At 38.6% G+C, this 144179-nt stretch overlaps 1 protein-coding gene and 2 pseudogenes across 6 annotated transcripts; 2 read left to right on the forward strand and 1 right to left on the reverse strand.

Annotated features, from left to right (window-relative positions):
* LOC124094153 (phosphatidylinositol N-acetylglucosaminyltransferase subunit C-like) overlaps positions 1 to 71 on the forward strand; it is a 1115-nt pseudogene extending 1044 nt beyond the window's left edge.
* A 25241-nt stretch (positions 72 to 25312) lies between these two features.
* On the reverse strand, positions 25313 to 104836 carry Ercc6 (ERCC excision repair 6, chromatin remodeling factor). 6 transcript variants are annotated; one of them, XM_046446749.2, is made up of 21 exons: positions 104740 to 104836; positions 99001 to 99436; positions 97067 to 97187; positions 94846 to 94957; positions 88320 to 89034; positions 72693 to 72821; positions 67776 to 67934; positions 61161 to 61296; positions 51474 to 51644; positions 50823 to 50999; positions 48779 to 48895; positions 44558 to 44653; positions 40985 to 41200; positions 40048 to 40158; positions 39383 to 39502; positions 38859 to 38953; positions 37347 to 37492; positions 36556 to 37260; positions 31521 to 31725; positions 30671 to 30746; positions 25313 to 28495 (listed from the first exon to the last, which is right to left on the reverse strand). In XM_046446749.2, the coding sequence occupies exons 2-21, from the start codon at positions 99420 to 99422 to the stop codon at positions 28073 to 28075; spliced, it is 4452 nt and encodes a 1483-aa protein (XP_046302705.1). In that variant the 5' UTR covers positions 99423 to 99436; positions 104740 to 104836; the 3' UTR covers positions 25313 to 28072. The 6 variants fall into 6 exon arrangements, with proteins under 6 accessions (XP_046302705.1, XP_046302708.1, XP_046302704.1 ...); XM_046446752.2 differs by having other exon boundaries at positions 99001 to 99432; positions 104740 to 104825; XM_046446748.2 differs by having other exon boundaries at positions 104627 to 104773.
* A 35161-nt stretch (positions 104837 to 139997) lies between these two features.
* Positions 139998 to 142927, forward strand: LOC124094154 (cytokine receptor-like factor 3; annotated as a pseudogene).
* Positions 142928 to 144179: the final 1252 nt, after the last annotated feature.

Here is a 144179-nt window from a genome sequence, read left to right on the forward strand (position 1 = left end):
GGTGTTTGCCCTTCTGTCATTTTCATTTTATGATGTAAAAGCTTTCTGGTGTCCTCTTGAATTACTGCCCATCTGTTATTCACTATAACAGATGAAGTGATGGTATCTATTAAAGTAATTGTCTCTATTAGCAACACAAAAAAAAATTTCTCATCATTTCCTACATGATTTTCTGTGTCTTGGATGTGCATCCTGTGTTGTAGATGTGGCAGATCTGTTCTCCCAGCCTGTCTTTTATCTTTGCTTAGAGTGTCTATTGTGGCTCAGAAATTTTAAACACCTGTCAGAATCAAGTACATCCATCATTTTTCTTCTGTTTTGTCTTTTGTGTGCTTTACTTTTGAATACCTTTTCTATAGTAAATTTATACACAGATTAATCATTTCTTATAATGCCTTTATAGGCTTTTATTTTTACATTTAAATCTTTAATTTGAAAATTTTTTCATGATCATCTACAACTATGTGCAATGCTTTAGATATATACATTTAGGTCCTAGTAGTGTTTATTTAAAAAAAAGCAGCTTTGTCTTTCTGGACCCATTGATTGAATGCATGGGCTGCTACTACATTTCCTTTTGGTTCATTGATGCATGGTATTCCTTGGTATCCATGAGGGATTAGTTTCAGGAACCCCCATGGGTACTAAAATCTATAGATACTCAAGTTTATATATAAAGTGGTATAACATTTGCATATAAACTATGTACATCCTCCTGTATCATTTAAACCATCTTCAGATAACATCTAATATCTAACACAATATAAATGCTGAATGAATGGTTGTTATACTTTGTATGGTTTTTTGAATAATGACAAGAAAAATAAAGTCTGTACATGTTCAATACACATGAACCCTCCTCCAATTTTATTAGTGCCTTTCAATTATTCAGAACAATGGGTTTCATTGTGGCATATTTATACATGTACATGACATGCCTTGATCATATCCACTCCCCATTACCCTCCCTTACCTTCTCCTGCCCCACTTTTGATAGTCTCCTTGCTACTTTCATGTCATCTTTTTTTCCCCTACATTAGGGTTAGGATGTGACATGTCCCCGAAAGCTCATGTGTGAGACAAGGCAAGGTTTAAAGGAGATGATTGGATTATGACAGCTTAATCCAATCGGTGAATTAGGGATTAGCTAGTAGCTAAAGGCGGGTAAGGTGTGGCTGGAGGAGGTGGATCTCTGGCGGCATGGTATAAATTTTATATCTGGTAAGTGGAGTCTCTCAGAGGTCTGATCATCATTTAAGCTGCTTGCCTCCACCACACTCTACTGCCATGATGTTCAGACTCACCTTGAGCCCCAATGAATGGAGCCCAGCTGCCCATAGACCAAGACCTCTGAAATCATGAGCCCCCAAATAAACTTTTCCTCCCCTACCATTGTTCTGGTTGGGTCTTTTAGTCACAGCATCGAAAATGCTTACTAAAACACCCTAGATTCAACATATGAGGGAAAGTTTGCCATATGTGTCTCTCTGTGTCTGGCTTATTTAGCTTAACAGTTCTATCCATTCTCCTACAAATTATATAGTTTCATATTTATGTACTGAGAGTTCTCCATTGTGTATATATCCCACATTTTCTTTATTTTTTCATCCACAAATGGAAACCTAGGCTGATCCCATGACTTGACTATTGTAAATTGTGCCATGATAAATGTGTATGTCTATAGCATGCTGACTTTAATTACTTTAAGTATATATCCAGGAGAGGTATAGCTGGATCATATGGTAGTTCTATTTTTAGTTTTTGAGCATTTTCCATACCAATCTCAATAGTGATTATCCGAATTTACATTCCCACCAACAGTTCCTTTCCCCTCATCCTCATCAGCATTTATTATGTTTTGTATTTTTTTTGTTTTCCTCTGTGTGTGTGTGCGTGTGTGTGTGTGTGTTACTGGGAATTGAACACAGGACCTTGTGCATACTAGGTCAGTGCTCTGTCACTGAGCTAAATCCCCAGCCCCTTGTTGTTTTTTATATTCTTGATGACAACCATTCTGACTGGCATGAGATGGATTCTCAATGTAGTTTTGACTTCCATTTCCCAATGGTTGATCATTTTTTCATATAATTATTGGCCATTTATATTTCTTTTGAAAAGAATCTATTCAGTTTTAACTGACTAGATTATGTGCCCAATAATTGATTGGGTTATTTGGGGGGTGTTAAGTTTTTTAGTTCTTTATGTATTCTGGATAGTAATCCTCTGTTGAAAGAGTTGCTTACAAAGATTTCCTCCCATTCTATAAGCTGTCTCATCATTCTGTTGTTTCCTTTGCTGTGCAGAAACTTTTTAACTTGATACTATTCCATTTGTCAATTTTTGCTATTCCTGAGATACAAGAATCCTATTCAGGACATTGTTGCCTGTGCTTGTTTCTTGAAGCGTTTCCTCCTGTTTTCTTCCTGCAGTTTCAAAGTTTCAGATCTCAATTAAGGTCTTTGATCCATTTTTACTTGATTTTTGTACAGGATGAGAGAGAGGGATCTAGATTCAAATTTCTGTACATAAGGAGATCCAATTTTTTCTATACGATTTGTCAAAGAGGTTGTGTTTTCTCCAATGTATGTTTCTGGCAACTTTGTCAAGAATCAATAGGCAGTAGCCACATGGGTTTGTTTCTGTGTCCTCTGTTCTATTCTGTTGGCCTATGTGTTTGCTTTTATGCCAGTACCATGCTGGTTTTGTTATGATGACTCTGTAGTATATTTTGAAATCAGACATTGTGATGCCTCCAGCACTGATCTTTTTTGCTTAGGATTGTCTTGGCTATTTGGAATCATTTTTGCTTTCATATAAATTTTAGAATTTTTTTCTTTTTAAGTTTTGTAAAGGAAGTCACTGGTATGGGGGTATTGCATTGAATCTGTAGATTGCTTTTGGTAATACGGCCATTTTAAAATATTAATTTTGTCCATTTGTGAATATGTTCTTTCTTCTTGTAGCGTCCTCTTCAATTTCTTCAGTGTTCTATAATTTTCATCATAGAGGTATTTCACCTCTTTGATTAGGTTTATTCCTAGGTATTTTTAGAACTCTATTGTGAATGAGATTGTTTTCCTGATTTCTTTCAGCATTCCTGGAATATTTTTGGCCTGAGGTTGGTTGAATCCACAGATGGGGAGTCCAGGTGCTATAGTTTGCATCTGAAGGGTCTCCCAAAAGCCCATGTGTTAAAAAAAAGAAAAAAAAAAAGCCCATGTGTTAAAGTCTTGGTCCTAATCTTGGTACTTGTGCAAGGTAGTGGAATCTTTTAGAATTGGAACCTAGCAGGAGGTCTTAGGTCATTAGAATGTGCCTTCAAAGAGAGTTATGGGAACATCCATTTCTTCCTCTCTCTTCCTTCACCATGAAGTGAATAGCCTTTCTCTGCCCTGTGTTCCTGTCATGATGTGCTGCCTCACCACAGGCCCAAAAGCAATGGAGATAACTGACTATGAACTGAAACGTACAAAATTGTGAGCCACAATAAACCTTTTCTCTTTGTAATTTGATTATCTTAGGTATTATGTTATAGTAATAGAAAGCTGACCAACACATAGATATTGAGGATTGACTATATTTGTGTTTTTCTTGGACCAATGACACTTTATTACTATTATTGTCATACCTTGTGATCTGTTCAAGTGTCTGTAGGGCTAGACCCTCTCTCTAGCCTTCTTTCTCAAAGTGTCTTTACCCATTTTGTCTGTCCTGCTGGATCATCTCTAACACCCAGGCTAAGTACCAACAGTAGAGATTTTGCCCCTTCCCCTCCCTCAGTCTCATTTATCAATGGATAATTGAAGATAAGCATAATTCCACTTAATTGCTAATCCTTGAGTTTGCCTCTTCATACCCAGAGGAGACATCTGAAAACCAGGCAGCTCCTCCCATATGGGGAGGGAAACAAACAAATTTCCAAAACTCCTGCAGAGCAGCAAGTCCAGCAGAGAGAAATAGTGCTGAAACCCATAACAGAGAATCATCTGTGTTTTTTGTTTGTTTATTTGTTTGTTTTACAGTCAGAAGGCAGCATGAGGCCCCAAGAGCAAAAGGGATTTGCCCCAGATTACCCACCAGGGGGCTCCAAGCCCCACACCAGGGCCTCTCATGGTACCTCCTTCTGATATATCCCCAGGCCTCCTTTGAGCTGGGTGTCTCCACCTTCCTGCCTTTGTTGGCCCCTGGCAGAAGTCTCCTGGGGTGGGGTCCCCCTTGCTCATCAGAGTGGCGTTGACAGATATACTCTTGTGTTTTAGTCAGCTTTTTTGCTGCTGTGACTAAAGGATCTGACCAGCACAACTGTGGGGGATGAAAAGTTTATCTGAGGGCTCACGGTCTCATAGGTTTTATTCCAGAGAAGGCCAGCTCCATTCCTCAGGGCTTGAGATAAGGCTGAACCTCATGGCCAAAGAGGATAGCAGAGGAAAGCAGCTCACATCATGGTGATCAAGAAGCAGAGGGAGAGTGCTGGGCACGGTGACCCATGCCTATAATTCCAGCAACTCAGGCTGAGGTAGGAGGATCAAGAGTTCAAAGCCATCTACATATTGTAGGGTCGGGCTCCAAATTCCTTAATAGGACACCCATAGCACAAAAGTTGATAACAAAAATCAACAAATGGGACTTACTTAAACTGAAAAGTTTTCTCTCAGCAAGAGAAACAATAAAAGAGGTAAATAGGGAGCCTACATCATGGGAACAAATTTTTACTCCTCACACTTCAGATAGAGCCCTAATATCCAGAGTATACAAAGAACTCAAAAAATTAAACAATAAGAAAACAAATAACCCAATCAACAAATGGGCCAAAGACCTGAACAGACACTTCTCAGAGGAGGACATACAATCAATCAACAAGTACATGAAAAAATGCTCACCATCTCTAGCAGTCAGAGAAATGCAAATCAAAACCACCCTAAGATACCATCTCACTCCAGTAAGATTGGCAGCCATTATGAAGTCAAACAACAACAAGTGCTGGAGAGGATGTGGGGAAAAGGGTACTCTTGTACATTGCTGGTGGGACTGCAAACTGGTGCGGCCAATCTGGAAAACAGTATGGAGACTCCTGGGAAAGCTGGGAATGGAACCACCATTTGACCCAGCTATTGCCCTTCTTGGACTTTTCCCTGAAGACCTTAAAAGAGCGTACTACAGGGATACTGCTACATCGATGTTCATAGCAGCACAATTCACAATTGCTAGACTGTGGAACCAACCCAGATGCCCTTCAATAGATGAATGGATAAAAAAAATGTGGCATTTATACACCATGGAGTATTACGCAGCACTAAAAAATGACAAAATCATAGAATTTGCAGGGAAATGGATGGCACTAGAGCAGATTATGCTTAGTGAAGCTAGCCAATCCCTAAAAAACAAATACCAAATGTCTTCTTTGATATAATGAGAGCAACTAAGAACAGAGCAGGGAGGAAGAGCAGGAAGAAAAGATTAACATTAAACAGATACATGAGGTGGGATGGAAAGGGAGAGAAAAGGGAAATTGCATGGTAATGGAGGGAGACCCTCATTGTTATACAAAATTACATATAAGAGGTTGTGAGGGGAATGGGAAAATAAACAAGGAGAGATATGAATTACAGTGGATGGGGTAGAGAGAGAAGATGGGAGGGGAGGGAGGGGGGATGGTAGAGGATAGGAAAGGTAGCAGAATACAACAGTTACTAATAGGGCATTATGTAAAAATGTGGATGTGTAACCGATGTGATTCTGCAATCTGTATTTGGGGTAAAATTGGGAGTTCATAACCAACTTGAATCTAATGTATGAAATATGATATGTCAAGAGCTTTATAATGTTTTGAACAACCAATAAAAAAAATTAAAAAAAAAAAAAAAGAGTTCAAAGCCAGCCTCAGCAATTTAGTGAGCCACTTGCAACTCAGTGAGACCCTATCTCTAAATACAATGTAAAAAAGAGCTGGGGATGTGGCTCAGTGGTTAAGCACCCCTGAGTTCAATTCCCAGTACCCACCCAAAAAAAGGAGAAGGAGGGGGAGGAGGAGGGGGAAGGGAAAGGGGAGGAGGAGGGGGAAGGGGAAGGGGAGGAGGAGGGGGAAGGGGAAGGGGTGGAGGAGGGGAAAGGGGAAGGGGAGGGGGAAGGGGAAGGGGAAGGGGTGGAGGAGGGGAAAGGGGAAGGGGAGGGGGAGGGGGAGGGGAGGAGAGGCTCCAGCTCCAGATACAAAATATATACCCCAAAGCCACACCCCCAATTAGCCACTTCCTCCAGCCACACCTGCCTCTAGTTAGCACTCAATTAATCCCATCAGGGATTAGTTCACTGATTGGGTTAAGACTCTCACAATTCAATCATTTCTCCTCAGAATCTTCTTGTATTATCTCACACGTGAGCTTTTGGGGAACACCTCATATCCAAACCATACATCTTATAAGGAAACTCACACTGTTCCACATTAAAAACAAAACGAGCCAGATACAATGGCTTACACCTGTAATCCCAGCTACTTGGGAAACTGAGGCAGGAAAATGGTGAGTTCAAGGCCGCCTGGGTAATTTAATGAGATACTGTCTCAAAATTTAAAAATTGAAAGGGCTGCAGGGTGTAGCTCAGTGGTAGAGCACTTCTGAGCATGTTCAAGGACCTGGGTTCAATCCCCAGTACCACACATACTCAAAGGATTACTCATAATAGCAATAAAATTGATATAAATTTTATTGAATGAATCTAACAAAAATATGTGTGAACTTTTATTGCAAAAAGTATAAAACTTTATAGGCAATACAAGACTTAGCTAAATGGGGAGTATAGCATGTTTGATTATGCATATCATAAATACAGCAATTCTCATTGAAATAATCTACAAATTACTTGCAACTCTAATTTAAATCCATTTTGCTGGGCACGGTGTCGCACACCTGTGATTCCACAGGGTAGGGAGGTGGAGGCAGGAGGATCAAGAGTTCAAAGCCAGCTTCAGCAACTTAATGAGACCCTGACTCTAAACAAAATTTTTTATAAAGGACTGTGGATGTGGCGCAGTGGTTAAGCAACCTTGAGTTCAATCCCCCCTCATTGATCTATTTATTTACTTTTACAAGTCATTAAGCAATACTATAGATAGTCAATGAATGGACAAATGCAAGCAAAGAATATTACCTAAATAGGTATATGAGTTCTAAAGTCAGTTATAAAAAGTAATAAACATATTATAAACAGGCAATTCATAGAAAAGAACCAGGAATGATCTTTTGAGCAAATGAAAAGATGTCCAAACTCATTTGTCATTAGAAAAATGGAAACTATACCCCATTTAATTCAAATGTATGATATGTCAAGAACATTGTATTTTCATGAGCAACTAATAAAAAAAAAGAAAAATGGAAAATCAAACAAAGAGAAACAATTTCACTATCCACCCATTTAAAATAAGTTGGGTTTTTTTTAATGTGAATTTTTAAAATCTAGTAACTCAATTGTTGTTAAAGGAACAGCTCTTACAAACTGCTGCTGGGGAAGTAAATCAACCTGATGGTAGAAAGCAACTTCTAAATTCCCAGAGAAATCAGAGATTGCCCCACATCTGGGATGTTGGGTCTCAGGAAGCTCTCATGGAGTACCTGAGGGGATAGGTGCAATGATATGTCAATGCATCATTCCTGGTAATAGCAAACAAGGGTAAACACCTGCCTACCAGCAGCTGAGAACTGAGTTACAATGGAATACTACAGAGTAGTTAAAATGAACAAAATAATAGTTACTCCTTACCAACATGGAATAAATCTCAAGAACACACATAGTTGAAGCCAGATTTAGTAGGCAGTCAGTGTAGATAGGTAAATTGAGTCAGGTCAGACCTAAGAGGCCAATTTTGAGTGAGTCTGGGAAGTTGGAGAGTGTCCCCTGAGGGATCTTATGAAGAACCTGCCCCTGATCCAACCTGTTGCCAAGGTAACCTGTCCCAGGAATTTCCCCTTTCTATAAGGTTGTTAATGTGTCCTTGGCTACTTCACCCTGCATTTATTTCTTTAAGGAAAAAGATCTGAAGTAAATATTGCATAATATCTTGACACCTGCTGAACTTGGGCAAAAGATTCCCCCTTCAGCCCACCTGTTTCCCACCTTTTGGTCCTCCCACAGAGCATTCCTGGGCCTAGTCACATAGGCAGGAAGGAGAAAGATAAGGGGGAAAAGGCAGGAGAACAAAGGAATCCTACAACATATAAAAAGAGCAGAATACCTAGCTTCTTGGGATACCAGGCTACCCTCACGGGAGAAGTCTGTGTTACCCCTTTTTAAATAAACCCTGCTTCATGTGCTTGCCTCAGCATGCTTCTCTAATGTTCAAACTTCAGCATGTGGGGAAGCAGGACCGATAACCGGCGGTATCATAGTGAGGTATAAAGCAAATTTAAAAAATGCACCATAAAACTCTATTCATTTAAAAAAAGTCATTAAACAATATAATTCTTAGTGTAGTATACTTAGTATACTTATGTGTGCATAGTCAATGAATGAAAATATGCCTGAGATTAATATATGTCAACTTTCGAAGATTAGTTACCTCTGGGGAGAGTTATCTCGAGGTAACTCTGGAGAGAAGTGTATGAAAAGAAATTTGGGGTGGTTAATTCTTTTCATTGCATTTATTTATTTAAGGAAAAAGGGTCTGAAGTAAATATTGCATAATATCTTGACACCTGCTGAACTTGGGCAAAAGATTCATGTTGAAATGTCAACATTTAATTCCACTTCAGTGTGAGTGCATGAAAATGAAGGCAGATTTGAGAACTTAATAAGAACTTACTCATAAATGGGAATGGGGAGGGACTGAAATCTGTGAGAGAAGAAACTGGAGGCGGGAAGGATGGGGGCAATTGGGTGGGAGATGGGGTGGGGATTGGGGGAGGCCCAGAAAACCTAGAGAGGGTCTAAGAAACCGATCACCTCCCTGAGTCATGTTTCAGATTCCAAACTGTGGTTATCAAATAGCTAGGAGGGAGTTGCCTCCCTTTTAATGCAAATCACAATATTCTAAAATGGGATTGCTATAAACACACCACTAATGAAAACCTTCAACCTACTTTGCCCTCTTAGTAAAACCAGAACACCCGTTTACGTTTTGCTCTCTTCTGTGCCTCTTTTGTCATGGACTCATTTTGCACGGTGTAAAAATGTCACATTCTAATATCCTAACAATAAAATACGTTGTTCCACGGCTGCCAGCTTCTCCGCAGCTGCTCCCAGCTGGTGGGACGTCGTAGTCACCGACTCCGTTCTGCGCAGCGCAGCACAACCGGGAGTCTGCAGACCCCAAACCCCCGGGGCTGCGTCGGGATCTCCCGGCGCCGGCAGCCGGCGCAGAGAGCGTGGGATGGCGGATCCCGAATGTCATCTCTGCTTTGCAAATCCCCGGTTTCATAGGTATAAAAACAGCTTTTTGTTTTCTTTGACCACTTCTTACCACTAACTGAAAACCAAAAGGAGATAAGGCAGAACTGTGAAAACTGGAAGTGATAAAGGAAGGGAAAACACAGGGTACTTAAAATTGAAAGTAAAACTTCTGCGAGAGCAGTCCTGAAACTCACCTGGGAGCCTCTGAAATCTGACCTGCCTCCTTTTCTTTCATGACTATCTCCTTTCTGGCTTTACTCGCACCTCAGGGTGTTAGTATCCAAACAAGAGCCTGCTGCAGAGATGTTTGCCCGCCCCCCCCCCCCCAAGAATACCCAAATGAATAGCCAGAGGTGCAAATAGCCCATTCCCTCCCTCCCTCCCTCCCTCCCTCCCTTCCTTCCTTCCTTCCTTCCTTCCTTCCTTCCTTCCTTCCTTCCCCAACCTTTCTTTCTTCTTTTCCAGGCAGAATCGTCAAACAAATGCTTAGTTTTCCTGACTTTATCACTGTCTTCTAAATAAGCTATGCCCAGGTAAAGTCCAGGGTACTAAAGAATGAGGACCACATCCCTCTCCCACTGTCTTTTTCCTTTGTGCTCTGTGCTGGGGCTAAAATCTTAAGCAAGGAGGGAATTCAATGCTCTGGTAATACCATAATTATCCTGAAAAGCAAAAAGTAAGTTTGCAGGTGTAGTAAATTTTTATTACTTTGCAATACTTTCAAGGCAAAGGGCACCAGATTCATTGTTTGAAAAAAAAAAAAAAAGACTAATCATAGTGGCCAATATTCAAAATCACACAATTTTGAAATCAAGATACAAATTTGAGGTGCTGCCACCAGGAATTCTAACAACTTAGAGATTCTTGAGAGTAATGATGCAAATGAGAAGCATTAGTTGCAGTTTTTCTGTTTTAGATTCAGAAACTACCCAAAACAATAATTTCAATTCAAGCTAATTCCAGTCTTATTTCAAATCTGAAATCCCTGATACACATAAGAGAAAATACACACATTGCACTTTTACTTCATTGAATATGCTAGGGGGCAGGTCGTCATACAGCTGGCACTTCAAAAGACTCTGAAGAATTTCTCATAGGATGAACAAAATTTTCCCATTTCCCTCTTGCATAATTATTTTTTGTTTGTTTGCTTGTTTTTGAAACACAGTCTCCCTATGTTGCTCAGGCTGGCTTTGAATTCCTGGGCACAAGTGATACTCCTGCCTCAGCCTCCCAAGTAGCCAATAATCTTTAATGAAAAATGTTTTTCATATTAATTTCAGGTCATTTGCTCAACAAAATATAATTTTCATTCTCCAGTTAAAATAATTTCAAAATTGTAACCCAGTTATTAATTTCCTCAAATTAATAGATATCCAATAAATTAAAAATATCAGTGTCATTCTTCATCTCCAAATAGAGTTATTTCATTACATGCCCTTTTGACACTTGTGACAGTGGGGGTATGAAATGTACCTGTAGTGTTGATTTGGTTGGTGGGGGTTACCTTCCCTTCCCCCTTGGCATAAATGATTTCCCCAAACATCTAACAGCAGAAGATAGTGAGTGAATTCAACTTTTGAAAAAAACTTTTTGTCATTTGGGTAATAAAGATTAGAATTTTTAAAAAATGTTCTAACATTACTTGCATGAATTGAATGCTAATAAATTGGCTCCTTCTCACTCTTGAGATGGCCTCCATTCTCCCTTGAATGTGTATCTACTTCCCTAAATAAATCTGTCTATGAAAAAAACAAAAGCTAATAATTTGAAGTTAAAGGAAGTTAAAGCAGCATCATTCAATGGAGATCGGATCAAGACTGAGCATAAATAAATATTTGATGCCTAATTCTAGACAAAATTTCAAGACAACGGAAAAAATATACCTAAGAATTCACATACAAAAATTCATAAATACTTGAACCATATATATATACACGTGCATATATAACCATATATGTATATAAATTATGCATAAAATTTATACTATGGATAAACACATATATAGTGTGTGTATATACATATATAAATTGTGAATGAGAAAGTATCACATGGTGAGATAAGAAGGAAAACACACCCCAGATGGAGCAGGTGGCAGCTGTCAAGGTAGGAGCAGCCAAGAGAAGTGTGCTGGGGGCAAGAGGGGTGGCTGTATTAGGATCAGCTAGGGATTGGGTCCTATTTCCACTGCCTCCTTGCCAAGCAGAGAGCCCTGACATCTCTGCCTCTATTAGTAAGAGCAGGTGGGCAATGAGGCCTTGTGGTGTCCTAAGAATTGGAAGCAGCCAGGAGAAATGGAAGTCCACGTAAGTCTGAAAGGCTCTGGATACCCTCCCCAGATTAGGATCAACAAGAGCATCATGGACAGGCAAACAGGGGACCTCAAATACATCAATGCAAATGTTTATCAGTCACAGTGGGGTTCTCTTGCTCGATTAGAAATCATGAAAAGGCAGCTCTTTTGGATGTTACCTGTTCTATCAGCTCATCAGAGGGTTCTTTCACTCAATTTGAGATAAAAATTATGAAGTGGCAAGCAATATCATCTGGAGGATGTTTTATTGGGGTTGCACACAAGGAAAACAATGCATAGGTTAGGGTGCCTGAACTATTCTCTGAAGATCTGAGGAGCAAAATCTACAGGGGGAAAAAAAAAAAGGCTTGCTCAGGCTCAGAGTCAGTCGCTGCACTAGCTGTCAGGATTTCTGTACATGCTTTGTCAGTTTTTTGCTCTCCACACCAGGGTTTGCACCCCACACCGCGATCCATGATCTGCACTTGTGTGTTGAGTGCAGCATATGGATTTTTTCAGATGTCCTTTGAGTAAATTCCTTTACTTTACAACCAAGGTCTGTTAAAATTCTCACCTAAAGACTGGAGATAAAGCTTCCCCTCTCCTTATCAAATTCTTTAGAGTAATCTTTCCTATGCACAATAAGTGTTTAACTCAACAGGTTGCAAAGAATGACAAAAATGCTCACTACCTGTGCCAAGAAGGTCAAATATTGGTCAAGATCAGACCTCTAGTGCCTGTGAGGGTTGCTAGGAAGCTTGGGGAGGAGTCTGCAGCTCCAGAACCCCATCATTGGTGAAAACAATCCTTTGAAAGCAGCTGACATTCCCAGGAAACCTGGAGGGGGGAATCAGGGACCTCCCTGTTCTGTCTCACAAACACAGCCAAGAATTACCCAAGATATAAGGAAACCAACACCACAAAAGGAATTACCATTCAACCAGCGGCCAGTACTGGAGGTTACCCACCATGAGTGGCTGGAGGAAGCAAAAGGATCTTAAATAGAATGAATGCACTCAGAGAAGACAGACCCCAGTATATCTGTGACAGAATAGAAGACTGAGAATGCCCAAGAACAAATCTTAGAAAAGAACAATATTTTGTAAAATTAAAAGAGAAACCGTAAGACATGAACAGAATAACATAATTGGCTCTCAGGAAACAACTTATTGATATGGTGACAAAGCTGAAACATTCTCCCCAAAGCTACAAAGTCCAGTTTTACACCAGTTCTATGAAGTGTTCATAAAATCCCTGTTATATGAACTCTTCTCAGAACATTAAAAAAGTGGAAAGTTTTCCAATTCATTTCCAAAGACTAAAATAACCATCACACACACTGACTCACAGACCATCAAAAAACAGGAAAAAGAACTAGGTGTAGTGGCACATGCCTGTAATCCCAGCAACTCAGGATCCCGAGGCAGGAGGATCACAAGTTCAAAGTCAGCCTCAGCAATTTAGTGAGGCCCTAAGTAATTCAACTAGATCCTGTCTCTAAATAATAGGAAGCCAGCCTCAGCAACAGTGAGCCGCTAAACAACTCAGTAAGACCCTGTCTCTAAGTAAGCAACTCAGTAGACCATGTCTCTAAATAAAATACAAAATAGGACTGGGGATGTGGCTCAGTGGTTGAGTGCCCTTGAGTTCAATCCCTGGTACCAAAATAAATAAATAAATAGGAAAAAGGGATGGGGATGTAGCTCAGTGGTTAAGCTCAATCCTCGGTACAAAAAGAAAGAAAGGGGGGGGGAGGGAGGAAGGAAGAAAGGAAGGAAGGAAGGAAGGAAGGAAGACACTATAGAGCAAATTCTCTATGACCAAGAGGTTGAAAATCTAATAAAATATTAGCCAATGTTATATTAAAAGCAAAATACATCATAACCAAATAGGAATTCCCCCATCCTGTCCCAGGATTGAGAACATCTCAGGAATAATTAAATAGTTGATACAACAAAAAACAAAATTTGTACTAATCCAATTCAGAAATTCAGCAAAGGAGGTAAGAATTATGTCAGTAAATGCAGAAAATGCAATTGAAAAATTCAACATTCATTTTTTTGTGAGGTACTGGGGATTGAACTCAGGGGCACTCCACCATTAAGCCACATCCCCAGCCCTGTTTTGTATTTTATTTAAAGACAGGGTCTCACTGAGTTGCTTAGTGCCTCACTTTTTGTTCAGGCTGGCTTTGAACTCATGATCCTCCTGCTTCTGCCTCCTGACTGGTTGGGATTACAGTTGTGCACCACTGCACTTGGCTCAACATTCTTTTTTTTGTTGTTTTTTTGGCAGGGGTAGCAGGGATTGAACACAGGGCACACGACCACTGAGACATATCCCCTGTCCTATTTGTATTTATTTACAGAAAGGGTCTCATGAGTTGCTTAGCACCTCACTTTTGCTGAGGCTGGCTTTGAACTTGTGATCCTCCTGCCTCAGCTTCCCAAGCCACTGGGATTACGGGAGTGTGCTACCACGCCCGGCTTTCAACATTCATTCTTAATAAAAATTGTTTATAGGAAAAAAAGTTTTTTAACTCATTCAAAAGTGTCAACCAGAAACTTAGAGCAAATGTGCATCAAAGAGTTTCTGATTCAAATAAGGAGCATGGCACATGTGGCGTACCCATCACTGTGTCTGGCTAATTATGGGATGGAAGAGGGAGGTGGCATGGTAAGAAAAGAACAAGACTTCCAAATGTTGAAAAGAAAGAGACAATCCTTTCATTATTTGTGGATGGTGTCTTTCAGCAATACCTGGTAGGCATGAGAATCTGCTGCTAAAGTATTAGAACTATAGATAACTCCACAATAAAATAGTCAGAATAGGGGCTGGTATCATGGCTCAGTGGCAGAGCACTTGCTTCGCAAGTATGAGGCCCTGGGTTTGACCCTCAGCACCACCTAAAAATAAATAAATAAAATAAAGGTATTATGTCCATCTACAATTAAAAATATTTTTAAAAAATAGTCATAAGAATACCTCACAACAAAAATGGTAGCAGCCAACCCACCAGTGCTAGCTTTTATGCCAGGTACTATTTTAAGCTCTTTAATTCAATAAGACCAAATAGAGAATGTAATTGTTTCAGCAATGTCACAAATAAGATTGCCCCAAAGAACTTGTAAACAACAAAAATGTTATATAACAAAAATTCTTTTAACAAAGCTAAGACCTTAGTAAAGTTCCAAGTGAAAAATAATTTTTAAAAAATGGAGCTGTACATGCTCACTGTAAAGTGCTGTTCCTGAAATCTAGAAGACTGAATTCTACTCCAAGGTATGGATAAGGAGATAAGGATAGGGACCTACTTCAGAAAAGAGTCAGAACTGGTGGTGGGGGGAAGGTTTGTACACAGCCACAGTCCTCAGAAAAATGGTGGGCGGGAATAGAATCTACTTCCTGGTACAAACAACTTTCTCTGATATGAATTCTTTTTTTTTTTTTTTTTTTTTTTTTTTTTTTAAAGATAGAGTGAGAGAGGGAGGGAGAGAGAGAATTTTTAATATTTATTTTTTAGTTTTCGGCGGACACAACATCTTTGTTTGTATGTGGTGCTGAGGATCGAACCTGGGACGCACGCATGCCAGGCGAGCGCGCTACCACTTGAGCCACATCCCCAGCCCCCATGATATGAATTCTTAGTGAAGGACTTTATAGCACCCATCCCTCATCCCACACTCACCTGCTGAGAATTCATAATGAGAAGATTATATAGTTTGGGGGTTTGAATTTACATCACCACATGATCCAGAAAGCTGCAAGTCGAGACACTGTATCATCCCTGAAGCAAAAGGACAGTAAAACACCATTTCCCTGAATGTCCCTTTCTGTTCCCAAAAACCTAGCCAAGTTAAGGGAACAATGAGAGCAGGCTTGGGCCAAAAAGTCCAGATACATATTATCTTGAAGGACAATGGCTTTCTTTTATGCACACTTGGAACTAGGGCAAGTTAGTATTATCCATAAACAGCTACTTTCTTGCATGAATGCCAGGACCGAGTGGGCACAGGTGCAGAACCAAGGGCACTGTGGAAAGGATACTTGTCTCTCATTCAGTTGGCCACCACTAGACAAAATACCATGAGGGAGAAGAGGCACTGCTGGCCAAACACTGAGAGGCTGAGGTGCGCTATCAGCCTGTCACCACTGAACTCTTCTTGGAGCAGTCCCTGATCTCTTATAAGTTTCCCCAATAAAACCAAAGATCTCCTATGCTGTCTCTGGGCAATTTCTTTGACCTGTCTGCAACCTGCTCTACTTTCCTGGCACAGCTGGGCTGTGAATAAGACAGACATGAACAGAAAAATTGATCCCAGGCTGATAAAACTCATGGGACACAGTAAATAAATAAATAAAACACTGGTTAGACAAGGCTTATAGCCACAGATAAGTCCCCCTGGAGATGACTTACACCCAACACTGCAAACACACAAGAAAGCAATTACCATGAGTGAGGGCAAGAGACACGACAGAGAGCAGATTGCTGGCCCAGAACTTTAACCAGTACAATAATCTGATTCAGATTATAAAACAATGTTTTTAAGATTAAGTAAAAATTCACACAAAATAAAAATTCAATTAAAAAAACAGAAAAAGCATTGAGATAAAATTGGGAAGCCTCACAGGGAGAGAAAAGAAGCTTTAGAAATAAATCATAGTTAGAAAATTGAAAATTCAATGAGTAACTTAGGTTAGAAAGAAGTAGTTCCAGAAGGATGAGAGAAAATGGAGAGAGACAATATTAAAAAAAGATAATGCCTGTACTTTTCTAGAAGTGTTGAAAGATATGAACCCTTAAATTCAGGAAGCATGAATTTCATAGAGGATAAAAATAAATCTGCACAAAGCAGAATGAAAATGCAGAACACCAAAGACAGAGATGTTATCCACAACACAACTTTGAAGACTTAGACAAAATAGACAAGTTTCTGAAAAAATGCAACTTAAAATTGACTGAAAGCAATATTGAATGCCTGAAAATATTTTTGAAGTGTACAATCAGGTGCCCTTTAGTCCAATTAAAAATGTTGTACAATCACCATGTCTGTCTAAATATTCATCCCAAATGTTTTCATCACAACAAAAAAGAACCCCAAACGCAGGAAAAATTGCCCACCCAATCCCCTGGCCAGCACCAATCTGCTTTCTGTTTACAGAATTCCTGTACTGGATTTTTCATGTAAATAGAATCATACAATATGTCATCTTTCGTCTGGCTTCTGCCACCTAGCGTGTTTTCAACCTTCATCCATGTTGTAGAATGTGTCAACACTTCATCAATACTTCATTCCTTTTGGTGGCTTAGTGAAACCTCCACTGTATAGGTACATTAATTTTTTTAATCCATTCCTTTATTGATGAACTCTTGAGTTTTTTCCACATTTGGGCTATTATGAATAGTGTTTCTGTGAGTATTTATATAAAATTATTTCTGAATACCAATTTTCAGTTGTTTTGGGAACATTTCACTGAGTGAAACTGTTAGGTCATATGGTAATTCTGTTTAATTTTTTAAGAATCATCAAACTGATTTTTTCCATATCCTCACCCACAATCATTATGTTTTGATTTTTTAAAAATTTTATTACAACCATCCTAAGGAGTATCAAATGGTATCTCACTGTGCTTTTGATTTGCATTTCCCTAAAGACTAATGATGTCAAGTATCTTTCATGTGCTTGGTGGCCATTATATATATATATATATGGGAAATTAATCAGATTCCTTTTTTCCAGGGGCAATTTACCACTAAGCTACATCCTTAGCCCTTTTTATTTTTAGACAGGGTCTCATTGAGTTGCTTAGGGTCTGCTAAATTGCTAAAGCTGGCCTTGAACTTAAAATTCTCCCGTCTCAGTCTCTCCAACCACTGGGATTATAGGCATGAGTCACCAGGCTCACCCAGATTCTTTACCCATTATTTTATATTTGATTGTTTATCTTTTGCTGTTGAGCTCCCAATTTCTCTTGCACCCAATGTTAATTATATATTAACAACCATATTGAGATACAATTCACATACCATCTAACTCAACTATTTAAAAAATACAATTCAATAGTTATTAGTGTATTCAAAGATATATGCAACCATCCCCATGTCAATTTGACATATTTTCATTCCCTAAAAACAAAATAAAAAACCTCAACCTTCTACCTAGTCCTTCTGCCCTCCCCATCTCATTCACCACTCCTTTCTAAGCAACCATTAACCTTTTTTCTGTCCCTGTAGATTTCCCTATACTGGACCTTCATATGAATGGAGTCATATGGTGTGTTAGATAGTCTTTGATGATTGAGTTTATTCACTTAATTTTTTTTAATTTCATTGATGCTGTACTATATAAAGTCCCTCACTGCTTGTTGGAGCTAAATAGTATTCCTTTATATGATTGTACCACTTTTTTAACCATCTCACCTATGAATAGGACATTACAGTTGGACATTACAGTGGACATTACAGTTGTTTCCACCTTTTGGCTATTATGAACAATGCTGCTGTCATGTACAAGACTTTGAATAAACATATGTTTCAATTTCACTTGTGTATAGAACTAGAGGTGACATTTCTAGATCAAAGGGCAACTCAGTGTTTAGTCATTTGAGAAATTGAAAGTGTTTGCACCATTTTCCATTCCTGTCAACAGTGCATGTAGGTTCATTTTTTTTCTATATCCTCCTTGCCAACACTTGTAACTATCTGACTTTTAATTTTAGTTATCCTGGTGGACATGAAATGGTATCTCATTATGGTTTCAATCTGTATCTTCTCATATGCTTATTGGCCATTATTATACATTATTTGGGGAAATGTCTATTCAGAGCCTTTTCCATTTTTTAAAAAGGAACTGCTAGTCTTTTAATGATTAAGTTACTAGAGTTTAAAAAAATATATATTCTAGATACAAGTCTCTTCTGGACAAGTGATTTGCAAGTCTTTTTTTCTAGTTCTGTGGGTGATCTTTTCATATTCTCGACGGTATGCTTTCAAGCACATAAATTTCACATTTTGATGAAGTTCAGTTTACCTATTTTTAAAATTTTTATTGCTTAGGTTTTGGTGTTATATCTAAGAAGGCTTTGATAAATCCAAGGTCATAAAGATTTACTCCTATGTTTTTTCCTATTTACTCTCATGTTTTCTATAGTTTTGCTCTTACATACAGGTCTTTGATCTGTTTTAGCTTTTTTGTTTGTTTTTTTCTCCTATATTGGGGATTGAACCCAGGGATAAACTACCACTTAGCTACATCCCCAAGCCTTCCAGCCCTTTAAAATTTTGTTGTTGTTAATTTTGAGAAAAGTTTCACTAAATTATTCATGCTGGCCTCAAATTTGCAATCATCCTGCCTCAGACTTCCAAGGTGCTGGATTACAGGTCTGACCCACCACTTGTGTCTTGAGTTCACCTTTTTATATGATGCAAGATAAAGATCCGATGTCATTCTTTAGCATGTGACTATCCAGTTATCCCAGTGTCATTTGTTGAAAAGCTTATTTTATACTCCATTGACTGGACTTGGCACCTTTACTGAAAATCAGCTGACCATAGATATATGGGTCTATAACTGGACTCTCAACTTTTTACATTGATCTACATATTTATCCTTGTGCCAGTACCACAGTTAATTACTATTATTTTGTAGTAATTTGAAATCAGAAAATGTGAGTCTTTCTATTGTCAAAATTCACTAAACAAGAAGCAAAGAGGGGGGGGGGGAAGGGTGGAGGATTTATTTTAAAAGAAAACAGTTTGTGGGGCTGGGGTTGTAGCTCAGGGGTAGAGAGCTCGCCTAGTTCGTGGGAGGCCCTGGATTTGATCCTCAGCACTGCATATAAATAAATAAAGGTATTGTGTCCAACTACAACAACTAAAAAAAAATAAAAATAAAAAATAAAAAAAAATTAAGAAAGGCATGGAACCTTTAAATAATAATAAAAGAAAGAAAACAGTTTGTGCTGGACATGGTGGCACATGCCTGTAATCCTAGTGGCTTAGGAGGCTGAGAAGAAAATTTGCAAGTTCAAAGCCAGCCTCAGCAACTTAGCAAGCCCTAAGCAACCTGGCGAGACCCTAAGACCCTGTCTTCAAATAAAAATATAAGAAAAGGGCTGGGGACATGGGTCAGTGGTTAAGCACCCTTGGGTTCGATCCCTGGTACCAATAAAATAAAATAAAGAAGACAGTTTGCAAGCCAGAGATGGAGCCTTGCATACAAAATGAAAGTGGATCTGAAGAAATGAAGAGTGGGACTGGCTTAAATAGAGAAACTTGGCTCCCAGGTTCCCACTCCAGTCCACATATACAAATGAAAGTGTGTGGGAAGTACTCAGTCCTGAGTGGTTGACTGTAGATCAAAGCTTATTGGCCAGATCTGGGTAGCAAAATGAAGATTTGGGGATCTGTTTATCTTGCTAGTTGAAAACAGGAACATGCCTGGGAAAGGACAGCAGTTAGTCCACAGTTCTTCCAGGAATACAGGACACATTTTTGACACCCGCCCCCCATCAGCAAATGGTTACCAAGCTCTTCTCTAAATTAGTGTACTTAGCTATTAGGCTGTTAGTTTTGGGATCCTTCTTGAAGATTGGGCTACTCTTAATGTTCACTTTACTTTTTTACGCCTTAGGATAGTATTGGCTATTTTGGGTTCCTTATAATTCCATATTTTAGCATTAGCTTGTCAATTTCTTCAAAAAAAGTCAGCTGGGATTCTAATGGGGATTGTGCTAAATCTATAAATCAGTTTGGGGAGTATTGCAATTTTAGTGTTAAGTCTTCTGACACATGAACATGGAATGTTTTTCCATTTATTTAAACCTTCTTTAATTACTTTCAACAGTATTTTGTAATTTTCAGTGTGTAAGTTCTGAACTTTTGATTAAATTTATTTCTTAAAATCTTATTCTTTCCAATGTTGTTGTGAATTATATTACTTCCTTAATCTTATTTTTTGATTATTCATTGCAAATATATAGAAGTAAACTGATTTTCAAAATATTGATCTTGTACCCTCCAATCTTGCTGAATTTGTTTTGTTCTAATAGCTTTTTAATGTATTCCTTAAGATTTTCTGTATACATGATCATGTCATCTGTGAATAGAGATGGTTTTACTTTTTCCTTTCTAACCTGGATTCCTCTTCTTTCTTTTTCTTGTCTAATTGCAATGGGTCAATGTTGAAGAGAAATGATAAGAGTGGCCACCTTTGTCTTAATCATGATCATAGGAGAGAAGTATTCAGTATTTTTCCATTAAGAATTAAGTTAGCTGTCAGTTTTTCATAGACACCCTTTATTAAGTAAGTTATCATCCATTTCTAGTTTTTTGACCATTTTTGTAATAAAATGTCAGATTTACTCAAATGCTTTTTCTGTATCTATAGAGATAATTGTGTGACTTTTTTTCTCTATTGCTATGATGTATTATATTAGTTGATTTTCAGATGTTAAATCAACCTTATATCCCTGGGATAAATATCACTTGATGGTGGTGTACAATTCTTTTTCTAAGTTGCTAGATTTGGTTCATTAGTATTTTATTGAGGATTTTACCATCCATATTCATAAGCTATATTGGTTTGTAGTTTTATTTCTTTGTGACAACTTTGAATGGTTTTAGCATCCTAATACTGGCTTCATAAAATAAGGTGGGAATACCCCCTCCCCTTCTATTTCTTTTTGAATAATCCAAGTTAAGTCTTTGATTGCTCTGTAGAATTCAGCAGTGAAGCCACCTGTGGACAGTTTTTCAAAACCTGATTTAACCTTTTCCTTGTTATAGGTCTATTCAGATTGCCTATTTCAGCTTGAGTCAGTTTCAGTTGTTCATGTCATTTTAAGAATTTGTCCATAAGTTATCTTTTTTTTGGTCATAAAACTGAAGTATTCTTTTATAATTGCTTTTATTCCTGTAAGATTGGCAGTAATCTCTTCCACAACTGATCCTAGCAATTTGAGTTCTCTTTTTCTTGGTCAAACTAGCTAAAGATTTGTCAATTTTGTTGATCTTTTCAAAGAAGCAGTTTTTGTAACTTTGATTTTTATTGTTTTTCTATCTTTATTTCCTTAATTTCCATTCCACTCCTTATTATTTCTTTCTGCTTGCTTTAGGTTTAGTTTGCTGTACTTTTCCTAGTGACTTAAATGGAAGGTAAGGCTTTTGATTTTAAGCCTTGTTTTCTTTATAATGTAGGCAATTTCATCTATAAATTTCCCAAGCACATCCCTTAAGTTTTAATATGTTGTGTCTTTGTTTTCATTTGTCTCAAAGTATATTATAATTTTCTTTGGGTTTTCTTCTTTACTCATTGGTTGTTATTTAAGTCTCTCAAATTTATAAGCTTCTTAAATTTTGCCATTTTGATTTCTAACTTCATGATTGTGAACACTGAATATGCTTGGTATTTGTTTCTATTTAAATTTATTGAAGTTTTATGGGTTAGCATATGGTCTATGTTGAATAAAGTTTCTGGTGAAACTTATCAATAAGACAGACTGTGGTTGTTGGATGAAATGTTCTATAGATATCTGTTAGGTGTAGTTGGTTTGCAGTGTCAAGATTTCTATTTCACTATTAACCTTCTGTCTAATTTTCTAGCCATTACTGGATAGAATTATTGGAAATCGGGTATTTTAAATCTCCAACTATTAGTGTTATTGATTTCTCTCTTCATTTCTATTAATTTTTGCTTCATGTGTTTTGGTGCTGGTATTAGGTGCATATAATTGTTATATCTTCCTGATGGATTGACCCTTTTAGCATTCTCTCTCTCTCTCTGGTAACATTTTGTTTGAAATTTGATTTTGTCTGATAAGCAAGCACTCTACCAACTGAGCTATATTCTCAACCCAAATTTGGGTATTTCTTGTTTAAAAGATCCATTAGCAACAATTTTTATTTATTTTTGTTTATCTGAGAAAAACTTTAATTCTTGTAGGTTTTTTTCTTATTTTTGTTTTTTGCAGTGCTGGGGTTCAAACCCAGGGCCTTGCTCATGCTAGACAAATGCTTTATATCATTGATTTATACCCCTGAGCCCTCATTCTGGATAGGATTCTTTGTTGACTTTTTCTTTTATCCCCTCTCTAGAGCACTTTGAATGCCATCCCTGCCTCTGGCCTCCATTTTTTTCTACCCTCTGAGAGGTCAGCTCTCATTCTTACTGAAGTTGCCTTTCCACTTTCTGTTTACTGCTCAAATTTTTTTGTTTGAGTTCAGCATTTTACTATGATATGTCTGTGGGTCCCTTTGCATTTACTATGCTTCAAGGTCACTGACCTTCCTGGATGTTTTTCAGTAAATTCAGGGAGTTTACAGTCATTATTTATTTTTTCTTCTTTCCCTCTTATTCTTGAAAAATCCATTACATACACATTTAACTGTGTCTTAATAGTGTACTTGGTGACGTCTCACATTTCTCTAAGGCTGTGTTCATTTTTCTGCTTTTTCCTATTCTTTGGATAGCATAATCTGCAATCTTCTAGGTGATGGAATATTTCTCCTAATTCAAATCTACTGTTGACTTCCCTACTGCATTTTTTATGATAGTTTTAAACTCCATTAATTTAGCTCCTACAACTTGGAGCTAGGGGAGTTGGAGAAATGCTGACAGCCTACCCCTCCCAATGAGATACTTTATCCCTTGACTGGGAGCTGAGAGGGAGCTCCATTTTCTTGAAATACATACCTGGAGCTTCTAGGTGAGGGAAATGTTGTATCTCAAACATCATAGACTCGCTGTTCTTACCAAGGTTTAGTAGGTTTTCGTGAATAAGTATTACTTCATTCACATATAATTTTAAGACAATTTCCAAAAACATCATATATGTTTTTACAAATTTCACTGATTATGTTTGATTCATGGGTCTACAGGGCCCGTCACACTGACATTTTGGAAATGGAAGTCTAAGGGATGTTTTGAAGTTGGAAAATTTAACTGTGTACTTCACCACACTAAGAGTGACATTAAAGATGAAGATCTACACAATTTTATCAGTTTAACAGAATAAACAACCCAGAAACTTTCCCATTAATTATATGGAAGTGGCATATAATGTAAAGATGATTTTATATATTAGGAGGAAAAGGATGAACTTCTTAGGAAACCAGGTTAGGGAACAGCTTCTTAAATAAGGAGACAAGACATGGGAAGACTAAATTCACTATATTTAAAATTTTAAAACTTCTGAATAATAAAACTCAAAAAATAGATCTATGGATGTTTTAATCTCCTTATGTAAAAGTAAAAAAGAAAAGATCTCCAACCCCCAAAATCTATAAAATACCCAGTGGTAAGCCTAATATGAACTATAAAAGATTTTGAACAGTTATTAAAATGTTATCCAAGAATATAAAGGACTTAAAATGAGGCCCATCATGAAACTAATGGGGAAAATTATATTACTTATGAAAAAGTCTATTATCCTTAAACTAATAAAGTAATACAATCCCAATCAAAAGAATAACACAATTTTAGTGGAACTTAATAAGCTGATTGTACAATTAATTTGGAACTGAAAATGCACAAGACACCAAAGAGAGTAAAAAAGGAAGTGGGACTTGTCCACAAGTGGCAAAATATGGCGCAAAACCAAATGACAGTGTGAAGAGTGTGGTAAAATAGACATCTGATACATTTCTAGAAATAAATGACATAATATATGATGAGTTAAAACTTGGGATTTTAACTGGTCAGAAAAAATAATAGACTATTCATTAATAGCTGTGAAAACTGCCTTTTATTTCTGTGTGGAACAACCCTAAAAAATTTAATAACTCATAAAAACCCAGGCAAATATGACATGAACAGGCATGATATAACAGAGATCTACAAATAATCAATAAACATAGAAATGTTTGGTTTTATGGTAATCAGGAATATTCAAGTTAAACCAAGGTTATTTTCAACCACAAGATTTTCACAAAAACCTACTGAGCCTGAGACTGTCTACCTCCTGCTGCCATGGGTGTGGAGAAACAGGTCCTTTCAATGTATTGTGAATTGGAGGAAATAAGTTCACTACATTCATTGCAAAATATTAAAATGAGGGCTGGGGTTGTGGCTCAGTGGTAGAGCGCTTGCCTGGAATGTGTGAGGTACTGGGTTAAATTCTCAGCACCACATATAAATAAATAAATGTCCATTCACAACTAAAAAACTTTTTAAACTGTTATTATTTTTAACCTAGCAATTCCATGAAAGTATAGCTGTAAGAATGAGAAGATGTCTGTATATAATGTTAATTTTAGATGCAATAAGGATGATATAATTCCATTAATGTAAATTACATGTAATAAATTAGCTCCTATAATAGGAACTCCAAAATACAATGGTTTAAATAAGTCAGTAGTGTATTTTACTCTTAAGTAACAGAGCAAAGAGCACAGTTCAATACTGGCAGATCAATTTCTTCATCCTCAACACATAACCTCTTTGGAGATGCCAGGGCATGCCGAAGCTCCCAATGGGCATTCCCACCAGCAAGAAGGGAATATGAAGAAGAGTATACACTCCAATTCCTTACTGAAGACCCTATCTGGAAGTTTTACATCCCACAGCCCCAAACTTCAATATGTGGCCATACTCAACTATCACAGAGGTTGAGAAGTATAATCATTAGCTGAACAACCATGTGTCCAAGTTCAGGAATTTTATTAAAGGAAGAAAGGGGAAATACACACATTATGGCAACAAATTTTTGCTACTTGTTTCATAAATGTGTGGAAAACAGCCTAGAAGAACACACACACATATCTGTATAGGAACTATATACATTCCAAATATAGAATTTAGCTCTGGAACAGAAGCAAGATTGGTGCATGGGTGGGAAGATAGATAGCATGCGTATTGCTTGAAATTTTTTAACAGTGACGGTACATTCACATAGTAACTAAGGAATTTTAAAAACTTGACAAAAAATTCAAGTCCTTTATTTGTATTAATATAATACATTCAATACATTAAATCTATTCACATTGTACAAAGAACTTCATGTTCCAAAAATTAACTTTCATCTAAAGGAATAAGTTACTCTATATTGTTAAAACCTTTCCATTTAGAGCACTGTTCTTCAATGCCCTTCACCCCGGAGGCATAAAGACCATGTTTATAGATCACAGGTACACAACCTACCCAAGACCATGGCTTGTCAGCAGCAGAACCGGAAAGAGGACTATCTTGCACTTATTGCATCATACTTTTATTTCTTGCTCAAAGAGAAGGCTACAACTTCTCTAGCTCAATATAATTTAGATTCAGACTCTATAAGGAAAATGTCCAAATGCTCCTCACTAGTGAACCAGATCAGTATTTTACCCTGAGAACAAGCCAGGAGGGGGAGATACAATTTTCTTATATGCTAATGATTACAAAAATAAAAATGTACCCCATAAACAGTCACACGTTTTGATTCTCTTTAGGATTTATTGAGTGGTTTAGAAATCCCTTCTAAGACTTCTAGATAATAATAGCAAAATGAATATATATGAATATATATATGAATCAAACTAAAAGCAAACAAAATGAATAAGCCAGAATCCAAGAAAAGAAGCAGAAAATCCTGATAGGAATATAACTCTGCTAAGGGAAGGGAACCCTGGCCTAAGCTATCTAAAGAAAGATCAGCAAGTCTCAAACCAGGGTTCCCCAACCAAAGCCACATGCATCCTGGCAGGGGCACCACCTGCACAGAACCCTCTCCTCTGTGTTGCAGGGAAAAGCTGTTCACTTAAGCATGAGTTTAAGATTTAAGAATACCGCATGGGAGGGAGGCAAGCAAAATACAAAGAAATGACAAAGAAAAAAATAGCAAGTTGCAGAAAACACATCCAAGAAAAAAAATGCACTGTGATGGCTTAGAAGAAATTTAAGGAATGCAATGAACTTGAGAAAACAAGACTTGAAATGATAAAAAAAAAAAAAAAAAAAAAAAAAAAAACTATGAGAAGTAAACAAGAAAAGCAAAGCTAAGAAAATAAACTGAGGATTAAGGTTACACGATCACAGAGCCATAAATATAACAGACTCTAACAGTCTCTAAGAACACAATTAGCTGAAAACCAAACCATTAAAACAGGAGAGTATCACAGTGAATGTCAGCACAAGAGGTGAATGCCACTAGAAAGAAGATGACTTAGACAACTGTGGTCACATCTACAACAATCAGTGCCCTCAGCAAACCAAGCTCAACAAATGAAACAACAGATCTTCAGACACCAGCCAGCAAGAGGACAAAGAGAGCACTGCACGGTGGTCACCTCATGGTGAGGAAGGGATGCCTGGCCGTGGTCCTGTACAGTGTAGTACAGTGTAGTACTCAAGTGTTCTTTCATGCATGTACTTTTGGTTTTTCTTGGATATTCCTTTTTTTTTTTTTTTTATGATAACACATTTTATTTTCCTAAAACCAATAGTGAGAATAGGGAGGAACTTAAAGCCAGAGTAAAATGAGTACACTAAAACTTTCGACAAATATCTGCTTTATTATTTATTACCAGGCTTTCATGCTTTACTAATAAAAACGCTCTCCGACTAGAGATGTCGCTCAGAGGTACAGTGCATGCTTAGCATGTATGAGGCTCTGGATTAAATCCCCAGCTTCCAAAAAAGGGGGAAAAAAACCTGCAAATTTAATTATATTTTTTCAAGAAGGATTGTTTAAAGGCAATTAATATGATGTAAATTTGAAATATTATCTTTTCATGTATGGCAGATGATAAATTTAAACATTTAAAAATTATGCATCAAAATACTGTTATCAGATATTGATAAACTAATTTACTGAATAGGCTGACTAAATGTAAGACATGTTTTTAGCACCAATAAAAAGAATTGAGACTTCTATTCTACAACTTCTTCTTTTTCTTCTTTTTTTGAGTACTGGGAATCCAACCCAGGGAGCTTTACTAGTGAGAAACATCTCCAACCCTTCTTACTTTTTACTTTAAAGTAAAAAGGGTCTCGCTAAGTTGCTGATGGTAGCCTTCAACCTGAGATTCTCTTGTCTCAGCCTCCTGAGTCACTGGATTATAGGAGTGCACCACAGCACGCAGCTCTATTCTGTAAACTTCTAAATGAATAGTTATATGCTCCCTGACACCATCTTTTGGGTAAAGGAACAAATGTGCTCCAAGAAGCAACTGTTAAGTCCCTGATTTTAGAACACAATTCATAATGGAAAAAAACAATCCATCCAAGTATTTTTCTTCTAATAGCATTATTAAAACTTTTCAGTTTTGGAGAAGAGTTTTTTCTTTAAAGTTTTAGTTATGAGGTAGATGCCATTTTAAAGTAAACATAGGGGCAGCCAACTTTCCTTGACAAACATATGATTATTAAGCACAAGTTGGTAATCACACACTTCCAGTAGAAGACATGACTGAAAATTTAGTGTTGTTTAGCAGTACTCTGGCTTGAGTTTCCAAATTCCTTCACCTCGAGGAGTTCTATGAAAAGTGCACAGATTTCTCAATAGTTCCCGAAAGACACAAGACTGTGACGCTGATAGCTTGGACTCAAATTCCTGTAGAATCTCCTGTGTGCTGGCCTGGCCGTCAATGTGGGCCTGAAAAGCTATGAAGTTCCTCATTTCCACCAGCAGGTCATCATGTTCTGTGGTGAGTGCCTGAGAGGCAGAAGCCTCTGGCAGGTGTCCACTTTCACTCTCTAACCGCTCTGGGAGAATTAGGTGATTTCTCGCTCTCATTCTGGCCAAGAGTGAGGAGGAAGCAAGAGCCCCAGAAGAAGACTCTGAATCTTCTAATTTTCCACTGAAGTGATCAGGGCCATGATCTTTTCCCTCCTTTTTCATGACACCATCCTGCAGGAAAAAGAGCACTACATTGATAGGTGGAATTCTAGATTATGTCCCTACTTCATTCCCCAAAGGCTGTGGGGGATTGAAAAATAATTCAGGTGCCAGGTGGTGAGGTAATGGTGGAAAGAATGAAACTCCACATAACACCAAAGGAAAGGAAGTAAGCCAGACAGTTGAGTCCATACACAGTTAAAGAATATTTCCTAAAACTAGGACAGCAAATTGGTGCAACCATTATGGAAAGCAGTATGGAGATTCCTCAGAAAACTTGGAATGGAACCACTATTTGACCCAGCTATTCCTCTCCTCGGTGTATACCCAAAGGACTTAAAATCAGCATTCTATAGTGATGCAGCCACATCAATGTTTATAGCAGCTCAATTCACAATAGCTAAACAATGGAACCAACCTAGGTGTCCTTCAGCATAGGAATGGATAAAGAAAATGTCAAATATATACATAATGGAATATTACTCAGCCTTAAAGAATGAAATTATAGCATTTGCCAGTAAATGGATGGAGCTGGAGAATATCATGCAAAGCCAAATAAGCGAATCCCAAAAACCAAAGGCTGAATGAATCTCTGACATGCAGATGCCAATTCACAATACAGGGCAGGGCTAGGGAAGAATAGAGTTACTTTAGATAGAGGGGAGTGTAGGGAGGGGAGAGGGTATAGGGTAGGAAGGATAATAGAATGAATCAGGCATTATTACCCTATGTACATATATGACTGACTACATGACTGGTGTAATTCTACATCATGTACAACCAGAAGAATGAGAAATTATACTCCATTTATGTATGATGTGTCAAAGTGCATTCTACTGTCATGCATAACTAATTAGAATAAAATATATATGTACATATATATTTTATGTGTGTGTGTGTGTGTGTGTGTATAAATAAATAAAAAGGAAGAAACAGTAGGCCACTCCATGGGTTTCCACTCTGCATACAAGAGCAGAGGGAGGCAGGGTGGAAGGGCTGTCCTTCAGGCACTGCTCCCAGGAGGCTTCCTGGAGACACTTTCTGTGGCTAGGAGTCTTATTCTGTTCTTATTTTCTCATGCACCCTGACTGAAACTCAGTGAGATAAGCAGCAATATCACAGCTACACTTTTTCTTCACTTTTAAGCCTTCTCACTCTTTCCTACAGAGATAGGAATTAGGGAATAAAGGGAGAGATACTGAGTGCCAAAAGACAAGTCCAAATACCACTGAAATGCAGAAAGAAACCATGAATAATTGCAAACTCCTGGTTGGCAAGCCCCTGAATCCATGCCCTTGTAACATAAGGGCAATGTGCAAGTGCGGGGAAAACTGGTACAAATTGTGTAGCTCCAACCTGGATCCACTTCTAATCCAGTATCTAGCACCAGCCGTCTATGAATATTAACATCCCACACCAAGGGATTGCCGTCTCTCCCTCTAAAGATTTCCTGCATTTTCTCTTGAATGTGTATTCCTTGCTTTATCCCAAAGGCATCTCTTTTGAGAGTGCCCCATTCTTCCTTGAATTTCTATCTACTTTCTTAAATAAACCTTTGTGCCTTTGGCGTGTATTGCAAATTCTTTTCTATCACATATGCCAAGAACCCTGGTGGTCCTGAGTCAAGTTCTCTTTGGGAACTCCTTGGATTCTTTGGAGACATGTCTTCTCCCGTGATACTATGTTATAACTCATGTGAATTTCCCTAAAACAATAAAAACTAACTTGGAAGGGGCCTCAAACTAATACTCAAAAGCACAAAACAGACAGTCAGAAAGGTTCTCTATTCCTAAATGTGTTTATACTAATCTAAAATTGGAATCTGAACCTGGGAATTTTTAAGTTTTCTCATTAACGCAGAAAGACAAAGAATGCTGAATGGTGCAGTTTGACCCAGTTTTCCTCTTACTGAAGTGCTTAGGGCATATGGTGTGCTCCAGAACAGGGAGAGATAAGCACATAGTCAATATAAACTCCAACACTCAAGGTAGTTTTTGGTAGCTTCATTCTAGAGGACGGTGGTCTCTAGGCATGTTCCCTCCAGGCTGTCTTCCCAGCAATACTTTTTTCCCTGTATTAACTTTCTGAGGGCAATAACCATCTTCATATCCAGAATTTGGTGAAATTTTCCTGGCAATTCAATCAAGAAACTCCCCCACATTAAAAGCAAACATGCTATCTTATTACCTGGCATTTATCTGTTGGAGATGTTGAAGGATGCTGCACAGAGAGGTTAGAGTTCTTTTTCTGACCAAATCTACTCCTAAATAAGAAAAAGAATCACAGTAGATAAAATGTTAGTTTTTGTGATGTGATGATCAAAACACTTCTTTAATAGCTAAATTTGTTCTGGAAATTTATCATCATCAAGGTTATAGTTTCAAAAGCATGCCATTTTTGGTTTTCAACCTGTCTGCTTTGATTATTCCACTTTGTTCTACTGGGAAGTAACTGATGCATCTTGGAATGAGACCCACTCAGTATCCTCATTCAGCACATGAAAGCAATCACATTCACATTATAGGTAGGAAAGTTATTCTAAAAATGGCAAACTGAAGAACATAGTAATTACTGATTGGTGTAAGTTGGCTAATCATCTTATTAAAGTTTAATCATTATTCTGAATCTTGCACTATATAAAAAAACTTTTTTAGTTGTATATGGACACAATACCTTTACTTTATTTTTATGTGGTGCTGAGGATCAAACCCAAAGCCTCACACATGCTAGGTGAGCACTCTACCACTGAGCCACAACCCCAACCCTTTTGTACTATTTTTAACTTTACCATCTTTCAAATAAAACTGATTACTACTTCTCCTGAAATTCAGCTTTAGAAAGCAGGGAATGAAAGTGAGGAAGAAGGTAAGACCATTGTATTTCCCAAATCACCCACTCTGATGTATACAATGCTTCCCTGAGAGATTTCCTATTACTGCAGATAAGCAAGCAGGTGAGCATGTTCACCTGCCCTGACTTTTCTGCTAGTCTTCACTGTTTGTCCTGCTTGTAAACATGGCAGGGAGCAATCTCTTACTTTATTCCTGCTGGTGCACCTGAAGTCCCCCTGAGGCCAGTCCAGGTGGGGATACCAGACATTGCCCCAAGACACCTTTGTCGAGAGAGCCTCAGGGCTTTCAAGGCGTCTTGGGCTACTCGGTTGGCTTCTGCCTCTACCAGGACATAATCCGGGCTGGCTCCATCTATGATTGCATCGTGCTTCACCACGCTGTGCACACCCACTGATAAGAACAAAGAAAACAGCGAGAGTCACATTTCAGTTCATTGAACAGGATACTATTTTCCTCTATAATAGTCTAGGGTTGTAGGAGATGAAAAGAACATCTTTAGCTGCTATTTGCGAAGTGGCTGTTAGAACTCAGGAACTTCACAAAAACCACTTCTATTCACACTCACTATTACCCTAAGGGGGAGAGTTATTAATTATCCCTCTTTTAAAATAACTAAGAAAAATGCTTTAATCTCAACTTTAATATTTACCCTTTCCCCTGCTATACAGAAGAAAAGCAAAAACCTATTAATAAATTCTTCAATGAGGAGAAAATATAAACCAGAATTATAGAATTTCTAAAAAATAACAATCATAAAAATGCTATGTATCAGAATCACTGAGACAAACTTAATACAGTGATCAGTGGACAATTTCATAGTCTTGACACTTATATCAATAAAGAATAAAAAGTGAATTAAATTTCCAAGTACAAGTTACAAAAAGAAAAAAAACCTATACAAAAATAAAACAAAACTTCCAACCAAAATACAATAAAAACAAAAATACCAGGAAGAAAGTAATAAAGAAAAAAGCGAAAATAAGGTAGAGAACAACCACAGATCCAGTTTAATAAATCAAAATCCTAGTTTATTGAAAAATAATACAAAATAGACAACTAACTAGCATGGCTTAATCAAGGGAAATAAAAGGAAAAATAAATTTACAGAATTCTAAATAAAAAGGGAGAAATTATCATGGAACAAAGTGAATTTTAAAAAAATCACCTCTATGCAAGTTGGAAAACTAAACAAAATAGACAATTTCTAAGGAAAATAGACCAGTAACATAGAAGAAATAGAGAAAGTTATCAATGATAAACATAGCACAAAGAATATAGATCCATATCATTTATGAACATCAATAAAAAATACTAAGTACAATACTAGGAAATAGAACCCCATAGCAGTCAGAAAATTATACTCTATGACCAAGTGGGGAGTCATTCTAGAAATCAAGGTTGGTTCAAGATTAAGAATCCCATTATTTAATAAACCATATTATGATGCTGGTGGTTTCAGTATTATCCATAGATTTCTATAGATGCTGCAAATGCCTTTGACAAAATTCAACATCCATGCAAGAAGAAAACCCCCAAAATTGGGAAGTGATGATATTTCCTTAATATAATAAAACATATACCTTAGTCATAACACCAGAATCTTACTTCATGGGTAAACGATAGAAGTTATTTCCACTGAGAATGGAAAGATGTATATTATCTCCAGTATTCACTTTCCATTTTAATTGAGTTACTAGCCAGGCAATTAAAAAAAAAAAAAAAAAAAGCAAAATCAATTAAAGACATAAAATGAAAAAGTAAAATTTTCTTTTTGCAGTTTTTTTCCTTTATTTTTTTTTCCAGTGCTGGGGATGGAACCTAGGGCCTCGTGCATGCTAGACAAGTGCCCTACCACTGAGTTATGTCCCCGATCCTTCTTTTTGAAGTTTTTAATGACAACCCATCTAGACAATCCTAGAATATCAATGACAAAACTTTAACAATAACTCAGAAAAGAATGAAACATAAGGGCTGGGATGTGGCTCAAGTGGTAGCATGCTCGCCTGGCATGCGTGCGGCCCGGGTTCGATCCTCAGCACCACATACAAACAAAGATGTTGTGTCCGCCGAAAACTAGAAAATAAATATTGAAAAATTCTCTCTCTCTTCTCCCTCTCTCACACTCTCTCTTTAAAACAAACAAACAAAAAAAAAAGAATGAAACATAAAAATTAATATACGGAAATCTATAAGCTTCCTATTCTATTCACAAACAATAGAATTTCTAAAATTTTATTCCCTAGTATTGTACTTAGTAATTTTTATTGATGTTCATAAATGATATTGATCTATATTCTTTGTGCTATGTTTATCATTGATAACTTTCTCTATTTCTTCTATGTTGCTGGTCTGTTTTCCTTAGAAATTGTCTATTTTGTTTCGTTTTCCAACTTGCATACAGGTGATTTTTTTTTAAAAAAAGAACACAATGGTGGGAAAAGCTCCATATTACAATAACAAAGAACATAAAACAGGAATAAACCCAAGATACATGTAAAGCCATTACATGCGAGAAAACTTTAAAACATGCCTGGGAGGACACGTTAGGCCTGAAAAAATGGAAAGACATCCCTTGCTTTTGACTGGAATGACTGTATAACCTTCCTCCCTGTGCTAATTTATACATTTAGTGTAAATCCAATAAAAACACCAAGAACTGCTTTTATGAAGCTAGACAAACTGATTCTGACATATGAAAAAACAAACAAGCACAATCAGCTAGGAAAACACCAGAAAGCTATGCCTTAACTGACAGCAGACAAACAGTAGAACACTCTTAATTCCAAGTGTGTTGCCAAGGCAGGAATAAATAAAGCAGGGTATTAGTCACCAAATCTACAAAGGATATAGAAATGCTCTATATGATAAAGGTGGCATCTTAAGTCACTGGAGAAAAACAGATTTTAAATAAACGATGCTGGAAAAGGTAAGGAGTTACTTAATCCAAGTGGATTAGACAGACTTAAATGTAGAAAAAAATAGTCATATAAGTAATGTGGTGAAACATGATACAAGTTCAAGAAAATGTGGTGAATTCCATTATTATCTAAGTGTAGAAAATGTTTTTGTTATCCATGACTCAAAATAAATAACAGATAAGACTGATAAATTTGAATTACCTTTTTTTGTTTTGTTTTTCAAGGGGCTGGAGATCAAACACAGATCCTTGCACATGCTAGACAAGTGTTCTACCACTCAGCTATATCCACAGCCCTGTATATTTTTCTAGATAACATTTTCATCAATAAAATCATTATAAGTAAAACAAGACAAATTGAGAAAATATATGCAACATATATGATAAATAAATCAATAAATAGGAATGTTTGAATTTATTAAAACAACAACAAAAAAAACTTAAAGAGGAACAAAGGCCAAAAAACTGATTTAGAAAACAGGCAGAAGTCATAAACAAACAATTCTCATGGAAATTTAAAAAAAAAGAAAAGGAATAAGATATAAATGGTTCTATAAATGTTGTTCAACTTCACTCAGTGAAATAAAACAAGGTATCATTCTTCAAATTTTAGATAGCCAAAGTTAAACATAGAGCAAACTCTCTTAGCAAGGGTCTGGGACAGACACTTATACATTATTGGTGACAATTCAATTTGATATAAACCTTATGAAGGGGAAAAGGACATTATCTCCAAAGAACAAAAAAAACCATATACATACATATACATATACATACACACACACACACACATATATATATATATATATATATATATATATATATTACCTTTTGATGCAGCAATCTCACTTTCAGGAATTTTCTCTGAAAATTTTATCTCTAACACAGTACTAAAGTATATAGGTTATGCTAGCCAGCTTTTTGTCACTGTGACCAAAATATATGACAAGAATAACTTAGAGGAGGAAAAGTTTACTTTGGTTCATGGTTTCAGAGGTCATAGCTGGCTTCAAGGCAAAAATATCATGGCAGAGGAAAGCTGCTTAGCTTGTGGCAGCAAAAAGAAGAGTAAAGATCCACAGAGAGTCACAGTCCAAGGACACATACCCCATGACCTACTTCCCCCAGCCATGCTCTACCTGCCTATTAATACCACCCAATAGTTCAGTTATCAATGGATTTATTCATCGATAAGATTACAGCCCACATAATCCAATCTTTTCACCTCTGAACACTGCTTCGTTGCCTAACATGAAAACTTCTGGGGGGGGACATTTCCAGATGCAAACCATAACATGAACACAAGATTACTGCAAAGTGAAGATTTTAAAAAAGGTATTAATAATCTAAATGCTCAAATGTGAATAAACTATGGTATGTCCACATAATAGCAATAAAAAAGTAGGAAGCTTTCTATTAATAAATACAGAGTGACTGTCAGGATGTATGACAGTTTTTAAAAGGTTAATATAAGATATTATAGGAGGTACCGTTTGTATCAGACTAATATGTGCTATATATTTTGACACAAAGAAACACAGGAAAGAAGAGGTATAAACACATATAACTGGGGAGGAAGTGATGGAATGTAGGTGAAGGTATTCTTTGAATATATCTATTTGTATAGTTTTGACCTTTATAACTTTATATTAATGTATTATATATTCAAAAAGTAAAATAAACAAGGATAGGGGGACCCTAAAATGGATAAAAGCAGAAATAAACTAACCTGTGTTATCAACTGTGACACAGAGAGAAAGGAGAGGAAAAAGAGGAACCAAGAAACTTTTGACCATATTGTGTGGACTAAAAACTCCAGACCAAAGACAAAAAGAAATTTAAAAAAATATTGAACTCTAGTTAGTATGGTTGTCTTTTGTGGGGGTAAAGGTTGGGAATTCTAATGCTACTATGTATTCTAGGATTGATAAAGTAAGTCAAGCTGCTGAGAATGATGATTAATACTTCTCAGTCTAAAAGAAGAATCACAAGTATGGAAAGGACCCTATGTAGTTGGCTGGGAAATTGCCTATTAAAGTTCAGACAGAACATGTCTATTTAAAACATTACATCTTGCCTGTGAGTGGTTATGTGTTTCCCAAAGTTTCAAACTCCTCCAGTTCTTCAGAAAAGGGGGTAAATATAATTTTCAGAATGTCAATACAATTGAAATCTAAATTTTAGAAGGAAAACATCTCTGGGTATGACCCCCCTCTGTATCATCAGTTAAAGGATGCCACACTAAAAATGGCTTCTTGTTCTCTGTTCCTAGCACCTGTTGGTAAATGCATCTAAAGTATTACCTGATTTTTTGAAAAGCTTTTCCAAAACATAATCATCACTGCTCCGTTCCTGGGCCTCACTCGCAGGCTCAGTGTCTCGTTTGTGGTACTGCCTTTTCTTCACCAGGTGTGGGACTCGAATTCCTTCAAACTTGGCATCTTTACAATGCTTAGAGTTTTTGGCCTTTGGCTGCTGCCGCAGATGTTTTTCTGAGATCTCTTCTTCTGACACATTATGATGTTTTGTTTTTGACTTGTGCTTATAAAAATGACTTTCAATTTGTTCATTCTTCCTAAGATGTTCTGACTGAACCTGGGAGCTTTCTCCTTTATAAGAAGGACTTTGCTTTTCATCGGTGCTTTCTTCACCAGATGGCTGGGATTTTCCACCAATGCTTGCAGAATCTGAACAGTCCCTATTTCCACTAATCACTATTGGCTCCTCCCGTCCAGACACTGCTTTTGTCTCTTCTCCAAGCCCATCACTGCTAGTTACGTTCCCATTTCTATGAGGGTTACTTTTTAAAGGATTACTTTCAGTAGAAGTTTCTGTATTTCCTTCAGTTTCTGTTGCCTTAGATTTCTCTTCAGTCAATAAGGCATCGTTTATAGATGTATCAGAATCAGGAAATTTTCTGCATTTTGGAATTCCACTATCTGTTCCAAAGGCTGATGGAATCTTTTTTTTTAAATGGCTTTTGGGTGTCTGAACATCTGAACCAGTTCCTTTAAAGAGGGAAAACAACACTAATGTTACATTACATTATTCATATAAAATTGATAATTCTGAATTAAATGACTTTATGTAATACCTGCAAAAATAGCACTAGTTTCAGTGCTCTGTGATGCATCAGGACTAGTCAGAGTAAACAGCTCATAAAGATCATTCGATTTGAAGAACCGCCTTTGTTTTGGATCTTTTAGTACTCTGTTTGTCAAAAACTGCTTGAAGATTTGTCTATAAAGATAAAAATTATGCTAGTATAAAATAATGTTAGATACACTTCAAAACTTCAGTTATAAAACAACATGAGATATAACTGCATCTGTATAAATGCCTAAATCATCCCCAAAACTTTCGGTCTTATAAAATTATAGTTCTGGATGTATATATCAGTTGATCTTCCATGTTTCATAGAATTTAGATTTGAAAGAATACCTTATTAAAATGAGCTTTTACAACCTTAAAACATTTCAAAAAATATTTTTCATACACATTCATGCAGCTAAAAGCTTCTCAAAGCTGCAAGGGTCTCCCTGATTCATGGACCAAAGGTCCCATCTCCTGCCCTGCTCTGACCTTCCTATGATGGGTTCAGGAAACTGACCTGGGTTTTGCAAAGTCCTGACTCTGACCTGCCCTGTCAGTTCCCACTTGCTGATCCACACTCTGTGCCAAAGCCCCATACCATTGTCCCTCTTACAGTCATCTCAAGAAAGCAGCACTGTTCCCCCAAGTTAAACCTCTCTTCTCACAAAATCCAACTCATCTCCAATCCTCCACAATAGGACTTAAGGACATGGAACATTCTAGGAATAATCCAGGGCACAGTGGAGAGTAGTAGCTTCCCCTTAGCAACTAGGGTATAGCACATAAGAATGAACTCTCCAGTGGGTGGCAAAGTCTGGACTGCTGAATTTATCACTGCTGAAAACCCCTGCATTCTAAAGAAAGATAGAGGAAAAAACAGATGTCCCATCAACCTCTCTCCAAGAGGCATCTGAGCCCAAGACTATGATGATCACACCTGAAAGGCATGTGAAAATGCCAATGTTAACTTCAACTCTGCCACTTTTCACAATTTTCCTAAAAGAAAGTGGAATATTGCAGGGCACGGTGGCACACGCCTTTAATTCTAGCGCCTCGAAAGGCTGAGACAGGAGGATTGGAAGTTCAAAACCGGCCTCAGAAAAAGTGAGGCATTAAGCAATTCAGTGAGACCCTGTCTCTAAATAAAAATTCAAAATAGGGCTGGGGATGTGGCTCAGTGGTCAAGTGCCCCTGAGTTTAATCCCACAAACTCCCACCTCCAAAAGGGGAATACTATAGCAGGTAGAAACAGTTCTCTCAGATAAGATTATCAAGTTTACACATAAGTGGACTTTGAAGTAGAATAAGGTACAATGATGATCAAATTTGAAGACATTTTTGAAAACTCACCATTAAGCCATCTATGCTTATGTCAAAGAAAAAATCACAATAGAAGAAAAACTATATCCTTTAAGTTATAGCAATTATTTTATTTTTAAAACAACACTTAAAAATACTCCCTGCTCAAAACTCTGGGTGCATAGTCAAAACTTGGGCAGCCATCTATACCAACCGATGGTAAATCTTCTCTTCAATTGTGCCTGCCATCAGAAGCCTATACACAGTCACCTGCTTCTTCTGGCCTATCCTCCATGCTCGCTCTCGGGCCTGCAGCAGAGAAAGAGAGATCTTAATGAGGACCCTTCCCCTGCAAGTGCTGATTAGAAATAAAGATAGCTGGTCAGTGCTTTCACTCTCTGAGATAAAATTTTGACTAATGAGGCCACAGACACTTAAGGCCTTTTAAAGGACATGAACAGTCAGTTGCCAAAAACTGAACCAAGACATCTAGATCTGAAAAATATCCTAACGTTGCTTGTGCTCTTTTTACTCCATATCTAGAAATGGATGCTGTGGTAAACTGCTGAAAACTCCTCTGCCTATGGAACCCTAAAGGATGTGTTCATTCATGTAAAAGAACAGGAAACTACCAAAATTTGGACTGTGAATCAATTAGAACATCAAAGAATGATCACAGTGTTAACCGAGAAACTCCATTTCTACTAACACATTTTGGTTTTAAAGTAAAAGACAGACCTGTGTATCAGTGCTTGGGTTCCAGTCAGGATCGTAGATGATGACTCTGTTGGCCCCAGTCAGATTGACTCCTATGCCACCAACCCTCGTGGTCAAAAGAAACACGAAGATGGACGTGTCCTACAGGAAAGACACATGGCACTTAGCAGACACATCTGAGACTAGCTACAGCTTTTTGTTTCTGCCCACACATATTCTATATGTGGACTACTAGGCTGTTCCCAGTATGAGGAATGGTGACGTCCCAGAAACCTTTGGTGAACGAGGCTCACCTCATAATTCCTACTCAACTAATTATATTAGTAACATTTAAAAACTGGGTTTTCGGGGCTGGCATTATAGCTCAGCAGTAGAGTGCTTGCCTCACACTTGTGAGGTACTGGGTTCAATCCTCAACACCACATACAAATAAAATAAAATAAAATAAAATAAAATAAAGATATTGTGTCCATCTTAAAAAAAAAAAACAAAAACTGGGTTTTCAAGAAGGACATTTTTTAAGTACATGCATATCCCACTTCCCAAAGATCCTGAAGTGCACAGAAGCACAACATCTCCCTTCAGCAGCTACCCAGTCCTAGGAAACATAAACACTGCTCAGGTGGCTGTGGATGTATTCACTCTTGTCCCTCTACATACAGCAGCACAGTCTGACTCCTTGTTACCTCATTGTATTTTGTAATCAATGGTTGTCTTGATGCTATGGTAGTGCTTCCATCCATCTTGAGATAGGAATACTTCTGGCTTCTCAGGAACACTTCTAGTATGTGTAGCATCTGTTTGATGGGAAGAAAAGAGCATGCAAATAAGATATACATCCTGGTGAGTCTTTCTCTACCTGTATAAATAGCCATATCTTCCCCAGTGGGCCTATTTCCTTGGGATTAGTTCTTAAAACTTTTTAAGTAGCCCTACCTCAGGCCCAAACTCACCTTAATACCAGAATCATATCTTTTTTTTTTTTGTAAACCAACTCTAGTCAGGTACAGTGGTGCACGCCTGTAATCCCAGTGGTTCAGGAGGCTGAGGTAGGAGGATCATGAGTTCAAAGCCAGTCTCAGAAACTTAGCAAGTCCCTAAGCAACTTAGGAAGACCCTGTCTCTAAATAAATAAGGACTGGGGATGTGACTCAGTGGTTAAGCACCACTGGGTTCAATCCCTAGTACAAAAAGCAGCAACAACAACAACAACAAAACAATTCTAGATGCCATTTCTAGAGAAAGATCCAAACTCCTAAAGAGATCTGCAGGCTGCCATCTTAACAACAGTGGCAGACTTGCTTTAGAAGCATTTTAGTTTATTATATACCACCACCACCACTCCTTTTTTTTTGTATTGGGGAACAAATCCAGGGTTGCTTAACCACTGAATTATATCCACAGCCCTTTTCATTTTGAGATAGCACAACCCTCAGCAAATAAGTGAGATCCTAAGTTGCTGAGGTTGGCCTCAAACTTACGATCTTACTATCTCGGCCTCCTGAGTCACTGGGATTATAGGCAGGTGCAACTGTGCATGGCGATTATATTCTATTTTTAAGGCATGAAGAACAGACTTCTTTCTTATATGAAGAACAGATAGAACTTCTTTCTTTCACTCACCTGTCTTGACTGAGAAAACAGCAACACTCGCTGACCCTGCTTTTGCCATATTTTCAACAAAGATTCAACAACAATCATTTTCCCAGAACGTTTCCAGTATCCAAACTGATTTTCTTCTAGTTCATCATCTGGAAGACCTCTGAGATTCTTGGGACCTCCAGAAAAGAGATCAGGGTGGTTGCAGATTTTTCTTAAAGCTATAAGTCCAGAGAAAATCTGTGATACAAAAGAACATACGTGCACTCAGATTACCCATGTAAAAATAATATTCAGGAAAGAAGGAAGGGAAGGAGGCTATTCCATACGTGACATGGATTAAAAAAAATCATTCTTTACTAGCTTCTTATTTTCTTCCCTAATCGCATTATTAGGAGCTGGAAGACATTAACTTTTGCTCATCTTCTTTCTCTGATAGGGCAATTCTCTGGAAACAAAACAATTCTATTGGACTGAACATGTCTACAGGGGTCATATTCAACTGCTGATAATTTACTTTCTTTACTAGTAAAAAATGGTATGTGGTTAACTGCATTGTAATCTTTATATAAAAACTGACTCCTTAAAAATAAAAATCTGAAATATCATACCAATCTAAATTTAGAGAAATCAGTCATGATTTCTAACTATCAGATATATTTAAATATTACATTCCTAAGCAACTCAATGAAATTCTGCAGTTGAATGTGTGAGTCAGAGGCTGAAGTTTCATTTACCTGTATATTATTACTACATCAGAAAATGAATCTGGGGCTGGAGTTGTGGATCAAAGGAAGAGCACTTGCCTAGCACGCATGAGGCACTGGATTCGATCCTCAGCACCACATACAAATAAAATAAAGATACTGTGTCCACCTATAACTAAAAAAAGAAAATGAATCTGCATGACAAATGCATAAATGAGAAGGATATGAAGAAAGGTTCATGCAACAGAAAAGTATAAGAGGCTGGGGTAAGTATTCCCTAACCCCTGCCTCAGCCCCTGCCTGAGGACATTAACAAAACAGCAAGAACAGGCCTTCTCACAGATTTCAGAGTGTGACTCAAATAAAATTCATTAGTATGAGAGCTCAAGTAGAAAAAGAGATATCAGCTGGGTGTGGCGGCACACACCTGTAATCCCAGCAGTGTGGGAAACTGAGACAGTATGATTACAAATTCAAGGCCAGCCTCAGCAACTTTGCAAGGCCCTACACAACTTAGGGAGACCCCATCTCAAGATAAAAAATAAAAAGAGCTGGGAATTGGCTCAGTGGTTAAGCACTCCTGGGTTTAATCCCCAGTACCAAAAAGAAAAAAAGAGCTAATAAATTAAGTGAATAATCAAAGGGATGACAGTTTAAACCCCCAAACAGTTACATAAGCAAATAATAAAAGATCTGAACAAATCAGAAATACTGTGAAAACTCCCAAAGAGACATCTCTAACTCATTTTTTTCCTCTTGACCTACACTGTCTGACAGAGTAGCCACTAGCCACATGAGGCTATGAAGCACATTAAGTGTGGCTAGTCTGAATTGAGATGTGCTGCAAATGCAAAATATATGCCCAATTTCAGAAACTTAATACAAAAAAAGGAGAGTAACATATCTCATTAATCATTCTGAAACTTTGATTATACATTAAAATGATATTTTAGATATATTAGGTTAAATAAAATACACAATCAACATTAATTTTCTATTTATCTATTTACCTTTGTAATGTAATTGAAACTTACAGGTGTGGCTTGCATTCTCTATCTATCATTTTGATCTTGGAGGCAAATGAAGAAGTGAAGGGGAGATTTAAGAGCTGAAGAAATGTGAATGATTTAGAAGCCTTTATATATATCAGTAACTGATGAAGTAAGAAACAGATGTAGTTAAAAGAATGAAAGAAACTACTGAATCTGGAAGCACAAGCACTCAGATACTATGAACACAGGCAGCCACATTGCCTGCATTCATCTCGATCCACACACATCACTAGTCCAATGGGACAGGACAAGGACCATGACTTCAAAGCTCAGCATGGATTAAAGGATACAGAAAGGTCTGTATTCCTAAACCTGGATTCCTAAGGCTTATTTTGAAAGCACCTCACAGAAATGGCTCTTGCTCAGGATGACAGCAAGCAGAGTGAGCATCCTCAGCCTTAGGAATCTTATATATCAAATCAATAAGACAAAATTCACAGGGTATACACAAAGAAGCGGTACAGTTTAGTCTAAAGCCCTACAGCTTTAGACTAAATGCTGATTATATTCTGCACCTACTTATTTAACATACATATAACCACATATATGTATGTGAGCACTTAGTGCTATCTATAGTTACAATGTTACTGTAGAAAAAAATGTGTAAAAATGATTTTTCCTCAATGTGTCCACTCACACCAGCACTCTGGGGCTGTTTCCCTATATTCTGCATGGGAGCCCCAGTCCCTGAAAACCTCATCATTGCAGATGCCAATACTTAGCTATTCTTCCACTAGACCACAGGGTTGGATTCAAATACAACAGTACTGCAGTAGAGATGAAATGGAACATACACAAATTTAATGTGTTCTTTCACTTCTTCAAGGATTGAAATTTAGTCAAAATTCTCACCAAAATGTTTTCAAAGGGTCACAGAAAATTCCTAACCCAGCAGAAGCACATGCCATCTAAATAGCATTCAGATACTAGCTTCCAGCATACAATCTCAGCAGCACATTCTTATTTAAAAAGTTCCCAGGGACAGTCCACCATGGTAACATGTTCCAGAGAGCTAAATTCTAGCACACTCATTTAGTTATATAATGTTTTTCCATTGTTGTTATTTTGGTTTTTTTCTAAGAAGACATTATCTACTTCTGAATTCTGGACAACCACAGAAGAAGTTTTTAGAGTTTTGGAAGGAATAGAGTGACATAAATTCTTTTTTTTTTTAAGAGAGAGAGAGAGAAAAATTTTTAATGTTTATTTTTTCGTTTTCAGTGGACACAACATCTTTTTTTTTTTATTATTATGTGGTGCTGAGGATCGAACCCAGGGCCCCGCGCATGCTAGGCGAGTGCTCTACCGCTGAGCCACAATCCCAGCCCATAAATTCTTTTCACACACTGGGGATGATGAGAATTAGAACCAGAGACATTTAAATCAGAATTATATTTCCTTCTAACCTGGTAGTGATTCATGTTTATTAGGGTTCAGGACTCCCTTAAGAAACTGATGAAAATCATGAATCCTCATAATCCTCTCATTATATATAATTTCTGCCATCATTCCCAATACAACCCAGCAATGTACCTGACACTCATCCACCTGCTAGGTGAGACCCTTGAGAGCCACAGGAACTATCGGCCTCGTGGTCACACCCACAATTGGGTTCCAGCTCCATAGCTCATGGCTACCAATCTCCCACTAGTGACCTCCCTCCTTTGCACTTTACTGTCTTCATGCTAGATCTCTGACTTCATACTTCCCCACAGCTCACCAACAAATCAACTGAGATGACATGATATAGAAATCCTGGCACATTCTAGACACCAGTTTCCTTTTCTCCCCCACCTCTTCTCATACACAAGTTATACAGCTTCTGTTCTATGGCTGACCTGCATCTCTCCATTGAGAATCCTGTAAACTTCTTTGGAATCAATGAAATTCTGGTAGACTTTCTGCTGCTCATCTGTAAGACGGCAAAATAAGACCTACAGGGGGAAAAAACAAAGAAAGTATAATTAAAAAAAAATTATTAGAATAAAGTAATTAAAATATTACAACATAAGCATTTGGTTCCCTAATCAAAAGAATACAACATGTGCAATTTTAACAAAGCTACTTACTAAAACAACAAAAAATGATGATACCTCTCATTGTTGAACAAAGACCATTTCTCCATTTTTGTATCTACCTATCTCCTGGTCCCTGCCCTATTACCCCAACAGTCCCTAAAGACTAGCTTCCTGTTCACAGGCCAAGTTCAGGATCCAAGTACAGACCATTCCTGGCCTCAACGTGCCCAGACTACTCCACCTTCCATGCCCCTTATGTGCACTCTGCTCAGCAGACCTGACAGGGACCTTCACCTCACCTAGAATTCCTCTTTTCCTGAAGTTCATAAGTTAATTAGACTCATCTCTGAGGTCAATTACTCCACGCCATTGGGTTCATGGACTTCCTATCTCTCAACCTTTCTCCTTCTCTAAATTCACCACCATCACCTCATGGCTTGACTTTCTTCTGTGGCCAGTCATATACCCTTGTATGGCCAGACAGCTACCCTGGGTCACCAGTACGGGCCCTTTTCAACCTACTTGCCATATGAATTTCCCAGAGGCAGATCCACTCTCCCACCTGCCTTCTCAACTTTTTATGGTCAATATCTAGCACCATCTCCCATCCTGTGGCAGCTTGCCACTTCTTGTTTCAGAGAACGCCTCTACACACACCCTGCCCAGTACCTTCCTAAGGCCCAGTGCAGCATGAGAACTGTTGTGCCAACACTCATTTCCCTAAGCTACTCCACTTCAGCCACCGTTGTCTCAACTTCTATTTAAAAGCAATCATATAAAAACAAAATGATAAAAATCAAACCTGAAGCCACCAGAATCAGGCAGAATTCCCTAGTTTCCACTCCCTAAAATGTTTCTACTTCTGCATCTACCTCACCTTAGTTTCCCTTATTCCAGAGGAACAGAATCCAATACAGGATCAATGTTAACTCCTCAACCTTTGCACCATATCTGAAAACCATGACCATTAGACACTCTAAAAAAGGGAGGAAACTTCCTGAAATAATAGGGGATAATCCTTACTTCCATTCCACTGTTTCACCTAGGTGTTTCTGCAGATAGCAAGTCTGATCGGCACCCCGACTGATGCCACTGATTTTGTTCCTATGTGTCTGTCACTAATGACTTCAGAGTTGCCAAAATCATCAGGTTCTTTCCAGTTCAGTCCATTCACCCTGTTGCTCTGCAGCCCTGGCCTCCACTCCTCCTAACCCACCTCTTACCTGTCTGCCCGGGCTTCCCTATCTTCCTAGCTAGCTTCTTTTCTTTTACCCTTTTCTTAGGTGTTAGTGCTCCTCTGGGCTGCTTGTCTTTTCTCATTCTCCACCTACTCCACGGGCAAACCAATCCCTGTTTAACACGTTCCTAGCTCATAGGTGTTAGTTACATCCTAAGATCCTCCTCAAACCTCTAGACTCATTTGCAACAGCCTCTTGGCCAAGGGAGTGTTTGCATAGGCACTTCACATGCATCATAAATTAAACCTGTCAGTCATGTCCTTCTGAAGCCTCTATAGCAATAGATATATCCCAGCATCCTAAGGGGGAAATCTGGACATCACTGGGCCCTTCAAGTACCTTCTGTCAGCCCCAACTTTCTACCAGTCCAAGCCACATTTTCTCTCCAAAGATTTTGGAAGATCTCATTAACTTATCCTTCTGCTTCTACTTTCTTTCCCTCAAAAAACTTTCATTTGTGGCATGAGTAGTCTTTCTAAAATATTAACCTCAGGGTTTACAATTCTCAATTTCTTACATTTGTATTTCAGTCTTAATTTCAAGGACAACAGAAAAAAAGCCCTTCCTCTAAAACACAAAGAAAACTAAACCAATAGTTTGCCAGGTGCTTAGCACCTAGGAATCACTGTAATATTTTTTACAAGGGATTTTTAGATGGTTACACAGAGTCAGATTTCCAGGAGTTTCCAGTCTAGTAGAGAGACTAAGAGGATCTTTTTGTTGTTGTTGCTTAATTAATTATTTTTTATACAAATGGAGCACTACTTTTCATTTCTTGGTTGTACCTGATGTGGAGTCACACCATTCGTGCAATCATACACTTGTTTTTTTGTTTTTTTTTAAATACTTTTAGTTGTAGATGGACACAATACCTTTATTTTATTTATTTATTTTTATGTAGTGCTGAGGATCAAACCCAGTGCCTCACACATGCTAGGCAAGTACTCTACCACTGAGCCACAACTCCAGCCCCTTCGGAGGATCTTAATAAAGAAACTTCTCTGTGTGTGTTTTTTGGAGGGTGGAGTGAGTGTGTCAGAATCTTCAGGTGGAGGGACTTAAAAGCAAAGAAGAGAGACACATGTTGAAAAAGCAGAAAGTGATTCGTTTGACTATGGCATAGTAAACACAGTTGAGATTCCATAGTGAAAATAAATGGTGTGAATAAATCAAATTGGTGATCTTAAACAGGTGATGGGGAAGGAACAGTGAAGGTATGTTGATAGGAATAACCTTGGGCAAAATTAATCCAGCAACAATGGGAAATACTGCATGGTGCAGGAAGTCTTGTTGGGTGGGAAGCTTGTCACACATCAACTGCACCAGTTTATGACCAAAGTCATGGGTGTGAAACAGAAGAGAGTAAGAATGAAAAAGGACAAATAAAATGTTACAGCAGTGGCTGACTTGGAATTAACCAGCTCAGACAACTGTGGTTTGGGGACTTGGCTACAAGGGGAGAATGTTTAGAGAATGTGAAGATAAAAGGCTCAAAGTAGAGATAAGTGTGGTGGGAAGAGAAGAGGCAAGAATGAAAGGAAAAGTAGCCTTGATGACAGAAGTCAAAAGTCCTATTCAGTTTAAACATCCAACATCTATAATGCATTTACAGGTGCCAAGCAAAGGTACAATCATCTTTTAAGATTACAGAATACCAGGATGGAATTTAGAAGGACGATTCTTTTGACACCAAGTCAAATGACATCAATCCTTTGCTCAGTATAATCCTATGACTTTCCGCCTTGCAAAAAGTAAAATCTACAGTCTTCCCCATGACCAGCAGGCCTTGACATCTGGCCTCTAGCCAGTAGTCTGGCTTCCTCCCTGTGGTTCTTATCCTTGCTCCTTTGGTCACACTGGCTTCCCTACTGGTCCTCAAGAGTACCAATGCACTGCTCCAGTCTATCCCTAGGAATAGTTTTTCTTCAACTCCCATACAACTCACTCGCATACCTTCTGTAGGTCTCTGCTCAAATGCCACTGGATCAGAGATCTTCTCAGACTATCTCATAAAAAGCCTAAACCCTTGCCCCTAGCACTCCCCACCTCCTCGCCCAGATTCAATTTTCTCCATACTCAACCACCTGCCATCTTCTATACTTATTTGTGAGTCTCTCTCTACATTAAGAATAAATGTGAGAACCATGATAACTTGCCCTGCTACCTAATGTGTCCAGAGACTTGAATCATGCTGAAAACATGGTTGGCATCTAATACAATGTATAGTATGAATGAACTGGGGGCCTAAGGAAAATGAAGCTTTTAAGAAAAGTAGTTAAAGAAATCCATGTGTTAAGAGAGAGAAAACAAAGTCCATGGGTCAGAGGAAGAGTCTAACTGAGGGCAGATGCCACAGAGGTACACCTGTCACATGCAAATTAGGACCAGCCTGCCTTGCAGCAACAGGACCCACCTGTTGGCCTAATCTTTTTTTTTTTTTTTTAAGGAAATGTCAGGTCTATACAGCAATCCCTCTTTACCCACACATCCACATGTACCAATCTCCTGAGGAAATCTTTGTTTCATTCTGAACCTTATTTATTTATTTATTTATTTTAGAGAGAGAGAGAGAGAGAGAGAGAGAGAATTTTAATATTTATTTTTTAGTTTTCGGCAGACACAACATCTTTGTTTGTATGTGGTGCTGAGGATCGAACCCGGGCCGCACGCATGCTAGGCAAGCACGCTACTGCTGGAGCCACATCCCCAGCCCCCCTCATCTGTTACACACAGGAAAATCAGAGTGAAGGGGCAGGCACACCTGTGCTTGAGGACTATTTGGTTAAATTCTATATTTACAGACCTGTTCATTTTTATCTGGCAAAGAAAGGCTCATCTTGACATCTGACTTCATTCTCCGCAGAAGGTATGGGTTTATGGTGTCTCGTAAGACACATGCACACTTATAAGCAGTTTTAACCTGTAATAAAAGAAAAAGGAGAAATTACTACATCTAAGGAATGCATTTGTTCTTACCTCTGAACAGATTCCACTGCTTAAAAACAAAAAGAATGACTATGGTTGTACAAAAGTGGTTGGAAATGGTCAGAAAATGGCTTGAAAAAATTTGTGAAAGTTCTGTATACTTTAGGTGATGGTGGCTTTCATAATATCACCAGGTGCAAAACTGATCTCATTAACTAAAATGTACAACAAAAGAAAACCCAATAATTTTGTACCTTATTCCTCTTCAATATTTGCTTTAGTTATTATTATATAGTTAGACCTTAAAGTAGAGATTTATGTGATTCTTAACCACCCTCCAGGGAAAAACCGCTTTCAAACAAGACTGTTTATAATCTTGTATTCTCCAAAAGCTACAAAGGAAATGCTACTCTGCAAGACTGAAGATCAAAAGCTAAGTGTGGGGGAAGCTGAAGCAATGGAAGCCACCAGCTAACAAGCAGAGATTACTGCCCACTGGAGACTTCGGAGACTAAGTTCAAGAGGAGCCCTATGATCCCAGAAATGAAAGGTCACTCTAGCCTAAAATGGAACATATGGCTCCGTAATGGACACAGTCACACGAGAGGGGTATTAACTGTACATAGAAAAACAAAGACCCATAGCCCAGGAAACCCCTCCCTCTGCAATTTACTTAAAAGCAAACAAAGACTTCAATAAATTATTAATAATTAAAAAAACAGGCTTAAGAACTAAGTAAATTACTATTTCACAGAAGAAAAAAGTCCAAAGTTTTAATGCAAAAAAATTAGCTATAAAATCAATGATAGTGAGGAGCTTGACCATAATACACAAAGAAAAGTTCAAGTTAAAATATTAACATGTAAAAAAAGAAAACATTTTTAAAAAGCATAAGAACATCTCACTCAAGCCCATGTCCATACATGTACAGTGTGTAGGCATGTGAATGGGTGTGCACTCCCACCCCCCAAAAAAGGTGTTACCTGGGATAACATAAACTAACAAAGAATTCAACTAATCAACAACTTTTATATCTCCAGCACCTCAAGTGTATCATTGGATGCTGATCAAAATTACGTTTAAGATAATCATGAAGTACATGATTTGTGATGCAGAGATGATTAAATTTCAGAATTTAACAATACATTATGGTCTCACGGAGGAAGCAAGTATTTCAATATGCTGAGGAGATATCCCACATCCTCCCTTTGCCCACATCTCTCTCCTGCTGGTTGTAGATACTGGTAAACTAAAACAGAGCTGGCTGGGAGGGGCCAGTCCCTCAGCTTTGCTCTTTCCTGCAGGCCAACTCCAAGGCAATGATCTTATATTTAATTCCCACCTGGCTCCCATGGCTGCCTGTTATTAAAAATAATAATAATAATAAGGGGGTGATCTAACTGTATTTCTCTAACTTTCCCAGGCCCCCAGTGCTATGGAAAATGGATACCTCACTGCACATATCAATCTTCTTCCTGACAAGATGGAGAGGTGATTATAATCCCCCAGCTCTGCCTCTTAGACAAGTCACCAAAACAAGGAGTCTCAGTTATCCTGACTATAAAATGAGACATCTCCTGAGGTTCTTTGCAGTTCTGAAGTTCCATACCAAAGCTGAATGCACCACCCTGTGGGCTACTGGTGTTCTGCCCTCAACCCAAAATTTTCATTTCTGTTCTGCAAAGAAAACGTTTAATTTTAGGTAGTTCCTCTAAGTAAATATTTTACACGATTTTTAAAAAAGTTTATCTGGAAAAGTATATCAAGCAGAAATAATTATCTGATTTTTATCAGATACCAATTTATAAGCCTGGCCATTTCCCTTACATTCTGAATGACTTGGCTACAAAATACAAAATACAATATTAGTAACAACATTTTAATACTAAGATGCCAAAGTTGTCACCTGCCTACTACATTACCTGTACTGGAGAAGCATTGGAATATCCCCCCATGGTGATGGGGACAGAGAACTGCTCCATAAACACAGGCAATGTGCCTAACTTCCCGGGGAAGACAAAATCAAAGAGGGACCAGAGCTCTCGGAGGTTATTCTGCATCGGTGAGCCAGATAAGATGATCCGATGAGGTGTGCGAAACTAGTTTGGGAAATAAAGCACCTTCTTAATAAATTTGCCTTTTAACAGATGATGGATATCACTGCCCCCAAACACTCCCATGTAATACCATTATTTAACACATTTTACTCATTTTAATTCTTATATCATTTTCGTCCTCCTCAAAACATTTTATGCAATTATAATTCTTTAATTACATATAGATGAAAAATGGGGGAATTTTTTTCTTATATCATGCTGAATAATATAGGTTAGAGTAGGATTTGGTTGCATTCTAACAACTGATCCTTATAAGAGACACTAAGTAATGTGAACAATCAGAGTTTTAAAAAACAATTAAGGGTGAGCATACAGAATTTTCTACATTTAGGTAAAATGTATATTTTTAATTTCTTAAGCATAAGGAATTAATTAATGTGTTATTAAAAGCAGAAAGCCTATTCTAAATTAAATACTACTGCCAACCTATAAACTCCTTGTTATGAGAGGTCATACCTGCTTGCAAGCAAGTGTGACAGCAGCATTTGGATTTCGAATTTTGTGTCCTTCATCCAAGATCACATAGTGCCAGTCATGCTTGCTAATATCATCTTGCATCAGACGAATGTAGGAGTAAGAAGTTATCAAAATTCCATGACAATGAGCAATATCTCGAATTAGTTTCTCCTAAAATCATAATAAAATAGGAAGGCCCATTTTTAAAAGGAAGTAAAATACAGTGAACATGACTTAAAGTGACACCCTTTCAATCATGACACAATTTAGGGCACTTTATAAAAATGTATAAACATAATACACACATCCTAAATAGTACCTTTTCAGCAGTAAAAGTGTATTTTACATTTGTTTAATCTGTAAGGCAGTAAACACTGACTAATAAAGCTATTGGTGGTAGGGAATGGGGAGCTCTCAAAAAGAAAGATAAGAGTAAGTTATAATACGTTAAGCCCTCAATTTTCATTCTTCTTTGTCTCCACCCTTGTTAAACTTAAAATAACAAGGTGAATGGAAAATGATTAATTGTTTTAAAATAAAGAAAGAAAATGAAAGAAACTTCATGGAGATAAGGAAGTCAAATTTAGAACTTCTAACCATATATAACATGAATTCCAGGAGACTAGAGTGAAAAGGATATAAACAGGAAAAAACTTAATACACTGAGGAGAGATGTAAGTCTAAAGAAAAAAAAAATCCCAGAATGTCAGGTAGAAACACTGAAAAGGCACATCCTTCTGGATGTCGGAATTCTAAAAAGAGAAATAAAAGAAAGAGAATGCCATGGCTTCTGACCAAAACAAAACAGAGAAAGAGAAGATTCCTTTCAGAGAAGAAAGACCTCCTGCACTGGGCATTTCTTTCTATAACACTAAATATGTCAAAAAGCAAAGGAAAAAAATCTTTATGTAGTTCTCAGGGGAGAGGAGAAGTGGAGACCCTGGAATTCTGCATCAATCCAACAAGCAGCTATGCTTGATGAAAAAAATTTTTAAATTCCAGCTTCAGATAGGCAAAGATTCAGAATATAGGCCAACCAGAGGCTGGCTAGATACACAGTGTGCTGAATTCAGAAGCCGAGAGGTGTGCACAGACAGGCAGATGCTGCCCTCTGGGAAGAGCTAAAGCAACACTCTCTACCCTATATGTTCTCGAGACAGCATGCTCCTAGCAATTCGCTGAGTGAGGACAGAGCAACCACCACTAACCCCATTTTATATATGCAGAAACTGTGGCTTGGGTTTAGTAACCAATATACCAAGTCACAAAGATGGGAGTGGTAAAGTCAGAATTCCAAAGCAAAAGGTCGTCCATTCCAAAGCTGGAACTATTAAGTATTATGCTGTACTACCTCTTACTATACTACAAAGAAAAACTTTAAAAGGGAAAATAAAGCATGACTACATAATAAAGAATTCCATTAATATATACACTAATAATGCACCAATAAATTTGTTAAAAATTTAAAATGGGGAAATGTAAGATACATACTTATGTATCTTAAAATAAATTATTAGAACATAATAGTCTAAATATTAAACACTTTCAAATATAAATGAAACTGTTAACAAATGATCTAAAATATAAAACATATTTTAAATTATACTATAATCCCTGCTTAGCTTAATATAACTTGGAGTAAAATTGGTGGAAAATAAAAGTGGATTATAAACCACACCCTATCCACAGGCAAAATGAAACACAGAATAGATACTATACTAAGTATTAACTGTGAGAGAAAAATATGTTAAACTACACTTGTCAAAAATTTAAGCCTATTACTGACTAATGGTTGCTGACTCTATATAAACACTAGAAAAGATAAAGGATATAGAACTATTAGACTACTATAGGGGGAAAAGTATTAAAAATAGCAAAAAAAAAAAAAAAACCACAGAAAATGTAAGAAACAGAAAACAAGCTAGTAAGTTGCAGATTAAAGATATACCAGAGGTCACCACGATGGCAGATTATTAACAGCAAGACTTTCCCTGGAGTAAGGCAAAACTCTAGCCTTGAGTTTAAAGGAGACCCAAACCAGGCCCACAATGAAAGCTGAAACAGAATTAATCAAAGATACACTGAGAACTGCAAACAAAAAAGGGTAGTTTTAGCAAAATGAACATGAGATAAACAAGTGAACAGAAACAAGAGGGATGTTTTAAATTTTAAAGGGAGTAAAATACTAAGAAGCAGCATTCACCTTTACCTGTCAAAAAACACAGCAACAAACACAAAAGCAAAGCCCTGAGAACCACAACCTGTCCTGAGGCCTGACCACAGCTTCTGAGAAAAGAATGTTTAAAGGAAACAGTTTTAAAAATTGGTACACAAAGGCTTTCAGTGCCACCAAGAAGCTCCCTTCATAGCTATCAACAGAGCCTTAGCCTGCACAAAGAATACCTGGTCTCCCCCTTCAACATTTCCCTTTTCTCTTCACTCTTCCCTCCCCCTTCCTCTACTGGTCTTCCATCTATTTATTTATTTACTTTTAACTGGCGCCTTATAATTATACATAAAAGTGAGTTGATTCATTGTGATATATTCATACATGCACATGGCATAATTTGGTCAATTTCATTCCATAGTTCCTACTCTTTGCCTCCAAAAAAAAAGGAATCAAAAATACCCATTCTTTACAAATATGCTACTCAGAAAGGTTAAAATCTGAAAAAGTAAAAAAAATTAAAAAGCCGAGATCAATATGTATAATCAACCCAATAAATTAAAAAGAGAAAAGACAGAATAAAAAAAGAAAAAAGAAAAAAAATCATAGGGAAAAAACCTGGCAGAACTGATGAGGAGAAAAAAAAAAAAAAAAAAAACTCTTTGAAAAGACCAAACCAATTTCTGAAAACTCAGCCAGAAGAACAGACTCATTCTCATTGTACAGCTTTAGAAATTCTCTACATTCTAACCAATGTAGAGAATACAAAAATGTTAACCAATACCACGTGCCAAAAAAATCTGAACATTTTGACATAAGACAATAGTTACAAAAAAATTACCCTAATGAAAATGGACCCAAGAAAAATTAGACCAACTGAGCAGAATAATACTGAAGAACTTGAAAAAGATGTATGCTCTTCTATAAGTGACACAGGAATAGAACTAGCTATAGAACTGTTCCCAAATACAGAAAAAGAATGCATTTCAAATCCTTATTACAAGGCTAGCAAAACCCAGTCTCCAAAACTGACAGATGTGTTCATACCTCCAAATCAAAAATTTATTACTTTAAAGCCCAGCAATACATTAACCTAATAAGGCTTATCATAAGGAATATCAGAATAGCTAAATATTGGAAAGTCTAATATCATCAAGCAATTAAAACCATTTCATACAAACTATATAGAATTCAAAATATTTTAAAAAATGGTAATTTTACTAATATCATCTTCAAGAACTAGGATTAAAATGCTTTTTAATTCAACAGAGCATAAAAGAGTGCAAAGAGCACAAAAAATTTTGAAGAAATCAAACAGAGAAGAATTATCTTCTCATGTGTCATAACACACTCCACATTTAAAGAGTTAATAAAATTGTTTTGGAGATTCAAAACAATACCTGGGACCTTTAAAAAGGTTCGACAAGTGAGAACTGTATTATTATAACCACTCTTTTCCATCATCCCATTCACAAAGTTCAACCTCTGTATAGTACTATAATGAAGGTCACACCTGTTTTAACCATGTTCTAATTTTTATCTTAGGAAAATGAAGCAGTAAATGTCTCGGGTGCACAGCCTTGCAAACATGTACAGGCTTGCCCAGGACTCACCTTCATCCCACTCACTGGACTACACTGATACTGCCTTGGCTGCCGATGCCCAGTGTAGAAAAATGTTGACCAGAGAAACAGGCTGCACATCTAGTACCTCAACTGGCCAGTTCCATAACTTTGAGAAGCCAGCTGATTTCTATAGCTCTTCCACATCTAATTTTTTTTACTGAGATTGTAGGCAGGCAGCTTTCCTCTGAGTCTATCACTATCTTCCCCTCCAAGAGAGCAGGGGCTGCGAGAAGCCATACCAGCAAGTGGGGTAAGGCAATGGCAAATTGAGCCATGGGACTATGCCCAAGTCCACTCTAGGAACAAGCCATGTGCACTCAGATAGTGAGAGGAAACAACTTCGGCTATCTGGGGCTTGAAAGAAAGTGGAAGTTAAATTACCACTCATATTTGTAAAATGTCCACTGTGTATAGCCAAACCTGAAAATATGGGTCTACTTGCTCATGGCTCCTGGAACTCTTGTTGGATGCACAGACCAGCCATGGCCATCCCATTAACATTCAAGAAATACAATCCCAGAGTGAGTTCTGGACACCACTCTGTGTAGCTGGGAGCTTTACCCTAGTTAAATAAATGGGATGCCAAGCTTCAAATGTACACTAATGGAGCAATGAGTAGTTTCTTTTGCTTATTTAAGAATCAAAGTTTATTTGGAATATTCTGTAATGCTGGCTACAGAAATACAGAATTCCTACTGTGTTCAAAGAGATGCACAATTAACAAGAATTAAGAAAATGCTTTTATAAAAAGAGTAAGTTGTGCAAAATGTCTCCATTGCAAAAATAATCTCCACTTAGCCACTTACACCTCACACTATTTGTTTTCACCTGATTCAATCTCAGAATTCTATAACTGCCTCGACTGGAGTTTCAATAATGGTGAATTGTTGAATATTATGGACGTCTCTATCCAAACACTTAAGACAAATCATCTCGGGCGGTTTCAAATTAAAAGCTTGTAAAATATGTAACCTCTCCTAGTTTTTGCAATTAATAGGGTACATCTGCAATTAGCCTGACTTACTGAATGCAGTGCTGTTGTCATTAAAAGATGTCTGTGGAAATGCTGCTGTTATTATGGAGGCTCAGGAGACCAATCCCTCCTAGAGGGCAAACAGTGGACTGGTAGAAAACAACAGCCATAAATCACACTGTCAGGCAGCGGGGAGAGCGAGTGAAGCACAGGCACATGAAGGCCATTCACGGTAAACACAGCACGGCAGCTTCCCAGGCAGGATTTACTGCACCTGTAATTAATTAAAATTTCCTTCAAGCTAAATCTTTAATAAACAAGGATTTGTGCTGACAATGAAGAAAAAAGGACCCCAGCAACATAATTTTACAATAAAACTTATGGAACAAGCCTAGCATCTATCATTTCTTATATCAGGTGTATATACTGACTCTGAAGTTAATAGAAATTATATCACTTTGTGTTATAATTGTGTACATGGAATGGGTCTGAAATATTTAGGATGCTTGAGAGACCTGGTGGTTCCCTTTTCATTTTTACTTGTTAAGGTTTTTTTCCTGACCCCCCTTCAGCTTTTTAAAAAGCCTTTTTTTTTTTTTTTGCTCTAGTATCTCAGGAAAGGGGAGTTTTTAAAAAATCCATGATGGCAATTTCATCAGATGGCAAATTTTTTTGTGAGGTTTGCTTTTTAATCACTTCCCAAATTTGTACTTCCTTCCCCAAAATTCAACACTCTATTTGGGATCAAATGTATCTGGATGTGAGAAAAACAGATCTAGGAGCTGAATGACCATAAAACTTTCTGATAAAGCAGTTAATGAACTTTCTATCTAGAATACATATCACATCAATCAGCAATGCATCTTTCAGAATTTTTCCTCAACCACTGAAATGAAGAGGCCTGGGCTGTGCTTTCTGACAAGAACAACAAATACTTAAGTAACTTTATATATCAAGGACCACACTGAGCTTTTTATGCATATATGTTAATCCAAGCAATCCTCACTAATCTATAAAAAATTCTCATTTTATAGGACATCAAACTAGGCTCAGAGAAGCTAAGTGACTTGCCTGAGGTCACAAAGGCATAAAATGGCAGATCCAAGATTCAAACCCAGGTGCGGTAACTACCAAACCTATGCAATTAAAACTATGCCATTGTTGTTTTCCCACTCCTATGACTGTAAATAGCACAAACTGATCAAAACAAGGCAAAACTCTCTGAATAATCTAAAACAGTCCACAGAATTACTGGATCCTACACAGTAGAAAAAGGTAGGAAAGATAAAGAGATAATTATTTCAGGATATAAACAATTTCTCATTATCCATATTCCGACAAATCTAAAAAAATTCTCAATCATTAAATAAGCTTTACAACATAGTGCTAACGATGCCACCACCCACTGGGAGTTATGTGCTAAGTCTCACAAGACTGCCTTCTTTCATTATCTTTTCATATATCCTCTTTTCTTTCCCCAAGAAAACAGTTGGATTTTCAAGGTTAGTTATCATATCCATTTTTAGAGCCCTAACAATATCAAAACACCTGAAATGTGGCATTTATACTTGTTCAACAAATAAATATTAATCAATTCACACAATTTTTTTCTGTGCTAGAAAAAAAGAGATCACAAGTCATGATGGGAAAATCTTAGACTCCTATTCAATGAGATTTCAAGTGACCATCAAAGGAGACTCAGAAGTCTGAAATCTTCCTTATCAGACATGACCATTTGGTTCAAACTGATAGATGCATATTTTTATATAGTTATTGGGTGTGCACTTGACAATTCTTTTTTTTTTTTTTTTTTTGCACTTGACAATGCTAAATCATGCTGCCAATCAAAGAGACTTTTAACAAAGATAATATAGGATTAAGTGGTAAGAGTAATGAGAAGCTAAAAAAAAATTTAGGGAACAAGAATGATAGATGTTCACTATTTAGAAATTGTTCAATCACCTGTTTTCCAAAAGAAAAAAATCTTCAAATTTTTATGTTACACCAGCTACAAATAGGTATTAGGAAAATAATGATACTCCTTTTGAATTATAAGGAAAACAACTGTCATTATTAGTGTTTCAAATATTTCTAAAGAGAAATTCTTTCCTTTCCCCTATTTAGTCCAGTATTGCATGTCCCTATGCCAAAGTGTCACTACTGAATTCAGATAGGAGAGCCAGTGGGTATAGAACCCTCAACCACAAGAAAAAGAAATCTCAGCTGATAAGGAAGGAAAGGAAGTCAGACATTAAATGCTGGCTTAGGGGACAGACCAGCATTGACAGAATATTTGAAATGTGAAAGAGAGACACAGACTTTATTGCAGTCTAACACATATTTGTAAGCTACCAGGTGAGCATGGAGTAGTGACCAAGATATGCACACACAGATAGGAAAGGAAGGAGCAGAAGGATCAACTATCATTTTAGTACTTGAATTCAGAAAGCAAAGCCACAATCTTGGAAATGACCCTAACCAGGCCTATGCAAAGGAACAATTAACACATTCTCAATGTGACACTACCACAAATAATAAACTGATATTGACATTAATAATAAATAAAAAACTGTGTTTTTAAGTCAAGAATACAGTCTGAAAGATAAAAGGTATAGCTTTTCAATCTTTGCATAGCAGCTTAATCTTCAGAAATCTTAGGTACTTTATAATAGGAAAGGAATAGTAGAAAATTAAGAGTAAAAAGACACAGTAACTGTAATACTGCATTTCCTCAAAAGTAAAAAGTTTCAAGCTCAAGTCCTTGTAAACTGGAAAGCACTGACAAAAGAGAAACCACCATCCATTTGTCTCTGGGTGTAAATCCACCTCAGAAGGTGGAACTATTCTAACCCAAAGTAAAATATCTAGGCTTTAAGTTTTTGCCCTCTATCAGAGTTAAGGAATCAAGTTTTCCCAGCAAAGTTCAATGTCAATTTGCTGTCAAAACAGCAAGTTCAATATCAATTCTCTTTCCACTAATGAGTCAATGTAGGTGATTTACAGGAAGGTAGTTCTTCAGGTTATAATTACAGAGGGACTGTAGGTAAGCACAATCCAGGTGAAAGTTTGAAGTACATGTACTTTGCTAACCCAAAAGAAAATAAAAGGATAAAGAAGAAACATATGAAAAAATTTGCCTTTATAAGACAAAGATTTACTAATGAATCCTGCTACAGAATTTTATAGCACAAAACATTAAGGATGTCAACAGATAATGGAAATGAAAACAAGAATCATTAAGTTTTGAATGGGTGATAACAGGATAGTTGTAACAAGTGAAAGTCTGGCTAGCAAACAACTTAAACTTAGTATTTTCACTTTCTTTTAAAACACAGCATTTACTCACCGTCATTAATTATCTTAACTCTATTTTCCATTATCTTTTAAATCATGGTCAAAATCTGTTGATTTAACAGTAACAGCTAGTATAAACAAGATTCCACCTCACCTTATTCAGTTACCAAATCAGGTATTCTTGATTAATTTCTATCAAAAGTTCTGCTCATATATGATTGTGAACATATAAGAATTTAAAGGGAAATGGGAAAAATTAGGGAGCCACTGGAGTTCGTCAGTCAGTGAGCCAAACGTCCATGGCCCTTACAGCTGGCACTGCTTTCCTAGAGTGAAGGAGAGCTCACTTGAGAAGAGTTCAGAAGATTCAGAAAAGGCAGAATTCATTAAAAAAAACAAAACAAAAAAAAAAAAAACTCCCACTTCTTATCAGTAATGTAACTGGCAAAACCAACAGTGAAACCGATTATTATTTATTCAGCAAATGCTTATAGGGCAACTGGAATGCAAAATGAGACACAGTGTTATCTATTGAGTTCACAGTTTAGATAGTGAGAAGGAAGGGAAAAAAAGCATAGCACAATGTTTCTATAATGCTAGCCATAGGAGCAGAGATAAACCCCCTTTTTGATAATGCAGCTAGTAACAGAACTACAAATAAGGGAGGAAATACAACTCTCAATACATGATGATACAGGATTCAGAAAACAAAAAGTAACAAACTAAAAAAGAATACTTGTAAAAATCGCAAATTGTCAAGCTGCTTTTATTCATCAAAAACATGTTGTAAAAGCACATTAACAGGAGCTGGGGTTGTGGTTCAGTGGTAGAGAGCTCACCTGGCACATGTGAGGCTCTGGGTTCAATCCTCAGTACCACAAAAATGAATAAATAAAATAAAGATATTGTGTCCAACTACAACTAAAAAAAGTATATTAAAAATAAGCACATTAAGAAATGGATTTACCAATTAAGGTCAAATATCCCTTATCCAAAATGCTTATTTCAGATTTAGAAATTTTTCAGATTTGAGAATGTCTGCATATACATGAGATATCTGGTGGTTGAGACCCAAGTCTAAACACAAAATTAATTTGTTTCATATACACCTTATACACATAGTCTAATGTAATTTTATACAATATTTTTAGTCCACCTACATTTTTACTGCATCCTGTCACATGAAGTCAGGTGTGAATTTTCCAGTTTTGATGTTATATTGGTGCTCAAAAAGCTTCACATTTTGAAGCATCTCAGATATCGGATTAGGAATGTTAAACCTGTATTCACTTTCCTAAAACTGTTTAAAGCTGATAACTCTCCAGTGAGCCATCATTTAAGTCACCTGTTATGATCCTGCACATAATATCAGGCTTATGGTACTAGTTTGTGCTGATTTGTGTTTTGCTGGACAACGTACATATCCCGACATCACTACAGATGTTAGAACAATAAGTACATATTCATAATCACTGAGTTTTACATTGTCAGTAATTATAAAATAATTTTAAATGCTTGAAAGATACAGGAATATATATTTGAGAAATACATGGTTCAAAGAAAAACCAAATATGTAATGGAGGGCTTTAAAACAAAACAAAAAAAGTACTGAAGTATTATAGCATTACCTTTTTGTGGGAGTAGGAGCCAGTTTCATGTAGAACTGCCACTCTGAATGGAGGCCACCATGTGTGGAATTCTTTGACCCACTGATGCATCACTGTGGTTGGACAGACAAGTATAGTGGGACCCAACCCTTCGAACCTGCACCCAAATGTCCAAGAAGAAAACACAACCATGAAAGCCAGCATATAGAGTGATCTACTGCTAAAGACAAAAACCCTTAACAGTACAAAAAAGAAAATGCAAGCTCTGGAAGTTTCATGATATTAAAAACTCAGTGAGGTTATAACTTAGTAAGTAAAATCTGAGTCCAACAATCATTAGTGGATGCAGGAATTAAGAGAAAACACCAAATAATATTAAAAGTTAACATCTATAGTAAAGGAAAGCTGAACAATATTACATAACAAAAATACTTTTCTCTTCCTTTCTATTCCACATTAGTGAAATTATATAAGTGAACACAATAGCATCTTAAATTTGGAGCTTTACACCTACCAAAATTTTTAACCCACAGAATTTCAATATATCTTCACCATCCTGGGACAAGCAGGACAGAACTAGTGGCTTGGAAGGCTGGTGTGCCCAGAGCAACATCACCACCAGGAAACGGAGAACTGCTTTGAAGTGAGTCTATTACTTGCTATGGCCTGCTCTCAGTCCACCATGCTGCCTGCTTCTCCATATGGCAACACCTGGAGAAGCAGCCAGTGACTGTTCTCCCCAGGAAAGGCTATATGGTAGACTGTATACTGATACCACTGTGTGGAAAGCAGCTGAGCAGCACACAACAAGCAAGAGCCTTATGAGCAGTCACCCAGGGGCCCAGCAATCCCAATACAAACAGTTAGTACCAGAACACACACTTTAGTGTTATTTATACTACAGAAAAAGCAGAGGCAACCTGAAAGTTCAAAAAGAAAGTGTTGAATGAACTATCTCATGTCTTTTGCACAGCGCAGGTCAGTAGTTAGGAACGCTGCCTGGGTCTGAACCTCAGCTCTACTTGCACTAAGTTGTCATCCTGGGCACATTAATTAACCTTTCTGAACCTCACTTATCTTCAGATGGGACCAATGACAGTACTGATCTTATAAGGTTACTATAAAGATTAAATCAGTTAACATGTGCTTAGAACAGGGTCAAACAGTAAATACTATAAGAGTTTGTTAAGACAGAATATCATATAACCATTAAAATAGTTTTTGAAGAATGTTTAATAACCTGGAAATGTTCATAATAAATTCTTACAAAACAAAATCATTTATGGAATCATCCCAATTTTTTGACATACAGGTAGCCAGGAGACTGGTGGTGGCCACTATGTCAATGTCCTCCTCTTCTCTCTCCTTCCTAGCAGAACTACAGTTTGGGTAAATGCCAATCCCCCCACATACACACACACACCTCCCACAGACATGTTCTCTATGAAGCTGGAATTCTGTTCCTCTAAAGCCATTCAATGCACAGTACATCCCAGCAACTCTCCCAGGTCCACAGAACTGGCCTAGTATGACTGTCCAATTTAGGGAGGAAGGACTTACATAAACTCCAGGTTGGGGGAGACTTTTCTCTCTCAGTTTATCCTGCTACATGTACAGCCAAATAGCAGGTGGCCAAGTACTAGTTAATGCTTGAAGTACAAGTTAAAACCAACCACATCAATTTCATGCACACCAGGGTCCACACTCAGCTCAAGCTCCAAGAGGCTGATCAAGGCCTCAGGCCCTGGATGCCACCTGGACTGACTCCCTCTCATCTGAAACAGTCACATCTCAAACTGCCCTATCCCTCCCCTCCCTCTTTCTGCCTGTGTGAAGCAAAATGCACTTGAATTACTCCACAGTACACAAATTCCTCTGAGATATCCCTAATCCCCACAGCTTCAACTCTATCTGTGCACCCAGGATGCCAAGACTGGGTCTCCAGCCAGATTTCTTTCCTTAATTCTAAACTATCCTGCACTAGATATCTAATTGCTGATGCGTATGTCCCCACTGCAGCATACATCAAAAGCCCCCTTCACCCCAGTTTCCCTGTCCAGTGGACAAAGAACATCCATTCTCCAGGGCCTATTCTGAAGACCAGGCCTTATCCCTTAATCAGCCTTCTTGTACTCCAGCAGAAGCAACCAAACTCCCAATATTTCCACCTCCTAAATTCCTCTCCAAGTTCTCATGTCCCTCACTCCATACTGTCATAGTTCTATATACTGTCACAGTTCTAGCCACCATCATCTTTCATCTGAGTTATGGCACCTTCCAACATGATCCTTTCTCAGAGCAAAATCTGAATGTCTCATACCCCCAGTTCAAAGCCTCCAATGGCTGCCACTGCTTGTGGGACAGTGCACACCTAGGTCTAGCCTGTAAGACCATGAGAATCTCATCTCTACTCACTCTTACAGCCTCACCTCTCTCACTGCCATGACCCTAATACCTGCCCACATGGCCAGCACCTTGCCAGCCTGAACTGTCCTCAGTTCCTACAAAGCACATTCTGCTGACCTTTCAACCCTCGCTTGCTTTTTACCCTCCTCTTCCTCCCAGCTACCTTCTACTCATCTCAAGACCTCAGTTTCCTCCATAGAGACTTCCCTGTCTCGTTCTCTCCAGACATGTTGAGGACCCTTCCTTAGAGCACCTATGCTAGTTAGGACCCCACTGTAATCCTTTCGTAATAGTGTTACCCTTCCTGAGCTTCTTGAGACTATGAATAACCTCTTCTTCAAATGATCTCAAATTGGCATTATTACATGAAAACACTTTTTAAATACTGGAAGAAAATATGGTCAAAGTATTCAGAGATTACTTCCAAGTTGGGGGATCATGATTGATTTTTAACTCCTGAACCGAAATTTTTTTTATAAATAGAGTAAACCACACGGTGCTTAAAATATTCAACATCATCTTCTACGCAAATGAAAACTGGTGGTTCTAACAGAAAAATGAGATTTTGGGCCAAGCCCTAACTTTAAGGAGGCTTACCCTATACTCCAACATGACAAAATGCCTCTGTCTGCTTATGAATACTCCCACCTCCTGCTATGCATGGTTACTGCCCCTGGCTCTCAGAGTCAGAGCAGAAGAAGCCAGAGGTCACAATAGACTCAACACTTCCAAGAGAATGTCCTCAGACTATCCAAGCTGAGATCTTCACCAATGGCAGGGCCCTGACAGATGCCCCTCAAGCTCCCTGGGGAGAATGGGACTCTGCCCTGGCCCCTGGCCCCTTCCAAAACAGCATTCCTTTTTAAAAGGATTAAAAGCACAAGCTTCTTTATATCCTCCAAGGGTCATAAAAGAGAATTATCATCAATATGCACTTAGCAGGGATTAGGGAACAACCAATCAAGGGCTGTTTAAAATATTTAAAAACAAGCTCACATTCAAATAAGCATGAATTCATACATATGGCTTTTTAGGTTGTATACCATTTTTTTTTTTCTCTTTATAACACACCTTCTGCAAACTGCTACACTGATGACTCACACTTTTTCATTTAAGGCAACTATTTTCTTCTGCTTTACATCTATCTGACATTATTATACCCTTTAATTTCTGCCATTCTCCCCACCTCCCTCATTAAAATAGGGAGATTTTCACACTGAGTTGAAATCTCAGAGCTGAGGCAGATTGTTCCTGGACCACAGAATGGGCAATCAAACCCATTAACAATCACAACAACTGAACCACCCTTTCCAACCTCAATATCAATGAGATGAGCCTAAGAAATGGCTAAATGTACTAGAGTGATTAGCATCAATTACCAAACAGACTCCAGTTCCTTTTATCTTTCATCATCATTGATTACCTAATGAATTTGGTACATCAACAGCTTCATGGTCAAATATTTAAATCATAAGGTTGGAAACCTGCTAGTCATAGCCAGGAATTACAAAGTACAATAAAAAGTTTATTAACTTTTTTGGGTGTTCATTCTTAATTAGAAATTAACTAAATGATAACCAAGACATTAAAGTACTAAAGTTTGAAAGGTAAATAATTGTATTTCCTCTCCATCATAACATTCAGGGGCCCATCATTATAATAAAAATGGCAAGGTGAAAAGAATGCAATTTATCCATTATAAACCAGAAATAAAACAACTGGTTTAGATTTTTATTAACCACATGTAATGTTTTTCCCTCTTCTAAAAACAAACAGGCATACAATACGCATTTTAAAAACACCTAACAACAAACCAAATTTCTTTTACTATGAAGTTTCTTGGTATCACACAACTTTTCATGTTCCAGTGTTCATGAACCTTAAAATTGCAACACTAAGACCAAACACTAAGATGTTGGCCCCCAACATCTTCTGCTGCAAGAATTCAGAAAAAAACGTACATAGCCAATGAAGCAATGCCAGCTCATGCATAACTTCATTTGACCTCAAGGGCTGATGATTTTTCTTTAGGACACAAGCAAAGAGGAGGACTCTTAAGTTCACCTAGTTTCAGGAGAGGTCATGTTTTAAAACTGTTAGGAAAATGTTAACCAATTTGCCTGGGCATGTGAAGTGGAAGGGAACCAAGCTCCTCAGTACACCTCTATATGTAAAGACCCTAGTTGTTTGGCTGATATATTACAGCATTCTCAGAAGCCACTTCCACCAATACTATTTTAATAAAGATGATCTGGGCACTAGTCCAATATGCTGCACTATTTCATTATGAAGAAGAGGTTATGGGCATTGATAGTTAATTGATTACAGATGATGCTCATTATTAGTCCTGACTTCCACTCCTAGTAGGATTGTCACCACTCAAGAGAACATGTTTTAATTTTTAGATTAAAACAACACTGCAGGGATAACTTTAGGATTCCTAGGCCCAGAATACTAGACTCCATACAAATTTCATAACAGGAAAGGAAGGGAAGGGAAGGAAAGAGGTGGGAAATTAGAAAATCCCAAAAATCATTTAAGGAAAGACAATCCTACAAACCATCTGGGGCAACTTGGGACATTCTAGTTACCTAAACAACAGAAACAAAACAAAAAACCAACAGAGAGGACAATCAAAGAACTTATCTGTGGGCTGGGGACATAGCTCAGCTGGTAGAATGCTTGCCTCACATGAACAAGGCCCTGGGTTCAATTCCCAGCATCACCAAAAAAAAAAAAAAGGTGGGGGGCTTATTTAAACAAAATCATTTTTTAAATGCTAAACTAATGACAGTCATAAATAAGAAAACCCTATATGCCCATTTTCAACTTTGATTTTTCCCTTGGGTTGAAATGTTTTTACATATTTCCAGACAAAACATAACAGAATTTTAACATTTGAGAAAATCCTCTGCTTCAATACAACTTCCTTATAATGACATTGACAAAACATGTAGCATTTAAAACTCTCTAAATGTTTTCCCTCCTCTTACATCCATATAAATACAATAGGAACTTCCAATTTTTAAAAAAAATTTCAAACATTCCTCACAAGAAGTACTGATCTGCTAACTGAATGAAAGAACAAAAAATAAAAGCAAAATGCCAAACTCTGAAGACTAAAAATAACAATTTTTACTCAATAGCTCACAGTCGGTATTTGACTCTCTATTAAACATTTCTCTGCTGATACACTGAAGTGAAGGACAGTAACTTTCTGTAATTGCTGATTTCAGGCACACAGACACTGTTTTAAAGGCATTTCCAAATCATATGTTGGGAGTACCTGAGATTCCTAGGTCACAACCATCTCTCACTCATTAAATAAGTCTACCAAAACATAGGAGCTCTTGGATTATCTGGGTTCAAGATTAAACATCTTATATAACTTACCTGAAATATTTTTACTAATACAGACTTCCATAAAGCCCATTTACAACTTAAATATGGAAATGTACTCAAGTCCTTTACTTCAAGATCAGGTATTTCAGTCCTACCATACTGAACAATAAAATACATATTATTTTAGAATACTAAAGTTTATTCACATTTTTAAGGACAATAAAAATTAAAATCTACACAGTCTTTTTGGCCTTGGCCTTGGAATGTATATGAAATCGTAAAGACTGGGAGGGGAGCCACAAGGGGAGCATAGTGAGTAGACAAGTAACTTCATTCAAAAAGAAAAAGAATGCTTTCTATAAATGCTATCACAAGCACTGACTATAAAGGAAATTAGGGAGAATGGCTTCTTCAAAGCTCCAACTTTCACCATGAATAGACTTTGTGCTTACTGTAATGCTCACCTGGTCTTCTGCCAGAACAAATATTTTAATGTAAAATTTAATAAATGGAACTAAAGGTATTATGTCTAATTTAAAATTCCATATTGTGTAAACTATTGATATTAACATAATTGAGTTTGTAAACAATCCATTTGCAGGAGCTAACCTTAGACATTGTATTGACCCAAAATATCTAGTGGGGCTCATCTGCAAAATGAAGCATCAATGCCTGGAATTCATTAAAAGTGTTACATGTTTAATTTCTCCTGCCCTACAGCTCCATTGTCTCGTAAAATTTTTCCTTTGATGTCCCCCACTAAAAGAATTAAAGGAATATTGTAATTGAAATGTCATCAATAATTCACAAGACCCTCCTCCACAGCAATACATCTGATGAAATATTAATTGAGCTCCACAGACTGACAGTCTGCAGAGGAGCACTTGCCTGTAATTTGAACCACGAGTCCTGATCTTGCTGTAGCTCAGACCTGCCAAGAAGGCAATTATCTGGATGGTCTTGCCCAATCCCATTTCATCTCCCAGAATTCCTCCTGCCTGCTGGCAGTGCAATTCCCACAGCCACCTAACACCTGTCTGCTGGTACCTACAACAAAAAATACCAACAAGAAAAGAGAAAACGGCAAATGGTAGATAATACGGATCATAACAGAAAGTACTCATGAATTAATCATTTGGCTAGGTTCTAGTACCAGTCAGAGAAAGAGGCTGGATGTGTGTTTTACATGAGTATTATATTTATAAGGTCATACATTTTTGATCACCTAGGCATAAAATCACAAATTTTTCTTTACAGAACATTAACACATTTCTAATTAAACTGATAGATAGGGTAATTAGGGTCTATTTCATTTCTTTTTCAACAATAGGAGTAGCTTAGTAAACAAGCATAAACTTATCTTTTATTCACTCTCTAGGAAAAAAAATTCCAAATATTTTTAGTCTATAAAGTTTCATACTTTTTTGTATGAGGCAATATGTTTGTTTTTTCAATCTGAATAGCATCAAGAAAGCAAAACAGATAACACCACAATTTACTTATACAACTGTCAAGTAACTTGATAATCACATTATCTTTTTATAGGAAAAACTAAATTTTAAGGCAATAAACAAGTCTGAATAATAGGGTTGCTCTCAAAATTAGTATATAACAGATGACTCTGCTGTACCACTACCAGATGCAAAAAAGAAAGTTTAAAGACTCAACAATACAAAAGTTCTTTTTAATATTTTAAAATAGAAATTGATTCAGGGATTTTATCATAAGGACAAAAAGATTAGAGCTATTAAAATTTTAAATAAGAAAAACAGGTCAAAGAGAAATAATATATCACTATCCCTCTCAAAAAAAAAAAAAAAAAAAAACACAAAATATAGGAGCTGGTATTTTCTTATCTCCACTAATGGAACAGTCAGTCTATAAATCCAAAACTGAAGTTTTTTTTTTTTTTTAAAGGAATAATACAAAACCATTTTTATGAAAGACTTAACATCACTCAATAATATGAAGATTTTATGACATGTTTAAAAATCTAAAATAAAAACTACTTAAGTTTTTTCCAAAGAAGATACCAAGTTTAATGAGCTATCCACCTTAGAAGAAGATGGCATTACTCTTGTTGTTTCACTGTCCCAATATTTACTATTTGATATCTGGTATGTCTACCTAAAATCTCATTTAGACCTCAGTTCTTATTGAGCTGATTTTATTTAACCTCTTTCCAGTAATTAACTTTCCCCCAGTATTCTGCAGATCAATCTAGAAGTGTTCCTCTAGCTGTTACCATTACCTACAATGTAACAAAAACTTTTGAGAACTTTTCTACTTTAGTTTTCTAATTATAAAATACACACTGGATATGCACTTTGGAGAAGAGGGTTAAAAATCAAAACATAATGGTCTAGTATGTGTATAAGATCATTTCATTCAGAAAGAACATGTTCCATAAATATGTTGGATGTAAACAGAGAATAATGAGTCTACTGCACTAGGCCTGGTGGTTTGGACACAGAATCAAATAACCTGCACAGAAGCAGTTATCAGTACATTTTAAATTAGGAAACAAAGGCTCAGAGTGGTTAAGTAACTTGTCACACTCAACCAGTTTCCAGAATCACTGAATTTTAGCCAACTAACCTCCTCTTAACTAAGGTACTATGGGAGCAGCTCCTCAGGGCAGGAATCAGAATCTCCCCACTGGCATACTACCTATACTACTTCCACCCAACATAGGACCAACACCTCTCTTTATCTGGGGCCTAAACATAATAAAAGTGGGAAGAATCTGGAGAACAGCAACTGGGAAATTTTGATAAAGAATGGTAATCAGTATGGTATCCCAGAAGTAGTCTGGGAGGGAGCTAGAACACTGGATTCCACATGACCCTCGAAAGGCAATGTGCCGGTTGTTATCACATCCCCAACCTCATTTCTAAGAGCTCTCAAACAGCATGATTGTGTGTTTACAAGAAGATGGGTAGCACTAAAGAAATGACTTCAGGAAAAATCTGTAAGTCACATTTCCACATGGAAATCTCCAATAGCTAGGGCTATTGCACAAAGATGGTACAGAGTAGCTCGTTCTTTACACCCACAGCACAGGTAGATCCTTGAAGTTGAAGGAAATTCACTCACACATGCACCATGGTCAGCAGGGGTGTATGCTGGGTGAGGAGTGAGGAGGCCTGGGCTCTGGTTCCAGCAAAGGTACTGACTGGTTTTATTGTTCCACTTTTCAAATAATAAATAGTGTAAAATACTATAAAACAATTACACAGTTGAGATGAAAACAGATTACAGAATCCAGTTTCAAAGCCTTTGAAAAGCATGAAAATTTTTCTTTAAAAAAGGAAAGATTCTTATAAACTATTTAAAAATATTAACAAAATATTGTACTCTGCTATCTCCATGATACCAAACATCCCAAAATAACCACAAAAATTGGTGTATATTAGCACTGCCATATTAACTCAATACTGTGTTTACTAGTTTGGCTAAAAGTAAGGTCAAAAGATAGAAGTTTGTCATGTGACTGCTAAATTATACAGATGAATGCATTTGCTGGGCAAACTTTCAAAACAGAAATTTAGAAGTTAGACATTATCTTGAAGAAAACAGCACTTAAGTGGATAACTCTACCTTCTGACTCCCTGGTGTACAACTATACACCCTGTTAATTCAATTCCACAGAGCACAGTAAAAACATATCTATAGTTTAAAATTAAATTGGCCTGGTAAAACTTAATCATAAAAGAAAAATGGAGACTCCTATTAATCTTTTTATACAGAAGAACAGGAACAGAAGTTTTAAAACACTTATAAAATATTTAAAATTCTGGTTTTGATAAACAATTAAATGCTTTCTAAGAATGTATGTTTAAAACTAATTAAAAACACAAACATCATGCATTTAATATTTAATACAATAGGGTTAATAGTCAATACATTGACTCTTAGTAAGTACAAACATTCTTAGTAAGCATAAGTTTGATTCTATTAATTGTGAAATTTCTTTGCTAGAAAACCTGACATTTATATAAAAATGCATATTCAAACTCGACTCCTCAGGTTATTTGCCAAATAACTTACTACATGTGCAGAAGCATCCTGTCTTTGTTAAATCAACTGAATCTATAATGTGGATATTCCTTTTGCCAGTACAACACTCATACTATTTCGCCTGTTCCTTAATAAGCAATCAGTTTAGAGAAAATGAAAGAGTGGCCATTAAATGTTGCCTTTATTTACTTTCCCATGGTTGGTTTTCATTTGGGAGAAGCAATAAACAAAGCAGCCACCTCTCCAGGCTATGAAATGACTTCTCTGCAGAAATTACTAGAGATTCAAATTTTATCTGCAATTCTTCTCTGTTCAGTTATGGTCACCCAAGTGCATCAATTCACCTATTCTAAGGACTCCTCTTTGGTCTAAGTGTAGTGAGATGAAATAACTACTCTTTACCTCTCCCCTAACCCTGCATAGAGAAATTAAAACCAAAATAAAGGATTGAGGATGTAGCTCAGAGGTAGAGGACTCACCTGGTATGCCTGAAGCCCTGAATTCGATCCCCAGCCCAATACACATATCCCATGTATATATGGAGGGTGTGTGTGTGTGTGTGTGTGTGTGTGTATGTATATGTGTATATACATGGACTCTTTGAAAGGAAATATAAAGAACATGCTATCTATCAATCTATTTATATATATATATATATATACATATATATATATATATATATATATATATATATATAGTTGGACACAACACCTTTACTTATTTGTTTATTTGTTTATTTTTATGTAGTGCTGATGATCAAACCCAGGGCCTCACACATGCTTAATTAGGTAAGTGCTCTACCACTGAACCACAACCCCAGCCCAAAGAGCATGCTATTTTTAAGCAGACATTTTCTACAAGTTTAGGGCATGGCTGATGCCTGAATCTATAAAGGACATCAAACTTAATCATCTCACAGAGAGAAATTTGCATCCTGCTACCAACTATGAATTGATAGGAAAAAGAGAGAAAGAAGCTATTTAATGGTTTAATTTCCTGTATGCACCTAAGAAGACTTCCTAAGCATCTTGTTAAGTAAATCCTAGGAGTGAGGAGATGGAAAATGTTCCTTACTATTTACATTCATCATGGGAGATGCCCAGCCTATAGACTCAAAGAATACATCTATCAGGCAGCAGTTGTTCATCCCTAACACTCAGCCATTTTACATAAGAAACAAGTCAGCCTCAAATAGCAACTTAATCCTCGAGGTGTTGCCTAAGTCTTCTCTTCTGACATTAGAACGACATCTACATAAAATATTTAGAAGCACATTTGGTCAACTCAAACATATTATACCCTTAGGTATGATATAGGACACTCAGAAAATCATGTGAACATTTTTTTATTTCTACACAGAAGTTAAAAGGGGGGGGTCCTTCCAGAGGTTTGATTTTAACATACAACTCTTGATATTGATTTTAGTATACAACTCTTTTTAAAATTAGTCTGAAGTAAGAATTAGCGGTTTGGTTCCTTAAAATTACTAAAAACAAAAAAATAATTCAATGGAGAGGTTTTTAAATATGTTGCTTTTAGTCTGCTTAGATCTATATAGACTCATCAGTTTACAAACATACCCAACGCGCACTTTAGTCAATTTATTATCATCTAATTTTAATGAACAGCATGTGGCTAAAATTTCATTTGACAGTGTTTGTATTTGCAGTAAATTGCTGCAAGTACCTTAAGGGCCTACAGGTAACTAATGTATAATTCCTAAAATATTAATTTGTACTCAATGGCTCAATGACAAATTTAAAGGACAAAACACATGGCACATACTTAAAGAGCTTTTTGAACAGAAAGCCTGGCACTTTGAAACCTTCATCAAATTCGGCATCACTTTCCTCAGAATCATCTTCAAGTTTCAGACGTTTCTCTTTGTCTTGCAGTCTTAGTTTATTCCACCTCCTATTATGAAAATAAAAATTATATTTCCATTACTTTGGTTATATAAAAATAGGTAGTTCTAGATCACACGCTGGGAAAAAACTGGCAAATTAGAACAGTATTTCTGGTTTCTGCTGCCATCATTACTCCTATTTTAATGATAGTCAAAGATGGAAAATAATTCTCTTTTTCTGCCTTCTCAATTTGATTCTTATTTGAAGTATTATAGCTGCCCCAGAAATATTCCTGTAAGGTCTCATTTCATTATCAAAACTACTCACTCCTCTCTGGCATACACTAAGGGAAAATTTCTAAAAATATGTAAACTTAGATCTAGAAAAGATTCAGAAAAATTTCAGTATAACAAATTATCTCCAAAACAGCAATACAGTATAAAAACATTTTATTTATTTATAATTATTATTTCTGTACTAAAAATGATAGTCATTAGCATAAAACAACACAGTATCTTGGACATACAGCAACTTTTTTAGTCATAACTGCTGTATCAGATACTCTAATAATTCACTTAACTGAAGTGGAAGCATCAACAAATGGACTGATAATTATACCACTCAGAAAAAAAAATGTATTCATTGAATAAAATCTAAATTACAAATTATTTGCATTCATATAACTAAAATGGACTCTGACGTTGTTTAAAAAAAACCCACAGTAAATAGCCTGAGATTCTATTCACATTAAAATAAATTAATTTTTTCAGCATACATGCAACTGACATTCTGTTGGAATGTTGGAAAATGGTTGGAATGGAATAAAGCAATACAAATACATGCCTTCAAACTAAAAAATCTCACAGGAAGGGATGAGAACAGTAACATACAAAGAAGGCATTTATCTGCCACTGACTATGCAATAAAAATAGAGACTGTCTGAGGGAAGGAAGAGAGAACTGAAAGGATTATATACTGCCCAGTGAGAGGTAGGGAATGTTTTCCAGGACACATTACAAACCCAGCATGGAGGCCAACTGCCAGAGAGATTGGCATTCCCATCCAGAGAGCTGCTGGTAGACCTCAAAGCACATCCATCCTTTGATAAATTCTTCCCTGGTTGAAAATTTCAACTCTTTAAAATAACACAAAGAAGGGCTAGCTGAAATTTACTTGTCATCAATAAGAAAGCACTAGTTGGCTATCTGAAACTGCACTGCAGGGTAGGAAGAGAACTTGGAAATAAGATCAATGAAGCACTATTGTTAATTTTGAGAACAGCAAATGGAAGAGGCAGGATATGACCAGGTCTAGGGAAATAGTTCTCATACAATCATAAGGTTTAATATATGATGTTCTTTTTATATAAAAAACTTAATGTACTTAACTTTTAAAGGTAATCTCTCCCTTTCTTTTATTAGTATTTTTTTTCCTTAAAAATTATTTCTGGCCAGGCATGTTGGCCCATGCCTGTAATCCCAGCAGCTCAGGAGGCTGAGGAAGGATGATCTTGAGTCGAAAGCCAGCCTCAGCAAATTAGCAAGGCCCTAAGCAACTCAGTGAGAGCCCGTCTCTAGTAAAATAAAAAAAGGGCTAAGGATGTGGCTCAATGGTTAAGTGCTCCTGGGTTCAATCCCCAGTACCAAAAAATATATATATATATATTTCCATGCAATTGACAAACTGAAGTATCTCTAAGTGGTTATGACAGTCTTTGCTATTCTTTTGAGTTTCATGTTATTTATAAATTAGTTAAGTGCAATGGTTTTCAAGGGGGCAATTCTGCCCTTTTACCCTCAGAGATAAACTGATACACTTGGTTACTGTAAGTGTGAGAGGACTAGGGGGACATCCTGCAGGTGGTGTCCAGATAAACATCCTACAACTCTCAGGCTCCTCACCTTTACCAATTAAAAGTTATCTGGTCTCACATGCCAATAATGCCGAGGCTATGAAACCCTTAATATCAGAACTTAGAAACTAAAAAGACACACGTATTTTTTTCCTGGTGCACATATCAAAATTCTTGCTACTCATTCTCTGAAATTTAGCAATCAAACAGTTTCAGATAATGAGATAATTCCTCAGTACCCAACCTTACTATCAATTCAGTACCAAATATCTGCATAACAAAAAATACTTGTATTTAGAAAATTTGTGGATGATGTGAAATTGAAAGAATCACAAAAATTATCACAGCCACTTAAAAAGACTTCATTTTGCAATTTCTCAAAGATGACTTTACAGGAAGAGAAATGAAAACACAGAAGATACAGGCTTTAGAAGTTTGACACAACAACAGCATTCAAATTTCCACACTAGAGTATCATGTATTAAACTTCACTGATAGATGACAGCTATTTCCTTGGACTTAACCAGTAAATCTTTGAGGCTGTTAAATTTCCCACCACATCATTCTGCACTGACAAGGTTTCACCTTCTACTCCTTCCTCTCTCTCACCCTCCTAAAATATACAATCATGTCACCACAGAACTCAGTACCTAGAAAACCACATAAGCCACCATAGAAGTGATTGCATCACAGTGCCTTCCGCTTCACAAAGACAAAAAGCACTGAACATTTATTAAGTTTGGCCAAAGGATGAGTAAAGGTGGCGGGGAAAAATCATTATGACCTACAAGTACCTGTAGCATTGTGAAGACAAATTGTCCCAGCAGAATCACATACACGTTACAGACAAAATACCAGGTTGATAGAATCTCAGGCATATGTAGCTCAAGCAAGAGATTCTGTTAGCTACAGCAACGCTTCCTTGCTTCCTTGTGTGGCTTAGAGCTGACCATCTAAGGCATGCCCACAGAAGTGATGCAGCAAGGTGCTGGCCAACAAGAGGGCTATACAGAATGTGGTACACCAGGGAGAGGTGGAGCTCATATCACCTGAATACAGACACAGAGAAGTTTTCCCCACCATCGGTGCTATCAAGTATCTTAAAGATGCCCTCTTCAGCATATTAACCAGGTTATCCTGAAGCCTTGAGCTCAGCAAGCTATCTGACCATAAGAGGAAGCAGTGCTATGAATATACATTATAGGCTAGACTTGCAAAAGCACAGGCCCACAAAAGTCTGGGTGTACATTGGCTAGAATCAAATTCTGCTGCTATTAGCTCATTAACCCTCACCAAGTTGACCAATCTTGTTAGCACCTACGTTTCCTCCATCCTGTGATGGGGAGACCACCACTACCTACTTCACTGGGTTTGGGGAGGGTTAAACTAGGTGTCACATGCAAAGACTCAAAACAAAGCCTAAAATATAAGAAGTGCTTAATCAATTAAAACGGTACTACATTCACTTACTTAAACTTGCTAAAATCCTCACTATAACCCTGCAGCTGGCACTATTACCACATTCACATAGAGAAAGAAACAGGCAATAGACAATGCAACAAAATATGCACATGACAACGCAATGCACCACAATGTTTAATAGAACATGCATATTTGAATTAAAAGTAGGATAACATCAAATGGGATGTTCAGTAAATTATTATGAATGTGATCACTATATATACGTAGATATTTGCCCTTCATAAGACACCTGCTGGACTATTGTACTTAAAAAATCTTGCCATGGGCTGACGATGTGGCTCAGTGGTTGAATACATGCTTAGCTCTACATGCACAAGAACCTGGGTTCAATCCCCAGCTCCAAAAATAAATTTTTAAAAATTTCCATAAATTTGTAAACAATTTGCCGTCATGAAGTATGGTAGGTTACTATATGGCTGAAACAAAGGCAGATGCAGACACAGAGTAACTTGAAATGGCTAGGGGCAGGTCAAAGTCAAGATCTATGCCTAAGTGAGCTGGAATCCAGACCATTAGGAATGGCTCCAAAATGTCTAAATTCTGTTACTTCAATAAATACACCAGCTAACTGAGAGAAAGCAGAAGGGGGCAGTAAATTATCCAATACTTACCTTTTTAAGAAAGAAATAACTTTTTCAAGTTCTCTATCCTCTCATTTAAAAAAATCCACACATGTAATAGTCACAGCTGCAGCCACATAAAACGAAGTGGGCCTGGTGTTCCCTGGCAGGGTTTCTAACTCCTCGCATGGCTGCCATGTTCAGCCTGCTATCAACTCCACTGGCAGCCACTTAGAAAAGAAGCCAGTAATAAACATAAACTTATAATTCCAATCAGATGCAGGCCCAGAAAACACTCCCTGGCTTGTCCACATTTGTGCAGGAATGAGACCCTGGCCCAGGTTGCAGGGTCTAGTGCTAATCCTGCAACAATGACCTGTAGATGCACCTCAGCCTAAAACTAGTTCAACTGCATCAGAACCAGTGTAAACTGATAGGTCTCTCATCAATGGAACCCTAAGAATATACCCAAGAGCAAGTTGCCACCATCTAAAGTTAATTTATTTTAGAATTTCCAGCATTCAAGAATGTTCATATAAGTAGAAAAACATGGCTAGCCACCATTATGCCATGTATTGTATGTGGCTTCCTCAACTCTCTCCACCTGCATATCTAGTACCATAATCAACATGCATAGCCACCCATCTTTTGAACCTTTCAAATCCCTACCCAGAGCAGCACCTCTGATCCAAGTAAATGTTCCCTGACCAGGCAGAATTAACATCCTCTCTTCCAAGTGCCCTTTATAACTCCCACCAAGTATTAGCATATTGTGAAATCCGCATCTGGTCTCCCATTAGTCTTAAGACAGAGATTGACTTTGGCATTTTTATATTCTGAGAGACTAGCACGATGCTCTCCTCATGGCAAACACTCAATAAATGCCAAATTATTAAGTTCAGAATTGGGCTACAGATAAAAGACAAGCAGACAAGGGACATGGCTTGAAAACTGTCAAAGTAAGTCATCAGAAATGGTTCTAGAAACTTCCTGTTTCATCTTATTTAGAGACTACCTCCTGCTCATCTTCTGCTTCTTCTACATGTGTGACTTCTGATGTCCTACACCTAACTCTATCTACTGAATAAACATGGTTACAATCTATGATAAAGACTGACCCCTGGAAGAGAGTGACTGCAAAGAGAAAGAAATTCTTAATTTAGAATCTTATAACCAAAAACAAACAAAAAAGAAAAAGAGAGAAGGATAGAAAGAAAAAGGAAAAGAGGGAAAACTCTTGGGCTGGGATTGTGGCTCAGCAGTAGAGCGCCCGCCTAGCATGGGCGGGACCCGGGTTCGATCCTCAGCACCACATAAAAATAAAGGCATTGTGTTGTGTCCATCTACATCTAAAAAATAAATATTTAAAAAAGAGGGAAAACTCATTTTTAAAAATAATTAAAAATAAAATAAGTGAAATGAAAATTGTTTAACATATTTTCAAACCTGAGCTCCACTTTTTGGGTCCACCAGTGGGTCCACTTTGTAACAAGACTGACTGGTTTCTGTACCCAAGCCAATGGGAAGAAATCAAAAACTCCAAGTTTGGTCCAAGCTTCCTCAGGACAAGTAAAAAAGGCTGGTCAAAAGATTCAACTGCTTACCAAAGAATTCTTCTTATGATAGGAAAAGGAGTTTAACTAGTCCTAAATTATGTGTACATTCCTAAGAAGGAAATAATGCTTTTGTTGTTCCCATATTCATCTGTCTTTACTAAAGACTTGTTATCAGTCACAGACACAAAGAAAACAAAGTGAGTGTATTATTTCCACAGGATGTTCTACCTCCTAAGGCCCCCATCAGATTCCAATGGTGGCTACTAGAGCAGAACCCAATAATAAACACAGATTTGTGCTAACTACAAAAAAATGAAAACAAGATGTACACAGACAGCTGTATTACAGGGCTTCACCTGAGAAAGGGAGATCCAAACTTTAGAAAATGTTACTCACCACTGCTGCATTTGTCTTCTTGATCACAAAATGAGCCAAATACAGGGTCTTCTAAGGACTAAGTGAGATGGTATATGTACAATACATTTGGGAAGCTACACAAATATCAGAAGCTATCTTGACATATTTGGCAGATTACATAACATTCACACAAAAAAAGTGAAATCAAAAAATTTTAATTAATTGCACGTTAATGTGAATTAAAAGTAACCAATGTCAAAACACCTACTGTAATTTTGGGCAGGCAGGATTTAAGTTCAGCCCCTAAGCTACCCAACCCCACACTGGCCAGTCAAGGTGAACAGAACATTTTGGTCATGCCATCCTATGCATCTAGAATTACAAGAAGTCTGGAAATTGAGTCCCAGGAGAAGAAACAAGAAAACTCCCAAGGGAAGGCTCTGGCATATCTGCCATAGAACATAACTGTGAGGACCCACAGTGCCATCTTTACTTATGCTGCCCTCAAAAGTAAAGAGACAGTTAAGTTTCAGTGTCCCCTGGAAAGAAATCTAGTGCCCCCTAGTGTGTTCAAAGGAGAAATAAGACAACTATTGATACTGTATTTGTAAAAGTAAGCCTTAATCACATTAACAAAAATGTGTGAAAGGTACAAAAAGCATAACACCAATAAAATTAACTGTGTAACAGCTAATAATTTGGTTATACACACTAGATAGTACCAATTGTAAACTGTCTTTTACTTGGAAAAGAGATCTCCTTTTCATATACTTCAATGTTTATGAGCACTTCTTTGTGGCTCACACAGACTCTCTTTTCAAGCATCTTACTGGCTTGTGGAATCTTTGTCCTGTTTCAGCTAGTGGCATGTGAAAATATGAATAGCTAAGAGTTAGTGAGCATTATCTTTGTAGTTCTACCACCCTTGATATTATCACCGTTGCCATTTTATAGATGAGGAGTCTCTGCATTCAGATCCCACCGCCTGTGAGTTCCAACCTATACGAATATACTGTCACCTCAAGTAAAGTTGGCTAGTTCTGGACAAATTTTTTTCTGAGATTACACATATGTACATGTGTATATATTTGTAAATTCAGAGTCAAAAAACAAATATAGGTGATAATGGCTGACAGTGATTTCACCATGTGATAAGCACTGATTTAAGTATTTCACATTTATTAATTCATTTAGTCCTTAACAATCCAATGGGGCAGATACTCTATTATTACTATTGTTATTCTTTTTTATTTCATAGTTAAAGAAAGGCAGACTGGAAACATGAAGGTAACTGCCAAAGATTACCAATAAGACAGTGATGAAGCCTCCAGCCCAGATAATCAGACTCTAGAATCTGTCCTCTCTATGACATAATATAGTCTCAAAAAACTCCACAGAAGCTGGTGTGGTGGTGAACACCTATAATTGGAGCTACTTAGGAAGCTGAAGCAGGTGTATGGCAAATTCAAAGCTAGCGCCCTAAGCAATTTCATGAGCCCCTGTCTCAAAACACAAAAGAATTGGGGATATGGCTCAGTGGTTAAGAGCCCCAGGTTCAATCCCCAGTACCAAAACAAAAAAAAAAAACAAAAAAAAAAACAAAAACCACTCCATAGAACTTCCCTTTTCTCACATAAGGAAAACAATTATACAAGGGCAAACCAAATTTTAAAACTCTGATTCAAATTTTATCTTTAAAAAATATGAGCACTAGGGGCAAAAAAAACTGCCTTCATCTTTGTACGATAACATGATCCCTTCCTGCCTCAGCACTGAGCAAGTTTAAGTCAAAATTCACTCTTCACTGGACACCAGCAAACTTTTTCAAGTAAAAGCAATGGCAGCATAGCAGTTCTTTTGATCACAGACAATCTCGACTGAACCATCACATGAGATGCATTAATACCAGACAAATCGACATATACATTGCCTATACCAACCTATAAAAAAGGGACAAGGTACACCTATTGATGGGGATTGTCAAATATGAGCAGCCTTGGATCACTTATTAGTAAATGAACATGCCTCCTCCAAAACTTCAATAAAATTTAAGCACACATTGAGGTGCTTAAAATTCAAAATTGTCCTTACTGCTCTGCCTTTATATTGTTTTTGTGTTACAAAGGTCACTGAGCCTAGAGCAGTTTAAATCTATACTGATGGGAAAGAAAAAACTACACACCACAGAGTTAAACTATTCTTAATATGGAGTGAAATTTCAACCTCAGAATCATTCTCCACTTATTGCAATCTCCATGAAAGAAATTCTACAACAGCAGCACAATGAGTACAATTTGATTTTTAAAAATATATTCAGGCACCAAGCTGGGTATTTAATATAGTTTGCATTTTTGTAGTGCAATAGGTTTTCTACTTCAGACAGCTAAGAATTCCTTACAGATTAGTCTAATTTGCTAAATTGAGATACTCAGTGTTTTACTTTTCTTATCTGCCTTTTTATGTTCTATCTGGGTGGACTTAATTGGCACATCCGAGCAGATGAAATACCCTCAGTTAGGAGTCCAGATCTCACAGAGTAAATTAAGACTGATGCAGACAATTATGCCCGGAGCTGAGAATGAAAGGTGTGCACAGAGCAGGAAGCAGAATTAGTCTTCATTTGTGTCTCAGCTTTGTCATTTAAAAGAAGTCAAAGTGCTCTCTAAGAAAACATCCTTAAGGGAGTAACTTTTTCTTTTCTCTTTAAAATACAGATTCCTAGAAGAAGACAAAAAAAAGAACACTGGCTTATTTTTTAAAAAAGAAACAAACTCCTGGAAATAGATAAAAACAATCTTTAAGTCACTGTATTTAGGCTTCTGGATCAAATGTAGATTAAACTTTCACTAAACTCAGATTTTTCAGAGATCAAGTAATTTGGGCTTTAAAACAAAACATACAAGTAATCAATTTGGTTTTTGCTTAAGTGGGGCATAAAATTGCTGAATGCTCACCCAGTGCAATCAAGGATCCAACCAAAAGGCAGACAGGGAACACTCCCAGTAAAAAAGGGCTCTTGGCAAAAGGAAGAGAAAGAGGCTCCATAGAGACAACAAAATGGAGATGGAGCAGAGGTTCTGCAGACATGGCCTTCAGCAAGGTCTCTGGACAGTTGAGAGCTGGTCCCACCAAGTTAGGAGAGAAACCAGTCCCTGCAGCAATGCTCATCTGAGTCCACTGCAGCAGACCAGATGCTGGATCACTTCCACCTTCACACTCCTTCCCAAGTTTCCTCCACTAATCTTACCTTGGCTAAATGACATCACCCTCAGGGATCAGGTTCCTATCTCCTAGAGCCCGTAAGGACTAAACCGAATAGCTCACACATGATGTGAAACATCACCAAGTGGTAAACATCCAAACACACTAACTCTGTGTTCTTATACGCTCTCCCCCACACACCCATACCTGATGTCACTCTTGCTCAAGCAAATCCTTAAGACATTTTTAAATATTTATTCTGATTGGCTTTCAGATAGGTGGGCTCTTAAGGGAAGACAAAAAGATCCTTACTAGATGAAGAACCAAATCTTTGAGCATGACCAGTCCTGCCTGTCTCTTTAGTTAGAAGAAAAAAACCCACAGTGTTTGCTTATAACAGATCAACTAGGACAAAAACATAATTGATTTCAACATCACCAGATTCAAAGATTTATACAACATGCCCACAACTGATTTATGAGTAGACTGTTTAACCAAGAAATATTCTGAAGCCCAAATATCAAATGATTAACATGGAATTTCATTTTCACAAAAGCTTGCCTGGGGACCTGCACTTTCTTTCCCAGAAAATCCTATATGTAGCCAGACGGTTCAACCATGGTGTCTTAATGGTCTGCTCCTCTCTGAGAGGTGAGGGGCATCTATACTTGTGCCTCGTTTTTGATGCATCTTAGAATTTTTTTCAGCCACATCAAGTCAAGAACCTACCAGGGTCTAGTTCAGGTCGCAATGACCTTGGAGGTACCTCCTTGGACCCCTGTCTAGTGACTGCTCAATCCTCTCAGTCTCTAAAAATGATGACGGCCTGCCCCTTCTCAGAACTGTGCATGTATATAAGCAAACCCTACAAACCAGGATCCAACCTTCCCTGGCCATAGAAGCAACACTGAAGAAGAATGAAGACAATGAGGAACATTATTTTCCCAGATGACTAAGCCTACTGGTCAGTTAGAAGACATTCTATAAGATTTACACAATGAGTGGAGTCCCCATCAGCCTTTTTTAACTCAATATTCAATGAGTCAACAAAAAAAAGAAAAACCTTTAGGATCAAAATTTACTGAAAACACTTTCTAGCAACAGGTATCATACAGATTCAGTTTGCACCAGATCACGAGGCAAATCCCAACATGATCTACACCATACTTTTCAGGTCTTCTAGACTCCCTAGCCATCTCTTCATACCCTCCTCCAACCCAACTCCCAGATCCCAGCTTTCAGGTTTGGTTTCTAGGCCATGGAGATGGGAATAGCTGTGTGCTGGTTCTTGGCACCACCGTGTGGTCACACCCTGATATTGCACCTTCCACCCAATCTCAAAATGGAAGGAAATACATTTACATGGTATTGACACTTCAAACCTCAGCTCTGTCTTTTATTAACAGTGAGACTATATGCAAAATGATTAACTTGGAAGGACTATGATACAGTGTTTGTATAGCCCACAATAATTACAGCAATGTAAAGATATATATGTCTAGAATCAAAAGCTGGAATAATGTAGAAAATAAAAACAAAAAACACAGATACAGGTAGTTTTCTCATCTTAATAATTGTTTTTTGTTGTTATTCATATTTTCTGTGGTACTGGGGATTGAACCAAGGGGTGCTCTACAGCTAAGGTTTTTTTTCTCTTCCCCCAGCCCTTTTTATTTTTAATTCTGAGATAGGGTGTGACTAAGTTGCCCAGGCTGGCCTTGAACTTGCCATCCTCCTGCTCAGCCTCCCCAGTAGCTAGGATTATAGGCATGCACCACCGCAGCCCAGCTTAATATTGTTATATTTTCACAATTTAAAAACACAAGACAGGGCTGGGGATGTGGCTCAAGTGGTAGCGTGCTTGCCTAGCATGCATGAGACACTGGGTTCAATTCTCAGCACCACATAAAAATAAAATAACGATATTTTGTCCACCTAAAAAACTAAAAAAATAAATATTAAAAAATAAATTAAAACAGAAGACATCATCACAAGTGCAGAAAGGTGGGGAAAGAGTGGAAAGCCTTAAAACCATGAAAAGGTACCAACTCTAATCAGTTTCAGGCTGTGATCTCAGCAGCTTAGCTCAATGTACCAGATAATTTGAGGAGACTCAGGCACTTAGAGAACAGTCTGTTTCTGAACTCTTATGTTTTACTGACTGGCGGTGGGGCTGGGTTGGAGATTTATCACAGAAGCAATACTATGCTGACTTTGGGATGAGTAGGAAAATAAAAGCATTACATCTCAAACCCCCAAAATCCTTACAATTCTTTCCAACCACTTCAAAGGTCCCCTAAATGGGAGCACATTTCTTTCTAAACCAAAGCCTATGATAATGAAGAATGCCACAGACCTCACATCAGAATCAGTGAAGCTCAGTCAAAGCACAAGTGCACGCCCAGTTTCTCCACACCCAGACCTGCTGCCCCTGACTCAGCAGCTGAGTCAAGCTCCTGCCTGTTGAAGACGTGCCCAGGTGATTCTTATGTGCACACACCCATAACAACCAGAACATCTGCTGCTTTTAGCTGAGCTTAGTGCAGCTAATTTAGCTGAATGAACTAACCCTGAGTCCCCTTCCAGGCCTTTGTCTATGTAAATACAACTGTGCAGAGCACAAAAGGGAAGATTTTAGAAAAACTGATATAAACCAAGTTGGCTAACAGCTACAGCTTCAAAAAGGAAAACAGTATATAAAATCAGTTTATATACATCCAGTAGTTCCCAACGCAGTGCACCAGAATGACATGGGAAAGCTGTTTCAAAGACCTGCCCAGTGGCCCCACACTAGACCTTCTGAGTCTGCACCTCCAGTATTGGGGCTCCCAGGGGCCACAAAATCGGTTTGTGGGCCAGGAAGCATGGTTTCTTGCTAAGGAAGTACCTGCAGTTAACTCAGCAACTTAAATAACAACTGGCAGGTGAAAACAGAATAGTGAGCTTGGGGTTAAACTCAAGTGATAAGTACTAGGTCTGGTTCAGTGAGGAGACAGAATACTCTTTGGAAGTGAGCCTGGTCTGTGCCCATAGCAGTTCTGACTACTGCTAGGAAAAATGCCAGAATAATCAGTGGCATTTGTTTGACTATCTTAAAGGTAGCAAATAGCTGGTATGAATGCTGCTGGTTTCTTCACCCATTGACCCAGGATAGAGATCACTAAGGAACTGTGGCACTCTCCCAGTGAACCCAAACAGGTCCTCAACCTCCCACTGAACAGATGTCCATTCCCCTGAGATAGAAGAGAGTAGGCCAAGTGAAGTACATGTGAATCCCTGTCCTGATGTGGACAGTTCAGAAGCTGGGCCTCTCTGCAGATCATGCCACCATTCTAATCTCTTAAGGTAATCCAAATGAGATCTCTAAGGATCTTAGAGAAAAGCAAGTCCTTTTCTTCTCAGTGATACACCTAAAATTTTGGGAAAAATGCAAAGTTTTTAACCTGTATCTCTGTCAATATTCTGACAGGGTTCTGCACTGGAATGTACCTCCTCCACAAAGTCTCTCCCCATCCTAAGACACCTCAGTCTAAATTCATTTATGCCCTTCACATTTCATTAGGTCCTATCTGTGTTCGTGTCACTAACAGCCTGAAGATTCTTTGCCAGGAACCCTAAAAGTCAGTCCTAGAATGAAGACGTGCATTCACATAGTATAAGCAGAGATGAAGCAATGGGAACTGACTTCACATCTCGACTGGGAAGTAAGTCAAAACTGAGGCAGCAAGGTCTGGGCACAGGTACCAATGGAATTTAATGCCCTGAACCAAAGGGTTTGGTGTTGCGATTTCTAAAACAGTGGTATGTTTTAAGTGCCATATCCTAACAGAAAATGATAGAACCTGCAGAACACTGACGTGAATAGGAATCAACAAAATATTTACTTCTAAGCAATGACTCACCACCCCCCCCCCACCATTGAATGTTAGCAGAGAAACACACACCAGGGGCACACCCCTGAGGAGTCAACCTTCATATGCACTTGGATACACAGAAGGAAAGAAAAACACGTGGAAGGAGAAAATGCACGGGTAGTTGAAAAATGGTTAGAACCGCCAAGACTGAGCTGAGGTCCTAGGCCAGTTCAAAGGAAGCAGGATCATTACTCCTATTGCCTAGTTCCAGAAAAGATCATGCTATTCAAAAGGCCCAACAGGAAATGCCTGCTGAACATCAGGCAAAACAAAGATGCTTAGTCAAGACAAACTATTCATTATAGCTAATGAAAGGCCTATGGACTCTCAAGCTGAGAGGATAAAGGGGATGAGATGTCTAGGAGGCACCCACTCTCACTTCCAAGAGTTTGAAAGTGTATTACAATTAGCAGGCTACAACCAATGTGAATCTGTGAAGTTCTGTACAAGTTTCTCAGCCTGAGTCCATATTCCTAAATCCTAACCATTAAGAAAAATTCAGTTTCCAAATTTTAAACTATGTGACTTTTTGGGGGATCATCCATCATTAAATCATTGCTAAAATACATAATCCTTTTTCTTCTTCACTCAAAGAAATACCATTATTATTTCAATATATCTACAAAGATTAGCAACAAGCAACAAAATATAGTGTGACTGGCAGTTCTCAAATGTTCTTAATATGCTTTTCAATCCTGAGCATTTTATTTTCTTTTAACTTCCCCCAATCCAAAGAGCACCAAAGGAGATGTAATACAAACCTTTCAATGTGGATATCTGCAGCTTAACAGCCTTAATAACTAGCTATAAAATTTTAAGAGCTATCGTATTTTGGCGGCAATTACAGTTATTGATATTTCTGAAATTCATTTGAGATTTTACTGTAACTTTAGCAAAAAAATTTGGCTTATGATATGGCTCTGGAAATAATAAATTGTTTTACAATCTTAACATTATTAAGAAAAACTTACTGCCATGAAATTAAACTGCACCCACATTTAAAATTCAATCAAAATAAATTGTTCTTGATCAAAATACTGATATACTTAAAATATATTTAATATTGACCCAGTTTAATGAGAATATATATTGCTCCACTTATAATCAATATGTTGAGATTAACACTTTTATTAATTTTCTACAGTAATTAAGAAGACTGACATTGCTCACTGTTCAAGAGTATTGAGCAATATTCCTCAAACAATGTTACAGATATCAAGTATGCACACTAAAGTTGCAGTGAGAAATGACAAAAATCATTCCTCAGTTATGAGTACTATGTGAGGTACTATTGGAACCTGAATAACAGCTCTCAAAAACTGGATTTAAGTCACAGGGCTTCATATTACTAAAATCACTGAGCTGCATCCACTCTGAAAAGCAGTGTCCAAGAATTTTTTGTTGTTGTTATTGTTTTGGCAATACCAAGGATTAAACGCAGGGACACTCTACTGCCGAGCTACATTCCCAGCCATTTTTATTTTTTGACAGGGTATCACTAAGTTTCTGTTGCCTTGAACTTGCGATCTTCCTACCTCAGCCTCTCAAGGAGCTGGAGTTATAGACGTGTACCTCCAGTCCCTGCTATTAGTGGTTCCAAACAGAAGAAAAATAGTAGGTTAGCATCATTTAAAGGGATTTAAGAAAGTGGTCTATAATTCTGTAGATGACTATTTTCTCAAGACAAGGAAGAAGGAATTTAAGAAAGCTTAAGACTTCTAAAAATTACTATTCTGCTTCAAAATGAATAATAACAATAAATAAAAAGGCTATTTATTGTATGAGAAATACAATAAACCAGATCTTCCCACGTTGAGAAATAAGGAAAAACTCTTGAGAAGCAGGAAAAAGCCCCCCAATATTAAATAATCAAGAAGTACTGCCATTCGTTTTTCCCTCTGACTTCCTTAGAAATCTAGAGCACTCGGTGAGATATGGCAGAGAGGCCTGCAGTGTACAGATTGCCAGGCTCGAAAAAAACCATGTGGTGATGGCAATTTTGACTTCATATTACACCTGTTCACTCCTTTTCATCTCACCTGTATCATACCAATAAAGTCACAGAGGCAAAAGACAAAGTCAGTCTCTGGCATAAAAAAATCACAGTGAAAAGGAAGGTACACTGTACACACAAAGTACATTTCTAACACAACAGAGATTTATAATTCTGTAGATGCCTATTTTCTCAAGACAAGAAAGGAGGGATTTAAGAAAGTAAGCTTAAGACTTCTAAAATTACTATTCTGCTTCAAAATGAATAAGTAAAAAAAAAAAAAAACAGTATACACAACACAATCTTTTGCTTTTGTTACACTTACTACAGTATGACCACTCTGAGTAGAAGCCACACAACTCTCACATCTGTATTCTCTATGCACTTTCCCTAGACTTTCTCTTAAGCTCTTCACCTTAGACTTGCCCCCAAGTGTGGCTCAAGACCTGGAATTACAAGGATTTGGGGTCTGAGGTCCACTGAGACCTTGGCTCCTATTTCTAGCAGGTTAGAGCTGCAGGAAGCCCAACCTTTTGTACATGGGAGTCTAGAAAAGTAAGCTGGACCTAGAATGTTTACGTGTCATTAATAAAGCTGCTGCCTAACATCAAGTAAGCAGTACAATGTACTCACAATTCCTGCAGACCCACCTTAATCGCTGTTTATAATAATCTTCATCTCCATCATCTTGGCATCTCACTACTTTTCGACTTCCTTTTCCTCCTCCATTGGCTTCAGCTTCTTCCCCAGAACTTGGGAAAAAATCGTCATCAACCTCCTGCACTGAGGCTTTCTTCTGGCGTTTCCTGCCCTTGAGCACAGACCTCAGTTCATAGTCAGTGGCATCTCCACACAGGCCAGCCTCTGCCTCCTCTTCCTGCTCTGTGAGACAGGACCAAGACTCCCCACTCTCAGAATCTCCCTCTGACTTTGGCCTGGCCTCTGACTCAAGGGGCTTCTTCCCTCTTGGCAACCCCACCTTCCCCTGGAACTGCAGTGCCCTCTTCTGGAGCTTCCTGATGTGCTTTTTCAAGCACTTGTCTGTTTTTGAGAGAACTTTGCTTCTCTGATTTGTTTTGTTTTCATGTGGTCCTGGGCCAGCCTTAGACATGACCAAGGCTGAGGCTTTTCTGGCTGCTCTTTTATTAGCAGCTTGCTTCTTCCTTTCAAAAGACAGTTTTGCTTGATCTGCCAAATACTTTTCGAAGCCTGATGCCTCATTGAGCATTATTTTTCTAGGCTTTTTCTCTTGTTTCTGAGGGACCTGGGTACCAAATGGTGTCATCTGACCAGTGCGAATGAGCTCTTCCCAGGCAGTCTCCTGGGCAGGCATGAGCATACTGCCAAGACAGGACGGCCCCGGCTCTGAAAGAGCAACAATAATGTGACTAGCATAAAACTTCCCAAGAGTACATTGGAAATATTCACTTGTTCAACTAGGTACCTACCAATAATTCACATAAAAACATGAATGTAATAAAGTATAAATATTATAGCACTTAATATATTCCTGTTCAAAAAGATGACTTCTCAGTAACTTTTCTTCAAAATATCCTACCATATAAATGTGGTATATATACAACATGGAATACTATTCAGCCATTAAAAAAAAAATGAAGTTCTCTCATTTGGGACAGCATGAATGGAAATGAAGATCATCGAGGGGGGATAGTAGAGGATAGGAAAGACAGCAGAACACAACAGACACTAGTATGGCAATACGTAAATCAATGGATGTGTAACTGTTGTAATTCTGCAATCTGTATATGGGGTAAAAATGGGAGTTCATAACCCACTTGAATCAATGTGTGAAATATGATATATCAAGAAATTTGTAATGTTTTGAACAACCAACAATAAAAAATTAAAAAATAAATAAATAAAATAAAATAATAAAAAAAAAGAAGATCATCGTGCTAAGTGAAATAGGCTACTCACAGAAAAATAAGTACTATATGACTGCATTCATATTCAGAATCTAAAAATGCTGAGCTCATAAAAGTGGAAATCAGAATGGTGGCAATGGCTGGGGAGAGCAGGGGGAAGGAAGAATGGTCTTGCTCAAGGTACTGAGTTATAGTTGGGAAGTTTTGGTGTCACAGCAGGTAACCCTTCATAACAATAGCATGCTGTATATTTCAAAAAGCAAGAAAAGGTAGCTTGAACGTTTTCACTATAGAAAAATGATAACTGTTTGAAGAGACAGATATGTTCAACCTGAATTATACCTTATGCAATATACACATTTATTGAAATATCACATAGCACCCTAAAAACATGTATAAATTTTTTTCAGTTAAAAAAAATACACTTGAATTTTAGTTTTAAATATCACATTATAAATATACTTTGTATAACTAAAGACAGGCCTAGAACTATAAAAATTATCAACAGAAGAGTAGCCTACAAGAAAAAAATAATATCCAAGTTTCCATATTTTTGCTAGTATCAACATTCAGATGGACCTAAATTCAAGACAGTAAAATTAAAACAGACATCTCAGGTATCACCATGTATCTAAACAGGAAAAATTCAAAGTTTTATCTCTGTACTGCTCAGCAAGTATTTACCAGTCAACTGTAGCTATTTAAAAATTAAATTAACTGAGTCCTACAGTTACATGTGAATAATGGTTACCATCCTAACAATACAGAGAACTTTCCCCTCAACATGGAGAATCTTCCCCTGTAAGTATAAAGTCATGTAGAAATCCCTCTCTCGGGCTGGGGATGTGGCTCAAGCGGTAGTGCACTCGCCTGGCATGCGTGCGGCCCGGGTTCAATCCTCAGCACCACATACAAACAAAGATGTTGTGTCCGCCGAAAACTAAAAAAATAAATATTAAAACTTCTCTCTCTCTCTCTCTTAAAAAAAAAAAAAAAAAGAAATCCCTCTCTCACTAGTTGAAATTAATCTCCAGCAAAAAAAATTACTTTACTTTACCACATAATCTGAAAACCAAAAAACTTAAGATTTAACAGGAAGGAATCCATATTCTAAAATCTATAATTCTTATACAAGCCAGTTTTTCCTTAAACTTGCTCTCCTGAAATAAAATATACAAGAATGTACACAAATTATAACCTCGATTGATATTTAGAAAAAATATTTATGCACCAGCATTCAGATTAAATAACAGAAATTACTAGCATCCTCCTAGGTGCAGCTGGTGCCACCTCCAGCTGACCCAGGGATAATGACAGGCCTGACTCTATGGATGAGTGATGCCTGGCTGTGTACCTCATATCAATGGAAAGTTTGTGCTCCTCTATGTGTCTGCCTTTAGTCAGAATTGCACTTGTGAAAGCCACACTAACTTGTTGAATGAAGCTGCCATTTGTTAGCTCTTACTATTGCTGGTATTCTATAATTTTTCCATTCCACTGTTAATGTACTTGGGTGGTTTCTAGATTTGGGCTGCTAAGTATAATGTTGCTATGAATATTCTCATACACACCCTTTTACAATAAACATATATAATTGAGTATATTCGATTTACTAGACACTGCCAAACAGATTTGCAAAGTTTGAAAGTTCCAACTGGTCTATATTCTTGCCATTCTTTTTGGCTATTTAATAAGTATATAGTGATACCACATTGTGGCTATAACTTGGAATTTTCCTGATGACTAATGAAACAAGGCACCTTTCATAGATTTACTGATCCTTTGGACAGCCTCTTTTGTGTAGAAAATGTTTCAGTCTTCTACCCATTTTTCTCTTAATCCATCTACATTTCACAAAATAAAGATTTCTAGTTCTTTATATATTCTAGATTCAAGTCCTATGATTCATTCATATTCTACAAATATCTTATCACACTCTGTAGCTTACATTTGCACCCTCTAAATTCTATCTTTTGACAAACAGAAGTTCTTAGTTTTTTTAAAAAATATTTTTTTAGTTGTAGATGGACACAATACCATCTATTTATCTTATGTAGTGCTGAGGATCAAACCCAGTACCTCACGCATTCAAGGAAAGCGCTCAACCATTGAGTTACAACCCCAGCCCAGTTCTTAGTTTTTATACTGTCCATTTAATAAATCTTTTCCCTTACAGAGAGCATTTCTGTGTCCTATTTAAGTCTTTGCTTACACCACAATCATGAAAATGTTTGCCCTATGTGATGTTCTAAATGCTTTGTCTTACCATCAACATTCAGATATATCATCTGCTCAGAATTTATCTTTGTACACAGTGAAACAGGTCAAGATTTCTTTTATTTTTATGTGGATTAACCCAGCACCACTGATTGAAAAGACCATTCTTCTCAACAGCATTGCCTGCCAGCTTTGCCATAAATCAAGTGATACTATGTGCATGGGCCTATTTATTGGCCCCTCTTTTCTATACCAGGGGTCTGTCTGTATATCCTTGTGTCAATACTACTCTGTCTTAATTACATCAGCTATATGACAGTTCTTGATATTTGTTCTTCAGGATTGCTTTGGCTATTCTTGGCCCAACACACCTTTATACAAATTTTAGAATTGGATTGTTAATGACTTCTAACGTCAACTTTAGATTTCCTCCCTCATGTCCTTTGCCTTAAAACAAAACAAAAACCTGAAATGTATATTGGGACTGCGCTGGAACTATAGCTGGTTAGGATAAATGACATCTCTACAACACTGTATTTTCAATTCACAACCACAGTGTATCTCCATTTACTTGTCTTTGATTTTTCAGTGGCCTTTTTTAGTTTTGTATGTAGGAAACACTGCAGAAAACCTCATTTTTTTTCTTTTTCTTTTTTAATTTGCTCTTTTTAGTTATACATGACAGTAGAACGTATTTTGACACATTACACATACATGGAGTACAACTTCTCATTTTTCTGGTTGTACATAATGTGGAATTACAATGGTAACGTATTCATATATGAACAGAGAAAAGTAATGTTCAATTCATTTTACTATCTTTCCTATTCCCATTCTCCCTCACTTCCCTTCATTCCCCTTTGTCTAATCCAATATACTTTTATTTTTCCCTACCCCACCTACTTATTGTGAGTTAACATCTGCATATCAGAGAGAACATTTGGACTTTGAGAAAAAACACATTTTTTTTTTTTTTTGGCTAAATTTCTTTCTAAGTATTTGATTTTCAATGTAACTGGCATCTTTATTAAATTTTATATTTTGTTTTTCTTGGCATATAAAAATGACAAGTTTTTATATGTTGATCCTATATTCAATGATATCGCTAAGCACATCAATTTCTGAATTTTCTACATAAGCAATCAAAAATTCTATGATTAATGATGGTTTTATTTCTTCTTTGTCATCTTTACACTTTGTATTTCCTTTCTTCAGTTCCTATACTAAATACATAGGAAAGGTGTGGGTATACACTCTTGTCACCCTCCAGATCACAGTGGCAAAGTCAAAGTTTCCTTTTGTTTATAATCTGTTCTCATCCACTTCTAAGAAATTACTATCAGGTAATTCTCACAATCACCTTATGAAATGGATCACTATGTGGAGAGCTGGGGAAAGGAAGCCTCAGGGAAGTATGAGGGAGGGCTGCTACACTTACACATACTGTGCAGGTTCAGAGAGACTTAGGTAAAGAACACAGCCAAGTTCCACCTGGCAATGCAGAGCTAAAACTGTGCTCTCAGGCCCTCTGCTCTACTGCCTCAGCAGAGAGAGAGGAGGAGATAGGATGGTAAGAGAGATCAGAGTCCCAGGTGATGGCTGGTGTCCAGATGGAGGGCTATCATAAGAATCAGGAACTCAAAAACTGATGGCAACATATCTCTAAGATAGTAAGTGGCTGCAAAGCCATGTGAGTAGATGATATTTGGGGAGAGGAAATCAAATGAGAAAGGGGCTCAACAAAAAAATCCTGAGGAATCAGCATTTGTGATAATACCAGAAAAGCTGACCAAAACAACGCAACAGACTTAGGCAGAGGGCAGAAAGGAAAACCAGGAAAAAGATAAGGATCCCAGATGGCACAGAAGTATCAACCACTGTCAAAAGACTGAGGGAGGCAAGGTCTAAAGAGGTATCTTTTAACCCAGGACAAAGTTTTACCAAAGTAACAATAGGAAGTAAAAGCAGATTTTAGACAGCTAGACAGGAACAAATACCCTTTACCAATTGAGAAGTATGTACCACAGTTGCAGAAAGCACTGATCCTAAGATAATGAATATTGTGAGACTGAACTTTAAAAAGCACATCTCAGAACAATACTCTTGTCTTGGTGAATACTAGAGATAGTAGGAAATATTTGCTTGAAGCGCTTATACTAAGAAAGCTTAATTTAAATTTCAGGCAGTAAAATGAGCAGCGACTAACAATTTCTACACACACACACACACACACACACACACACACACACACCTGCAAAGATATTTAGTTCCAGAGCTTATGCATTTTCCAAAAAGGTTTTCCAAAAGACAATAATCCAAAGCAGTAATTTAATGCAATCATGGCTATGATAAAACCTGAATGTCTTTTCTTATATAACAGAATGGATGCTTGGAAAGCCTGCCAAATATGATCCTTAAAGAAATGTGAGAGCAATTCTACAGATGCTGATTGATGATGCTGGGCTTTCAAAATGTAATTCAATCAAGATATTAGTGTCATTATCAAATTAATTATATAACCATGTTTAGAATTTCCAATTTATTAAATGTATCACTAAACATCCATCAGCAGCCTCTAGAGAACTGAGTTAAAAATTTACTTTCAAGCTGGGCACAGTGGTGTAGGCCTGTGGTCCTCATGACTTGGGAGGCTGAGGCAGGAGAATCCCAAGTTCAAGGCCAGCTTCAGAGTTTTAGCAAGACCCTCAGCAACTTAGTAAGACCCTGGCCAAAAAATTTAAAAAGGCCTGGAGATATAGCTCAGTAGTAAAGCACCCTTGCCTTTAAAAAAAAAAAAAAAAAAAAAAAAGTGTGTATGTGTATATGTGTGTGTATGTGTGTGTGTGTGTGTGTGTATACATATACACCCACATATATACACATATTTTTTTTTCTTTAAATTCTCTAAAAACCTGATCTGACTGAAAAGGTTTGGTTTTGCAAGTGTAGAGAGAAAAATATTCCTAGATCCAGTCTAATACTAAGACAAAGAAAGGCAATTTTCTCAAAGCCCAGGCATATATAAAGACGCATTAATTCAAGAACACAAAAAAACTGTTCCCAGTGTCCTCACCTTCATCCTCTTCCTCCAGGCTGGCATGATCCAGTTCCACTCTTACCTCTATTCCTCCAAGGATGGCCTGCAGACGTTTCTGTTTTGCAGTGATCTTCTTTAGCTGTTGTTCCTTGAAAGATAAATACCAAATACAGAACAGGATAATGCAGTGGTTTATTGTTAAATAAAACAGCGCTATGAAATTTTAAAACTTTAATGAAGAGTAAAATAAACTTTACATTACTATTACTACACACAGCCTTATTTGAACAACTCTCACTTTCCTGCAGCAAGTTAATCTTGAAGCAATCCTGTTGTATAGACATGCCTGCCCACAGGTGTTCCTCACTGTGTGGCATAGAGCTTTCCCCATTCTTGGGCACTTAAATTGGACACTTAAATCGCATGTACCAACTGAGGAAGAGTGGAATTGCCCTCCCTGCCTACCCGCTTCCCCACTGCATACTGGATACATCATTAAACTTCTCTGTGCTTCTGACCTGAGCAGCCAATGGGCTATGGAGGGCAAAAGGACATAGGGATAAGACACAAAAAACAGAGTTCAATATTTTTAAAAATCACTCTTCTTAGATAACCTACCGTATTTATGACATCCTTTATAGTGTTCTATCCAATCACAAAACTCAAAAGCAAATACATATTGCCATGGCTTCTTTACCCTGACTGTCCTAGATTCCTCTGTCTTATCTTCCTTGATATCATCAAAATTCATATTGTGGCCTTCCTACAGCTTCCCAATTAACTGGGCCTAGAGTACTTGGATCATTTTTACAAGAAAAAGAATGTTTCAACTTCAACAGTGGTAGAGCACTTGTCTAGCATGCATGAGAACCTCATTCAATCCCTAGCACCACTGGAAAAAAAAGAACACTTCAACTCTAAATAAGAGTATGGAGCAAGGAGGAAACCTGAACATAAACACTACACTACAATGACTTACAATTTTTTCTTAGTCTTTCTCTCAACAAAATCCCACTTAAAACATTTTCTTTCTGAATAGTTTATCTCTAAACATCAAGATGCTGATAAAGAAAGACAGGAAAATTGGGCTGGGGACGTGGCTCAAGCGGTAGCACGCTCGCCTGGCATGCGTGCGGCTCGGTTTCGATCCTCAGCACCACATACAAACAAAGATGTTGTGTCCACCGAAAACTAAAAAATAAATATTAAAAAAAAAGAAAGACAGGAAAATATAATTAAGTTAGACAAGGTTCTGAAGTGGCCTAAAGTTTGTTCTCCATCCTTGAAATCCTAGTCTCCCAGAAGCCCAAGAAGTTCAAAGGTCTCTGCACATCAATTCACATGTTCCCACAAGAGGCCAGATGCCCCCTTTCTGATTTGGGGGGATCCTCTCTGTATAAAACAAATACTAGCTCTGACTTGTGGGCTGCAATTCCAAAAGTAAGAGAGACAGGTGGTAAAGATAATCAATTGATGGGTGGAAATTAAAAGGAGAACCACATGAAATGAGACTGTATGCCCCCACAAGTAGAACTTAAAAATACAAGGACCCCCACCTGCTGCAAATGATCAACTGTAAGCACAAGGCTATAAGTCAAGGCAGAATTGAAATGAACAAAACTAGTCATTCCTATTTACTGCAATTACTTTCATAAAGGTATACATAATTCCTACCAAAACTCATAAAAACAACATCCTACATAATAGATCTTTCCAACTAAGTTCTCTGACCTTATGCATCTGGGTAGTGAATGTAATACTTAAGGTAAGGATGAAGGACCAGCCTCTCAGAATAAGAAGCAGAAGCACTGTGCAGGGGTGAAGACAATCAGTGTTACCAAGAGCTAAACAGAAAAACAAAGCCCACAGGAAACAAGGAGATTTAAGTGAGAGACCAATACACCAGACTAGAGCAAAAGGAAATGGTCACATTAGAAAGACTATGTAAGTGAACAGAGTGGGGAAGCATGCAAAGTCACATAGGAACTACTCTCAACTATGTACACAAGGATGCATACAGGCATGTATAGTGTATATATATGTGTGTCTGTGTATGGGTTTTTAAAAATATTGTATAACAAAGGATGTATAAGGGAAACAATTTAAACATATAAAAGTGACTCAAAATTTCTCTACAAGGAAAAACATTTGCTTTACATCTTACAAATACTTCCCAGAATATGTTTTAAATTATTAAGTGGGCTCACATGGTGACTTTTTCAAAAGTGTTAATACTTTATGCATTATTTGGAATCACCTTATTATACTTCTGTCGTTTTACAGAATCTAGTTTCCTGTTGATGTCTCTGTTGGTGGCAGCTTGAGGGCTAAGCTGTTCAATAATTTTATTGATTTGCCTTAGAGATGTTGTACATGACCTGAAAAATAAGATAAATTATCTATTTTCCACTATGGTAACATTTATATCATATAATAATAAGACAAATGCTAGAAACATGTCTCTTCTACTTCTTATGAACTAAAAAGAAACTAAAACAGAATGCACATTCTTATTGGTCACAAATAGACTAGAAGTTTAAGATAACTACTAGTGGTTTTCTTTTGTTTTTCTGATTTAAATCAGCTCATTTCCATTTTTAAACTGATTCATTCCTTCTACAATCATTTTTTAAGTGTATACTTTATTCAAGACGCTGCTAGGACAACATGTAATACATTGCCCTTTTTTATGAAGAAATGCATACACAGGTTTTTAAAGCCCATTATGGAAGCCTCCCAAAGTCTGGAAAGTCCTAAAAGTTCCTAAACATTTTCTTATATAAACTGTAAATCTGTGACAATATTTTTCTTTCATTATGTGAAAGAAAAAAAAACAAAATTATTCCTAAAACAGGAATAACAGAATTATAGCTTCCAATTTTCAAAACACAAATTCAATCTTCTGGACACTTGTACAATTTGCTATTTGTATCCTTTGTGGATTTCAGGATAAACAATACAAGTTATTGGCCATCTAAAGTACCACATCACCAGCCATAGTGTCCTCTGCCTTAAGAATCCACAGCATTTTCCTATCTCTAACCTCCAGAGGAAGTGGACACATTTTCAAGATCAAATGTAAAAGGTATGTCATTATAAGGAACTGAGGTCCTCAACACTCAAGGTCACTAACAACTATTCAAGAGCACCCACTATTCAAAAGGCCCCCCAAAAAGGTAATTTAAATTAAAACAAAAAAGAGGCCAAGAGAACACACCAGAAACACTGTAATAATTAACACACTGATTTCTTAAAGTATCAAGTAATAACCTTCCGATTACATAAATTGAAATTTCCAAGTAATAATTTCTAAAAAAGGGCACAAATTACAAATTTTCTGTTAGCAGATGATACATGCTTAAAGTACCAACAGCACCACTACTATAGACTCCCCAACCAGACAGCCACAGATTCCACACACTCCCTCCCCAGCTACCTCAATACTGCCTCACACTGCCTGAGCACTAGTCAGTCTAGTGCTCAGTTTCTCTTTCTTGCTTGCCTGACCTGTCCCAAACTCAGCCCTATGACAATGATGAGTAAGCTTAACTCTCCACAACTTCCCCACTCCTGTCCTCACCCCACAGCCTGGCCCAGTCCCTCTCTTCTCCACCAATACACTATGCTCAACAGAGCCCATGTCAGTGAAAATGAGGTCTCCATGTTTCATCTTTCCTTACAGAAAGTCAAAAGTAGGACAGAAGAAAGGAAAGGCAAGGGAGTTATTATTTCTAGAAATGCAAATCTGAAAAAAATTGCCAAGGGACTGAACACTCAATCTGAGGACAGCAAGCTGAAAAGAAACTACAGGGTTGTGATAAAGGGGCAGTATATTTCTGGTATCTCAAATAGGAAACTGCCCAAATTCAGACATAGTTCTCCTAAGACCACACAGCACGTGGCAATGAGTCCTAAATAGCACCTCTTTAGGACACTATGCACAAGATAGGCCTTTGTGGGCTGGGCTGAGCTGAGCCCCTAACCACTGTGTGCAACACCGCTGTGTGCATCACTGCTCCTAAGGGAAGGGGCAAGGACCAAAGTCAAAGTGGAGAGTTGCCCTTACTGATGCTATCTCCCAAAAAACAGGTTCTATACATCTCTTACATTTCTGGAATATTATAAGTATTAACTAGATTTCTCTGCCATGTTTAAAAATAAACTCTCAAAAAAGATATGGGCCACACTCACATGAGGTCATCCAGGACTGAACGATACTCCTTCTCAGCGTCAACGAGCTGTGCTACGCGGTTAGCCTCAAGGATTGCACTATCCACCTGCTGAAGCACACCCTGCTCCAACACAGCCTGGTCATAAACATCCACGCCCAGGCCTTGCAATTCCAGGGCCTGTGCACTGGGCTCCACAGCCGGGATCTGATGCCTGTCAATGTGCAGCAGGGCTGGACCTCTCCTTGCAGCTGTCGATGTACAGCCCTCAGTAGAAGTAGAGGGCCCAAAGTCGGAGGAAGGAGAAGGGAGGTGCTCCTTCTTCTCTGCATCCCCACCATTTTTTTGCTCAGTTGATGATTCTTCATTAGTACTAATATGTTGTCTCTGTAAACAGTCTTGCTCCTGAGTTTGACTTGAGTGAGAGATTTCTTCATTTGGCATCTTGTACAGACTATCTAAAAGGATAGAAATATTTTGATCATAGAGATTTGATCATTATATAGTTTCTTCAACATTGTATAATTAATACACTGATTTCTTAAAGTATCAAGTAATAACCTTCCAATTACATAAATTGAAATTTCCAAGTAATAATTTCTAAAACGGGCACAAATTATAAATCTTCTGATAATAAGAAAAATTAAACAAAAGAAAAAAAATGCAGTAGCATCAACAAGGACATCTGGGCAGCCAGCTGAGCATGCCAGCAACACAATCCTGAGTGACACTATGAACATTCCCAACAGCTGAAGTGGTCTGGCTGCTGTCTTTCCTGTTAGCATTTTCACTGTGCTAAGACACAAATGATTTACATTAGAGTAGCACAATCAACTAAAATTTATGAGTCAGTGACATAAGGAGAGAATTTCTGTATGAATCTGACACTAAAAATTTTGAGGCTAAACATCTGTCTAGAACTTTGAACTAATGAGAATCTCAGAGAAATTAACAAAAATATTATCAAAAATATCTCCATTTCATTATACAATATAATTTCTCACTCATCAGTTTGGTAGGCATGGTAATATTCAATATAGACAAGAAGCAGGACCCACCTTCACCCACTCATGGTGGGAATATAAATTAATACATCCCTTTTGGGGGACAAATTAGCAATATCTATCAAAATTTTATTGCACTTGACCTTTGCCCAGCTAATTCTAGCTCAAGGTATTAATTCCAGAGAAATATAGAACACTCAAATGCCTTAGTTATTCTTTCTCATGATGTGGCTGACTAGGAGCTGTAGCTCACTGTTGCTGCCTAGCATCATAAGAAGGATCATACTGCATATCACTAGCCCAGGAAATGAGCAAAATTCAAATTGAATACAAGTTACTTTCACACTATCATAAAGTTAAAAAAATGTTAAGTTCTAAGTCAGAGACTGTTTCTACTTATACATCAGTACAAGGATGCTTACTAAGCAGGTTTTAATAGTTTAAGGTAGCCTTTATATATTTTCTGTGGTGTCGATATAAAACCATGAACACATTTATGGTTCTTGACACATGTAGGCATATGTGACACATGTGGGCATCTGTGTGTATGGAATGCACAGAAAGATCTGAAAAGATGCATACTAAACATGCAGTAGTTGGAGGAGGAAGTAAAGGGAACAGAAAAAAATAAAGGAAGCATCTACATTTTATTCATATACTTAGGAACTGCCTGAAAGAGAATATATTCACTCAATTACTTGTGTAACATATAAATATATTAAAAAGTAATATAATAATCAAGAGACAGACTTGATTTTAACCATGAATAAATTAAGGTTTTCTGAAACTTTATTTCTATGATATGATCACAAATTCCTCCCACCCACCCACTCATTCCTCATTGAATAAAACAATCCCAGAGACAAAACACTAAGATACAAAGTTGCCATGAATTTAGCATAATCTGCCCCAAAGTGGCTCACTTTGTGCTGGAGATTCAGCATGTGGGGTAACAACACAATAAGGCAGGTCAACTACTGGCCACATGAACTAACAAGAGGGAAAAATGCTTTGTGTTTGGGGCTCAAGAAACATCATGGATGAGCTAAGACCTGAACTTCTGGCCCATGGTTTAATACCTAGAGGAGGTGTTCAATATCTGCTGAAAGGAAGTAAGGTTCAGATAGATCTAAAGTATAAAGTTTGGTTTGGGTAACTGAGTTACCAGTAAATCCAGTCACACAAAAAATAAGACTGTCAGAAAGGAAGCAGAAGGAAAAAGTGTGGGGGGGGGGGCAGGGGGAGCTGGCAAGGAGCTCAGAAGTCACCATAGTGGTACAGAATGCAGTCAGGATGCAAATCTGAGCTCAAGGGAAAGTTCTAGAAAGAATATGGACACACCAGCAGAGCAAGCAGCCCCAGAGTTTTCAAGGCTCTAACAAGTGCCAGAGGTCATCATTTTAGAGAGTAAAAAGAAGCTAACACTGAAAAGATGAAAGTTTCGGGGTACAATGGTGCACACATAATTCCAGCAACTTGGGAGGCTGAGGCAGGAGGATCACAAGTTCAAAGCCAGCCTCAGCAATTTATCAAGACTCTGCCTCAAAATAAAAAGTGAAAAGGGATGGAAATGTAGCTCAGTGGTTCAGCGCCCCTGGGTTCAATTCCCAGCATTAGAGGGAGAAACTTACTCCCTTCTGAGGCCTTCTGTTTATCTTTTAGAGAAAGGCTCAGCTTGGCCTCCCTTTGCAACAGAAGGGGCAGGATTCTTGTTCAGAGCTGTTCTAAGAGCCTCTAAATAAGAAACACTTCTGTTTTAATTTTTCTTATCTGCATGCAAGAGGTGTTTTTTTTTGTTTTTTTTTTGGGGGGGGGGCTTTTTGTTTGTTTGTTTCCCAATCCTTGGGATTGAACCCAGGGTCTCAAGCATGTTAGGTGAGTGCCATATGCCTGAGCTACTTCCCAGGCCAGATTTATTTTTTAAGTTAAAAAAAAAAAAAAGTCAATTCAACCAAAAATATTAATAGTATTGTAGTGCAAAGACAAGATTTAAAATAAAGAAATTTGGGGGAAACAACTAATAATTTAAAAAACGGTAAGAGGAATGGTTAAAAGTAGAAAATGACAGGGCATATTCACATAAGGAAATCAAGAAAAGGTCTGGTGAATTTGGACATGATTGGGTCACTGGGTTATCTAGTAAAAGAAGATTCAATGGAGCAATGGAGACAAAATCCAGACTGTAGTGGTTTATGAAGTCAGCAGAAGATGAGCACCCTATAAGGGAGTGGACTATTCCTTTAATTAAGGAGGTTGGTTATGGGAGAGAAGTAGATGGAATGATAAAGTAATAAGAGATCTATTGGCAAGTGGGGAAAGAAAAATGAGGGCAAGAAAAATGAGAAAATGTAATGACTGAAAGAGATACAGAGACGACCTAACCAGAAAGCTATGCAGCAGCAGAAGGTCCAGGGTGTAAACGAACAGAAAGAAGGATGCCTATTTCTCTGATTCTGGCAAAAGAATAACTCCTGATGTACCTATCTGTAGATACAGAAAGAAGCTGAAGTGGACCACAGAAAAAATATCCCATCAGATAGGACATCTGGGCACTTCCTGGGTCAGGGGACAAAGTTGGGATGGGGGATGGAGAAGAACAGAATTCTGGAACAAATGTCTATTTAAAAACACAAGAGGGCTAATGCAGAATGAATACTAAGGGTACCTGCTGTTGGCTCCCCAAAACCAAGAACTGCCAACACTTCCTAACACTGTATAATTTCCTTCTCTAGCAATGAGTAGTTCCTTGGGGAAACTTTCACTATGGGGGATTTTCAAAGTAGAAGTGGTAGAACAAAAGGTTCCTGAAGTTGATGTTGAGAAAAGCAGGTAATACAACAGGTTATGAATCATACTTGGAAGGTTTATTTAAAAAAAAAAAAAAAAAAAAGCCAGAAAGGGATTGGATTGGAAATGGGATAGAGAGGTGGAAAATGCACCTAGCATCTGGTCATGGTAGGAAACCAGAAGGTTTTCATCAGAAAGTTAAAGCCAGGCCTGGTGGCACACAACTAATATCAGAGACTCAGGAAGCTTCAACAGGAGGATCGATTGAGCTCAGCCTCAACAACTTAGCAAAAACCCGTTTCAAAATAAAGAAATAAAAAGGACTGGGGAGGTACCTTAGTGGTAAAGCACCCCTGGATTAACCGCCCCCCCCCCCAAAAAAAAGAAAGCTAACGAAGAGTTTCAGAAGTGAAATAAATCATTAGTTCAACAAATAATTGAGAGTCAATTACACCAAAAAATGTGCTAGGCAAACTAATTCCTTTCCCTACAGAGTTTAGTCTCTTGGGAAAGATCTTAAAAAGTATGTCTATATAGAGACAGGGATATACAAATGCAATCATGGTAACTACCATAAGAAGAGAATACAGAGCTCTTTAGGAAAAAAAAATAAGAGAAACCTAACTGACATTGTGGAGGTAGGAGTAAGGTCAATGAGGCCTATGTGATAAAGCCAGTATCTGAAGGATGAACAGGATTTACTCAGACCAAAAGTAGAGTGAACATCTTGCAAAGAGACAACATGTGTAGCTGCTAATGCCAGGAAGAGCTGGTGAATTTGGGAAAATGAAAGAAGACTAAAACAATTATTATTATTATTATTATTATTATTATTATTATTTGTACCAGGAATTGAACTCAGGGGCACTCAACCACTGGGCTACATCCCCAGCCCTATTTTTATATTTTTTATTTAGAGACAGAGTCTCAGTGGGTTGCTTTAGCACCTCGCCACCTGGGCTGAGGCTGGCTTTGAACTCGCCATCCTTCTGCCTAAACCTTTCGAGCTTCTGGGATAACAGGCGTATGCCACGGCAACATTGAGGATTTTTTTATCTCCAATTTTGAGTTAAACAGAAATTATCAGAACTCCATTCATCCATTTCCTAACACACTGTAAGCCTTAATTATCTGGGAAAACATTACCTTCAGTGTCCTCTCCCTTGAGCACTAGAGGATTCTGTGGCCAGGGGTGAGCTGAATCCTGGTGTGGAGGGTTGTTTGTACATACGCACAACTTTGTGAAGAGGCGGGCAAGAAGAGTCAGGTCACACAAGGTCTGGGAAAGCTGAGTTTGGAGTTTACTCCAAGTGCAATGGAATGGCTTCGAAGAGTTGTAAGCAGTGATGACATTGTGACCCGATTTAAAAACCAGTTAGGCTACTGAAGGGATAACAGATTGGAGAAAGTGCAATGAGAAGAAACTGGGAGATGTTCAGAAGGGAAAATGACGACAGCTTGGAACAGGGTGACAGCTGTGAAGATGGTCGCTGTGAAGAAAACCAGGTTACGGCATATACAAGCGGACTGCTCAATCCTACTTCCCCTACTCCAACTTGAGTACAGCAACGCAGAAGACTCCAGACCTGCACCACACTAACCTCTGTCGAAGAACTCTAGTATTTTAATAGAGAACAAACAGGGCGCGGGGCCTCAAAAGACTCGGTGAAGTAGATGCACGGTCGCTAGCCCGCCCCGCCGGGAGCCAAGACCCGCAACAGGACGCTAGCTACCAGCTCCACGCCCCAGAACAGGGCAACCCCAGAGGAGCGCGCGCCGCTGCGTCACTTCCGGTCGCAGGCTAGCCTACCAGAAAGCGCGCGCCCGGGCAGAGGACCGGTTCGCGGCCGCCCGTACCTTTAGGCTCCATCGCCGCGGCCAGAAGCCAAAGGCGCGGGACGTGGCCGCTGGAAAAGCCCGAGCCGGCACCAGTCACCCGCCACCCGACAGTAAACCTGGTCGCCACTCACCCCAGGGCCACGTAACTGCAACACACGTAAAGCGAAAAGCAGCTACCACCACGGAACACAGTCCAAGCGGCTGTAACGCATGCGCCCTCCGCCCGCCGTAAATCCCGCCCCCAACATCGCGGCGTGGGTGACGGCGCACGCGCTGGCCTGCCAACCTGCTTTGGAAGCACCGATTAGGCCACGTGGTCTGAAGGAAGAGGACTGTCTGGTCTTACTACCTCGGGGCAGGGTGGTGTTACTATCACCTGGGCCACTGGCTAATTGGGTGGCTAGAGAACAGTGTATCACCCCTGGTTTAAAAAAAAAAAAACAACTCATTAGTAAAGCGGTTATAAGAATTAAAAGTTGTTTCTAAGGGAGAGAGGGATATGCAATTGGCCATTTAAATGTAAATATTGCTACTTAACCGTGAACCCTAAAGAGAAAGTAAGCTGGTGGAAGCAAGCCAGCTCCAATTGAGTGCCTCCCTGGTAAATCGCCTTGACCAATGGAATTGTTACCTCTCTTATTCTCTGGCACCTCTGACCTCCTGAAGAATTGGGAAAGGTCTTATCTCTGTTCTTCCCTATGCCTTAAGGCAATGAGCAGTGCAGGCAACCCATATGAACCTGCATAAATTTCTTATTACTTTCAGTCAATCATTATGTATCTGTCCTTAGATCTTAGTGGTAGGGAAGATTTTAAACCAGATAATAATTTTAGCTTGGAGCATTCGAGGAAAAAGTTGACCATGGAATGCTGGAGGACCGCAAGTTCTAGGCCAGCCTGAGAAATTTAGCCTGATCTTCTCTCAAAATATAAAGAGGATGGGGATGTAGGGTAATCTCCAGGCCACAAAAAGAAAGAAAGAAGACATGCGCTCATAGGCTAGTTCAGAACAAAAGAAGGAAGCTGAACTTCCCCCAAGGAAAGAAATGGTGGGAATATCAAACTGGAACTTTTCAACTCAGGAATGCCAGCACTGGAAGAGGACACAGCAGCAAAAGTCCTCTAGGAGCAGAAGTATCTATCAAACAGATATTTGAAGCCTGATTAAGAGAGTGTATCTTTCTCATTTTGAAGCCTAAAATTAGACAATGGGAAAATGAGTTGGGAAGGAGACTTAATGCTCTGTAACACCATCATATTACTTCTGTTAATGATAGATATCCACTCTGGTCATCCCACATGAAACTGTAATGTATTTTAAAAAGGAAAATTCTAGTGGTCTCTTAAGTAAAATGTTGAGTGGGGCTGTGTACATTGCTCAGTGGTAGAGGCAGTGATTACCATGCAAGAGGCCTCAGTTTCAATCCGCAGCACCGCCACCCGAAAATAGGTATAGTTGGTAGATATTAATTTTAGTGCTTGAAAGTGAAAGCAGAGTTCTTACCCAGCAGTTCCCAACAATTTTGAGAATGAGATTACCCATATAACACGGACTATTTTTAGAGACCCATGCATCAATCAGAAGAAACAAATTGTATCCACAAATGGGGCAGTTGACCATTAATAACTTTTATAAAAATGTGGGCATGGTTTAGGAAAACTCTATGGCACAGTAAATAACGCTGGGGCTAGTAAGGACCAGGAGCTCTGCCCATTTGTTATGGACTAAATTGTGTCTCCCTGAATTCATATGTTAAAATCCAAACCCCCAGTACCTTAGAATGTGACTGTTTGGGGATATAGGGTTATTAAAGAAATTAAGTTAAGTGAGGTCATTAGGGTAGGTCCTAATCTATTGTGACTGCTGCCATTATAAGAAATTTAAACGCAGAGGCATGCATTGATGAAAGAGCATTTAAGAATACAAAGAGAAGATAGTCATCGACAAGCCAAAGTTAGTGGTCTCAGGAAAAAAAAAAAAAACAACTCTGCCAACATATTAATCTCAGACTTGCAGCCTGAAGAATTAGGAGAAAGTAAATTTCTCTTGTTTAAACCAGCCAGGCTTTAATATTTTGTTAGAGCAGCCCTAGCAAATAGGCCTGGAGGAAAAGTAGGAGGACCCAGACAGAAGTGAATAGCAGAATGGAGAAGACCTCTTGAAATAAATACAGAATGACCTCAATTTCCACTATTATCTCCAATGCTGTTGTCTCCCATTGTCAAAGCCAACTGAAAGCTGGAGGGTTAAGGAGCCTGCTGATGCCTGACTTTAGAGATCAGCCTCCAGGGCACAGAGTAGGGTGGAGAAAAATGAAAAGTGAAGCTGGAGTAGCAAACAGGAACTATGCATCATTCCTCACATAGTTGTAGTTATTCTTTTGTATCCTCTTACTTTAGAAGAAGCAGAATAATATTCACTATTAATTCAATAAAGCTTTTTAAATGGATTAGTATTTAGTTAATTAAAAGATCAACATACTTTGTCTAAGCCAAGTTTCTCCTGCCCTCCCTCCTCTGATAACAGTAATAAGGTCCAATGAGCTGTGATAAGTCAGATTTGATCATTTCTGTGCTCACCTGAATATTAAGGACAACTCTTTATTCATACCTTCCCAGTCTCTTGATCATTCCTGATCAGGCCTCCTTTGCTGCTATCTGCTGTTTGTTCTCACATCTTGAGAACGATGTCAGCCTCCAATGCCCACCACTGAGTGGAAGCATCATTGTGTGGGTGCCACAAAAGCTCTGTCAAAACCACTCCCTGTTGGCACTCTTTGAGGTCTTAATTGAACCTGTATCCAGGCTGACGGGGAATAGACCCCAGACTCTGTCAGTATCACCTGAGCCTCACAGTAGCCCCACATCCACTTCCAGCAGCATACATAAGGATATCTTGTCCCCAAGGAGAGCACTGCACGTGCAGACACCCACCGTCTCATTGCATTCTTCAACCTAGTTTCTGCCCTAGGCATGTGCACATTCTCTCTCTCTCTCTCTCTCTCTCTCTCTCTCTCTCTCTCTCACACACACACACACACACACACACACACACACACCACGGTTTATTCCAGCTTCAGCACTCCCCCCAGTAACATGCCAGTGGAGCCATGGAGGCTGAGCCCACAATTTCATGAGACATGTCTGACTTTCATTTTGAGCCTCAGGTAGGGAATTCTTATATGGTTTGGAAGTTAGCAGCACTTACCTATGTGGATCATCATTTATTCCATTTTTAGACTTTATTAACTGGTTGCATAGGCAGGTGTCTTATTTCCTTGCAAAGAACTGGCTAGATGGTTGAGGGAACTGCAGTGCCCTTGGGAATCCATGAGATGGCTAAAAAGAGCTCATGACTCAGAACCAGATGCCCAGGGTTAAAGGTGGGAAGGAAACAGTATGCCAAGGACCAAAATGGGATGAGCCAGATAAAAAAATGTCCAAAAATGTGCAGTTGGTCCACAACTCTTTAATAAGACACCAGAAACTTTTAGAGAGAAATATTCAAAGAATTCTTTCAGTTAACAGCAGCTTCCAGATGCTAAATTCTCTCTTTTGCTAAATCTGTCAAAAACCACAACATTGGAGGACATATTTTCTCCTGACTACAGTCATCGTGAAAGAGATAAGAACTTAAGACCAAACTGCAAATAGCTCAAGCTGAAGCCTACCAATAGGATATATGAATATGGAAATTCTGCTGTCAGCCTCACCAACTCTGAAACAATATAGATAAGATATAATAGGAATATGCCTCAACATTGTAAAAGCTATTTATGCTAAGCCCAAGGCCAACATCATTCTAAATGGAGAAAAATTGAAAGCATTCCTTTAAAAACTATAACAAGACAAGGATACCTTCTTTCACCACTCCTATTTAACATAGTTCTTGAAACTCTAGCCAGAGTTTCAACTATCACTATTTGCCAACGACATGATTCTATACATAGAGGATCCAAAAAATGCCACCATAAAACTTCTAGAACTAATAAATGAATTCAGCAAAGTAGCAGGATATAAAATCAATATCCATAAATTAAAGGCATTTCTATACATTAGTCTTTCAAATCCTTGAAAGAGAAACTAGGAAAACTACCCCATTTATAATAGCCTCGAAAAATACTTTGGAATCAACAAAAGAGGTGAAAGACCTCTATGATGAAAACCACAGAACACTAAAAAAAGAAATTAAAGAAAACCTTAGAAGATGGAAAGATTTCCCTTGTTCTTGAATAGGAAGAATTAATATTGTCACAATGACCAAACTACCAAAAGCACTATACAGATTCAATGCAATTCAATCTAAATCCCAATGACATTCCTCATAGAAGCAAAAAAAGCAATCATGAAATTCATCTGGAAAAAATAAGAGACTCAGAATAGCCAAATTAATTCTTAGCAAGAAGAGTGAAGCAGGAGGCATCACTAAACCAGACCTTAAACTATACTACAGAGCAATAATAACAAAAACAGCATGGTATTGGCACCAAAATAGACTTGTAGACCAGTGGTACATAATAGAGGACATAGAGACAAACCCACATAAATACAGTTATCTCAATACCAGACAAAGGCACCAAAAACATATATCAGAGAAAAGATAGCCTCTCCAAAAAGAAAACTGGAAATCTAAATATAGCAAAATGAAATTGAGCTCCTATCTCTCACCATGCACAAAACTCAACTCAAAAGTGGATCAAGATCTCGGACAGTGCCGACGTATTTGTTTGTAAATATATATGTTCTGTAATGTGCCCATGTAAATAAATAAGTTTAAATATAATTTCCAAATGAACAACAAAAAAAAGTAGATCAAGGACTTAGGAATTAGTTCAGAGACCCTGTGCCTAACAGAAAAAAAAGTAGGCCCAAATCTCATCATATCGGATTAGGCCCTGCCTTCCTTAACAGGATTCCTATAAGTGCAAGGAATAAAATCAAGAATCAATAAATGGGATGGATTCAAACTGAAAAGCTTCTTCTCAGCAAAAGAAACAATCAGTGAGTTGAAGACACAGCCTACAGAATGGGAGCAAATTTTTACCACATGCACATCAGAGAGAGCACTAATCTCTAGGATATGTAAAGAACTCAAAAAACTTAACACCAAAAAAAAAACCTTATCAATAAATGGGCCAAAGATATAAACAGACACTTCTCAGAAGATGATATCCACTTGATCAATAAATATATGAAAAAAAATGTTCAATATCTCTAGCAATTAGAGAAATACAAATTAAAGCCACTCGAAGATTTCATCTTACTCCAGTTAAATTGGCAGCTATTAAGAATACAAACAACAATAAGTGTTGGCAAAGATGTGGGGGGAAAGGCACACTCATACATTGTTGGTGGGACTGCAAATTGGTGCAACCAGTCTGAAAAGCAGTATGGAGATTCCTTGGAGAACTTGGAATGGGACCACCATATGACGCAACTATACCACTCCTTGGTTTATACCCAAAGGACTTAAAAACAGCATACTACAGTGACACAGCCACATCAATATTTATAGCAGCACAATTCACAGTAGCTTAATTGTGAAACCAACCTAGATGCCCTTCAATAGATGAATGGATAAGGAAACTGTGGTATAAATACACAATGGAATATTACTCAGCATTAAAAGAGAATAAAATTATAGTTGTCAACAATGAACCAAAATGCATTCTGCTGTCATATATACCTAATTAAAATAAATAAATAAATAGATAGATAGATAGATAATAAAATCATGGCATTTACAGGTAAATGGATGGAGTTGGAGAATATCATGCCAAGTGAAGTAAACCAATCCCAAAAACCAAAGGCTGAATGTTTTCTCTGATATATGGATATTGATCCATAATGGGGGTGAGGGGGGGAGCATGGGAGGAATGGAGGAACTTTGAATAGGGCAAAGGGGTGGGAGGGGAAGGGAGGGGGCATGAGGGTAGGAAAGATGGTGGAATGAGATGGACATCATTACCCTAAGTACATGTATGAAGACACGAATGGTGTGATTCTACTTTATGTACAACCAGAGAAATGAAAAATGGTGCTCTATATGTGTACTATGAATTGTAATGCATTCTGCTGTCATGTATAACAAATTAGAATAAAAAAATAATTTTTAAAAAGATACAAGAAGTGGTGGGATTTTTAGTGTCAAGTTTGTGATATGCACTTATGCACTTAGAAACCTGTATGTCAACAAAGTCATCTATTTTTTCTTACCTATATCCAATCAGTCCCCCAAGTTGCAACAGTTATGCCTCCTCTGTAGCCTACACACCTATCCCACCTTCTCCATCTCCTCTGGTTGCCTTAGCTACTGCAGCCAGCCTTCTACCCCAAGTCTTATTGCATCTCTTTTATTTGCATGCAGTTGCCAGCCCTCCACAGGTATATCCCTTCTCTACCTCAAATCCAATCCCTGAAGGATAAAACTCAAGTAATTTAACATTTCATTCAAGCCCCTTTTTTCTCTGAGCCATCTATTTTTCTGCATCATTTCTTTCCCTCACTTCTGGGGTTTCTATGCTCAAAATTTAGGGAACTACTCACTACTGTGTCTTTCAGGATATGCTGCAGTCAGCTCCTAGTGTTACCAAGCCTAATGTTCCCTGCATATGTTTTCTTAATTGTTTTGGCTCAGGATGCCATAACAAAACTTCATAGATTGGCTGGCTTAATCAACAGACATTTATTTCTCACATTTCCAGAGCCCAAGAAGCCAAATGTGTAGGCAAATTTGGTTCCTGGTGAAAGCTTTCTTCCTGGCTTGCAAGTAGCTACCTTCTAATGTGCCCTTTCATGGCATAGAGAAAAAAAGCTCTTGGGTCTCTTCCTCGCCTTAAAAAGTATCTGCCCTGTTGGATTAGGATCCTACCCTGATGATCCCAACTACTGATGATCCATACTACTTTCTAACAGCCCTGTCTACAAATACATATGAAATTTGGGGCACACAATTCCATCCATAGTAGCACTTTGCCTTTTGTAACCTCACATTGGTGGGTTGAAATTGGCTATTATGAGTATATTCACATCATAGAAATGGACAGGCTCTACAAACCATCACTTTGGACCAGTTGTAATGTTTACCCCCACTTGTTACTCTCCCGTTTCTGGACTTTGCATGCAGATCCCTCTGCTTGGAATTCTCCCACCATTCCAGAATCAGCCCAAAGTTTCTCTTTTCTGAAGCTTTTCCTGACCCTTTAAACAGAATTAGGCCCTTACATCTCCCCCATACCCATAAATCATCTCCATTATTACATTTATTGCTTTGGACTTTAATATATTTTATTTATCACTTAAAGACTTTACTCTGGGGGGACTGGGGCTGGGGCTCAGCGGTAGAGCACTCCCCTAGCACGAGCGAGGCCCTGGGTTCAATCCTCAGCACCACATAAAAATAAATAAATAAAGGTATTGTGTCCAACTACAACTAAAAAATAGATATTAAAAAAAAGACTTTACTCTGGGCTGTGCATTTTCTTGAGTGCTTTACAAGTTTTAACTCATTTAAATCATCCAAAATTATTCTTGTGCCTTTATATGTCTAGTGTCCTGTGTAAGAAACTCCTTCCATCCCCTCTAGAGTAGAAGGGCTAAGTTGACTTTCACTTTTTAAATCTTCAGGGTAATGAAAATGCACTAATTTGCTTTATTTCCCCCATATATATGACAAAAAGGTAGTAAAAAATAGTAGAATATATTAGGAGTGCAATAAAAACTGTAAAAATAATTAAAAAGAGAGGAAAAGTATCCCATTTAGAATTATGTTGGCAACCATAAGAAAAACCAATGTTCAATAAATGAGCAAATAAAATCAATTAAAAAAACAAAAAAAAATGAGCAAATAATTTTAAAAGCATATAAAAACCATATGATTACATCGAAAAATGTGGACTAGTGTTGTAGCTCAGAGGTAGAGCACTTGCTTCACAAGTATTAGGCACTGGGTTTGATCCTCAGCACTACATAAAAATAAATGAATAAATAAAGATATTGTGTCCATCTACAACTAAAAAAATATTTTTTAAAAAAGAAAAATATATCTATACATGTGTTGTGTGTGTGCATTTGGTTGAGGTTGGATGGGGTGATGAACAGTCCCCTTAGTTCTTTGTCACTCTTCTATCATTGGTGTTACATTCCTTTCTTGCTCCTCATCTTATTGTTTCATATTCTTAGTCTGTTTTGTGTTATGACAACAAATACCCGATGTAGAATAACTTATAAAGAAAAGAGGTTTATTTAGCTCACAGTTTAGAAGGTAAAATTTCAACATTCAGTGACCACACCTGATGGCCTCCAGTGAGGCTATGTGGCTCCCATCCCTCAAGACCACAAGACTCCTGTAAGATGGAATTCTGAGGGTGGTACACTTATGACTTAACTACCTCCACTAGGCCACACCTCCTGATATAGCAACATTGAGAAATTTAACCTCAACATGAGTTTTGGTGGGTATGAGCCGCATCCAAATCACAGCACATAATATTGTTCAAGTTTTTGTTTTCCCTGATTTTTTCTCAAACTACTCCCTGATTAATTTTGGGGATTGATTTTTTCCCCCAATCTTTTAGGGTCTTTTAAGTAATCTCCACTAAACACCTTAATTTCCAAAGCTGATCCAAAAATAACAGAACAGATACAAACAAGCAGAGTTCTATTCAAACTTTGGAAGGTAGAAAGTTAGTCTCAGTGTTCCCTGACTTTAGCACACTCTGCTATCTCAATATAATTGTACTATCAGTAACCATTACTGTGACTAATGAATTAGGTATTAAGGAGATTTTGAAAATGAAACTGCGATGATTCTGAGTACATCAATGGGAACTGATTTGAACTGATTTTAAACATAAAAGACTGTAGCAATAGTTTAAAAAATAGTCTGAGGGTATGGGCATGTTATATCTAATTTGGAGAAGTAAAATAGAAACGTGTTTGTTTTGTAATTATCAATCCGTGCAGCGCCCTCTGATCAGCCTACCTCAGAGGATGCTATTTAACAAGCAGGCAGCAGTGGAATGAGAGCACCAAGCAATAGGTGTGGGCATTTTCCATTTCAACAAATTCATTTTATTAAGTGACTACAATGAAGCAGGTGCTCTGTTGAATGTGGGGACACAGAGGTGAATGAAGCAGACATGATTCCCGCACTCTTAGGACCTGCATTCTAGCACAGAGAGGAAAAAATGCATTAGGCAAATAAAAATATAAAGTGATAAGTACTATTAAGGAACTTGAAATGGGTTAACAGAGTAACTGGACTATCTTTTAGTGGATGTATTAGTTTTGTGTGGCTATAACAGAATTCCTGAGACTGGATAATTTATTTAAAAAATGAAGATTTATTTCTTACAGGTCTGGTGATTGAGAAGGCTAAGATTGAGAGGGCCTTGACGCATCATTATCCATGACAGAAGGTGGAAGGGCAAGAGAGCACAGAGAGCAAGAGAGCTGAACTTGCTTTTTCAACAAACTCAATCTCATGATAACAACATTAATACATTCATGAGGGCAAAGTCCTGTGATCTAATCGTGTCCTAAAGGTCCCACCTCTTAATACCATGGCATTGGGATTAAGTTTCCAACACACAACCTTTGGACACATTCAGACCATTGCAGTGAGAATGAAGTGGTATCTGAATAGGAGACATTTCAGTTGCAATCTGAATTACAGGAAAAAGATAGTTATCAGAGCCTCAGGCAGAGAAGGATTCCCCACAAGGTACAGTCATGCAAATGGAATAAAGCAAGCACAACTTAGCATGTATAAAGACTAGAAATTGGGCACTGGGCCCCCCGGGGCGCGCAGCGGTGGCATCAGGCTTTGTGTGTGCATAGGTGTGTGAGAGTGTGTGTGGGCACGAGTGTGGCCGTGGAGCTCGAGCAGGACCTGGCGGGCGCGCTCCTCCAGGCTTGCCCCGCGTCAGAACCAAGTCAGGCCTGTCCAGGAGCCGAGATCAGGAGCCGGGCCAAAGATGATATCAAGAGGGTTACGGAGTCTACAAGTGGGTCCCTATGACGGAGCCAATGTTGACGACAAAAACAAGAATAAGAAAAAAGGCAGGGCTGGGGATGTGGCTCAAGCGGTAGCGCGCTCGCCGGGCATGCGTGCGTCCCGGGTTCAGAGGATGATCCTCAGCACCACATACAAACAAAGATGTTGTGTCTTTTTTTTTTTTTTTTAAGTCTCTCTCTCTCTCAAAAAAAAAAAAAAAGAAAGAAAGAAAGAAAGAAAAAAGAAAAGAAAAAAGGCAAAGATCACAAGTGTGGCTCCGAGGTCACCACTCCGGAGAACAACTCCTTCCCTGGGGTGACGGACATGCGCGACGTTAACAGCAACCAGAGCTCCAGAGCAGAGCCTCCTCCATCAAACAGAACAGCAGCAACTCCAGCCTTGCTCCAGTGCCCAACTCAGCCATACCCAGCAAGGGCATGGACTCCAAAGTGGATGAAGCGCAGGCTGATGGAGGGAGCACCCGAAGAAGCTGAAGACTGTATTCACAATCTGCTATGGAAAAGTCAATGAACAGTTCAGAGAAAGAAGAACACAGCCATCTGCAGAGTCGGGGCTGGCTGCAGAGATGCCCAGCCAGAAAAACTCAGCCACAGTGATTCCTCTTGGGCACAAATGGAACAGCTAACATTTCGAGTTTACCAAGCGCAGATCCCAGAAAACCCAGATCGGGGAAACTTCTCAGACACTGAAGAATGTGCTGTGAAGCAAAACACCAGAATCTTGATGAGGCTCTCCTGGGAGGCGTGTTGACCGCTCAGAAGTGTCCAGACTGTCTCCCAAGCCAAGATTACATTTGTGTTGCTGCTGTTTTACCCACTTCTCCATTTAACCATATAAGCTATTTGAGAGTGATACCCATCAGGAATTTACTTTTTGTCGGGGTGGGGAGGGGGGCTTTTCACTCTTCTACCAATTCCTTCTGCTTTGTTTTTTCTTTTTCATTTTTCTTTCTTTTTTCCTTTTCTCTCTTTTTTTTTTTTTAGTGCCTCGTGGCCTTGAGGTGACCTCTGGTAGTTTCTTAGTTGTTTTGCATCTCCCTTTACAAAGTGCCCTCTCAGTCCGCTGATGCAGCAGCCACCACCTCCCTCACCTCTCTCTTCCCTGCCCAGAATTGCTGTGGAGCAGGCAGGGTGGAACTGCGGGAAGTTTGACCCTCCTTAGCTGGCCCAGTGTCAAAAGTGGGGGACTTGGGCACACCCTGAGCCCTGGATGGGGTTGGCACCAGCCTCCAGAACCCCTGGAGTCACAGGTGTCAGGGCCCAGTCTCCAAGGGCTGGCCTCCTAGTGTCCAGGCCATGCCCCACCTTCCTCCCGGCCTTGGGGGCTGGGTGTTTCCAAGCTCCCAGCAGCCCAGTTGGACATGCAAAATTCTTAGATTTTTCTGGCACTTCCACCCTCTTGCCCCCACTATCAGGACCACCTCCATCACTGCTTTCTCCTGGACCTCCAAAGTCAAAGTGACTTCTCTGGCTGACTGAACATTTGTCTCCTTAAGACAATAGCAGGGCCAGGAGGTGAGAGCAGGCAGCAGGAATAGTGGGTGCTGAACTTTCTCTTAGGATATTCCTTGAATTTCAAATCCACAGAAACCTGCTGCCCTCTGACACCACTCCCCCCCCCCACCCAACCTCTCTCAACCCCCAGAGGCAAGATTGCAAGCAGAGGAAACCCACTCATTTCTGCATAATGTTCTGACTCTCAGAGCCAACACTTGGGTTGAATCTCATTCCGAGGACAAGCTGTTATCTCCTCCAGGGATCAGGCCTTGATGGTTGGGCCTTAAAGGCCAGAAACAAGGCACCAACGAATTGGAAAGATTTGCCCATCCTCCACAAATGAGCCACTCAATTTCCCCTACCCCGTGCCAGCCTGCATTGGGATAGTCCTCTCTAAGTGGAGATGCCCCCTTGGACACACTGCCTACCTATTGACTTTTGAGGCCTGGTTTGCTCTTAATTAATATACAGATTCTCAGAACTTAAATCTTTTCCTAAGCTTTCTTTATTGCCTTGGAGCTGTGTATTACTGGGGGGTGAGAGGGAGACTTTGGGTTTTGTTGGGAATTTTTGTTTTTATTTTGGCTAATTGGTGCATATTCAGGTACAACTTTGACATGCGGATCTTTCTCCCGACCACCATGGGAAGTATCTGCCAGCTTCCATTTTCTAAGAGTTTCTAAAGATGAAGCTCCTGGTTTTTTTTTTTGTTTTTTTTTTTAAGGGAGCCTATCTATTTCCTGCACTTCAAGAAGAATCAGAATGTTCCTGAATTTCAAATGTCTCATGTAAAATGTCTCCTGAAGTAAGGGAAGAAAAAAAAAAAAAACTTTGAAAATCTTAATTTTGAAGTTAGCAATGCTGAAAGGTTCTGTCTTTAAAAAAAAAAAATCCTTGTACTTATCAGTTTTGCCCCTAAAGCAGTCAGTTCTGCTGGTAACTGTGCTCTGCCTTGGCATGGAAGTGACCAGAGGCACCATGTCTCAGGGTATCTCAAGGCTGCTTTACCTTCAGATTCTGTAGATTTAGAGAATTGTTTTTCTTTTCAGCAAAACTCTATTTTTATGAAAGATGAATCTGGAATTTATTTCTCTTTTGGAAAATGAGAGGTTACAACCCAGACAGCTGAAGGAGACTCCAACACACACATCCATGGAGACAGGAAGGCAGCCCGGGCCTCTTCTGCTCTTGGCTTCTCTGGACAGGCGAGGGGAACTGGCCTGGTGGTGAAGGATGAAGACACCCATAGTACTGAGGCTGTCATTAGTTTTCTCTGAAGTGCCTGAAGGTAGGAATGGGCCAGCGGTTGGGACCAGCTGAGCCCCACGGAGGCCATACACCAGTAGCACCAGCAGCCCTGCACTCCACGCTGGCTGCCCTGGACAGCGTTCCATGCTGAGTGGTTAGATTGCAGAAATAGAATGTGGTTCCCTCCTCGATGCAGTCTGCTACTATGAGGCACTACTCCCCACCCGCCCTGCACCCCTTGCCCTCTTCCCCTCCAAACCTTTCAGCCGGCTGAGGCAGGGGTGGAGGATCCTAAGCAAAAGCTTTTTGTGGATTTCAGGTCCCATGGCCTAAAAGGCTCCAAGGACAAATTTAATCTTCTCCCCCCTCCACCTGCCTTCCCCCTCAAAACTTGAAGGTGGGGAAGCTGCGGTTATACATTCCACAAAGTGCTGACACTTACACCCATAACCTGGAAAGCTGATGACGGATTTATGTGGGGTGGTGACTTCCCATCATCATGTCATGATTGGAAGTTCATTATGGTCAAGGACCTAGTTAGAAATATGAAATCCTTTTTTTTTACTATTACCTAATTTTTTCTGCCTCTTAAATGATTTTCTTTTTTTGTTGTTGTTGTGTTATACAGCAGTATAACTTTTCACTTATTTATTCCATCAGTAGATATGGTTTGTACAGTGTACAATGGTTCCATTCCAAAAAAAAAAAAGACTAGAAATTGGGCTCTGTGACTGAAACGAAGATAAGAAGGGGTCAGATATCTAGAGTTTTGTAAGCTATGCATGAAATTTTGATTTTATTCTTTTAAAAAAACCCACTGGAGTTTTTAAAGAAATAAGTGATATGATCGGATTTGCATTTTAGAAGATTATTCTGGCATATAGATTTTGGGAATAGAATAGTCAAGAAAAAAAATTCATATATCTATGCTCAACTGATAGTCAACAAGGGTGCCAAGGTAAGAAAAGAATAATCTCTTCAACAAACTGTTCTGGGATAGGTGAATACCACATGCAACAGAGTAAAATTCGAACCCTACCTTACACCACATATAAAACAATTTAAAATAGATTGAAGACCTAAATGTATATCCTAAAATCATAAAACTCTTGCAAGAAAACTTAGGGTAAATCTTAATAACCTTGGATTTGGTAGTGGATTCTTAGATATAAGACCAAAAACATGAGCAGCAAAAGAAAAAAAAATTAGATCTATTGTACTTCATAAAATTTTTAAAGTTTTCTCTAAGGACTCTTATGACAACTGCCATGTGAATGAGTTCAGGTCATCTCCATCATCCCAGTGGTGTCAGGTCAACTCAAGATGTGTGAGACCAACCTAGATTATCCACCCCTAATCAAGCCTTTAGCTAACCTCAGAGATCAGTAACAATGACTAAGGCCAGATAAATTCTTAGCTGACCCACAGAATTGTTAGAACTAAGGAATTTCAATTGTATTTATCACTGTTTTAGAATGATCTGTTGTACAGCAAAAGCTAACTGATATGGAAGATGACCCAGAATGCTGCCATAATACTCAGCACAAAGATGTGGATGGAAAACAACCAGATGACTGCCTTATGAGGGCTCAGAGTGCCAGAGAAGACCTGCTGTCACACAAAGGAAACCACCAGGGACCTTGAAGAGTGCACAGATAGATAGCATTGAAAGGAGATGCAGAATGAGCTGGCATCTTGGGAGGCTGAGGCAGGAGGATCATGAGTTCAAAGCCAGCCTCAGCAACTTAGCGAGACTCTAAGCAACTTAGCAAGATCCTGTCTCAAACTAAATTTTAGAAAGGGCTGGGGATGTGGCTCAGTCTTGAGTGCCCCTGGGTTCAATCCCAGGTTCTGAAAAAAAAAAAAAAGCTGGCAAATGGACACCCTTTATATCAAGAGCCAGTAGTCCCTAAATAAGACCTACCTCACATCTCCCCTATATTGGCCACACTTGGGGCTCAGGCACCCAAGGCAGGGAACAGAGAAAAATAAAGAAGAAGGAGGATCTGGGAAGGAAGTTAGGCCACGTGGTCTCTACCAGCAGGTCACTGCTTCTGAAGACCTAGGCAAGGGATCCCCACCCCCAGGGGATTGAACTCAGGGCCTCATACATGCTCAGCAAGTGCTCTGCAGCTGAGCTACATTCCCAGCCCTGGACAGGGGAACTTAATAGCCAAGTAAGCTGAATATTTGCCTGAAAGGATGCAGAGGTTTTACTCTCATGTCAGAATACTGACCAAACTTATCAAAAATGACCTGGATATTATATGGAAGAGACTGAGGGTTTTTTTCTTCCCACTTTAAGGAACAGAAAAGGAATCTGAAAAAGTAAAATGGATAGAGTGGTTATTGGGAGAGAGAATCATATTTGCACATTGCTGGATTAAAATCCACCAGGTTAACATTCGCTCATTCATTTTTATCTCCCAAGTATTTGGAACAAGCAATGTGCCTGGCCCTTGAAGAGTGGAGGAATAAATGTCAGATTCTTTGCTCATGTTCTTTCTTTCAGAGTGTAAATTTGGTGTTCATAGGTTAGCTCAAATTCCAGACTTTTTAGAAAACTTTACCAATACCACTTTCAGGCTGTCTGGAGTCCTTTTTTTTGTCTGTTCACAACTCCCCTTTAGTATTCACCAGACTCTTGTAACTAACTACTTGGATCAAAGTCCATTTCTCCCATGATCAGAGAATAGGATCTCTGCTCACACAACCTTCCCTCCAGGGACACAGGATATCATGCCCAGGCATGTTCCCTCTCCCACAGCCGCATGAACATAAGCATTGCAGAGAGAGACAGTCTCCTAATGCCCCATCCCCTGGGGAACCCCAGATCTCAGACCCATTGGCTGACACAAATTTTCCAACCTGGCAGAAACCCTTTCCCACAGCCCACCACATTTCTGTAAGGTCTGTGTTTTGAGACCCACAGATTCCTTGAGGTACTTTTTGAAACTTCCTGCTCTATGCTGGCAAATTGTTAATCAGTTTGTGGCAGCATAAATAAAATTAGAGGGTTTAATTAAAACTAATGAATGAGTGAGCAGAGACCAGCCTGGCCGCTTTGCTCTCTGAGACTCAGAGCAGTAAATAATGAAAGTGTCACACATCAAGTGATGTGTTTTAGCAAAAACGTAAGGGCAGCAGAAATGAGACCACAGAGCGCTCCTCCTTCTGGGAGCAATTTGTAAGTTGGTGGGATCCCCATTTTGTTGTGTCTTAGTAACTAATTCTGCAGGAATGATTCCAGTTTTCTGGCTGGTCTTAGTTTGTTTTGTGCTGCTGTAACAGAATACCATGTGGTAATTTTTAATAAACAGAAATTCATTTCTTACAGTTCTGGAGGCTGGAAAGTTCAGAATCAGGCAAGCATCTAGCAAGGACCTTCTGCATTATTCCATGGTGGAAGACAGAAAGAAAAAAGAGCAGGGGGAGGGGCCGAGGGAGGAATAGAGAGAGAGAGAGAGAGAGTCAAATTCACTTATAAAATAAGCCCACTCTTGCTATAATGAACTCACTTCCACAATAATGACATTGATCCATGCATGGAGAAGAGCCCTCATGACCTAATCACCTATTAAAGGTCCCACCTGCTAGCACAAAAAGACTGGACTGGATGCAAACTTCACAGATTATCTCAGCCTTTTATTCAGGAACAGGATTACACTTCCAATGGACTCACTTTCCTGGTGGAAAATGAGCCCTTGGCCAAAGGAGGAGTTTGGACTTATATAGGTTATACTGAGAGGTGATATGGTGAGCAAGTCAGTTTGGGCACTAAGGAATTTAGCTTTTTTGGGTTGGGAGTTTGTGGCCAGCATCTTGAAAGGATTTATCTTGAAAGAGATGAAAGCTACCAATATATGGCTTTCTTTTTCACTCCTTTTCCCTAGGCCACACTATCTTGAGTTTTTTTCAATTCTATATCTAATACCTCCTCCCAATACTGTTGCATTGAGGATTAAATTCCTAACACACGAACTTTAGAGAAATCATTCACAGCATGGCCATTCCAAAAATGGATGGGGCATCACACATCCATTTCTGGTCCTCATGAAGGGGAGTAGTGGGTACAATGATGGGGGCGCACCATAGACATTTGGTGGTCAGGGGTCAGAAATTCTAATATTCTCAATAAGTAGGATGTGAGAAAGAAGAATCATCCTATATCCCAGACATCCTATAGGTGATAAACCTGTGTATAATTATTTGAGCATAGAATTGAACTGCAAACAAAACATAAAGTCCTGTTTGCTCAGTTTAATATTTAAGGATTTTCCAGAAATGCAATTGGTATGTGAAATGAGAGTAGCTAGGACTTTGGCAGCATTTTTAAAATGACATCCCCAATAACAACACTCTTTCTAGTACCTACAACTTTGGTATAGTACATCTGTATTGGTCTTTGTTGAGGCTTATCACACTCATGATGATTCTGTATATAAGCTCAATGTTTATTTGTCTTGAGCATAGGCCTTCCCAGGCATTTACTTGTTGAAATGAATATTCTTTCATTATATGGCTTTCTTTTTCATTATAAATTACTTTCTTTTTCATTATAAATTACTTTCATTATAAATTACTTCCCTTTTATTTTTTTCTGCTAGAACATCATGATTTTGAAAACTCTCTCTGTGTGTGTGTAAAGGGTATTAAGATCTATTTGTTATAGAAATGGGTACATTGGACAAATGAATTTGACAACCACTGCTCATGTAGATGTGCAGTCATGAAAATTGTATGCATCATACCAAGGAATCTAAAGAAACTGCTAGTTCCTATTCATCAGATCTGATCATTGTGATATTATCAATGCAGTGGAAGGCTACGATGTTTTGTCAAATTTTAAGATGATTGAGATCTTAGTGGATTCTAATAGGGCAGAGCTCAGAATTGACTCTAAAAGTATGAACATGTATTATTCACCCTGAGAGGTAAAAGCAAACTGATACTGCTAGTCCGGATATGTAAGCTTTATGTTGCTGTGATGGCAACTAACTTTATAAAGAGAAAAGCATTATTTAGCTCACAGTTTTGGAGACTGAAAGGCATGGCACCACATCAACTCAGTTCTGATGAGGAACACAGGCAATTGGCAATGGCAGGTGCACATATCAGAATGAACAGTCTCGTCTGGAACAGGAACAGAGAGAGAGGGGACCAGTTTGGGTCCCACAGTCCCCTTCAGGGCCATTCTCTAGTGATGTAAGGACCCCAAAAAAGGCCCCACCTACCAAAGTTCATCATCTTCCAACAGTACCACTCTAGGTACCAAAACTCTACATAAGAACTTTTTTGGGACACTCAAGTTATGCCCAAACAATAGCAGTAGGTATGTGGAAAAAAAGGTACTAGCTAGGTAAATGACTGTGTAAGAAGCACCGGGAGCTGTATTTATTTTATCAGGAAAAGTTGTACATCTGGGACAGATAAAATTGGAGACATTATTTGATTAAGTCTGTAATAATCCACATTCTCTAGATTCTCCTGACTTGTGCATAGGCCAAACGATGAATTACATGAAGATGTTACAGCATCATCACCCTTCCTCCCGCCAAGTATTTTATGGTAATGTCCATCTCTGTGATTCTCCCAAGGATGTAGTATTATTTCTGGTTTACTACCTTAAAGAAGGTAGAAGTTATTCTTTAACTATTCCTATCCTAATGATCTTCACCTTGCAGTCAGGAGGCCAAGTGGGGATTCACACACAGCTGTTCTGTATGTATACCCCAATTATATATTCAAGAACTGAGGGGATAAGTACATAGTGGGTCAACGGACCACAGGGCCCATTGTGAGTCAGAATTAGGCAAGAGTCTATCACCCAACTGCCATGAACCCCCACTCTGGCTAGTAGACCACTGTGATATGGGTCCCCAAAATATTACTGTCAACTCAGAATCAATGTCTAGTAACCTTGGAAAGGTCTTATAATTTGTTTCTCTCACATGCAGTATTTCTGATAAATAGTTGCTTTGGAAAAGACTTAAAAAGACTTACAGTGTATATTGGTGGTGTGATATAGGGTTCTACCTCAAGAGACTTCTCTGTTCAAGGGGCTCTGATTGTCCGCCCTGAACAGGAGCTAAGCATGCCCCCTTATCCTTGAGTAATGGGGCGTGGAGCTGGCATTGCAGGCAATGCGAAGCAAGGGCCTTACCTTCCCTCCGCAAGGAAGTGCAGCTCTGGGATGAGGTGTCACACATTGGGACTGGGCTGCACCCCTTTGTTTGTTGTAACACAACCCCTTGCCTTATTTGGGTAGAATTTTCTACAGAATGTCTTTCCCCTAATAAAAACAAAGATTCGGGTGCACTTGCTCTCTTGCCCCTTGCCTCCCTTGCTCCTCTTGCCCCCCAGCATGGACTCAGGGGTCTCAGAGCCAGCCCTGTCCCCGAAAAAGGTATTTCTCTGTTTGTGTGGTCTTTTAGTTGCCAGCCCAATTCACACGGAGTGACCCTGAATCCATCACTGCGCAGGACATGGGCCATAGTTGGGCCCGGACAGGGACATTCTGCATGAATTTCAGGCATTTGGCCTGTGTGGCTATTGTCACAATATCTGAGCAAGTGAGTTGTCTTAGGTCTACAAATGGAGTGAGAAGCTGAGGCTTGATTCAGACCTTTGGCTACCCGACCTAAAGTATTTCTTACTATATAGATCCAAAAGTATTAAAGTAGACTGCCCACCTATGGAATTCCTAGGAATATCATGATCAGTTGGCCACTGCCAAAGATCTCTGTGGGTCAAGGCATTCTGAGTGCCTTAACATCTATGCTGCCCTTTAGGGTATATGTGTCTTGGACAGTTATGGTCTGTGCTATTCAGGGATTTCATCTTAGTTATCAACATTTCCTACAGAAATATGTGATCTATTAAAGAAATGAACCAGAGCCATTCAGGAGTGCAGATGCTTTGCTCACTGATGTATTTCTCAGTGCTTTAGTGACTGGAATATCTTTTGTACCTTCTCTGAGAATGTAGTTGGGAGGGAGTAGATAAGTCCTGTCCAACATTTCTATCTCCATAGCCTTTGAATTTCATTCTTTGTATCATGCCAGGGAAGTTCTAGCATGCTATCCTCACTAAATATAGGTCAATCATGCCCAAGTTTCAATCAAAAAAGAAAGCTATTAGAATCACCTCCAGCTGCATGAGCTAATGCATTAAGTCCAGAATGTATTGCACCCATTGAGATGCACCCATATCAATGAATGAGGCTTAGTTTAGTGTGATATTCTACTCTGCTTGATCTAACATCCTAGGATCTACTCCTATTCATGTCTCCCAGGCTTCTGACCATATACACTAATAAAATCTTGTAATTTTTTATGTGTAAGTTATTCAAGGGGGAGAAGTCATTGTGTATACCTGTTCCCCTGAAGGATGCTGAGATTTGACATTAGTTAGGGATCTAGTGGCAACAGGAGGTAGTGTGGGTAGATTCTGAGGAATATGAGCACCCCTCTTAAAGACTTCTGCCTTGGGTGAAGTTTTTCACAAGATTTTCAGACAAAGGAAACCTCATGTTACCAGAGGGCAAAATTCTTCCATAGGTAAGAGCATTGCAGAGCAGTTTGGAGGTTCATGATTGTCATTCTTTTCTGAGTCCAACAAGATTTTCCCATTCTAGATTTCAGAATCACATTCTTTACCCACCAATGCTCTAAAATTTAAGTGCAACTCTGAAAAAAAATTAAATTTTCTGTTTGATTTTTAAATGTTATCAGCTCAGTTACAAGGAATGAGTTTTTTGTTTTGTTTTTAGCAATCCAGTTTTCAGACTGTGACTTGAGTTGATAGGGAACCTGTGCTGCCTACTTTTTATTTGTAAGTATTCAAGTGTGCTTAAAATAGAAAACAATCTTATATCAGAGTCCTTGGAATCATCATCATTACCAAAGCAGGTCAGTCCAACAAGCACTTGGACTCCTGAGAACCGAGAACTTGCTTCTGTTGATACTTCATCATGGCCAACCATAGGACAACATGATCCACGTGCTGTGGGTTACTGGCACTCCATCTTCCATGAACAAGGAGCTGAGAACTGCACTCAAGCTCAAAGACCTGACCATAGCAACTCCAAGTTCTATCTCTGCTGTCTTTCTCCTGGGAGGACTCCTGGTATCAATCAGGATCCAGATAGAAGAGTGAAAACCACACCATCATTTATTAAGAAATTTTTGACATAAAGAATTATTAATATAACAGGGGATTAGAGTAATAAGGGATTAGCTGGTAAAAAAAAAACGTAGAGAGAACTCTAAAGAATATCAGAATAGTGGCTTTAATGTGCAGCTGTAACTCCTAGTGCTGAGAGCATCCCCAGAGAAGAGGGCTGAGGTCCAGCCCTTCCTGGAGAGTCCACAGCTGAAGGTCTGAATAGCAGAGAAGTCTGTAATGTCACAACTAGGGAAATGAGTCTATATCAATTAGGGTTCTCCAGAGAAGCAGAATCAAAAGAATATAAATATAACCAATAATATATATGATAGAGTATAAAGAGAAATATACCCCCACATACATATATTTTCATTTCTAAGAATATATAAACATTCAAGTTTATCACAAATTCTCTACAGAACTTCAATAGATAACTCTGTCCTCTGTCACTACATAACTAGGAGTCCTTTCCCTCTGGTTTCCAATGAAATAGTCCTCATTTCCTTCTCTGAGCCCTTGCTAGTAGCATCATTAAATCTCATATTTCTACTAAGTCTGTTCAGGATGACTTAAGTTTTTTCTATCATGATTTTCAAAATTCCCCCCAAAATAATTCCTTAAGCCTCAGCCCACATTTTGGGCACTTTTTATGGATGTATGCCGCTCTACAGAACCAAGATCCATCTTGGGTGTCTGTTACTATGAGAAGTGCCACATTTGTGTGTGTGTGTGTGTGTGTGTGTATGCACATGCTAAACAAGTACTCTATCAATGAGCTACACCCTTAGCCCAAGGTTCTGCAAATTTAGCTGCTTAACACAACTATTTATTAGCTTATAGTTCTGTAGATCAGAAGTTCATGTTCAGCATGACTGTATTCTAATTGTGCTCAGTATCTCACAAAGTTCACAATCAAGGAATTGGCCAATGTTACATTCTCATGTGGAGCCCAGGACTCCTTTCCAAGATCACCCGTTGTGGCAGAATTCAGTTCCTTGCAGCTGTAGAACTGAGGCCCCCATTTCCTTGCTGATTGTCAGTTCCTAGAATGATACCTGCATTCCTTGCCATATAGCCCCCTCCATCTTCAAAGCCAGACATGGAGAACCTCTCTCGTGCCCAATTCATTTCACATTTCAAATCTCTTTCATCAAGAAGAGACCAAGCCCTTTTAAGGACTCATCTAGGGCTCACCCACTAAAAATAATCTCCCTATATTAAGGTCAATATACTCGAGATCTTCATTATATCTTCAAAGCCCCTTTGTGCCATATAATTTAATAAAATCATGGGAGAGATAACCTAGGCATAGGTTCTGCCCACACTCCAAACGAGTGGCTCACACAAGGACAAAGGGTCACTGGGGATTATCTGAGAATTCCAATTATCATAAGTTCCTACCTCACAGAGATTTTGTAAAGACTAAATAATTTAATATATAGATCTTCCTTAACTTACACTGAAGTTATGTCCCAATAAGCCCATTGTAAGTTGAAAATATCATAAGTTGACTATGTACTTAATACGTATAGCCTATCAAAACCCTAACTTAGCAACGCAGCACAGTAGCATATCAGTTGTTTACTGTCATGACCACATGACTGATTGGGAGCTACAACTCACTTTCACTACCCAGCATGGCTAAAAGTTTCATACTGTGTGTCACTAGCCCAGGTAAAGATCAGAATTCTAAACTCAAAGTACAATTTCTACTGAAGGCCTCCTGCTTTTCCACCATTGTGAAGTTAAAAATTATGAGTCAAACCTTCATAAATCAGGGACTATATATATATGAAAAATTGAGGACAATGACTGGCATATATCTCTTATCAAATGTCAGCTGTTATTGGTGTTGACATTAAATACAGAATCCCAGGCCAACTTCAGGCCACTGCAACAAGAATGCTCAGAGTTTGCTGGGAAAGGGCTTATCTCCCCAGCAACCTGGAGACCGGGTAGAAGCTGAGAGGTGGCCTCCAGGATCCACACTAAATAATATATTTCTTTCTTTCTCTCTCTCTCTTTCTCTCTCTTTTTTTTTTGTGATGCTATGATGGGGAAAACACTCAGGGCCTTGTATATGCTGCGCAAATGCTCTAGATCACTGAGTCACACCTTCAGCCTTTCTCTTTTATTTTATCTTCCCTTTTCCCCTAGGAATTAACCCAGGGAGAGCCTCACCCCTGTGCAGGCATGGCCAAATCCTTTCCCACTGAGCTCAGCTTCCCAGCCCTCATTTTATCATCTTTTGGATGATGCTTTTGTTTCATAAAATTTTAAGTTTGTTCAAAGTGTTAAAAAAATTTTACTCTCTTGGGCCTGGGATTGTAGCTCAGTGGTAGAGCACTTGCCTAGCATATGTGAGGCACTGGGTTCAATTCTCAGCACCGCCTATTAATAAATGAATAAAATAAAGAGGTTCATCAACAACTAAATACACACACACACACACACATATACATATATAAAAGATTTCACTCTCCAGACTGGGGTTTTAGTTCAGTGGTAGAGCATTTGCCTAGCACTTGTGAGGCATTGGGTTTAATCTTCAGTGCCACATAAAAATAAATAAATAAAATAAAGGTATCGGGGTGTGACCTTACAAACAGGGTCAAGAGAGCTAGCCTGACACTTATAGGAGCTTACACCGAGCACGGAGCGGCCGAGTTCCGGCTCCCGGAACTTCCCTGGACCGGGGCTAGGAGCCCGCGGAAACTGCGTCTCGGTCTGGGTCCTGCTGAGGGCCGGTCAGGACTCACCCGTTGCTTGGGTTGCCCGGCAAGGGGAACGAAATGCTGCCATTCGCATAGGATACCAACATGGCAGAGATCTGATGTCAGCAGAAAGCGGCAGAGGAGAGATCTTCATCAATACCAGCGGTGACATAAGCAGTTGGTCTCCTGGTAGGGGGGGTGAGGCACAGTCACCCGAGTCTCCTCAATTTGTCCTCGAGCCAGAGGGGAGGAGCCGGGCCACCGCCAGCGCCCGGAGCAGGCCCAGCGGCTCGCCAGCGTGGTGACCGCGTGACCCCAATTGGAGAGGGGACGGAGCGGAGCCGCCACCCACACCCGCCAGGTGGGCAGACCCGCGACCCAGTGGTACATGGGCGTGGTAGGAGGGGCAGGGCAGAGCCGCCCTTCGGCTTGCAAGGTAAACAGACCTGTGACAGCCTGGCGGGTCAGACCCAGTGGCCTGCCAGTGTGGTACACACGTCACCCCAACTGGAGTAGGGGCAGAGCAGATCCTTCTCCCACGCCCGGATCAGGCCCTGCCGGTGTGGTGGTCACGTGACCCCAATTGGAGTGGGGGCGGAGCGGAACCGCCACCCTTGCCCGCAGGGTGAGCAGACCAGTGATCAACCTGCAGATCAGGCCCAGGGGTCCGCAGGCGTGGTAGGAGGGGCAGGGCAGATCCGCCGCCCGCGCCTCCAAGGTAGGCAGACCTACAACAGACCGGCGGATCAGGCCCAGGAGCCTGCCGGCGTGGTACAAACACCACCCTAATTGGAGTAGTGACAGAGCAGAGTCGCCTCCCATGCCAGGAACAGGCCCAGCGTCCTGCAGGCGGGGTAGTCACGACACCCCAATTGGAGTAGGGGCAGAGCAGAGCCTCCACCCGTACCCGAAAGGTGGGCAGATCTGCGACCGACCAGCGGGACAGGCCCAGTGGCCTGCCGGTACGACAGACACGTCACCCCATTTGGAGTAGGGGCAGAGTAGAGCTGCCGCCCGTGCCTGCAGGGTAGGCAAACCTGCAACCAACCGGCGGATCAGGCCCGGTGGCCTGCCGGCGTGGTACACTCGTCACCCCAATTGGAGTAGGGGCAGAACAGAGCCGCCGCCAGCTCCCAGAACAGGCCCAGTGACCTGCCGGCGTGGTAGCCACGACACCCCAATTGGAATAAGGAGAGAGCAGAGCCGCTGCCCGCACCTGCAGGAAAGATACGCAAGCAGTATGAAAAGACAAGGAAAGAAAGGACCACAAGCAATGCAGGTCAACGCAACTTTAGAAGAGGTAACAGCTGCAGCAGATGGAATGTCAGATAAAGAATTCAGGATATACATGCTTCAGATGATCTGGAGTATCAAGGAAGACATTAAACAGCAAAATCAGACAATGAAAGATCACTTCGACAACGAATTACACAAACAAATCCAGGAAGCAAAGGATCAACTATACAGGGAGATAGAGGTTATAAAAAACAAGCAATCAGAAATCCTAGAAATGCAGGAAGCAATAAACCAACTTAAAAACTCAATGGAGAATACTACCAGCAGAGTAGAACACTTAGAAGATAGAACATCAGACAATGAAGACAAAGTATTTCAACTGGAAAAGAACATAGACAGCTCAGCAAGACTGTTAAGAAACCATGAGCAGAACATCCAAGAAATATGGGATAACATTAAGAGACCAAACTTAAGAGTCATTGGGATACAGGAAGGTACAGAGCTCCAAACCAAAGGAATGAGCAGTCTATTCAATGAAATAATACAAGAAAACTTCCCAGACTTGAAGAATGAGACAGAATCCCAAATCCTAGAAGCCTACAGGACGCCGAATGTGCAAAATCATAAGAGATCCACACCTAGACACATTATAATGAAGATGCCCAACATACAGAATAAGGAGAGAATTTTAAAAGCTACAAGAGAAAGGAAGCAGATTACATTTAGGGGTAAGCCAATCAGGATAACAGCTGATCTTTCAACACAGACTCTGAAAGCTAGAAGATCCTGGAATAACATATTTCAAACACTGAAAGAAAATGGGTTCCAACCAAGAATTGTGTATCCAGCGAAATTAAGCTTCAGGATGGAGGATGAAATTAAAACCTTCCACAATAAACAAAAGTTTAAAGAATCGCAGCTAGAAAACCATCTCTTCAAAACATCCTCGCCAAAGCATTACAGGAAGAGGAAATGGAAAATAACAATGAAAACCAACAGTGGGAGGTAGGAAGTAAAGGGGGGGGAAATAATCAAAGAGGAAAACAAACAATGTTTAGTAACAGAAATAAACAAATATGGCTGGAAGAACAACCCATATCTCAATAATAACCCTAAATGTTAATGGCTTAAACTCACCAATTAAGAGACACAGGCTAGTAGAATGGATCACAAAACAAGACCCAACAATATGCTGCCTACAGGAGACGCATTTGATAGGAAAAGACATACATAGGCTGAAGGTGAAAGGTTGGGAAAAATCATATCACTCATATGGACTTCGGAAACAAGCAGGCGTGTCCATACTCATATCAAATAAAATAGATTTCAAGCCAAAGTTAATCAAAAGAGATAAAGAGGGACACTACATACTGCTTAAGGGAACCATACACCAACAAGACATAACAATCATAAATATTTATGCCCCAAACAATGGTGCAGCTATGTTCGTCAAACAAACTCTTCTCAAGTTCAAGAGTCTAATAGACCACCACACCATAATCATGGGAGACTTCAACACACCTCTCTCGCCACTGGACAGATCTTCCAAACAAAAGTTGAATAAGGAAACTATAGAACTCAATAACACTATTAATAACCTAGACCTAATTGACATATATAGAGTATACCACCCAACATCAAGCAGTTACACTTTTTTCTCAGCAGCACATGGATCCTTCTCAAAAATAGATCATATATTATGTCACAGGGCAACTCTTAGACAATATAAAGGAGTAGAGATAATACCATGCATCTTATCTGATCATAATGGAATGAAACTGAAAATCAACGATAAAAGAAGGAAGGAAAAAGCATACATCACTTGGAGAATGAACAATAGGTTACTGAATGATCAATGGGTTATAGAAGACATCAAGAAGGAAATTAAAAAATTCTTAGAGATAAATGAAAACACAGACACAACATATCGGAATCTATGGGACACATTGAAAGCAGTTCTAAGAGGAAAATTCATTGCTTGGAGTTCATTCCTTAAAAAAAGAAAAAACCAACAAATAAATGATCTCATACTTCATCTCAAAATCCTTGAAAAAGAAGAGCAAAACAACAGCAAAAGAAGTAGAAGGCAAGAAATAATTAAAATCAGAGCTGAAATTAATGAAATCGAAACAAAAGAAACAATTGAAAAAATTGACAAAACTAAAAGTTGGTTCTTTGAAAAAATAAACAAAATCGACAGACCCTTAGCGATGCTAGCGAAGAGAAGAAGAGAGAGAACTCAAATTACTAGCATACGGGATGAAAAAGGCAATATCACAACAGACACTTCAGAAATACAGAAGATAATCAAAAACTATTTTGAATCCTTATACTCCAATAAATTAGAAGATAGTGAAGGCATAGATAAATTTCTTAAGTCATATGATCTGCCCAGATTGAGTCAGGAGGATATAGAAAACCTAAACAGACCAATATCAATTGAGGAAATAGAAGAAACCATAAAAAGACTACCAACTAAGAAAAGCCCAGGTCCGGATGGGTATACAGCAGAATTTTACAAAACCTTTAAAGAAGAACTAATACCAATACTTTTCAAGCTACTTCAGGAAATAGAAAAGGAGGGAGAACTTCCAAATTCATTCTATGAGGCCAACATCACCCTGATACCTAAACCAGACAAAGACACTTCAAAGAAAGAAAACTACAGACCAATATCTCTAATGAACCTAGATGCAAAAATCCTCAATAAAATTCTGGCGAATCGGATACAAAAACATATCAAAAAAATTGTACACCATGATCAAGTAGGATTCATCCCTGGGATGCAAGGCTGGTTCAATATACGGAAATCAATAAATGTTATTCACCACATCAATAGACTTAAAAATAAGAACCATATGATCATCTCGATAGATGCGGAAAAAGCATTCGACAAAGTACAGCATCCCTTTATGTTCAAAACTCTAGAAAAACTAGGGATAACAGGAACATACCTCAATATTGTAAAAGCAATCTATGCTAAGCCTCAGGCTAGCATCATTCTGAATGGAGAAAAACTGAAGGCATTCCCTCTAAAATCTGGAACAAGACAGGGATGCCCTCTCTCTCCACTTCTCTTCAACATAGTTCTCGAAACACCGGCCAGAGCAATTAGACAGATGAAAGAAATTAAAGGCATAAAAATAGGAAAAGAAGAACTTAAATTATCACTATTTGCAGATGACATGATTCTATACCTAGCAGACCCAAAAGGGTCTACAAAAAAACTATTAGAGCTAATAAATTAATTCAGCAAAGTGGCAGGATATAAAATCAACACGCATAAATCAAAGGCATTCCTGTATATCAGCGACAAATCCTCTGAAATGGAAATGAGGACAACCACTCCATTCACAATATCTTCAAAAAAAATAAAATACTTGGGAATCAACCTAACAAAAGAGGTGAAAGACTTATACAATGAAAACTACAGAACCCTAAAGAGAGAAATAGAAGAAGATCTTAGAAGATGGAAAAATATACCCTGTTCATGGATAGGCAGAACTAACATCATCAAAATGGCGATATTACCAAAAGTTCTCTATAGGTTTAATGCAATGCCAATCAAAATCCCAACGGCATTTCTTGTAGAAATAGAGAAAGCAATCATGAAATTCATATGGAAAAATAAAAGACCCAGAATAGCAAAAACAATGCTAAGCAAGAAGTGTGAATCAGGCAGTATAGCGATACCAGACTTCAAACTATACTACAGAGCAATAGTAACAAAAACAGCATGGTACTGGTACCAAAACAGGCGGGTGGACCAATGGTACAGAATAGAGGACACAGAAACCAATCCACAAAACTACAACTATCTTATATTTGATAAAGGGGCTAAAAGCATGCAATGGAGGAAGGATAGCATCTTCAACAAATGGTGCTGGGAAAACTGGAAATCCATATGCAACAAAATGAAACTGAATCCCTTTCTCTCGCCATGCACAAAAGTGAATTCAAAATGGATCAAGGAGCTTGATATCAAATCAGAGACACGCCATCTGATAGAAGAAAAAGTTGGCTACGATCTACAGTCGGTGGGGTCAGGCTCCAAATTCCTCAATAGGACACCCATAGCACAAAAGTTAATAACTAGAATCAACAAATGGGACTTACTCAAACTAAAAAGTTTTTTCTCAGCAAAAGAAACAATAAGAGAGGTAAATAGGGAGCCTACACCCTGGGAACAAATCTTTACTCCTCACACTTCAGATACAGCCCTAATATCCAGAGTATACAAAGAACTCAAAAAATTAGACAATAAGAGAACAAACAACCCAATCAACAAATGGGCCAAGGACCTGAACAGACACTTCTCAGAGGAGGACATACAGTTAATCAACAAGTACATGAAAAAATGCTCAACATCTCTAGCTGTCAGAGAAATGCAAATCAAAACCACCCTAAGATACCATCTCACTCCAGTAAGATTGGCAGCCATTAGGAAGTCAAACAACAACAAGTGCTGGCGAGGATGTGGGGAAAAGGGTACACTTGTACATTGCTGGTGGGACTGCAGATTGGTGCAGCCAATTTGGAAAGCAGTATGGAGATTTCTTGGAAAGCTGGGAATGGAGCCACCATTTGACCCAGCTATTCCCCTTCTTGGTCTATTCCCTAAAGACCTAAAAAGAGCATGCTACAGGGACACTGCTACATCGATGTTCATAGCAGCACAGTTCACAATAGCAAGACTGTGGAACCAACCTAGATGCCCTTCAATAGATGAATGGATAAAAAAAATGTGGCATTTATACACAATGGAGTATTACTCTGCATTAAAAAATGACAAAATCATAGAATTTACAGGGAAATGGATGGCATTAGAGCAGATTATGCTAAGTGAAGCTAGCCAATCCCTAAAAAACAAATGCCAAATGTCTTCTTTGATATAAGGAGAGTAACTAATAACAGAGTAGGGACGAAGAACAGGAGAAGAAGATTAACATTTAACAGGGATGAGAGGTGGGAGGGAAAGGGAGAGAGAAGGGAAATTGCATGGTAATGGAAGGAGACCCTCAGGGTTATACAGTGGAGGGGGTAGAGAGAGAGGAGGGGAGGGGAGGGGAGAGGTGGGGAGGGGGGAGGCGGGAGGATGGGAAAGGCAGCGGAGCACAGCAGACACTAGTATGGCAATTTGTAAATCAATGGATGTGTAACTGATGTGAATCTGCAATCTGTGTATGGGGTGAAGGTGGGAGTTCATAACCCACTTGAATCAAAGTGTGGAATATGATATGTCAAGAAATTTGTAATGTTTTGAACAACCCACAATAAAAAATTAAAAAAAAAAAAAGAGAGCTAGCCTACTAACCAATCCTGGGTAAGGCACTCAGTGTCCAGGAGCTCTTCACCCACTTGCTCTGTGGTCCAGTCAGGTTATTGTCCTCCCCTTTTTTGGTGGGGGTCTGAGCACCAGGCAGTATATGTTTCACTATCATTTAGTTCATCCATCCCAGTCCCTTACAGGGGAGTTTTCCTGACCTTGTTGAGGCTTGATTTCTGTCCTGTAGTGTAACAGCCCTGCGCATGGAGAACTGCCCTCTAAGGAGCCCAAGTTTCCTGCCTATCCATTTTAACATTTTCTCCTGCTGCAAAGCGAAAGTATGGGTGATGATACATTTCTGACTCCACCTCTCTCAAGGAAGCTCCTCCTCCTATGTGACATCCTCAGAATGGTTCCCTCTGTTGACCAATGTTTTCTTATGTTTCCCTCTACCTCGTGGCTATTCCTGACTATCATCTTGACTTCCTGCTCACCAGAATAACTGTTGTGGAGTATTATGGTAATATTGTTTTCCAGAACGTATACTGTTTCATGTTTCTCACTGAAGAGATCTAATATTTATTTGTAGTTGGCTACTCTAGCCTAGGGGTTCCACATGGAAGTGACACAGGTAGGGGCAGAAGTCAGGATGTAGAACTCAGCAAATGTGCCAGGAAAAATTCAAACCAATATTCAAGAAAAAGATGTAAACTCCTTTCAAACAATTAATACCTTGGGATCATGGCTTTAATTTAAAGATTTGAAATCCTTATTAAGGATTAGGTCTGGAAATCATAGCCAGTGTGGTGTGTATCGGTTTCCATCTGATAAAGGAACTGAATCTTTTGGTCCAGCAGAGAAAATGCTGGGCTCAGCAAGTTTCCAACGTGGAAGCAATTTGGAAGTGGCTTGGAGATCAATTCCCTGCCCAAAAGGTCTAAACAAACTCAAGCAAGAGCTTTTTCCACAAATGATTAGAAATGAAAGCAAAAATTTCATCAAAGCAAAGGTGTGCGTGCAGCATATTGGCCCCTTGGTGTCATTTGAAGGAAATTAATGTGGAGGGCCAAAGAGATAGAGTCTGCAATATGCAATGCTTCAGAGACTTGCCTGTGATTTTGTTCCTAGTGTAGCAGAAATGAAAGCTCCCAGTAAATCTTCCGGGAGAAATAAGACATGTGCATAAGTAAGATTAATCAGTAAAGCTAACACCAACCTAATGAGTCATCTTTGACATCATAAAACTAGAAAAATACAAGGTTGTGGCATGGCAGCTCTGTGTACTTTCGGAAGAAGCAAGATGGGGGGACTGCCCAAGCACACAGCAGTGTGTGGCTCTTAAGCACACTAGCCTTGACAGAGAAGAAGTCATAAAGAAATGGTGGCTTTCTAGGTGTTATTGACTTGGGGTGGGCTGCTGGGGTGTGGTGGTGGGGGGAGCAGAATTGGTGCCCAACCATCTTCTCCTATCAGGATCCCTTCTTCTTTTATTCCAGTGAATCTGGGGGTGGGGGCTGTTTCCTTGGGAGTTTCTGGGATGCATTGCTGGCTTCCGGAAGTCTGTGGAAAGGAGGTACACAGAGCTGAGCTGGGGGTGTGCCATTCAGGGAAGGCCTGGGGCTGGACACTGCTCTGCAGCCTTTCACAGTGTGTTTTCATCACATCCTTTGACAATTCTTCATTGTTGGACAATTCTTCATTGTTTTTATTAATCCCACTTTTCAGGTGAAAAAGCAGAGGTTCCCAAGTCACACATCAAGGACTAGATGAAGCTCAGGTCTACTAAGACCCACTGGGAGATTTTGCCCAGGTTTCTATTCTTGGCAGGGCCTCTGAGGGGCAAGACCTTCCAAGTTTCCTGGCCTGCAGAAAAGTGTTGGAGTGGCCTTTGTTCATTCCTGCTGCTGATTCTATGCTCCATTTGTCCCTAGATCCTGTGGGCCAGCGCTCGTGTGGAATTAACCCTACCTCTCTGCCTTCATTTGTTCTTGCTCACATAACCTCTTAGACTTGAAAACGTCTTCATGTCCTTTCTCCCTCCATCCTGAGTCCTCAGACTCAGCTAAGGATCATTTGAGGATTGTGGTACTATCCTCATAAATGTCCCTTTTACAAGATGGCCTATTCTGTTCAGTGCCTCAGATTCCCCTGCCCCTGCCATACTTAGCCATCAAAATGTAAATCTCTAACCCCAGGAACCCTATATATGGTTTTAGGGCAAGTCAGACCACAACTCCTTAACCATATACAACCCAGGTACTTTGAAAGCTTTCTCTAAACACTTGAAATTCTGAATCCTACCTTCCTGATATTGACCATCCAGATGGTTCACTAAATCATTTCTCTATGGTTGAAGGCTTGTGGAAGAACAGCCAGGCCCTAGATCCCATGGGCAGCCAGATTCTGTGGGGCAGTGTCCTCCCTGTAAAGACCACACTGCTGGGCACCACCATTGACACCATCCATACTCAAGAACACTCCTGCCCACAGCAAAGCCGGCTACTCAAATATTCCAAAGACTCAACTACAAGATACTGAGTATGTGTCCCTAGATGATCTTGAAAGTCCTCTGCAAGGGCACCTCATTGGGCTCTATAGAGGAGAAGTTTCTGGGGCTCTTCTCCTGATAGTCACTGAGCCCATGGAAGGGCAGGAGCTTTGGAGCAAATGTAGAAACATGTGGGCTGGTGTCCAGCTTAGGCACTGATGTGTATCCTGGCAAGCAAACAAATTCCTCCGAGCCTCGGTTTCCTTCTTTCACTCATCAGTGCATATTTACCTTGCCTCCTACAAACCTTCACTGCTCTGGACACTGAGGATATGACAGCAAATAACAAAAGTACATTTTTTTGGCTCTCTTGGAGAGATATGTTTCAATAGAGAAAGAAAATAATGCAATAAAGTCAGACAGAGGTAAATGCCCTGAGGAACATTGAAGGAAGGCCCTATAGAGGGACTGTGCCTGGTGAGAGATGAGGAAACTTGGAAAGACTGGTCACTAGTCAGATAAGGCTCCTCTGAGAAAGTGATCTTGGAGGTGAGCCCCGATCACCAAGAGGAGGCCAGCATGAGAAGGTCTACAGTGGGGTGAGCAGAGAGAGAAGATGAGGTCAGAGTGAATTCAGTGTTACAGGGATCTCCCCTTATCTGTGGGGGATGCATTCCAAGTCCCCCAGTGGGCATCTGAAACAGCAGATAGTACCAAGCCCTATCTATTGTTTTTTCCCCTTATGTACCTATGATAAAGTTTAATCTATGAATTAGGCGCAGTAGGAAATTAACAATAATAATGATAAAATAGAACAACTATAATAATGTACTGTAATGATCATATGAATGTGCTCTCTGTTTCTCCCCCACCCCCACCCATTCTTGGTAGATCTTACCGACCTCAGCATATGATTATTTTTCTTTCCTTATTAAGGTAAGATCTTTCACCTTTTCACTTAAAGGAAGCTGTTTTAGTCTGCTTTTTCAGTGCTGTGACTAAAAGACCTGACCAGAACAACTATAAAAGAAGAGGAGTTTATTTGAGGGCTCACAGTTTCAGAGATCTTGGTCCATAGAAGGATGGCTCCTTTCCTCAGGGCTCGAGGTGAGGCAGAATTTCATGGCAGAAGAATGTGGTGGAGGAAAGCTCCTCTCATGATGATCAGATAGCAGAGAGAAAAAGGCACTCTACTCTCCAAATACAAAATATATTCCCCAAAGCCACACCCCCAGCGAACCACTTCCTCCAGCCACACCCTACCTGCCTTTAGTCACCACTCAGTTAATCCCATCAGGGATCAGTTCACTGATTAGGTTAAGATTATAGCCCAATCATTTCTCTTTCAAATCTTGTATTGTCTGTCTCACGCATGAGCTTTTGGGGGACACCACATCTAAACCACAACAGAAGCACCTTATGACTTTTCTTTGGCATATCTGAATTGCCAGCATCTCTACACTTGGACTTTAGGCTATTATTAAATAAAGTAAGGGTGGTGGTCACTGGCAAACAGTAAAATTCTAGTGTAATGAGGCCAGAACTATCAAATGGGGGAGGAAAATAGAAAACAAGAATGAAAGGCTTATAAATGTCATGGCTAAGAACAAGAATTTTCACCAAGGTTGCAGAAAACAAGTTTTGCCAAAGAGTGAAAGATTGTTCCAAACCTCATTAGAACATGAGAGCTAAATTATACCTAGTCAGTCCCTGGCTGAGCATGGATGGGTAGGTCAACACAGAGTTCTGAGTAATTTTTAGCCATTTATAAGAGAAGATGTGGGATTAAACCATTATTTCAAAATATCAAATGGCCCAATCATTTCCAAAGATCTCTACTGCTTTTCTATGTCTTGAGCAGACCACAACTAAAACTTCAAACCATGAACCTCAGGTGCTAGACTTTGTGATGTGTATGTGTGTGAATGAGACAGAGAGAGAGAAAGAGAAAGAGAGAGGATGGAGGAGGGAGAGGGAGAGAGATCACATGCACAAAGGAGAGAGCTGGAGACAGAATCAGATCATTAAATTTGGTGATAAATTAACCTTTTGAAAATCAGTTCTCTCTGTGATATAGTACTGTATCATGCATCTTTCTCCTTAAGTCTCTCTCTCTTCTTTCACTCCTTCCCAGTCCTCTTTTGTTCAACATATTATTGACTTTTAAATTTAACATTACAAATACAACTGTACCTAGGTAAATAAGACCCTATATGGTACTCCCTAGAGTACAGAAAGAAGAAAACCCACCCCTTTCCTCTTGGAGGCAGTGTGCTCCATATACTTCAGAGCATTGCTTCTGTTCCACTAAATAAACCCTTTATGCTTTTCTAACTGTGTCTCTCAGCTGAAATTTTTCTTTCAGGAAAACAAGACCTGAGGACCCTCTACCTGGTACCATATATGGTTCTATAACTTGGACCTGGCTTGGATCACTGTGGGAACCTGAGGGATGAGCTGGACAAACTTAGCCCCACTGCTACTCAACTTCTGTCCTTGGCTGCACCTGCCAAACTCTCACTCTTGTCTTGGACTGCTTTCCTTTGTCATATCTGCCCCCTTGGCTCACGTTGTGTTTTCAAAACCACACTTTCACATAGACCACTTCTGTGATCTACTTTTGCCCCACTTACAGGATATTTACCCTCTCCATGGTCTTTTCCACTACTGTCCTCTCTATCCATGGACAGACCCCAGGCTCCAAACCCCTCTCCTGTGTTATTTTCTCTTGTACAACCCTATTTTTCTTCAGGTCATAATGATGACTCTCATCCTCACCTGGACTGCCCACCTTATTCTGAGGTACATCCCCAGCCCTTTTCATTTTTTATTTTGAGACAGGGTCTCACTAAGTTGCCCAGGCTGACCTTGAACTTGTGATCTTTCTGCCTCAACCTCCAGGGTTGTTGGGATTACAGGCATGCACCACACCCTGCTAATTGTTATATCTTAATTAATTGACTCCTTTCTTAATACAGAATGCCTTCTTTATCTTTTGTAACAATCTTTTGTAATAATTTTCCCTACAGTCTGTTTTTTTATATTATTATAGCCACTCCGACTGTGTTTTGAATATAATTTGCATGGAATATTGAATATGTTTTTCTGACCTTCATAGTCAACCTATTTGCATCTTTGAATCTAAAATGAGTTTCTTGTAGATAGCTTATAATAGTTGGATCATTGTTTAAAATTCTATCTGCCAATCACTGCTTTTTGATTAGAGAGCTTGATCAAGTTACATTTAAAGTATTTACTTACTGGGAAACAATTATTTCTGTCATTTTACTATTTTTTTCCTGTGTATCTTATATTTTTCCTACTCCTCTTTTTGCCTTTTGTTTCTTTTTGTAATTACCCCTTTGATTCCCTTCTCATTTCCTGTTCTTCAGTTTTTAGATTTTATTTTTTGTGGTTACCATGAGAAATACTACTAGCATCCTAAATTTATAACAATCTAATTTGAATTGTCATCAATTAGCTTCAGTAGTATACAGAAACTTTGCACCTCTGTTACTCTTTCTGACTCATTTTATATTGCTGTTGTCACAAATTGCATTTTTATATATTGTCTATTATCGTAGATTTATAAGTATTATTTTAAACATTTGTTTTTTTACATCATATAAAAAACAAAAAGTAGAATTACATATCAAAATCTAATAATACTAGCTTTTGTATTACCTTTGTATTATCTTGGCTGGAATTCTATATTTCTCTGTATGGCTGTGAATTATTGTCTAGTGTCTTCACTTCAGCCTGAAGTGCTCCCATTAACAGTCCTTGTAGAGCAGGTCTACTAGTAACAAACCCTATTACTTTTTGTTTATCTAGGAATGTCAATTCCTCTTTTATTTTTGAAGGATGCTTTTGCTAAATACTGAAATCTTGGTCCACAGGATTTTTTTTTTTCTATTCAGCACTTTAGATCTGTCATCCAACTCCCTGTGGCTCTTTGATTTCTGAACACAATTCAGCTCTTAATCTTAAGGAGGACCCTTGTGTATAACAGGTTGCTTCTCTCTTGCTACTTTCAAGATTCTTTTGTCCTCTCTGGCTCTTGACAATTTGATTATAATGTGCTCTGTATGGGTAGCTTTGTGTTTATCCTTTGAGTCTGTTGAGCTTCTTATGTGTGTAATTTAATGTCAAACTTGGAAAGTTCTTGGCCATTATGGTGGTCCCTACTTATCAATGGAGGGAGAATATGTTCCAAAACCCCAGTGGATGCCCAAACTCCTCATAGTATACCTCTGTGTGTGTTGTTTGTTTTGTGTTGTGTGTTTTCCTATACATATATACCTATGACAAAGCTTAATGCATAAATTAGGCAAAGTAAGAGATTAATAACAATATCCAATAATAAAATGGAACAATTATAACAATATACTATAACAAAATTGCCAGCATAAATACTCTTACACTGTGGGGCCATTATTAAGTAAAATAAGGGTTACTTGCTCCGCCTACCTGCTCTAGGCTATATGCCACAGCAGCTACACTGCCTGATAAGAGCAGCAATGGAGCTGACCCAGAGTTCCTGCTGCAGGAGGCTCGCAAGAACATGGAGGACTATGTGTAGAGCTACCAGCCTGCGCTGGACCTCAGACTGCAGGGGCTGCAGGAGGCACAGAAATCAAAAAGGGTGCATCACAGACAAAGGATGTCCTCGAATGGCAGGTTAGTGACTTAAAGGGAAGCCTGGTAAGCTCCTGGATAAATGATTTGTGACCCTTTTGTAAGTAGGGAACACCATTAAACAGGGAGCCATTAAACCACTAGATGACTGCCAGAAGCTCACGAAACATGGAGTTAACACTGCAGAGGACTTGGTCCAGGAAGGGAAGATTGCCATTCTTAGTGGTATAGAAAAGCACAATGAGAAACAGTGGAACTTTACCATGAAGGCTTCACACATTCAGTTGGGCAGTTTACCAGAAGTGCCTTTACTGGTTTATATGCCTTGTTTATCTGCTTAGTTGGATGATTCAATTCTTAACATAAAGACATTATTTTAAAGCATGAAACAGTAGCATCTCACCTACCAGTGCAGATAGAAGAACTAATAGAGAAACCTGGAGGCATCATACTAAGATGGTGTAAGGTGGATGACCACTTTAAGCCCAGATGACAGGCTCCAATTCTATAAATATACTTCAAATCATTTTGAAACTGAATTCAGAGTATTGCACAGAGACCGCAATATTGATTATCATTTTAGGGTCTGCACTGGACGAGATGGTTGACAGGAGTGGAGTCCTTGGAACATCCCCCACATAGGTGCCTCATGAGTGGACAACTGGCTCTGAGGGATTCAGCCTGAACAGCTGAAGAAACGCAGCACTCTGGAATGATTCTGAATCCTCAGGTGTTCTCTATGACAGCGCTCCAACCTATTTCTGGCACAGACATTAACATTCAGAGAGAAGCAGAATGGATAGGAATCTCTGCAGCAAGATCACCAATGGTGCAGTTTTTATAGACGGAAAAGAAACGACCAGTAAATTGCCTGCAGTGACCTATGGATCCACTGTCACATTTGACATCAAAGCTGTGACTCTAGGAACCACCAATAATAATGAAGTAACTATTAGCTTGAATAACAGAGAATTGGTTTTTGACTGGCTACTTGGTCAGTCTTGGTTCTCTTTGCTTTGGATGCTCTTTTTTTTTTTAAATCCTGGATAGAAAGTGTTTGTGTTTTAGAGTTTTGGTTGCTTGACTTTCATTTATTGTAGCCATCCTCAGCCCAGTTTAGCTGTACCTGAATTTTTTTAAAGTAGGTTTTTCAGGCCATTAGAAATGGAAAGTGTTTACTGGATTCATTTTGTATACTTAGCAATAAGACAGTTGAACCCTATGGACCCAACTATCATTCAGTCAACTTCGTCTTCAGCATACTGTTAATTAAAATATCAAATTACAACAAAAATCAAATTAGCTTTAAATGTTTGGAAAGATACAAAACATCTTGTATCATTCCACTGTACTTCTTCTTAAAGTTGGTTATTAGATCAGAAATATGTAATGTACCTTTATTTTATTAAATCTCTATCTGCATCCTAGGTCATGTAAAACTTCAGAGTAAATCAATAGGAATAGACCAGACAGAAGCTAGAGTTCTGTAATGCATGTTCACTTGTGTGTTTTCCACATGAGTGCATTGACTGTGTGCTGCATGTTCAGGAATCTGGCTTTTATTCCATTATCAACAATCTTTAAAATCTAAAAAGCTTTTATTATTTTTGCATTTTTTCACAATACCTGAGCAGATGTGTATAATAGGCCAGTATCATCTTTTGTTCTTTTCATACAGCTTGATTTTAGATAAGATAGAGAATGCAGGGCATGATCATGCATGAAATCACAATTATATCAGAAAAGGTCAACTCTGATCGCTCTGGAAGCATGGGCCAGGGTCCCACATTGGGAGCTCAGGTTGCCGTCTTTAAGGCCACTGACAGGCCAAGGCAGAGCTTTCCTAACTATTCCTAAGTTCCTTTCCCCCACCCCCCTTGATTCAGGATTTTCTTGGTTGCTGTAAACTTCTGGCTATTTTTCAGAGTTCTGAAGAAGTCGATTCAGACAGCGTCTGCTGGGTTTTCCCCTTTTTCTGTGGAAAAATGGGCCCTGGGAACCATCTACTCCAGTATTTTCACTTACATCACTTAATCAGTTATTTTAATGAACAGGATTCATGGGATGTTAGCAGAGACTAACTTTATAACTTTTCCTTTGTGCCTTTAAACCTGCTCTGCAGGCCATTTATTTTTAACCCTAAATTTAAAATCTTAGATAGATTCTATAACATTTCTAGTTATACTTAGATAATAAATAAATACATCCTTGGTAGCCCAGTATAATAAAAATATAATTCCATTTTATACCAGTGTAATAACCATTTTATAAATTAAACCAATTTAAAACTACTCTCTGTCTT

The sequence above is a fragment of the Marmota monax genome, unplaced genomic scaffold, assembly GCF_021218885.2.
Source record: "Marmota monax isolate L192 unplaced genomic scaffold, Marmota_monax_Labrador192_F-V1.1 WCK01_AAM20220418_F8-fsc00207, whole genome shotgun sequence".
Lineage (NCBI taxonomy): Eukaryota > Metazoa > Chordata > Mammalia > Rodentia > Sciuridae > Marmota > Marmota monax.

Excerpts from the sequence above, each read along its gene's own strand:
- Ercc6 (XM_046446748.2), bottom strand. Across the intron at positions 94,958-97,066 it reads AACGACAGAAGTATAATAAG|GAACAACAGCTAAAGAAGAT; the intron begins GTGATTCCAAAT and ends TTATCTTTCAAG. Across the intron at positions 51,000-51,473 it reads TCACACTTGCTTGCAAGCAG|TTTCGCACACCTCATCGGAT; the intron begins GTATGACCTCTC and ends TTCCCAAACTAG.